The 121,896-nt window shown below is 40.7% G+C and overlaps 2 protein-coding genes across 2 annotated transcripts; both read left to right on the top strand.

The window, feature by feature from the left end:
* Positions 1-2,317: 2,317 nt before the first annotated feature.
* On the top strand, positions 2,318-40,655 carry selp (selectin P). Its single transcript, XM_008108922.3, has 19 exons — positions 2,318-2,617; positions 5,392-5,470; positions 8,248-8,637; positions 11,730-11,837; positions 12,739-12,927; positions 15,491-15,676; positions 16,816-17,001; positions 19,948-20,133; positions 22,802-22,987; positions 25,261-25,446; positions 26,563-26,748; positions 26,980-27,165; positions 29,553-29,738; positions 31,692-31,877; positions 32,349-32,534; positions 35,009-35,131; positions 36,372-36,402; positions 38,970-39,025; positions 40,418-40,655. The coding sequence occupies exons 1-18, from the start codon at positions 2,480-2,482 to the stop codon at positions 39,022-39,024; spliced, it is 2,973 nt and encodes a 990-aa protein (XP_008107129.2). The 5' UTR covers positions 2,318-2,479; the 3' UTR covers position 39,025; positions 40,418-40,655.
* Positions 40,656-44,757: 4,102 nt separating this feature from the next.
* On the top strand, positions 44,758-113,231 carry atf6 (activating transcription factor 6). The gene is made up of 16 exons (XM_003219841.4): positions 44,758-44,907; positions 49,166-49,242; positions 49,815-49,902; positions 50,429-50,517; positions 51,492-51,621; positions 52,409-52,615; positions 53,417-53,637; positions 55,531-55,716; positions 57,136-57,227; positions 58,797-58,916; positions 71,886-71,999; positions 79,624-79,726; positions 82,532-82,596; positions 84,835-84,946; positions 103,058-103,142; positions 110,903-113,231. The coding sequence occupies exons 1-16, from the start codon at positions 44,841-44,843 to the stop codon at positions 111,088-111,090; spliced, it is 1,944 nt and encodes a 647-aa protein (XP_003219889.2). The 5' UTR covers positions 44,758-44,840; the 3' UTR covers positions 111,091-113,231.
* The last annotated feature ends 8,665 nt before the right edge of the window (positions 113,232-121,896 follow it).

Genomic DNA, 121,896 nt, shown 5'->3' with positions numbered 1-121,896 from the left:
CCAATATACGCTGGAATCCTTTCAGTCTCTGCAAATGTCCTTCTTCTGCGGTGTCCCATTGGGGATCTATTTCCACAGGAAACCTCTGTGCTCCCCACTCGGCTGCATCACCATCTTGTGGGGCACCAACCTGGGCTATGGCTACCCCATTATTCAACACTGCTCTTCTCTCCTCTGATGTGAACAACATATTCAACAATTGTCTGCAATCTTGCCAGGTGGGATTATGGGTTGCCATAATCCCTTCCAATAGCCTAGCCATAGCTTGGGGTTCTTCACTATAAGGTGGAGTATTATTTTTCCAATTCAAAATGTCACTACTACTAAAAGGCACTACCTGGTATGCTTGAACTATCTCATTCCTGTTGTTTATCACAGGCACCGTTCTCAAGGGCATCTGGAGGGCCGGTCCGGTCGGTGAATCACCAGACCACACCGGAGCTCCATGTCTCCGAGTTTGTGCCGGAGAAGCATCACTGGGCATCCGTTGTGACTTCTTCTTTTCCTTTGTTTCCTCCTGATATTTTTCTAGGCTAGGATAGTGTTTCTTGGCCGCTTCGGTTGACTCCGAAGAGTAGGGTGGGGGTCTCGTTCCTAGTGTAGGTGCACCGGGGGCTGTTCCCTGGGGTGGGGGGGGCGGTGGCAAGGGTGGCGGCAATAATTCCTGTTGTCTAGCCTGTACACTCAACTGTAAATCTGGGTAGTCCTCCTCATTGGATTGGAAAACTTCCTTCTTTTTCCCCTCCTTCTTCACCACCATACATTTGCCATTCCTGCACTGTCGAACCCAACCTGGATCTTCTCTAACTACCCGTTCCCACGTAGCAATATAGACCCACTGGTTCGGATGATTCACAGCACAATATTCTTCCACTGTTCGGATCAGTTTCAGATCCCACGTTCCTTCTACTTGCCAACCTAAACCAAAATCTGGCCATTCTCCCTGACACAAATTTCTCAGCCTATAATCTCTTAGGTCCCTTGGATTCCCTGCTACGGCTCTGCTAGCAAAAGAGCCAAAATTATCTAAGATGCATTGTAAGGGAGTGGAGCTCTTTGAATTTTTCCCTCCCATCCTGCCTAATAGAGGGGACTGTCCTGGCCTGGGCACCCGGCCACTCACGGCATGCGTCAGGAAACACAAGACAGAACCCCTTTCTACCTCCCTGGGAACTTTTTTTTGTCCCTCCCAGCGCTGGCGTTCCCTTAATATCTCATGCAAACCCCTATACTTGCCAGATTTCTGTAGACGTCGGACCAACCTTCGCCCCTGGGCTTTTTCCCCTGGATCCTTTTCCTCCTAGCCGGTTTCTGTGGAACCTCGCTGATGTTGCAGCTCTCACCGTCAGTCGGCGTTGGCATTCAGAGGCAAGCACCGCAGCCGGTCGTGTAGTATTCAGGGGCCCCTTCTCGTCTCACGGTAGTTGCCTCAGGCCCCCACCGCTGAGTTGAGGCCGTCCCGCCAACGGGATCCGTCTCCAAATCTCCTGGCCCGTCTTATAGGAAAAAATCACGTCGGGGTCACCAGAAAATGTAGCGGAACCTTCGTGCTACGGTTCGTGTTGGCGCAGTGGAGGAATTTGAAGACGGACAACTGAAGGAATTTCCCAGAAAGCAGTTTTATTTCGCTAATGGCCACTAGGGGTCCCCCTAGCACAAAGTAAGTGCTTCTCCAGGGGAACCGCCCAGTGGCATGCTGAGTGAACATTTATACACACTACAGGGTTCGGGTTATGCCCGCCCACAAGCAAATTCATTGGCTTAGAGTTGTGACGCTGCCCAATCGGTGCTGACTAGCAGGCCGGCTGCACCCTTTTTGTGCCGTGCTCACAAATCTTTCAGAGCGCCTGCGTACGCATGCTCTGTTTGTTTTTCTTTAGCTTTCATTTCTTCAGAAACACATGATTTCCCAGAAGTCACATGTTTCTGTGAGTTTATGCACCCGGGTCGCTAGCTGTCGCCATCTCTGCCCATATATGGTATTTCCTGGGGTTCCTTAACCCCCCCCCGCCTCAGCAGGAAAGGAAAATACCTAAAGAAGTACAGGTATACTCACGCTATTTGAACACATAGATTTCACCCAAACCTTGGCTTTGAGGGAATTTGGCTACAACTTACTGGCAAGTACATATTGCTTATCAAGGGCATTTTAGGGCCCTTCCAGCCAGGCCCGATATCCCAGGATCTGATCCCAGATTATCTGGCAGTGGGGACTCGTATAATCTAGTTTAAAGCAGAAAACCTGGGATTAGATCCTGGGATGTAGGGCCTGTCTGAAAGGGCTCCTAATTGACAACATGCCACATGACATGGATGTTCCCTTACTATTCCTGCTGCATGAGCATATGAGGGTTGGGCTGAGTTTATTCCAGAATTTAAAAGAAGACACTGTTGTATGCACAAACTGTACCAATTGCCAAGGAGTTAATGGCATGAAATTTTGAGAGGGCGGTACGATGAGGAAGGCAATAGGAAAAGGATGCAATCAGCTTTTCTACACTCCAGAGGAAGTGTTGGTACCACAAGCTTACACAGAGGAAGGAGGTGTAGTGTTTATGCCAACCCGCACAGGGAGAAGCGTGCAAAAGAGAAATCAGAGGGATTTGCAATAAAAATGGTAAGTACAGTTTTATTTTTCTATATACAGAATTCCAAAGGATACAAATTTAGGAATGAAATACCACTGGATTTGCTATTTGCTGTAGCTTGGAACAGGTATAGCAATGAAGCACAATAACACTTGAGAGATAAGTTTCTCTTAAGGTATCCAAATGGTCTCAATTGGAGTAAAAAGGACCACCATTGTAGCATTGCTTGGGCTTGGCAGCCTGATACCCTCCAAATGTTTTGGACATAAACAGCACTGCTTTGGGACTATAGCAGTTGTGCTCTGAAACTTCTGGCACAGGTTCCCTGCCCCTATCTTAGACATAATCTTCTTAGAAAATGGCTAGATGAGCATCTGCAGCAATGAAGATAAACATGTGAAAGTTAGAGGCGCAGGACCATAGCCAGAAAAAAAAAATTGGGGGAGGGGGTTGAAACTTTTTTAGCGAATCATGAAGAGTAGTTTCATAATGCAAAATAATTTAGAAATCAGTCTCCATTGATAAATTTCAGTGGACACTCAAGACAGATAAACTTCAGTGGACACTCGTGGGGATTTGGTTAATCAGTTAAAATTCATGAGTAAACCAGGTTTTTAAAAAATTGAAAATTTCAGGGGGGGGGGGTTAAAACCCCTACCCCCTCCCCCCCCGGCTATAGCTGTAAAGAGGCAGACGCAAAATATGATCTAGTTATGATTAAAATGAGTGCCATGGATTTTAACACCTTCATTTTTATTAGATTGTGCCCTGGAGTATTAGATTGGTGAGAACAAATACAAAAATGTATGACATCTATAGTTACATATATAAAAGGATGGGAATAATCCAACCAAACTGGGAAGTATAATGTCAAAATCAACCATGATTTAAGCTGAACATTATGCCATGCCTGCTTTTAAAAATACATGCTGATGTTATCCAAAATTCATGGGAGCAGAAATGTTTTTATTTCAGATTCCCCCCCCCCCCCCCCCCTAGATTTTGGACTACATTAGAGTCTCACTTATCCAAGCTAAATGGGCCAGCAGAAGCTTGGATAAGCGAATATCTTGGATAATAAAGAGGGATTAAGGAATAACCTATTAAACATCAAATTAGGTTATGATTTTACAAATTAAGCACCAAAACATCATGCTATACAACAAATCTGACAGAAAAAGTAGTTCAATATGCAGTAATGTTATATTGTAATTACTGTATTTACGAATTTAGCACCAAAATTTCGCGTTATATTGAAAACATTGACTACAAAAATGGCTTGGATAATCCAGAGGCTTGGATAAGTGAGACTCTACTGTATCTATGATTGCATATATGTCCATAATGAGAGATAGGATTAAAATCAAACATGAAATTGCTTATGTTTCATTTAGACTTTATACACATATCTTGAAGGTAATTCTATTCCCAATATTTTAAATATTTTTGGGTATGAGACACCAAACTATCAGAAACTAAAAGTGTCAATATCTCAGCACTCATGTGGACAATTTTGGAGGGTTTAGGATTTCAGAATTCTGGATTAAAAAGATGCTCAACTTGTATGTTGTTGCAGCTCTAGACAGTATTAAAAAATAGTAACAACGCCAATTTGGAGAGATACACAAATGGGATGAGCTACTGTTAGTGAATGTCTTCAGATTATGGCCTTTGTGTGCCCATGCACATGTGCATATTACACTGATATTAAAGCAAAAAAAAAAAATGCCTGGTAACGGAAATAAATGCTGTAAATGATCTGGGCATTTAAGGGTTTGGGTTGTAAGGAAATTTTACTGTACTAGAATGAAAGATATGTTTTCGCATTGCTTGAAAAATGGGTTGTTGTAACTTTCGGGCTGTGTGACCATGTTCCAGAAGTACATAGATGTGGGTGAAACGTCAGGAGAGAATACTTCTGGAACATGGCCACACAGCCCGAAAGACATACAACAACCCTGTGATCCCGGCCATGAAAGCCTTCGAGAACTGCTTGAAAACTGTTTGAGACAAAATGAGTTGTGGCACTGATTCAACACAACCCCTTTCTTTAATTTGCCTTATTTAATTCTTGTCCCCCTTCTTGTTTCCTTTTGCATCTGGAGAAAAGAAGGGAGGCAATCAACTTCTGTCATCAGTCCATTCTTGACTTCTGGGAGGCAAGGCCACACAATGGTCACTAGTAAAAACTGTCTTTGACATCACAACCCTCTTTATATGCCTCTAACTGAGCATAAGTGCTAGCGCAGATGTTTGCATTACAAACACGTAACTGTAATCATTTCCCACATAATTCTGGGAACGGTAGTTTTTGACTCTGTGAATTCTCTTTGAAATCCATCTCACAGAACTATAATTCTTAGCAATGAGAAAAGAGATGCCACTCAAACTGCTTTAAATCTCTGGGGCATCTTTTCCAAGAGATTATTGGAGACTTGCCAAGGAAAACACTCTGGGGGATCTGGTACATTCAGATTGACCCCTTTGTCAGCATACCTCTTGACCTACACATCTCCTTCAACCTTATCAGATGGGGCGGCATGTGCTGGTTTGTCTATATTTTTGCGACGGAGCCTGCCAGTTCCCATACCATGATGTAGAGCTACTGGCGTCCAATGTTGTATTGGATCAACAGGGAGGGGGGTGGGAAGCCAGACAGCAGATGCTTTCCCCTATGGGATGGGGCCATGAGTAAGTCGGGCAATATGGGGCATGGGCTGACAGGTTCCCCATGCCTCTCCCCCAATGGGCATCGCAAACTGTCCTGGGACATCATTCTTGAATTGCACTCTTTATTTTTCAGCCAACAGGTGAAGCCAGTGGAAGATTCCAGAATAGACAGACGGATGAACACATATTGCTGTTAGCTGTCATTGCGTGGGGTAAGCATTTGCTACATTTAACCAGAACAACTGTCATATTGATTTCATATTCATCTTGGCAATTGAATGAAATGAAGCAACACTGGAAAGGTAAAAGATAAATGTATAGCCAGAAACATCTTTTGGACTCTTTTGATTCTGCTACTGATATCAAATGAAGAGTAAAATGTTTTATTGGTGATTGTATTAAAATCACATATTTCAAAATTTGGCAGCATTAATACTTTGCTTAACAACAATCATATTGTTCTGATAGAAAATATTTTTTGTCTATAATCTTTAAAAAGGTTGTCAAAACTGTTTTATCCCCTCTAAATTAAAAAAATCATTTGTCATGAATTTTTGGTTTGTCTGGTTACAAAATAGGTGATTTTAAAAATATGTAAGAAGGAATCATTATTTAAGGCAATACGATAGTTGGACATCAACTACAATCCAGAAGAAATGAGTAGAGCAATCTCCTTTTGCACTGCAACACCTCATCTTCCTCCAAAACCAGTTTTAGAGATCTGAATTTTCAGAAAGTGTAAGGTGATTTCTGTAAGGAGGAAAGGGTTCGGCAAGACTGATCTTATATATGAGGGTTGATTAATTCAGGATGATCGTCATATCACTCAGAAATTTGAAGCATAATCGGCATTTCACAAGAACGTGTGGTTCACATTGCTTTACTTTATTATTGCTTTACTTAACTATTGGAAGATCTGGGCGCAATGGGTACTGTGAGACGCTGGTTGTGGAAACAGAGTGTCGACTACTTCCGTGACGGCTTCAGAAAACTTGTTCATCGTTGGCAGAAATGCATCCAATTGTCTGGTGATGATGTGGAAAAGCGAATAGTGGTAGTTAAAGAGCACATTCTAAGGATTATTTCTGCATTGATTTATTAAAATCTTCCTATCCAAACCCAAGTAACGAAGGTGGACGCATTACTTTTCATTCAACCCTTGTACTCGCCAACTGTTTTGATTTGTCAGGAACGATCTTAATTAATGCTCTGTCATCCACTTTTTCAGGTCCTTTAAAAATGTTCCAGTTTTCATCTGTGACATGGTGGCATAAGCTTACAGTTAAAAGGAATGAATTGAAAGCGTTCATGTGTAAGGATAGCTAGGCATTTTCATCAGACTTGAAATGTAATTTGTCTCAGGTTTTGGGAAGAAGATACCCATCACCCTTTGGAAGAGAAGACAGCAGATTTGGCAGTTTGATATTAGGAATATGCAGATAAAAAGGGTGAAGAGAACTGTGAATTCAACATGAATTCAAGTGTAATGGATAGATGGGTTTCCTTTGGAAGCTGCAGAGCATGGAAAAGTTAGCTTTAAGAAGCACAACTCCCAGAGCCTCCCAGCCTGCAGAGCTCCTATAACACTATGTAACACGATTTTTATTCCTGGGTTATAAATGTTATTTCCTAATTGGCTCTATCATAAAAAAACATGAGGAAAGTTTATTAAACTGCAAAAGCTTTGTTTTGGTGGGACATCCTGCAGCATATTTTGCTATAGTTTTTCAAGGAATGTCTTGCAGAGTCTCAAGCAATTCAACATAGTTTGTTGTAGCCACGAAGTTTCTGGAGTGTAACAACTATTTTCAAAGTAAGTACCAGACAATTAAACAGGAAATAACACTTTCAAACCAGGAGTATTTTTTTTTCTAATTTTGTTATCTAGTGTAATTTCTTGCCACTCAGGGAAGCACAGAGCACAAAATAAGCCTTCTGTAAGTCAAATTTCAATGCAGTAGTATGGAAGGCACAGCAAGGCATAGTTGGCAATTGCTGTAAAATAAAATGACTCAATGAGAAGATGTGACAGCAAGCTTAATAAGCAATGTGAGCTGACATTACCTGCTTGCCTTTTGCTGTCCTGCAGAAGGTCTGGGGAATGCAGGCAAGACAAAACAAAGATACACACTGAGCATCCCTTCTCTGGAATTCCCAAAATCCAAAATACTCCCAAATCCAAAACTGCCCACACAGGTGGCAGGAAAGTAACACCTTTGCTCTCTGATGGTTCAATGTACACAAACTTTATTTCATGCTGAAAATTATCAAAAATATTGTATTGCATGAAACAGCCTTCAGGCTATGTGTATAAGGTATATATGAGACATAAATGAATTTCATGTTTAGACTTTGGTCCTATTTCCAAGATTTCTTATTATGTACATATATGCCAATACAGGCATTCTAAAGTATGGAAGAAAACACCAAAATCAAAAACATGTCTGGTTCTAAAGCATTTTGAAAATGCATATTTAACCTGCATTAGGTAATCTCTGAGATTGTGATATTGTATTAAAGGAATCTGTTATTTAAAGATGTAAAAATGGATAGCAGCTCCTGTCCCTTTGGTGGAAGCACCTTCTTTGGAGGCTTTTAAACAGAGGATGGATGGTCATCTGTTGGAGGTGTTTTGATTGTGCTTTTCCTGCATAGCAGGGGGTTGGACTAGATGGCCCATGTGGTCTCTTCCAACATTATTATTCTATGATTCTATGATAATATGACTGTCTTAATGGAGAAGAAGGAAATCTGTGCTTTTCACAGCTGCAATGGAAACACTGGTGGAAAAACTGCCCCAATGAATTCCTATTATGAATCTTTTAGAATCAGAAAGCCCCAACTGTTTACGAAAGTGGAAATGCTTCCTTTTCTGTGTGAGGTCACAATATTATGTTGCATAAATGGTGGTTGAAATAACAGTTATATCATTGTATTAATAGCTGTTGGTGAGATGATATTGGTCTAATTCTGCTTGTTGTTCTGGCAGGGCTCTTGTTTCCTGTTGGTGTGGATGCCTGGACTTACCATTACGGTGATAAATCAGATCTGACTTGGAAAGAGGCAAGGGTTTTTTGCCAGACCTGGTATACTGACTTGGTAGCAATCCAAAACCAAGAAGAAATTGCCTATCTAAATGCTGTCGTCCCTTTCTATAAAAAATACTACTGGATCGGGATCCGGAAGATTAACAACACTTGGACCTGGGTGGGAACCAACAAGAAGCTGACAAAAGAGGCAGAAAACTGGGCTTATCGAGAGCCGAACAACAGAAGAGACAACCAGGATTGTGTTGAGATTTACATTAAGAGAGACCGCGAGGCTGGAAAGTGGAATGATGAACCTTGTACTAGGAAAAAGCGAGCATTATGCTACCAAGGTAATGAAATATTCCACATTGCTGGTCTTTTTTGTCTTGAAGAAGAAAATCTAGGTGAATTTAATTGACTTAACTCCTTTGAAAATGTGTATAAGTCTTCGACGTATATTCTACTTATCCTGAAATGGAGATAAATTCTGCTATTCACGATATGGAAATAAATAACAAAAAAATGAAGGCAGATATGTTTGAAACCACTGAAAAGGTGTAGACAGAGGAATCGCTTGAAATATGCTTTACAGGGTACTGGTCTTTCATTATTACCAAGCTAACATCTTATTACAAAACAGATAGCGGGTGCTGGGCAGTAAGAAGGCATTGCCACAACGGTATGGTCATGTACAGCATGGGATCTCCAAATAGATTAATTCTCATATAAAATGTCTAGCAAAAATGTGGTTGTCTAAGAAATATTCTAAGCAATGTGTTCTACTAATGCAATAGAATTATATAGTTGGCAGTTCCATAGTCAACTGAATCCAACCCACCTGCGTACTGCAGGACATCACTAGCCGGCAGCTATATAATAAATAATAATAAAAAAAACTTTATTTATATACCGCCCTATCTCCCGGATGGGACTCAGGGCGGTTTCCAATCATAAAAACAACACAACATTACATAACAACATAATAACACATTATTAAGCAAAGTAAAATAATACAATTATAGCAATAAATAACACTTATATGACTTAATCAAGGGGAACCATAAACCCAATATATTAAAATGTATCATTTTAGGCTAGAGAAATCTTGTGCAATATATTCAGGCCCAGAAATCGGCAGTATTCTAATGTAATTACTCAAAAACCTGCCGACACCACCAGGTCTGCTTTTTGAAGAGACTTTATCACTTAGGCAATTTGTTCCATTGCTAAAAATGCTCTAAGGTCAAAAAGTTTATTCTAATGTTCAACTTAAATTTACTTTCCCGTAGTGTATAACTGTTAATCCTGATCCTACTATCTTTGACTGCCCTCTATTTATTTCATTGTATTTTATTTATATGCCTCTTTTCTCCTGAAGTGGGACCCAAGGCGGGTCACAAATAAAATTGGTTAAAACAATACGTGTACAGTAGAGTCTCACTTATCCAAGCTAAATGGGCCGGCAGAAGCTTGGATAAGTGAATATCTTGGATAATAAGGAGGGATTAAGGAAAAGCCTATTAAACATCAAATTAGGTTATGATTTTACAAATTAAGCACCAAACATCATGTTATACAACAAATTTGACAGAAAACGTAGTTCAATAGACAGTAATGTTATGTTGTAATTACTGTATTTACGAATTTAGCACCAAAATATCACGATATATTTAAAACATTGACTACAAAAATGGCTTGGATTATCCAGAAGCTTGGATAAGCGAGGCTTGGATAAGTGAGACTCTACTGTAATTTGTTTTTTTCAAAAAATACAATAATAAAATTATTAGAAAAAAAAGATATAGATGTTAAAATAATGAAAAATACAGATTATACTCTTCTACCATAGTCATGATTTCTAGTTTTATAGAGTCATCCCACTCAATCATTGACACATAACTATTCACTGCTTTACCGGGTGTCTGAATGGATCCACACAGGATAGTGTATACTAACTCTAGGGGCTGCTTTGATTGGTTTTCACTCTTCTTGGGAATGGATCGCCTTGTTCCTTTCCCTTTTATGCAGTTTACACATTTGGTGTTGTCATTGTTGCATGTTTTTATCAAGAGACTCTGTATTTGTACAGCATTTTACCACCTGTGATACAGTTCAGTTCAACGACTCCTTCTTATTTAAATGCTCTGACATATCATTATCCACCTTGGGGTACTATACACAAACTTAACATGAGTCAATAGTGTGATACAGCAGCTAAAAAAGCCAATGCGATCCTTGGCTGCATGAAAAGAAATATAGTGTCTAGATTGAGAAGTCATAGTCTCACTCTATGCTGCTTTGGCCAGATCTCACCTGGAGTACTGTGCCCATTTCTGGGTACCACAAGAAGGATATTGATAATCAGGAATTTGTAGAGAAGAGTGACCAAAATGATCTGGAAACCATGCCCTATGAGGAGCGGCTTATGTTTAGCCTACAAAAGAGAAGGTTGAGAGGAGACATGATTGTTATGTTTAAATATTTGAAAGGATGTTATATTGAGAAGGGTGCAAGTTCTATGGTAGAGACTAGAACATGGAGCAATGGATTGAAACATTAGGAAGAACCTGTTGGCAGTAAGAGGTGTTCAACAGTTGAATATGCTGCCTTGCAGTGTTGTAGAGGGCACTTCCACACAGGACTTAAACACACACTGAAGCGGGTTCAAGTCCACACAATCCACACAAAACCAGGGCTTTTCTGAGAAGGCTGGCTACATGCTATCCTGATAACAATTGGGATGACATGTAGCCACCCCGAAGCCCTCAAAACAACCAACCCCTTAAAAGTTTTTAAAAACTTACCCGACTGCCGTTATCTTCCACCTGCCCCCCCCCCCCCCCCCCGCGTCTCCTGACACATCATTTCCTTGCGCCAGGAGGGTGCGAGGAGGAAGATCATTGGTGGCCAGGTACATTTTTTTAACTTTTAAGGTGTTGTTTTGGGGCTTGGGGGGAGGAGGTGGGTATTTTCTCCGTGTTTCTGGCTCCAAGATAACTATGTGGATTGGGCCCAGGAATCATGTGATGCGGTCCCTGGGCCCAATCCACACAGGGCCCACACTTGCATTTAATTAATTAAGAACAAAACAGGGAAACCCTGCTTTGTTCTGAAATAATTCAGTTTTACCACAGGTGTAATCTGGACTCTGCCGGTAAAACCGTGACAGATCTTGCTTTTAAGGCCTGTCTGGATGGGTCCAGACAGTCTCCTTCTCTAGAAGTTTTTAAGCAAAAGCTAGATGTCCATCTGTCAGGAGTGCTTTGATTGTGTGTCACTACATGGCAGGAGGTTGGACTGAATGGTGTCTTTCAACTCTATGATTCTGTGAAAAACTCACTAATGTGGCTTTCCAGGGTTCAAAAATAATTTTAAGCAGATTCAGGAGAGGCTCTGAAAATGCTGTGACAGTTTTTGTAATGGACTGTCTTTTTCCCTGTAGCTTCTTGTCACCCTTCTTCCTGTAATGAATGGAGTGAGTGTGTGGAGACCATTGGAAACCACACCTGTCAATGTTATCCTGGCTACTTTGGCCCTGAGTGTGAATATGGTGAGTTTGGAACACATCAGAATTTTCTTCTCATTGTGACTTACAGGAATGCTGTAAAGGGCAATGCTGATTTTGAGCCCAGTGTAGGAAAGGAATGTTTGGTGCACAGCTTGCCCTTGCATACCATGTTGCTTTTTAAAGGAAAGAAGCAACCCAAATGAGGGGCCCTAAGTCAGACTAATGACGTTGCATGGAGGGAAAGAGAACTTTATTTATATCTCACTTTCTCAAATAGCACATAGACAACCTGTGCATCTAACACAGTCATCTTGTTATGAAATCCAACTGAATTTAATGAGATTTATTTATTCAGATGTTTATTAAATTTAATAGCCTGCTTTTCTTCCAAAATGGGTGCTAAAGCAGTTTACACCATAGATTAGAATGCAACAGCTAAAACTTTCTGCTGCACATATGAAAAAAAATAAACAGTTAAAACGTTATTTTAAAACAGTTTCAGACACATGTTATGGGATTATATTTTAAGTGGGTCTTCCAAGTAAACACACACACGTTTAGAATGTGACCATGCCTTGGATAGAAGTCATTTTTTGCAGCTTTTTGCAGTGTAAACTATAGCACGGACAATTCTAAATGGTACATTTACTAAAGTAGTCTTTTTTGCTGTCATTTTAACTTGGCTGTTGTTGTTTTGAGTGGATTGGGCCACAATTTGGAAAACATGAAATATAAAGTGGTTATCATGATGCTTCCAAAAAATGCTGGATCAGAAATGGTTGAAATTTTAAGTCCACAAGAATTTGGATCACAAGCATTTGAATTCCACCAAAATCCTTCTAAGAAAAGAACTTGAGCACCTTTTTGCTGTGGGGTAGGGAGTGTGAGACTTGAAATATGTTTATTAGCAAAATGATGGCATAACCTTTATATCTCCATTTAGTTGTTCAATGCAGGGACCTTAGTGCTATTCACAAGCCATTGCACATGAACTGCAACCATCCTCTGGGCGATTTCAGTTATAGATCCAGTTGTGCTTTCAGTTGTGAAGAAGGACTTGAACTGAGTGGCCCGGCCACCTTGCAGTGCTTGCGCTCTGGCAACTGGACTGCCGAGATACCACAATGCAAAGGTATGTGCTCTCATGGCTTATGGCAGGTGTTGGCAGAGCAGGACATTTACCAATGCCCAGGAACTAGGAAAAGTCCCTTTGAGCCAAGGTCTGTCATTTTCCTCTGGAATCTGGGCTCTGTTTTGAATTGAGGAATGCCTCCATTCCACGAAAACGGGATTTAGCATTTGTTGCAGGAGCCATGATGTCAGTAGATATCGAACAAGAAAGTGTGAAATTTGTTCCATTTTCACACCAATGTGTAAACAGTTCTCCAATCTGAAAATGTGTATAAAAACGCATGTAGTAGTAGAAAATGGGGATAAAATGCACAATTAGTGAAAATTGTACACATGTTAGAAAAAGTGTGCACAACAATGCATACAATTTTTCTATGGACCTTACAATAGAATTTGCCAAACACAGCAAAAAAGGGACAAAACTTACAATCGAAAAAAAGAAAAAAAGAAATCCACATTGAAACTACATTTTAACGGAAAATGTGTGTTTCCCATTTATCAATAGTACTATGCAACAAAATTTGGAAAAATATGTTCCTGGTTTGATAGTATTATTTCCTGTTTAATTATGTGGTACTTACTTTGTTGTACTCCAGAAACTTCAGTTTTGTGGCCGCCGCAGACTAAGCAAATTGGTTGATACTCTGTGAGATAGTTATTGAAAAACTATAGCAAAATATGCTGCAGAATGCCCCATCTGCAGAAACAAAGTTTTTTGCAGTTCAATACACTTTTCCCATGTTTTTAAAGATAGAATCAATTAGGAAATGACATTTATAACCCAGGAACAAAAACCATGTTACATGGTGTATTGTGAACCTGATTTGGTGTCCTGGACACCAGATCAGACCTGCATGGCAGCCAGATAGGGACTTCTCAACTACTTCGGAGATGGGAGAGTCTCACCGGCCCAACCCTGCTGAACACATTGCAGTACCATTGGGTAGCTAGCTACTCTATGATAATACGAGTGTCATGCCTCTGCAAGATTTCTCACTGTTTATTCCTGTTAAGCCCTCATTTCGTTAGAGAAGATCAGTATTTTATGTATAGTTAGTCTAGATAGCCTCTTCCTCCTTGTATTTAAAACTTCCTTCACCCTGTCCCTTTAAGACTCTCAGGGGGCAGATCTTCAGCTAAGGTCCTTCTAGTTCCTTGAGGAGTCAGGCAGTGTGGTATTGGAAGGTGATGAGTAAGGAAGGTGGAAGAACCATAAAATAGAACTGTTCTGCCCCTGTACTAGCTATTTATTTGGAAGGTTTCTGTGGTGCAGCGAACAGATTGAATGCTACATATTTGAAGTCAAAACAACAATTTATTGAATAACAGATTTCAAACATTCTCTCCTTAGTAATACTAATAAATACTTTATTTATAGGCCACCCTCTCTCCCCAAGAGGACTCAAAGTGGTTTAATGGATCCGTCCTCCCATGTTGCAGCTATCCATAGCCATGACTCTCCACCTACCTTGGTCTTCAGCATTCTCACTCCAGAAGCAACTCCGGTTGCTCCTGACACGAAAAAAACAAACAAACTGGCTGACATCCACCAGATTTCCGCCCTACGAAAGAGAGCTGAGAGAGGGGAGGGGGTGAGGTTTTTGAGGGGTGACAAGGGGACTGCTATCCCATGTCTCTAGGCTGCCTAAACTTGGGAGATGCAGGATTGAAGTCATGACAGCTGCAACCAGCTCTGGCTAGGAATAGGCCCAGCTGTCTTGACAGCCCTGAAATTGGAGAAAAGCCTGGATCTGAGTTAACATTTAGGCTTTCTCCTGAGTTAACTTAACCCAGGAAAAAGCCTTGCTCCAGGTTAAGATGGATCATTCTTGTGATGCATTTAACTGCTGTGGGGCTGATCCAAATACACACTGACGCAGTGTAGCTGAGTCCACCAAGAGATTTCCACTTAGGATGGATTTAGATTGCCATATATTCTGGTTCAGAGGAGCCCCGGTGGCGAAGTGCGTTAAAGCACTGAGCTGGAGACCGAAAAGTCCCAGGTTCAAACCCCGGGAGTGGCGTGAGCGGCCGCTGTTAGCACCAGCTCCTGCCAACCTAGCAGTTCGAAAACATGCCAGTGTGAGTAGATCAATAGGTACTGCTCCGGCAGGAAGGTAACGGTGCTCCATGCAGTCATGCCGGTCAAATGACCTTGGAGGTGTCTACGGACAACGCCGGCTCTTCGGCTTAGAAATGGAGATGAGCACCAACCCCCAGAGTCAGACATGACTGGACTTAACGTCAGGGGAAACCTTTACCTTTACCTATATTCTGGTTCAAAATTAATAATCTGGATTATATAGCAGCTAAATTTAATTAATGCAGTTCAAAGGTAGCTTCAAATTACGGCGGCCAGAAAAGAAACACTCCCAGAAAGACCTTAATATGCATCAGCACTCTGTGGTTTGTGTCATCACCATCCGGGCCTCACACTGGGACTAGGATTTCCTGTGTAATCAGCTGTGCAGCATAACCACTTTCTTCAGTACCGATTTTAAAGTGCATTGAGTGGTCATTATAGGTAGCCTGTGAAATCTACAACTTCTTTTTCTGTTTCTCAGCTGTTCAGTGCAAATCATTAAATATTCCTGCTCATGGAGACTTCAACTGCTCTCACGTGTATGGGGACTTTCAGTATCAGTCTATCTGCGACTTTAAATGTACTGAGGGATTTGCGATCAGCGGAACAGAGAGCATTATGTGTGAAAAATCTGGAGAATGGAGTTCCCCCGTGCCAACATGCAAAGGTTCAACTTTTCCTTCTTCCTAAATTCCATTTCAATACCCACCTCTTAGACGTCAGTAGCATTTAGATCTAATAAGGCAGAGGTTTCCGCCCATTGTTTACTGGCAGAGATTAATAACATAAATAATAATAACAATAAATTGCTGTTAACCTATGCATTTAAATGCATGTGATTGAGGTTAACATTATTTCTTGTATGTAATTCTTGTTTTGTAAAGTTTCAATGGACTCTTTTTAAGCATATTGAATCTGTTGTTTTGATTATATAAGCCTTGTTCCATCACCTTCACTAGAAATGAAGATGGTTATGTTTTTTTTAGTGATAAAGTGAGGCAGAAACTTTTAGGCCTCATCTAAAATCCATAAAACACCATATAAAATCCAGATGATCTGTTTTGGACGAGATTATATGGCAGCGTAGACTAATATAATCCGGTTCAAAGCATATAATCTGGATTTTATATAGCAGTGTAGATGGGGCCTTAGCTGTTTAATTGCTGTGTATTAGGAACTGAGGAGTGAAAGGATATCAAAAATTAGAAGTTAAGATGTTACAATATATGTTTGTCCATTTAATTGTGCAATTCTATTTGTGCAGTCAGAAGGAAGACCTCATGAGTTCAGCGAGCAATATTCCCATTTAAGTTTGCATTGAATTCCAGCATAAATATAATAATTTAATCTGAAAGATATCCCTTTGTATCTACTAAAACAATTCCCCAAATTTGCTAAGTAGGTGTTGGGAAGTGACTGGCGTTGACTAGTGGGGAGAATCATGGAATCATAAAGTTGGAAGAGTCCACAAGAGACATCTAGCCGAACCCTCTGCTATACAGGAAAAACACTCTTGACAGATGGCCATCCAGCCTTTGTACAAAAACCTTAAAAGAAGGAGACTTCACCATACATTTAGGCAGTATATTCCGCCATCAAATAACTCTTACTGTCCTGATGTTTTTCCTAATTGGAAGGGGAAAATAGCAATTGTGGGAAAATAACCCTTGAAGTTCAGTTTACAATGCACAATTTATTATAAAATATCCAACTGCTGCTCTGTGGAAATTTGGGGTGGGGGGGGGGGGTGGGGGTTGCTCAAATCATTTCTAGTTTTTGCACTGCTCTTTCTTATTATATTTTCAGTTAAGCAATGTCAGGAAATTGAGTCACCCAGAAGAGGAACCATGGATTGTGTAAACCCAATTGGTGACTTTGCTTACAACTCCACGTGTGATTTTTCTTGTGAAGCTGGCTTTCAGCTCAATGGCTCCAAGACTTTGTATTGCAATGCAGCTGGCCAGTGGAGCTCCCATGTACCCCTCTGTCAAGGTAGAGTATCAATATGGAACTGTGTGTGCCTTACAGAAAATCGGACACTTGAATTTGCTGTTTGATCCATTCATTTATATTAGTGGTTCCCAACCTCTTTTTGACCAGGGACCACTTTGACCAGGGACATTAATACCAAACATTAGTACCAAAAGGGTTACAAATAAGTTTTTGGTCAACTTTAGATTCTGTTTGGTTATTTGGAGTGCTGATTAAGAAAATTGCATTGGATAGACTATATCAGCTCTTGTTTCTGATATCATATTTAATAATCTAGAGCTGATGTGGTCTATCCAGTGCAATTCTCTGAATCGGTACCCCAGATAATCCCAAGAAGAGGCCTAAAAACGAAGACACCAAGGCGCCCGCACTTCTAGGTGCCACATTCTCAGGGGGAAGGAGGAGGAGGAGGAGAAGCAACAGTCAGGAGGCTTGTTGTCATGACTTTCGTAGGTAGTCAGCCTCTCCCTTCCCTACCATCCCCATTGCCTCAGCACTATAAGAGGGGTTCTCTAGTCAGTCTAGTTGCAGCGGTGTAGTAAATATGGCCATGGATCATATTTTAGTTCTTGAGGACCATTGGTGGTCCATGGACCACAGGCTGGAAACCACTGATTTATATACTACTCTTTTCACAAATACTTTGGGTTAGCACTAGACTTATGCCAGGTTAGAGATTTAAGTGAATATAATTCATTTTTTCTTTAAAACATTTAGAGTGCACCCTATAATGGAAAAATGTAATAAAAATAAACAATGTAAAACAACTTGAATGGAGCCCCCGGTGGTGTAGTGGTTTAAAGCTTTGTAACTTGAAGGCTGCCAGGTTCGAATCCAACCCGGGGAGAGCGTGGATGAGCTCCCTCTATCAGCTCCAGCTCCATGCGGGGACATGAGAGAAGCCTTCCACAAGGATGGTAAAAACATCAAAACATCCGGACGTCCCTGGGCAACGTCCTTGCAGATGGCCAGTTCTCTCACACCAGAAGCGACTTGCAGTTTTCTCAAGTCGCTTCTGACACGAAAAAAAACTTGAATATCATATTAAATATAAACAACAAGCATTATATTGTATATGATAAATAAAATGTTATAGTATAGCAAGTTATTATAGCTTTGTTAACCACTGAGTTAGTACAAGAGGAATAAAACCATTAGACTGCAAAAGCTTTAACAAAAAGCCATGTTTTATTATGAGGCCAGAATGAAGGAAACATTAGCAGATCTTTGTGGAGCAGCCATTCTATACACACTAGAAGTCTTACTCCGTCCTTATACTCATTTGTGGGAGTCAAAGAAGAATATCTCAAGCATCTTTCAGTCTCATAGCTAGTAAAAAAAAACTCCAGGAGAACATGTTCTCTTGTTCACCGATCTCCAGGGAATGGGTCTGCAGCTATATAGAGAGCTACTGGCTGCTGATTTAGTTGCTCCAATTTGTACTACCGTGTTTCCCCGAAAATAAGACAGTGTCTTATATTAATTTTTGCTCCCAAAGATGCGCTAGGTCTTATTTCAGATGATGTCTTATTTTTCCATGAAGAAAAATTCACATTTATTGTTGAACAAAAAAATGAACATTTATCATATACTGTACAGTAGTTGTCATCACAAACCAGCATAACCAAACAAAATGTGAATCTTATCAAATATTTCTTGTTACTACCATTATTTCCATGTACAACAATCTATGGTATGTACATTTACCGATCCTGCAAGCTCTGGTGTTCTGTTTGGCGGGCATGCTTCCAAACAAAAACTTTGCTAGGTCTTACTTTTGGGGAAGGCCTTATATTTAGCAATTCAGCAAAACCTCTACTAGGTCTTATTTTCTGGGGCTGTCTTATTTTCGGGGAAACAGGGTAGGTACAATTTTGGACTCATTTTCGAATATCTTGGGAGAATGGCAGGATAGAAATCAATCAGTTCAAACAATAAATCAATGTCTAACCAGGAAGTTCCAAATGCATGAACTAATGGGGTAAATTATCTCTGTCCACAAAAAAGCCATAGCTGAAACTGATCTCTGGTAACACTATGTAATACAATTTGAAAAATGTTCTGTTCCTGGTTTGAAAGTGTTATTTCCTGTTTAATTGTGCAGGACTTCCTTTGAAACTAGTTGTTCTACTCCATAAACTTCGTTTTTGTGGCTGCTGCAAACTGTGTTGGGACTCTACAAGATAAACCATAGCAAAATGTGCTGCAGGATGTCCTGCAAAAATAACAGTTTTGCAGTTTAATAAACTTTTTCCATGTTTTTGTGATAGAACTAATTAGGAAATGACATTTATAACTCAGGAACAAGAATTATATTACACTAGCTGTGCCCGGCCACGCGTTGCTGTGGCAAAGTGGTGGTGGTATTGGTTAAAAATTGTTGTGTAATTTTTATTTGACGTTATTTGCATTTTTTATTAATTTTATTGTAAGTTATATTTTATTTATTATATTTTATTATTTTCTTGTATTATTTTTAGTTATTTTCTGTGATTATAGTATTTTATTGTATCAATTTTTTAGTGTTTTTATTATTTTTTATTGGGTTGCTAGGAGACCAAGTTGGAGGAGCTTAGCCTTCTAACTGGCAGTAATTGGATAAAAGCAATTATTCCTCTCTCTCTAATTAGGACTTTATTTTTCTTTTCTTTTTGTTGTATCAACCTAGAGGCGTGGATGATGGGTTGTGTTGTCAAATTTCGAGGTTGGGGGGGCCTGTAGTTTTGTTGTTTTGTGGGTCGCCATGATGCCATCACTCTTTTATATATATAGATGGTGTAATCCAAGTCACAAGAGTCCACATGGGCCTCCAATGGTTGAGATGGATCTATTGCACATAGGTAATCAGTACATACAACAGGAAGTTAAACATCTCTCTCAAAACATTTCCCCTGTATTAACTGTTGTCTTCACTATGATTAATTCATCCATCTGCTTTCTTTCTAGGTGTTCAATGCCAGCCCCTGCAGGCTCTTGCTCACGGAAATAGCAGCTGCTTCCATATTAATGGGGAATTTCAGTATCAGTCCAACTGCACTTTCAGTTGTGATGAGGGATTTTCTTTACTTGGAGAAGGGATGATTTGGTGTACAGCACATGGAGAATGGACAAGTGCAACCCCAGTTTGCCAAGGTTTTGCCCTTTTCTTACTCCACCCTCTTGCTCACCTATGTGTTGTTTGTCAGAGGCATAAATTCAAAAGAATTGGTGTTGTAAGACACTGAGGATGGATGTCTTTACTGGTTTAGGTTTGCACTGAGTTTTTGGGGTAGACCAAAAGAGAAAAAAAGGAACCTCTATGTGTGCTGCTTACATATACATGCTATACCCTGTTTCCCTGAAAATAAGACTTAACTGGAAATTAAGCCCTAGCATGATTTTTCAGGATGCTCGTATTATAAACCCTACCAAAAAAAAAAAAGCCACAGTTAAGATTGCCATCCAGTCACACATATTTATGGGTAATAATAATAATAATGATAAAGGAGCCCCGGTGGCGAAGTGCGTTAAAGCGCTGAGCTGCTGAACTTGCAGACCGAAAGGTCCCAGGTTCAAATCCCGGGAGCGGCTTGAGCGCCTGCTGTTAGCTCCAGCTCATGCCAACCTAGCAGTTCGAAAACATGCAAATGTGAGTAGATCAATAGGTACCGCTCCAGTGGGAAGGTAACGGCGCTCCATGCAGTCATGCTGGCCACATGACCTTGGAGGTGTCTAGGGACAATGCCGGCTCTTCGGTTTAGAAATGGAGATGAGCACCAACCCCCAGAGTCAGACATGACTGGACTTAACGTCAAGGGAAACCTTTACCTTTACCTTAATAATAATGATAAAAAATCTTTATTTGTATGCCACTTTTATCCCTAAAACGGGACCCAAAGCAGCTCACAACATTGTGTAAAAGACAATATAAAACAAAGATAAGAATTAGTCATCTTTTCTGACTTTGTATTGTCGGCTTTCATTGCCAAAATCACTGGGTTGTTGAGAGTTTTCTGGGCTGTATGGCCATGTTCTAGCAGTATTCTCTCCTAACGTTTTGCCTGCATCTGTGCCTGGCATCTTCAGAGGTCCTGTTGGCAGTGAAGCAAGTGGAGTGTATATATATCTGTAGCATGCCCAGGATGGGACAAAGAACCATTGCCTATTAAAAGCAAGTGTAAACATTGCAATTAGCAAGCTTGAATAGCATTGAGTAGCCATGAAGTTTGCAATGTGAATCAGTGAGGGTATCTGCGTTGAGGTAGCCTAGGCTTTGTTGCCTGGAAGCACCCTCAGTTTGGGAGGTGTTAACTGGCCCTTGATTGTTTGATGTCTGGAATTCCCCTATTTTCTGAATGTTGTTCTTTATTTACTGTCTTGGTTCTAGAGGGTTTTTTTTAAATACTGGTGGCTAGATTTTGTTCATTTTCATGGTTTCCTCCTTTCTGTTGAAATTGTCCTCATGCTTGTGGATTTCAGTGGCTTCTCTGTGTAGTCTGACATGGTGGTTGTTGGAGTGGTCCAGCATTTCTGTGTTCTCCAATAATATTTTGTGTTCATCAAGTTGATCTGCCATAGATAGCGTCTCTGGTTGTATTAGTCTGCAGAGTCTTTCATGTTCTTTAAATCGTGTCTTATTTCCTTCACTCGGGCATGTGATTATTGTACAACATTTGTATAAAATAGCAAAGACAAGTAAACCAAAAATAATTAACAAGGAATACCTTAATTTCCAAATATTTATTCAGCCTGGTCGAGAAATTATTGTACTTTGCGTTAATTATCCACTGATTGTCACCTCTCCATAAAACTACCATGCTGTGGGGGGGGTGGGGGGGTAGATTAGTAGATTATTGTTGTCATTGTGGTTTTATGTGCTTGTGCAATTCTTCAACCAGCTAGTTATTTATCCAGGAATTACACCACTTTTCAACTGTCAAGTCTGAGTTTGATTTCTCTCGCTCTCCCTCTCTTATGATTTGAATTTTTGCCCAACAATGGCAGTGTGCTAAATCATTTGAATCATTTAAAGCTGAATTCAGTATTATGTTTGTATAATTTTGAGTAGAGTTCAGGTATCTTGCTTTATTCAACATACTTGTGGACTGAAATTCCATTTTTGCTCTTCGGGTTTTGTGACGTCTATCTCCAATATTTTCTTTTTACTGGGTTGATGTGAGTTTTCTGGCCTGTATCCTCAGAGGTTGCCTGCCATAGATATGAGCAAAAAGTCAGGAGAAAATGCTTCTGGAACATAGCCACATATCCCGGAAAACTCACAGCAACCCAGTCTGGCTGTGAAAGCCTTCGCCAACACATTTTCTTTTCAATTTTTCTCTTAAGTCGAACTCATAATATTTGTGTGTGTGATATAAAGACAGCGTCGTTTTGTCCAATTTTCCTTCATTCATTACATAGTTTGCTCCTGTTTGTTTACAGTTTTAATCCAAGATTGTGCATTCTGAATAAAGAATAGGGTACAATTTCTATGGGCCCCTCCGTATCCCATGTGGTGTTATCATAAGAGCGATACCGGAAGGAGCTTTAAAATATATGTCTGAAGCCCCCTCTACCCAGACATATAATCCAGATTATCAAAGCAGACAATCCACATTATCTGCTTTGAACTGTATTATATGAGTCTACACTTCCAGTTTAAAACAGATAATCTGAATTTTATATGGCAGTGTAGAAAGGGCCTGAGATCTCTTAAAAACTCACACATAGAGTTCATATAATGAATAGATATAACCGAGGAGGTGGAAAAATCTGAGTTGACTAGTGCTTTCTTTCATCAGTCTTTTTGTCTTTCTCATTCTAGCTGTTGAATGTCCCAAACTAGAGGCTCCCAAGAATGGGCAGTTAAACTGCTCTCATCCTCATGGATACTTTGCATACAATTCCAGCTGTGCCTTTTCCTGTGATACGGGATTTGTTCGTGTTGGATCGGAGAATCTTAATTGTATGGCTCTGGGAGAATGGACAGGATCAGAACCAGTCTGTGAAGGTCAGAACAATAATGACTTTGACGGGCAGTATTGGTGGATACATTTGGCTTGATTGCATTATTTTATATTTACCAATAAATCTAAGTGGAATGTGTGAGAGCATTTTTCCCACTCATTCAATCCTTAAATGCCCATCTCACCCTCGTTTAGCTGCCAAGTTTAATTTCCCTCTGCTAACAGATATGATGAGTGATGATTTATATATATACTAGCTGTGCCCGGCCACGCGTTGCTGTGGCTTTTTGGATTTGTTTGTTGGCCAGGTGGATTAGCAGTGAATAGCCTTGCAGCCACAAAGTGTGGCCGTTTTCTTCCTATTGTAATCCTAGTTTGGTGAGCTGAAATACACTGAATAGTCTCGGTGTGGCAGGTATGCATGCTGTTATTAGTGACCTTGATTAGCATGTAATGGCCTTGCAACTTCAAAGCCTGGCTGCCTCCTCCCTGGGGGATTCCTTTGTTTGGAGGTGCTAGCTGGCCCTGATTGAACCCCCTCCCTTCCTGTCCAGGGAGTTGAAGAAGGACCAGCAGAAGACAGGGCTCAGTGGAAGGCGCCTTCCCCAGGCTGCTGTAATCAATAGGAATGATATTTAGTAATAATATGAAGGATGTGGGTGGACTACAATTTCCAAAAAACAGCGAAACTGAGGCCCTGGGGTGAGTGGGTTGTTGGAGACCAAGTGGACGGGGCTTAGCTCTCTAACTGGCAGCAATTGGATAAAAACAATTATTCCTTTCCCTCAAATTAGGACTTTATTTTTCTCTTCTATTTGTTGTATTAACCTAGAGCCGTGGATAATGGGTTGTGCTGTCAAATTTTGAGGTTGGGGGGCCTGTAGTTTTGCTGTTTTGTCCGGTGCCCTGATTCCATCACTCTTTTATATATATAGATTAAAATGCATTTCTAAATACACTTTTCCAAGCCCTACTGGATTAAAGGATGTTTACTTTTGAGTAGAAAAAGACGACAAAACAAACATTTCTTAATGGAATATTGAACTCCAATGACATCTGTACAAAGGTGACATACCACTTTATCACTCCTTTCCACCTGCTACTAAGGAAGCTGTTCAGGTCCTTGGCAGTTTTGACAGTCTGGATGAGGGTGAACAAATTGAAACTGAATCCCAACAAGACAGAGGTCCTCGTGGTTAGTCACAATGCCGAACAGGGGATAGGGTTTCAGCCAGTGTTGAATGGGGTTACACTCCCCCTGAAGACGCAGGTTTGCAGCTTGGAAGTGATCCTGGACTCATCGCTGAGCCTAGAACCCCAGGTTTCGGCAGTGGTCAGGGGAGCATTCACACAATTAAAACTTATGTACCAGTTATGTCCTTAACTTGGGAAATCTGACTTGGCCACGTTAGTCCACGCTCTGGTTACATCCCTAATAGACTACTGCAACATGCTCTATGTGGGGTTGCCTTTGAAGACTGCTTGGAAGCTTCAAATGGTCCAATGGGCAGCAGCCAGATTACTCACCATAGTGGGATACATGGAGCATACAACTCACCTGTTTACGCCATCTCCACTGGCTGCCATTCTGCTACCGAGCACAATTTAAAGTGCTGGCTTTAGCCTATAAAACCCTAAATGGTTCTGACCCAGCTTACCTGTACGAACGTATCTTCCTCTATGAACAGAGTTTGAGATCGTTTGCTCTCAGTCCTGCCTTCCTCACAGGTGAGATTGCTGGGGACGAGAGACAGGGCCTTCTCGGTGGTGGCCCCTCGGCTACAGAATTCCCTCCCGAGGGATATTAGATCAGCCCCCTCCCTTTTGATCTTCTATAAGAGATTGAAAAAGTGGCCTTTGGAGAATTGGTGCAACAGACATACATGGAATGATGTTCAATGACTTTTGGAACGGCCTGGATTACGCTTATGGATTACGTGTTTAATTGTGAATGTACTGTTTTTAAATGTTTTAATTGTTTTAATGTACTTTATAATTATCTTTTAATTTCTATTTGAATTGTACACTGTTTTAAAGGCATCAAATAGTTGCCTATGTGTAAAGCCACCTTGAATCTCCTCCGGGATTGAGAAAGGCGGGGTAGAAAGGACGTAAATAAATAAACTCTGGACATTAGACATAATTGTCTTGTTTATACAATGTGATAATACATTTGTCTGTCATTCAAGTTTTAATACACCATGTATTTAATACACCAGAGTGCTGTGTTTAGAATCTTCAGAATTTATTTTTTAATCCAATGGGTAAAACCAGTTTGATGCTTACTCGTTTTTGTTCCCCTGCCTCTTCCCCATAGTCCAAAGGTGTCCCAAGCTGAGGGATCTAGAGAATATGAGGATGAATTGCTCCCACCCCTTGGGCTCTTTCAGCTATAGATCAGCATGTCACTTCCGCTGTGATGAGGGCTACGTTCTCAATGGAACAAGTACAATGAAGTGCCAACCTGATGCCCAGTGGTCTGATGAGATGCCTTTTTGTCAAGGTACTGTAAATATAATTCCTATTTTGGCAGTAAATTTGAAAAAGAAGAATCACATGGGTTCTTGACCCACTAGATTGACATCCTCTGAGCTTTGCAAAAACGTGGACAGCATCTACTAACAAACTAGGTAAAGGTAAAGGTTTCCCCCTAACGTTAAGTCCAGTCATGTCTGACTCTGGGGGTTGGTGCTCATCTCTATTTCTAAGCCGAAGAGCCAGCGTTGTCCGTAGACACCTCCAAGGTCATGTGGCCGGCATGACTACATGGAGCGCCGTTACCTTCCCGCCGGAGCAGTACCTATTGATCTACTCACATTGGCATGTTTTCGAACTGCTAGGTTGGCAGAAGCTGGAGCTAACAGCAGGCACTCACTCCGCTCCTGGGATTTGAACCTGGGACCTTTCGGTCTGCAAGTTCAGCAGCTCAGTGCTTTAATACACTTCGCCACAGGGGTTCCAACAAACTAGAGGCTCCTAAGAATGGAGAATTGGCGTGTTCTCACCCGTATGGAGATTTCATATATAGACGAATGTGTGCCTTCTCCTGCAATACAGGGTTTATACAAATTGGAACAAAGAATGCACAGTCCTGGGAACGTGGATGAAGAAACCACCCTTGTATGAAAGTCAAAGCTGACGATGGGGATAGTGCCAGGACAGTCATCAGTAAATGAAGACCATTTTTAGCTCATATGCAGAAATGATACGGTAGAGTCTCACTTATCCAACACTCGCTTATCCAACGTTCTGGATTATCCAACGCATTTTTGTAGTTAATGTTTTCAATATATCGTGATATTTTGGTGCTAAATTCATAAATACAGTAATTACTACATAGCATTACTGCGTATTGAACTACTTTTTCTGCCAAATTTGTTGCCTAACATGATGTTTTGGTGCTTCATTTGTAAAATCATAACCTAATTTGATGTTTAATAGGCTTTTCCTTAATGCCTCCTTATTATGCAACATATTCGCTTATCCAACATTCTGCCGGCCCGTTTATGTTGGATAAGTGAGACTCTACTGTAATTATAACAATTTGTTTTAAAAGTATGATGAAGTGTCAACAAATCTGGGAATTCTTTGTGCATAAAATATAACTTTTCACCTTCAGCCATAGAGTGCCACAGTCTGCAGAGGCCCGAGAAAGGAAGCATGGCTTGCTCTCATCCAGTTGGCATGTTTGCTTTCCAGTCTTCTTGTGAGTTTGCCTGTGAGCCTGGTTTTAACTTGACTGGAATAAAGGCAAGTCATTGCCTAGCAACTGGGAACTGGAGTGCTCCAGTACCTACATGTGAAGGTATGGTAAATTCCTTCCTGTATCTATTTTTGCAATTAATGTAAGCTGAGTCAGGGTCTTAGAAATGATATTTTCAGCAGGGCTGCCATATAATAACAATAGCCGGCTCCATTTCTCCCCTGCAATGCAGAAAATATTATGTCATGCCTAAACTCACCCTTTCCGATAGATGGGAGAACTCAAGTTACTGCAAATAGTTCCTTTTCCCAACCGTATTCTCTCTTGTTCTAGCTATTGAATGTGAAAAAATGGATGCCCCTGCAAATGGAGAACTGAACTGCTCTCATCCATATGGAGACTTTATGTATAGATCCAGCTGCGTCTTCTATTGCAATAGCGGGTTTACGCGAATCGGAGCAGAGCAGCTTCAGTGTACAGCTGCAGGAACATGGACTGAGGAGCCGCCTTTTTGTGAAGGTCAGTGCTGGGTGCTCTCTTTTGAATCAACTGAGAAAGTAATGCTTTGTGGTTGGAAAAGTTAACACCCAAGTATCTTTACTCAAGCTCTCTGACATAATATTTGTTGATATCAGCGCCTACAATACTAATATAAAAACAAATACAAATTAAAATTGACTTCTCATCTCCGACAACAGTAACACACTTTGTAAAAACTCAATGTACTGTTAATGTAGCTCTCTTCATCCAGAGTTCATCATTTAACTTTGCACAAGATCTCTCTAGAAACCTGGGAACCTACAGAAGACATCATTCACCACTTGCTAAACAGTTGGTACTGGTTGGATATACCAAGAAATTGATAGTTATTCCACAGCGGGGAGAAGCGGCAGGAAAGCAGTAGAAGCTTTGGATATATTTGATTAACCAGATCCTAACTGTATGTGTCCTCCTTTTACAGAATGTTTGACACATGGATGTCAGGTGTATTTGTGTGTATTTATTATTACGGTTAATAACCAGCATCAGTCAGGTGTGTCTTAGCACAAAATCCCCTTCCTTTGTACTTAGCTTTATCACAAGTCTACCACATATGGTAAAAGGTTCCATGTTGTATCTCACATTTCACAGCATGTATTTTGACCCTTAGCTAATCTTGTTGGAGTTCAGTACAGCTTTACATCGATTTGTAACTTTTTATTTTAATGTTTAACAATATATTGTTAAATCCATTACTTCACATTGTTTTCAATGACTCCAACTCAATATTATATTTTGGGCCCAGTTGATCATACATGTTTAGCTTGTTCACCATCTAACTCTTATCTTCAACAACATTTTATATATTTTCCTATCAAGTATTCCTCATCTGTGCATAAATTGTTTTCCAACCCAACTTTTTTTGTTTTGAAACCACATAATTTTGAATCTAACTTAACTCTTTCCAACAATTGTATATAATGATATGAAATAATAATAATAATAATAATAATACACTTTATTTATATTCCGCCCTTCTCACTGAAAGGACTCAGAGCAGATTACAGTATATAAACTGATACAGGCAAACAATTGTTACAATACAATGAGACACACATATACAAAGGCAAAGGCTTCTCCTTTCATTTCCAACTTCTGGAGGCGGTGCTCATCTCTGGCTCTTGGGGAAGGTGCTCTTCTCCATTTCCAATCTGAGAAGCCTACATTGGCACCTTCTGGTCATGTGGCTGGCATGACTGCTTGCAGCGTCTTTTACTTTTTCCCGCCGAAGCTGTATCTATTTATCTACCGCTAGGATGGCAGGAGCTAGGGCTGACAGCGGGAGATCACCCCATCCCATGGATTTGAACTGCCACCCTTCAGGTCAGCAGTTCGATAGCATAAGAGTTTAACGCATTGTACCACCACGGCCCCTAAAGAGACCATGTCCACCTCTTGTTCATTCATCTTGTGTTTTATACCAATATTGGTCATTTTTCAACATTGACCAATCTTGTTAGGATAGCTATTTCTTATTTATCTTTTTGTCAAGCCTACGAAAAACTTCTTGAGATCTTCAATGGTGTCTTGGGACGCAACCTGGGTTTTATCCCTGTTCCAGATTCTTCAAATGGCACATCTACAGTGAAAACACATATCTGTCTTAATCAGCATATTTATTTTCCAAAGCATATGTATATATTTAAGTCGGGAGATGGTTTTTTGCTGAGTAATGGAACAAGAGTTTAGTGACAGTGTCTTAGAAGTCCTGTTTGCAACTAAACAGATTTCAAGCATCAAGTGCTAAAATATAATCTCTGCCTGAAACGCTGGAGAGCTTCCAGCTACAGATGTATTAGATGACAGTTCTGCACCATAAATGTCTTCCTGTCAGTTTCTCTTGCTTTTTTGGTTACATAATTTTGTTATTTGAATAAATATTAAAACAAGACATGTCCAGAAACAATTTCTAGATGTGGGCTCACTTTGACTGGCCAACAATGACGGGGCATGGCAATTTTCAAAATTCAAACATTTCTCTTATCCCAGTATGTTTCCTGTTAATTCTGGTCAATAGTTTTAGAAAAATGTGATTTGGGATTTTGCTTTTGAGCATTGCTTTAGGAGTGCAGTGATGTGGACCATGGATGTAAACAAGAGAGAGCAATAAATATAAGGAATACCTATGGGAGAAACAGAAGACAACCACCTGACAATTGCTATGCATTTGGAAATACATTGGAGAGTATGCAAGATGTTAGGCGCACTCACATCTAATGTCACAACCACATCATAAGCAGGACACCCACAAACAAACAGAAATGTGCTGTCTTTCTATTGAAGATCTTTTTAAGGTAGTAGAGCATTTGGACATTGAAGTGTTGTGAAGTGAAATGAAATTGGATACTTCATTTTTTGTATTGCAGCTGACAAATGCCCAGCTCTACAAAAGCCAGACCATGGTCATTTCAACTGTCTTCACCCTCATTCAAATTTTGCATATGGCTCTAGCTGCAACTTTTCATGCAGTGTGGGTTTTCAGCTTGTTGGATCAGGAGTGCTTGACTGCTTGGCTAGAGGAAACTGGAGTGAACAAGTGCCACACTGTAAAGGTCAGTGCATCCCAGAAGTGGTTAAAGTACTATATATGCTCATGTATAAATCGACCTCATAAATAATTTGGGGACATTTTTGTGGAGCCAAAATTATGGATTTTGATATGACCTGTGAATAAACTGAGGGTCATTCTGTAGAGAAAGACCTTATAAAATTGCAACTCTCATGACTGGCAGCAAAGGAACCTGTGGGAGTGACAACCCACAATATTTTGAGCCACCGACAATATTTTGGGGGGCCATATATTGTGTAGGTCTTTTTTGGGCTGAACTTTTGCCTTTAACCACTCTACATAAATAAGGGGATGATTGCCTTTTTTGATAAAAGTCAAAGTGGATAAGTCGGCCCTGGGTTTATTTTTTTACTAAAATTTCTAGACATATTTACAAGTGTATAGGGTACATCTGAAGTCACTGCCTGAATGGGGCCGGGCTGTGGCGCAGCTGTTGAGCAGCTGCCTTAAATCACTCTGACCATGAGGTCATGAGTTCGAGGCCAGCCCGTGGCGAGGTGAGCACCCGTCAATTAAAAATAAAAAATAGCCCCTGCTCGTTGCTGACCTAGCAACCCGAAAGATAGTTGCATCTATCAAGTAGGAGATAAGGTACCACTTATAAAGTGGGGAGGCAAGATTAACTAATTTACGACCTGGAATGAGGAAGTGCCGTCAGTGTGGATGATGAAGCAGCTGCTCCCCCCTGTGGCCAGAATCGAACATCCCCTCAGAAGAAGGTTAACTTGCCTCTGCGTGTGTCTCTCAGTCTCTGTTTGATGTGTTTATGGGCATTGAATGTTTGCCCTATGTGTGTTATAATGTGATCCGCCCTGAGTCCCCTTCGGGGTGAGAAGGGCGGAATATAAATACTGTAAATAAATAAATAAATAAATTGTGCTGAATGAAAGTAAGAAGATGAACTAAGAGCGTAAAGGCAAAGCATGGTGGGGACACTAGTGCCCCTTCTACAAGTTTTAATACACCATGTATCCAAGTACTAGAGTGCTGTGTTTAGAATCTTCAGAATATATTTTTAATCCAATGTTATAAAAGCATATAATCCAGGTTATCAAAGCATATAATCCACATTTAATACAGTTCAAAGCAGATAATCTGGATTTTATATGGCAGTGTAGAGAATCCCGGAATTTAAGATGCAGAATATTGCTCATATGGGCATCAGAGAGAGTGGAAGAAGCAATTCCTCAAATTAGTGTCTTTCTCGCACATATCCTCCAGCTGTCCAATTTGGTATAGATAGTCCCAATTAATCAAACTTTTGTTGTCTCACTTTTTTTAGTGCCATTTCCCTCTTTCCCTCTTGGCCCTCAGTTTCCATTAGTTGCTACAAACTGAGTTAAAACTAGAAAAGGAAGAAAGACCAGGAGGGATTTTGCCCTTTTCAGTAGGCTCAGGCAAAGGCGAACCATTGAAGTTTCTCCTGGGGCCCTTCCAGATAGGCTCTATATCCCAGGATATGATATCAGGTTTTCTGCTTTAAACTGGATTATATGAGTCCATGCTGCCAGATAATTTGGGATAAACAAAAAACCTGGGATCAGATCCTGGGATATAGGGCCTGTCTGGAAGGGCCCCTAGTTTGCATGACCTACCTCATTTATGTTTTTTCGTTGTCTTGACCACACTCTGATGTTTTTGGCCATCCATGGTGTATAAACTCTAGAATGAATGCAAATTGACAGTATTTTAACTACCATGGCTCAGTGCTATGGAATCATGGAAATTGTCATTTTTCCAATGGCCTTCTCTGCCAAAAAGTGCAAGTACCTCATCAAACTACAAACTCCAGGATGCCATAGCACTGAGACATGGCAATTAAAGTGGTTTCATCACATGGTCCCTTAGTATTCATGAATATATTTTCCTTCACTTATTCATCTTTGTCTTTAGAGAAAATCGGGACCTTTCTTCTAAAGTTTATCTTCTCCTCCAGCCTCCATATGCCCAGTGCTGCATGCTCCAGTGAATGGGAAGTTAAACTGCTCTCATCCTCATGGATACTTTGCATACAATTCCAGCTGTGCCTTTTCCTGTGATACGGGATTTGTTCGTGTTGGATCGGAGATGCTTAATTGTATGGCTCTGGGAGAATGGACAGGATCAGATCCAGTCTGTGAAGGTCAGAACAATAATGACTTTGATGGCCAATATTGGTGGATACATTTGGCTTGATTGCATTATTTTATATTTATTCTTAGTGGACTGTGTGAGAGCTTTTTCCACTCATTCCATCCTTAAATGCCCATCTCACTCAGCTGCCAAGTTTAATTTCCCTCTGCTAATAGATGAGTGATGATTTATATGCATTCCTAAATACATATTCCAAGTCCTATTGGATTAAAAGGTGTTTACTTTTGAGTAGAAACAAAGGACAAAAAATGCAATGGAATATTGAATTCCACATATTAGACATTGTATTGTATTGCTTATACAATGTGATGGTACACATTGTCTGTCATTCAAGTTTTAATGCACCATGTATACAATTACTAGAGTGCTGTGTTTATAATCTTCAGAATATATTTTTTTAATCCAATGGGTAAAACCAGTTTGATGCTTCCTCATTTTCCGCCCACCTCTTTCCCCATAGTCCAAAGATGTCCCAAACCAAGGGATATAAAGAATATGAGGATGAATTGCTCCCACCCCTTGGGCTCTTTCAGCTATAGATCAGCATGTCACTTCCGCTGTGATGAAGGCTACATTCTCAATGGAACAAGTACAATGAAGTGCCAACCTGATGCCCAGTGGTCTGCTGAGATGCCTTTTTGTCAAGGTAAACATAATTGTTATTTTGGCAGTAAATTTAAAAAAGAAGAATCACTTGGATTCTTGACCCACCAGATGTGATTGGCGTCCTCTGAGCTTTGCAATTTACGTGAGATGTAAAAAAAAAATGTGGAGAGCATCTACTACCAAACAATGTACAATGAAGCAAGCATATTTCAACATGCTGAAATGGGATATTGGTTTTATATGATTTTATATGATGTTATATATGTGGATTGAAACTAGCACCATGAGATGTACTATCGCTCTACTGTCAATTTGCCTGAGAAACCTGTGCTCTTTTAAAATCAGGTACTGTGTCAGATATCATTGTTTGTGACATTTAATATTTTTAAAGTTCCACATATATCTTGTGTGTTTGTAGATTCCTCCATTGTCCTATTTTAAAAAGTTGAAGGACTCTTCTTGTGCTTGGGAACACGGAGAAGTAGATTATCATAGATGTTTACCAGTTGATTCTGCCTCTAATCAAGTTTGCTGTTATCCAAAAACAAAGGAATTAATTGCCATTTCTCACTATTTAAAGAATGACCAATTAGTAACACTTCTACTAATGTTACATCTTAAGTCTTTTAAGACAAAATAGAAAATATCATCCTGCCATCTTCATTGTTATAAACTTAACTTTTGACTGTTATCACTTTTAATCACCCAGTAATCTGCCTGCTTAGTTGAGCAAGTAGATCTCTATTGCATTGGATTGCCATGAACCCCTCCAGCAACACTTTGATCTGCAATCCAAAGCAGATGGGCAATTGAAAATAGAAACTGAAGCTCATAGATGGAATGGCCAGGACCTTGGACAGATTGATAGAATAAGCACTTGGATAGACAAGTTTCCTATTCCATGCAAAAACTGGAGATCAGTCACACATGAAAACCACCATCTCTGAAAAGGGAGACAAAGACTGTCATGTTTATCCTTGTCCCAAGATGATCTATTGCAGGGGCCCTCAAACATTTTAAGTCACGGGCCAGTTCACTATAGGAGGGCCAGACTACACTTTGAAAAAAAAAATGAACAAATTCCTATGCACACTGCACATATCTTATTTGTAGTGCAAACATGAAAGAACAATACAATATTTAAAATGAAGAACTATTTTAACCAGCATAAACTTACCAGTATTTCAATGGGAAGTGTGGGCCTGCTTTTGGCTGATGAGATAGTCAAGTTAAGTGGGATTGTTGTTGTGTGCCTTCAAGTCGTTTCAGTCTTAGGGCAATCCTAAGTCTGAGGTTTAGGGTGAGTGACGGGTCAGTGACCTTGGAGGGCTGCATCCAACCCATGAACCTTAGTTTGGGGCCGTGATAGCTCAGCGAGTTAAACTGCTAGCTGCAGCAAATTTGTTGACCACAGGGTTGGCAGTTCAAAGCTGCAAGCTGGGGTGAGATCCTGACCATCAGCCCTAGCTTCTGCCAACCTAGCGGTTCGAAAGCATGCAATGCGAGTAGATCAACAGGTACCACCTCTGTGGGAAAGTAAAAGGGTGCCCCATGCAGATATGCAAAAAAAATGCCTGTAATACAATCAGAGATGTCTACGATAACAGGCTCCTCGGCATAGAAAAATGGAACAAAAGCATCTAACCATGGTTGGAGTTTAGCATCATCACCAAATGCCGGAGATGAAAAAAGGAGGAAGACCTTTACCTTGTCTGTGTATTGTATGTCATTGTATAAAAGGCATTAAATGTTTGTCTTATATGTGTTTCTGTAATCCACTCTGAGTCCCTCCTGGGAAATAAAGTGGAATATAAATAAAGTGTATTGTTATTATTAGGGGACCCCTGGTCTATTGCATAACCAAGCCTAGATGATAGAGCTGAAAAAAAGGGTTAGATCAGAATTTCTCAAACTGTAGTCCAGATGTTTTTGACTTCAGCTCCCACAATTCCTAACAGCTGGTAAACTGGCAGGGATTTCTGGGAGATGAAGTCCAAAACATCTGGAGGAGCACAGTTTGAGAAACACTTGGTTAGATAATTTAGAAGTACAATGTATTAAAGTGGTCTTTATGTTTGTTTAAAACATTGTCACAGGATGCAAGGTTCGGTAGTTAACCATGTAAAAAGAAAAAAAAAACTGTAATGAGAATTCCAGCTGATGTAAGCCTTAAAATCGCATTAAAAGTTATTTTGATAGTGATGTTTTAACTAGGATGTGTAAAGTTGTCAAATGAGCCAAAATGCCGAGGGTGTGTTTACACTGTAGAATTAATGTAGTGTAATCCTGGGAGTTTGTTGCAGCACCAGCACTCTTTGACAGAGAAGGCTAAAGACCTTGTAAAACAACAACTCCCATAAATCCATACCATTGAGAGTTAAAGTGGTGTCAAACTGCATTGATTCTATAGTGTAGATGCACCCTAAGACTGGAGAAGCAGAGCACTGAAACAAAAGAGCTGGCCATTACTTGATTTGCTTTGCCTCTAATGTATGGTTTTACTATTAATTTCAGAAACAAAGGCCCCATTTCTCAAGCAAGTTCTGCTTTATACTGGTAGTGTTGCAGCATCACTTGTTGCCCTCACACTGTCTGGGGGTCTGATAGGTTTGGTGATCAAGCGTCTCAACAGAAGAGGTAAAGAAACCTACCCTTTTTCACACACACTTTATCTCTCCTCTATTTTAGAAATCTTGTCTATTTGCAACTTAGGCTACATGGCCTCCTTTATATATTAAGCAGAAGAAGGTGGTAAAATCCTGACCATCACCACTTCAGAATCTGAGTGATCATTTTGAAAGTTTAGCATTTAAATTAAAAAAAACCAATCCTCTCTAAATCTTTATGTTGAAGAGAAAGGTTTAGTGTAGACCACATCTGATGTGTTTATTAAATGCAGTAGGTCTTAAGGGTGTTGCTGGGGAGATCCTAAAATACAACGTTCCTCTTCATTTGCAATTTGGAGTAGTACAGTTAAGCTTTCTACTGCCACTTCATTTTATGTGATGTGCACATTGACTTTAGCAAGTCCCTACAAAACACACTTCACTGTTGATAGCTATCTCATGAGTTAGATTGTCTTCAAAATGGTTGGGTAGACTATTATGGCCTCTAAGATATTGTGACCAACATGGTAAGAGGTTTGAAAAACAAGCCCTATAAAGGATTCAATGAAAGATTTGAATCATATATGAGAATTTTTGGAGAACAGCCATTCTCTGGGCATGGTCCAGCTTCTCCATATCCTTCTTGAATTGTGATGCCCAGAACTGGACACAATATTCCAGATAAGGTTGTGTCTATGCTGGCCGAGGCTGGTAGGAATTGTACATCAGAAAAGTTTTGAGAGCTATGGCTGCCCACTTTTGCAGCAAGTTATCTTGTAGGATTTTTGTGAGAGGAAAGGCCTGCATTTAATTCTTTCAGAATGTGATGGAAGGATGGAATAGAAACATAACCTAGCATTCTATCATAGCAGTGGAGCCCCCAGATGGCGTAGTGGACTAAGTGACTTGAAGGTTGGGTTGCTGACCTGAAAGCTGCCAGGTTCGAATCTCACCTGGGGAGAGTGTGGATGAGCTCCCTCTATCAGCTCCAGCTCCATGCGGGGACATGAGAGAAGCCTCCCACAAGGATGGTAAAAACATCAAAACATCCGGGCGTCCCCTGGGCAACGTCCTTGCAGACGGCCAATTCTCTCACTCCAGAAGCAACTCAGGTTGCTCCTGACACGAAAAAAAAAATCATAGCAGTGTCCTTTTTGTCAAAATTCTCAGCAATATTTTTATCTGTTCTAACCATTCAAAACCGATAATCTCAATCTCTCTCTCTCTCTCTCTTTTATTCTCCATCCAATGGAAAATCTGATTCTAATCAGGTGAAAGAAAAATGCTCCTGAGCCATACCAGGTATTTAACCCTTATATGTCCTTGTATGGGAAGTCAAAGGCTGGATCTACACTGCCCTATATCCCAGGATCTGATCCCAGATTATCTGCTTTGAACTGGACTATATGAGTCTACACCGCCAGATAATCTGGGATAAAAAGATAATCTGGGATCATATTCTGGGATATAGGGCAATGTAGATCCAACCAGAGATGCTATCCACGAGTCAAACTCATCTTAACTAGATGGGCACTATTTTCCTAAGGATCTTCACTTAGAAGTTTGTCCTCCATATTTGTGGATTTAACTCTTGGAGATTTGATTAATATATTCTCTCTAGGAATCTCCAGGTCCCAGAGCCTGACTCTATAGTCAACATCTCTTTGAATCACAGATTTTTAGAAAGGTGTTCTCTCTCAGTGATAACCAAACTTATTTGGCCCTTTCCAGAAAAAATATTACTCAGCGCCCTGGGAATTAATTTTTAAACTTTTTAAATAGCAATTAAACAGAAAGATATTATTAGTATTAACTTCATTTCTGTCCCGCTCTTACCCCGCAGAGGACTCAGAGCGGCTTACAACATACATTTAGGCAAAAATTCAATGCCTCATTATACAAAGCAAATAAAACATAACATAAAGTCAATAGAAATTACCAACATATAAATACAATTAAAACCCATTAACATTAAGATATTAAAACATAAAACAGCATCTAGATACACCCTACTAGCCCCCGCCCTCACCCCCGCCCCCCTTCCCGTCATGATCTTAAGGTCTTCTTTGGCTCCATTGGATGGTGCTGGGATGGTGTTCATTCATAACATTTTTATGACACAGGAGGGAAAACTTTTTGACCCACCCTCATAATAATACAATAATAATAATACAATCATAGAATCAGTCACTCCAAACACATTCTGCCTTCATGCAGGAAAAGTACAATCCAAGCACCCCAGCCCCTGCTTAATCATTATCTTCATTATCATAATAATATTAGTAGTAACAACAACAATAATACTACTACATACTATACCTTTTTATCCTGAAAGCTATCAAGAAAAGAGCACATTTCCTGAAAGAAGAATCAGGAAAATAAGATTTTGACGGCAAACAGAAGGTCAGCTGCTGTCCTCCCATCCTTTTTGCCATGTTTTTATTTATGTTGCACTTTGAAATGGTCATATGACTAATCAAATAAATAAATATTATTATTATTACATATTGTATAATAATAATAATAATAATAATAATAATAATAATAATAATAATAATACAACCATAGAATCATCCAGTCCAACCCCCCTTCTGCTAGGTAGGAAAAGCCCCATCAAAGCACCTCTGACAGATGGCTCTCCAGCCCATGCTTAATCATCATCATGATGATGATCATCATCATAGTAACAACATCACAACAACACAACACAATAATAATAATAATAATAATAACAATAATAGTAAAATCATCCAGTCCAGCCCCGTTCTGCTAGGCAGGAAAAGCACCATGAAAGCACCCCAACAGATGGCCATCCAGCCTCTGGTTAATCATCATAATAATACCATAGTAATAGTAATAATAATAATACAATCATCCATTCCAAACCCTTCTGCCTTCACGCAGGAAAAGCACAATCCAAGCACCCCCGACAAATGGCTCTCCAGCCCGTTTAACAACAACAACAATAATAAAGCTCTGTTTTAATACTTTAGGAGTGGATGCAGCCGCAAAAGCCTCCCATTATTGCTAAAGGCCACAGGCAGCCACAAAACACGAAACACTGCAGCGCCCACCAGGGGGCGGTAGCGCCCACTTTGGGAATCACTGCTCTAGTTTTTTTTAAAAAAAAAAAACAGTCCTATGATGCTTCTGTATCCCTGGCATCAGCAAATGTGGAGGACTGGTGGTAGGCATGCTTAGAATGGTTGACTTCTACGCGGATATATAAAATCCAGATGATCTGCTTTGAACTGGATTATATGGCAGTGTAGACTCATAAAATCCAGTTCAAAGCAGAGGATGTGGATTATCCACTTTGATAATCTAGATTATATGGCAGTATAGTCACTTAATAGCTGCCCCCTCCCCTGCACCTCAGCTGAAGGCTGGTGTACAGTTTGCATGGTAATAGATAACCACCTTCCTTATTGAAACCAAAACAAATGCCACATCTTGCAAAAGAAATCTACAAAGATCTGTACCCTGTGTTCTCTCCCATACCTCCTGCATCTTTTGCTAGAATGCAGTGACTTGTTCCTCATAGCTGAAATGGCTGTTTTTACCAACTGTAGCCTCAGAAATGTTTGCCTTTTTAAAGGCTTCTGCTCGATCCTATGTCAGTTTCCAAAATAAGGATTCCACTATTGCGGAAACAGACAAATTACAAATGGACCCCGTTTCCCCACATTTTCAAATGCCTCTCAGCAGTCAACCCGGTGTGTGTGTTAGAATTGTATTTTGTATATTAAGCCGCATTTGAGACCATCAAGATGCTGACAGAAGGAAAATGCCTTGCAGGAGCTGGGCCTTATGACTTTGTTGTTATATCATCTTTAGAATAACCACTATATGTATTTGCTGTCTTTCAGTGATTTGGGGGTACCTGGTGTGTTTTCTAATGCAGCATTTGATTCTGGTTCCTAAGGTAAGCTGGTTGTGTTTCTTTCATGTTCATTTCTGAGGGCTTTTCTTGTAGTTCTCGCATTGGGTAGAATTCTTTTTCTTATTGGACTGTATAATTTAACTTATGTAATACTTAGGACGGGGGCCCTGGTGGCACAGTACGTTAAAGCACTGAGCTGCTGAACTTCCAGACCAAAAGGTGCCAGGTTCAAATGCCGGGAGCGGAATGAGTGCCCGCTGTTAGGTCCAGCTCCTGCCAACCTAGCAGTTCGAAAACATGCCAATGTGAGTAGATCAATAGGTACTGCTCTGGCAGGAAGGTAACGGCGCTCCATGCAGTCATGCCAGCCACATGACCTTGGAGGTGTCTACGGACAACGCCAGCTCTTCGGCTTAGAAATGGAGATGAGCACCTACCTCCAGAGTCGGTCACAACTGGATTTAACATCAGGGGAAAACCTTTACCTTTACCTAATACTTAGGACACCCAGTAGCTTTGTAGCCTCTTCAAAAAGGACAGGAGGGGGAGTAAAAAAAGGAATGCACCTTTACAACTAACTAGTTTTTCTATTAGCATGAGCTTTCATGGATATCAACCAACTATTAAAGATGCAATACAAAGGTTCATCCTAAAATATTCAACCCTTAGTCTTGAAGTTGCTCCTGCATTCCTTTCTCTCTTTCCATCTCTTTTCCTACTTTTTATGCTACAATAGACTAACAGGGCTACTTTTTTTAAAGGTAACGGTAAAGGTTTTCCCTTGACATTAACTCTAGTTGAGTCCTACTCTGGGGGTTGACACTCATCTCTATTTCTAAGCCAAAGAGCTGGTGTTGTCCATGTGACTGGCATGACTACATGGAGCGCCATTACTTTCCTTCTGAAGCTGTACCTATTGATCTACTCACATTTGCATGTTTTCAAACTGCTAGGTTGGCAGAAGCTAGGGCTAACAACGGGAGCTCACCCCATCCCATAGATTCAAACCACTGACCTTCCGGTCAGCAAGTTCTGCAGCTTAGCCATTTAACCCGCTGTGCCATCACAGCCCCCTTTTTTGAAAGCTACTTTCTGCCTTTTTTTGATTAGTTTATGAGTAGCAACTCAAACTGAAAATTAAGGCTTGTTTATTTTTAAAAATCGTAGAGAACAATAGGAAATGTATCAAAAGGGATATAAGTGAGATGAGATTAAAAAAGATTTGGGTCTTTTACGAGAGAAAAAGCAGGGGTTATATACACTTTCTCTTCCTCCTTAAACCTGCTCCGTTGGATTTGTACTCTATAACAAACACTTTCACAATGTTTTCTGACTACAATAGCAAAGGTTACACCAATAGTAAAATAAGGTCGAAATATAACAGTCTCTAACCTATTGCTCATAAACTCTTTTCATGTTTCTTTCCCATTCTAGGAGAATATTCCTGTCCAAAAGGCTTTTATATACTAGGTACATGAAGATCTGATATCACACTGTTTACATGTTGGATACATTGAAACCATGTCTCTAAAAACTTTTCTTGGTTATATCCTTGATTGCCTGACTGTTAATATTTCTGCCAACAGAATTTGTCCCCCCAAAAACCATTCTCTAATATTGCTGCAACGAATATTGAAATGATGTCATTTGTAAATAAAAATATTAAAACCCATTAGAGATCTGAAGATTTTTTGTTAAAATGGAGGTTGTTCTGAATGGCTGGGGTCCAAATCCTACAATTAACACACATTTTACCACATATGGAATGAAAAAAAATGCCATACATTTCTGTCCCATCCAGCTTAATGGTGTGAGGCTGTTACTGATTTAGGAAAGGGGGTGTCATTGTCGACTAATATTTTTGATGTGGTTTTCTCAAGTTGTTTGGATCAAAGCTTCTTAAAGTAAGGGTTGGGGCCCCGAATGGGGTTACATAAGTGAATGGTGGGGTCACAAAAGGCTTCTCCCTTCTCCCACCCGCATACATGGTAAAAGGGGCTGCTGCTCAAAGGAGAAGAAACAGCTCAGCCCAAGCTGAAGGGAAAGGAGCCAACCAAGGCACCAGCCATATGGATGGATGAGGGAGAAAGAAATAGGCCTAGAAACAGAGGAGGTGATGGGTATGGGTTGAGGAAAGGCACGACAGGTATGTAAGGGCAAAGAACGAGGACAAAACCTCTGCCAGACCCTCCAGACATTTCCTCCTCCTCAACTGCACCCTCTTGCTTGGAGAAAATATGATTTTTTTAAATTGTTGCTATTTTAAGGATTGCACCATTATCTTCCCGCAGAGTTGGGCTTCGAATAGGATGGGCTCCTCATGGTTTGCCATTCAATTTTCTTCTTATTGACTCAGGTGCTAGGTCTTCAATAATAATAATAATAATAATAATAATAATAATAATAATAATAATAATATGACGAAAATACATCACACAGTCCTAAACACTTGGGAAGTGTTTGACTTGTGATTTTGTGATATGAAATCCAGCATATCTATCTTGTTTGCTGTGTAATATTATGTTGTTGTGTCAATAATAATAATAATAATAATAACAACAACTTTATTCTTATACCCTGCCACTATCTCCCAAGCAGGACTTGGGGCAGCTTACATATAGGACAATGCCCATAGATACAAATACAAATGATCCAGCAAAGTAAAAATATAGGTAAAATAAAAACAATAATAATAAAACAGTTAAACACAATTTCAATAAAACATAAGAATGTCAAACAGCTGCGTAAACAATACTCTGCAAAACCAATTGCCGTTGTATAATGGGTGTGATCAGGATATATAAGGGCCGAGTAAGGCATGGGGTAGTGCAAGCAGCATAGATAGGGCCAGATATTGGATAAAGTGAAAATAGCAGCATAATCTTGTTGAGCCTAGGGACTGGGCATTTGTGACTAGGAGTTGTCAAAAGCAAGCTGAAACAACCAGGTTTTCAGGTCCTTACGAAAGATGGCCAATGTTGGGGCTTGTCTAATTTCTAATTGTCTAATATTTTGGGTTGTATATTCCTATTGCTTCATTCATATTGCTCAGGTTAGCATTTCACCACCTTCTCCACATAGGCCATACCATTTCCCTTTTCTTCCTTTTTTTACTGACATAACCAAATAACACCTTTCCACTTCTATTATTTTTTCTTATCAGCATTGTTTGCATTTGAGCCTTCAGTATCTCGCTTTTAAGAAACTCCCATCCATCATTAACTCCCTTCTCTTTAAGAATTCCTATCTATGGGATCACACTCAGTATTTCCTTAAATTTCCTAACATTAGCTCTTCTAAAATCAAGAATAGTTTCCCTTTGTAAGTACATTTTTAATTCTTAGGAAGAACTTAATATTTCCATTTTCTTTGGATAACTTGCAAATCTGATAATAAAAGCAATATGTAGTGGATGAAGTAATCATGGAAGTGTAACCCAAAATAGATTTTAAAAGTAGTCTAGGAATACCTGGCCACTCTAAATGAATTCAAGTCTCCAGGACCAGATGAACTCCATCCAAGAGTATTGAAGGAACTAGCAGAAGTCGCTTCAGAACCACTGGCAATAATCTTCAAGAATTAGAGAATGGGAGAAGTCCCAGCAGCCTGGAGCTTAAAGACTCTATCTTTAAGAAGGAGAAAAAGAGGACCCAAACAATTACCATCCAGTCAGCCTGACATCAATACCATGAAAGATTCTGGAAAAGATAATTAAGGAAGCAGTCTGCAATCACTTTGAAAGGAATGCTGTGATCACTAAAAGTCAACATGGCTTTTTCAAAAACAAGTCATTCCAGACTAATCTTTTCTTTTTATAGAGTTACAAGCTTAGTAGACACAGGGAATGCAGTTCAAAGCAGATCATCTGGATTTTATATGGTAGTGTGGATGTATTTATTTCATATCAAAAGCACTGTATAAATTAGTACAAAACTGATAAAAAAATAGGAGCACAAGTAGCTAAATATCTTTTGACCAAAAATGGGCAATAGTGATTGCATTGTCTGTAGCCTCAAACAATTCTTCCTCTGTACACGAGGCAGGACACTGCGGACAAGTGTACAGATGTGGAGTTGTCTGCTCGGATTCTTCTAGATAGTGTCATTTTGCCAGGTTGTCTTTTGATCTGCCCGCTCTACTTCTGAGTCTCTTCAGGGACTTCCAGGTTGCCCATTCTTGGTTTGCCCCTGCAGGCAGACCTTTGTGGGAGGCCATCCAACTGGGATTTCCTGGCTTAGCTGCCCAGAGGGACAGCCTCGCTGTTGCTGGGGGAACGTAAAGAGGAGTGGTAGTCCTCATGAAACCTTTGCTTGATTTGAGTCTGCTGGGAGGAGGCTGACAGTCATGCAGTGGATGGCTTTCAGTGTTCAACCTTATTTCTCTCAGCCGCAACCTTCTGTCGCACATCGGGGGGGCAATGCCAGCTAGCTTGTAGTTTATCAACAGGTGTAGATTTGAGACATCCTGTGATTACAGTAGAGTCTCGCTTATCCAACCTCTGCTTATCCAACATTCTGTATTATCCAACGCAGTCTGCCTTTTAGTAGTCAGTATTTCTGTAGTCAATGTTTTCAATACATTGTGATATTTCGGTGCTAAGTTCGTAAATATAGTAATTACTACATAACGTTGCTGTGTATTGATCTGCTTTTTCTGTCATTTTCTTGTAAAACATGATGTTTTGGTGCTTAATTTGTAAAATCATAACGTAACTTGATGTTTAATAGGCTTTTCCTTAATCCCTCCTTGTTATCCAATATTTTTGCTTATCCAACATTCTGCTGGCCCATTTATGTTGGATAAGCGAGACTTTACTGTATTCTGCATGTTTTGTTCAGTGCTATGTTCACCTGCTTCACATGGGCAGATTTGTGCCAAACAGGGCAGGCATACTCAGCAGTTGAGTAAGACAAGGGCTGATGTTCTTATTAATTTCGGGTCTGCCAGTTAATCCGCAGGATGTTATTGCATGCAACTACAGTATAGTCTCACTAATCCAAGCCTCGCTTATCCAAGTTTCTGGATTATCCAAGCTATTTTTGTAGTCAATGTTTGTAGTCAATATATCGTGATATTTTGCTGCTAAATTCGTAAATACAGTAATTGCAACTTAACATTACTGCGTATTGAACTTTTTCTGACAAATTTGTTGTAAAACATGTTTTGGTGCTTAATTTGTAAAATCATAACCTAATTTGATGTTTAATAGGCTTTTCCTTAATCTCTCCTTATTATCCAAGATATTCACTTATCCAAGCTTCTGCCAGCCCATTTAGCTTGGATAAGTGAGACCCTACTGCACTTTGTGCTTGGTGTTCATGCAGTGTTTCTTATGTTAGTGTTCGATCTAAGGTGACATCGAGATATTTAGGATGGGAACAATGTTCAAGCTCTTGGCCTCAGATGTGAAACACTCAACTAGACTCTCCTATCAGCCTCTGAAGGCCCTCAAAGACAGCCAATGGGACTCCCAATACAATTCCCTGTATCTCTGGAAAGAAAAGAAAGAGGAAAGAAAAAAGAAACAGGCAAGGAAAGGGGAAAGAGGAAGGGTTTCTATACTTTAAAACTTGCCTCCTTGCTGGAGCTTTATCACCAGCACTGACCTCAACAAACTGTGGCAGCCCTTCTGCAATGAACTGAAAGTCCACTAAGACTCTTTTATCTCGTTGACCAATCCCCGGGCACAGAGTACACAAGCCCCGCCCACAGGGAGCGGGTCCAGCTGCATCTCACGCGCCGAGCAGGCTCTAGCTCTTTTGACCTTTCCCAGACTCCGTAGTCGGGGGGTGGAGCTCGACTAGGAAGTACACGTGTGTTTAGACAGCCGGCAATCCCGGAAGCAAGCAGAAGCGCTATGGCCGCGGCGGAGATGACAGCCCCAGTGGCCGACTGGGCTCCGGGGGAACCTGTTCCTGAGTGGGGTAAGGAGGCGTTTGTGAGAGGAGAGCGTCCTATAGATCAGTGGTTCTCAACCTGTGGGTCCCCATTTGTTTTGGCTTTCAACTCCCAGAAATCCTAACAGCTAGTAAACTGGCTGGGATTTCTGGGAGTTGTAGGCCAAAACAAATGGGAACCCACAGATTGAGAACCATTGCTATAGATGGAGAAGGAAAGCTGAAGCTCTGCACAACAGACCCTTTGCTCTCAAGAGCTTTCGTTGGCTCTTGAGAACAAATCAGCAAGCACCACGAGCCTGCTTGATAGGCCACAACTGGCTCATTGAGTCGTGCCAAAGATTGAATGGAAGAAACGCGATTTATCTCCCATGGGGGCAGTTTCACTTCGTTATGGCGATGTGTCTCTTCGCCAGCCCCGCCCACCGGAAGTAGCAGGGAGGAAATCCCTCCTCCCAAAATCAACCCTCGTGCCCCATCAGGTCTCTTCCTGGAAAGCACCTGGCCCTGGAACCAAATAGTATCACTGGGTTGCTGTGAGTTGTTCTGACTGTATGGCCATGCCAAGTTAAATTTTATTCGATGTTTAGACCATAGGTCTTTCACATACAGTAGAGCAGGGGTCCTCAAACTTTTAAAGCAGAGGGCCGGTCCACAATCCTTCAGACTGTTGAGGGGCCGAATTATCATTTGAAAAAAATACAAACAAATTCCTATGCACACTGCATATTTGTCTTATTTGTAGTGCAAAACAACAACAACTACAATGAAGGAACAATACAATATTTAAAAATGAAAACAATCTTAACCAACATAAACCTATCAGGATTTCAATGGAAAGTGTGGGTCTGCTTCTGGCCAATGAGATAGTCAAGGTAATTGGGATTGTTGCTGTTGTGTGCCTTCAATCATTTCAGAGTTTGGCCGAGCCTGAGTCTAAAATTAATTATTTATTTATTTACTACATTTATATCCCACCCTTCTCACCCCAAAGGGGACTCAGAGCAGCTGTATGTACATACAATGTACATTAGCATAGCACAATATTAGCATTATATATTACTATAGTGAACTAAACCACTATACTGTAATAGTATGTGTATTATATAACATATAATTAATATTATTATATTGTATTATTAGTAGTATTCTATTGTATAACATTATAATATTTTTATCAATATTATATGTATATACAATATAGTAGAGTCTCACTTATCCAAGCTTCACTTATCCAAGGTTCTGTATTATCCAAGGCTGTCTGCCTTTTAGTAGTCATTGTTATTGTAGTAAATGTTGCAATGTTTTGGTGCTAAATTCATAAATACAGTAATTACTACATAATATTACTGTGTATTGAACTGCTATTTCTGTCAGTTTGTTGTAAAACATGATGTTTTGGTGCTCAGTTTGTAAAATCATAATGTAATTTTCTGTTTAATAGGCTTTTTTCTTAATCCCTCCTTATTATCCAAGATTTTTGCTTATTTAAAGTTCTGCCAGCCCATTTATCTTGGATAAGTGAGACTCTACTGTATATTATATTATTAAAACTGATATAAAATATTATATTACAAAACTGAGGGCGGGGGCCAAGTAAATGACCTTGGAGGGCCGCATCCGGCCCCCGGGCCTTAGTTTGGGGACCCCTGCAGTAGAGTCTCGCTTATCCAACGTAAACGGGCCGGCAGACTGTTGGATAAGCGAATATGTTGGATAATAAGGAGATATTAAGTAAAAGCCTATTAAACATCAAATTAGGTCATGATTTTACAAATTATGCTCCAAAACATCATTTTATACAACAAATTTGACAGAAAAAGTAGTTCAATATGCAGTAATGCTATGTAGTAATTACTGTATTTATGAATTTAGCACCAAAATATCATGATGTTTTGAAATCATTGACTACAAAAATGCGTTGGATAATCCAGAACGTTGGATAAGTGAGACTCTACTGTACATGGAAACCAGATTATTAAATGCCATTAAAATTCTATATAAATCTTTGAAATGCTACATATATCAATGGCGAGATACGCCCTTAAAATGCTACATAAGATACTGCCTTGACTGGCACCTGCATAGTTCAAAGCCATGTAAAACCAAGTGAAATCAGCATTATTAAAACTTATTAAAACTTAAGCAAATAACACCTTGCATATAAACAGCATCCACACAGTCAACTGCAATATTGGAAATTAATCTTGCCTGGATTTTCTGTGCTGCCAGCACAAAAAGAGACATCTTGTAAGTAACCACAGGGTTAGTAGAAACTGTCAATCTCTCAGGGCAGAGGCATTGGTTGAATTAGTCTGTAGTGCCTTTCATGCTCTTTGATTTGTGTTTGAGTCTAACACAGTGGTTCTCAGCCTGGGGTCCCCAGATGTTTTTGCCTTCAACTCCCAGAAATCCTAACAGTTGGTAAACTGGTTGGGATATCTGGGAGTTGTAGGCCAAAAAAATCTGGGAAATCCCAGGTTGAGAACCACTGGTCTAACATATACCATGCAGCTGTCGACAAGTCTACACAGGAACCACCAAACACAGTGCCCAGAAACGAATCAAAGAACACGAAAGGCACTGCAGATTAATTCAACCAGAGAAGTCAGCTATAGCAGAGCACTTGATGAACCAACCTGGACATAGAATATTGAGAATACAGAAATGTTGGACCACTCTGACAACCATCATGTCATACTACACAGAGAAGCTGTTGAAATCCACAAGCATGTGGACAATTTCAACAGAAAGTAGGAAACCATGAAAATGAAAAAAATCTGGTTACCAGTATTAAAAAATACCAGAATCCAGTAAATAATGAACGCCCCTCAGCAACAGGGAATTCCAGATAACCAACAATCAAGTCCCAGGCAACACCTCTCAAACAAAGGATGCTTTCAGGCAACAACGCTGATTGATTTTGCAGCTGCAAGGCTACTCGGTGCTAATCAAGCTTGCCAGTTGCAACATTTACACTTCAAACAGCCAAGGGTTCTTTCCCCCATCCTAGATAGTCCACAGGTATATACACTCCACTTGCCTCGTTTCAAGCAGACCTCTGAACAAACCTCAGGATGTTTGACACAGATGCAGGTGAAATGTCAGGAAAGAATGCTACTGAAACTTAGTCATACAGGCCGAAAAACTCACAGTAACCCAGTGATTCCAGCCATGAAAGCCTTCAACAACAAATAGTAATGTGCGATGCTTTATGTTATGTGTTGCATCTTTATCACGCACCCTCTTATTTTTTCTTAAAAAACCAAACAAACCTATATGTTTAAAACAGGATACATTGGACCATCCAATGCAAGTATTTTTTTCTAGTTCTATCGTCCAAGAATTTAGAGTCTGGAGAGTTTATGAGCTTTCCTTAGAAATGTTCTACAAGATCAGACAAAAGGACAAGATTCTCCCCACAGGAGGACATGAATTCAGATTACTCTATTTACTTGCATCAAATGCTCACTTTTTTTTTGCTAAATGAACTTGCCAAAATTAAGGTATGCATTAGACTTTTAAAGGCCATTTTAAGTGTATTTATTTTACTTTAATCTGTTTTTACCACACTGTTACTATGTAATTGTTATTTAACTTTTGTATTGCACTTTTTAAACTTGACTAAGTGTGGAATTTTTAGCTACTTTGGGTCCCCACTGGGATAAAGACAGGGTATAAATAAAGTTAATAAATTATTATTATTATTATTATTATTATTAATAATAATAATAATAATAATAATAATAATAATAATAATAATAGGTTCGCATAACACAGTAATCTTAGTGCTGAGCCAAAGCAAAAGGGGAAGCAGCTTATAGCAAAATGTGCTGATAAGGGATGTCATCTCTCCTCTAATTGCCATAACTCAATTCTATGCAATCCTGGGATTTTTAGTTTAGTGAGTCATCTACACTCTTTGTCAGAGAAGGCTCAAGGCCTTGTAAAACTACAGCCCCCATGATTCCATAGCATCGAACCAAGGCAATTAAAATTGATTCACTCTACAGCATAGATACGTAGATACATCCCAATGTTTTCTTTTCCCTTGCTGGAAGCTTTGGTGTTATAAGTTACAAAGATTGCACTTTTTGCCACTGCGCATTACATTCACCAGCAAATACTTTTTTTTTGGTTTCAGAGTTTTGAAAATTGAATTGTGATTTGATTTCATTGCATATTAGACTCAAATAAGTAAGGTAATTGAGAGGTTTTGAATATTGCTCCCCATGAAGATTTGGAGTTTATGATTTATGCCCTTTTTATATTGTTTACATTCTAGATTCTCTTATCTTTGATGAAATTGGTGATCTGATAGGGGATCACGAACTTCAGCTCGATTTAGAAAATGAAACTTTCGTGAGTAGCACATGTTGTATGACATGTTACATCGATAAGCAAAAGCCTCTTAATTTTTGTTGTTGTATGCTGCTGCTGCTTCTTCTAATGCAAAATGAATGTCACTTGTATACATGCGGAAACAGATTGCATTTCTTCATACTTAGCATAGCTTGAGGCTGAATTTCTTAATGAAGAATACAATTGAGTTGTACCTTTCATTTTCACCAGAGCCATCATTTGCTCATAAACCTGAGCTAGATTCTGTTTAGCTTAATCATGCTATAATTTATTCTCTGATTAATCTTCTCCAGGAAATATATTATAGTTATTATAGGAGCAAACCATGAGAAGTGTGATGTATATTGCATTTTGACTAATGGGAGAATTGCATGTAAAAGTGGGGGCATGTGAAAGGAGTCTTAGAACTGAGAACCCTCATTGTTGCTTGAGTCTTTTCAAAGAACGGATTTCTTTGAACCTCAACCTGCAAGATGGGTGATAGGTAAAGCAAATAAATTAATTTTTCCGCTCAGGGCTCGTCAGCGCTTTAAATGCTTTTCTCTCTGTAACGTTGCTTTTGTGATTTGTAGGAAAACAGCTTTTGTGAACTTGACTTCGATTTAGATCTGATGTCTTGGGACTCAGATCCAAGAGATATTTCAAAGCAGACTTCAACAGGTAATTTCAAATCAATTTGCTTATCATGATAACAATTGTAAGACTACATTCTTCACAGAAAAATATTATTTTCGGGCAACAGCTGAAAATAGGGGTACTGTAATTTTTTATCAGAAGATTGTTCACACACAGGAAAATTTAAGCAAGACATTTGACTGTCAGCAGCTAGAGCCAGCACCAGAACTGATTAGAGTTGTTTTTTTTCAATTCGAATAAAATGTCAAGAAAATCCTGTAGCTATAAACATAACAATGTCTGGAAAAAGAAATTTAGAATAAATGTCACAAAAAGAAATTCCATGTGTGAAAGAATATTTGGTACACCCAATAAAAGCGTTTTTATTATCAGAAACAAATAAATGCTACATCCACAATACCTTGGGGCAAGGAAAGAGGGGTCATCATCTGTTAATTTATTCAGAATACATATTTCTGTGTCCAGTATATAGCAAAGCTGTTTTACTTGAAAGCAAGCTTGAACAAAGTGTTTCGTTAATATGCATCCTGTTTTTCTTTTGCATTTACAGACTATAAGGTGGAGCCTCTCTCACCAGCCACTTCAGCAGATTCAGTTCCATCTCCTTTGTCTGTGGATTCTCCAGTTCAGCATGTCCCTGTGAGCAGGTTAACACTTTGAGCTAGTCAGATGTGGTCCACCAAATCTGGGTTCTAAGTAACCTTTCATTCATAGCCAATCTTTTAAGATAATAATAATAATAATAATAATAATAATAATAATAATAATAATACTTTATTTATATACCGCCCTATCTCCCGGATGGGACTCAGGGCGGTTTACAATCATAAAAGCAACACAACATTACATAACGACATAACACACATTATTAAACAAGGTAAAATAGTACAATTATAACGATAAATCACACTTACATGACCAGGTCAAGGGGACGGGAACCATTAACCCAGTATATTAAAATGTATCATTTTAGAATAGGGAAATCTTGTGCAATGTATTCAGGCTCCGAAATCGGCGGTAGTCCAATATAATTACTCAAAAACCTGCCGACACCACCAGGTCTTCAGTTCCTTACGGAAATTGGATAATGTAGGGGATTGCCTGATCTCTTTTGGCAGTGCATTCCAGAGCCGGGGGGCCACTGCCGAGAAGGCTCGTTCCCTCGTCCCCACCAGCCGCACTTGAGACGGTGGTGGGAGCGCGAGAAGAGCCTCCCCGGAAGATCTCAAGGTCCGCACTGGCTCATAGGAGGAGATGCGATCACGGAGATAGGTAGGGCCCGAGCCGTGTAGGGCTTTATAGGTCAAGACCTGCACCTTGAATTGGGCCCGGCAGTTTATTGGCAGCCAGTGGAGCTGCTTTAATAGGGGCATTGTGTGCTCCCTATTAAAGATCCAAAGACATGATTGAGATAGATCATACAAATTTAGATTTACCTGCAGGAGCTTTCTTTTTCAGAAAAAAAATTGGGATGCAACCAGAATCACACATCAGAAGCAATAAAAGTAGATAAAACTTTAGGTTTTGAAAGGCTTTTGGCTAGTATGTGATTATCTTTTACTCACTTTTTGCAACAGGATCTAATTTTGTGGAATTTGTTCTAATTTTCCCAGGAAGATATAGACTTGGGTTCAAGTTCCCAATCATCTCCTGTATCGTTGTATGGAAAGGACTTCCCAAGTCTCTCTTTGTACACAGAACAGAAGGAGAAAAAACCCCTGCCTAAAAGCAAGCAGTGTTCAGGTATGAAGGATACTCTGGTTCTGTAAGAAAAAAAAATAATATAGTAGAATAAAACCTGAATGCAGAGTATCATTGATTTGAAACAGAACGCTTTGTTCCATGATATTTATGAAAGTCTTTACGGTTCATTGAGTACATTCTTGAATTGTTTTGAACTAAATAACAAAAATCCTACTACCAGACGAAGACTATAGGTAGTTGAAACCAGTTGTGGATCAGGGGTCTACTCATCTTTTATGAAGAAACAAGAAAATAAACAAGAAAGTTTACTCCATTGTGAATGTAACTAGTACCATTCATCATACTGTGAATGCAATCGTTTGTCATTTGTTGCCATTTATCTGAAATTTATATTCATTTATTGTACATAATACAATGTTTAATGATAATTAATACATTGTTATTATTCCATTAGTGGACACTTGTTAATTCATACTCTGGTTCTGGCCATCTTCTGTCTGTGGGGTCATAATCTTGGCACAAATTTCTTTTATAAGCACAATAGGGGGAAAATGCAGCCCCTTGATTTAGAGCAGTGTATTGAAAACAGTACATTTTATGCGTCTTAAAGCACATCTACACTGACCACACAGGTTGGTGTGACCTCAGATCAGCCACACTGTGACTAAAAGCTATGATCCGGCTTTCTCCTGGGTTAAGCTAATTTGGGAGAGGATAAATCCTTATCTTTCTGCTGTTGAATCACTATGATTACTTTAGTTGAGACTGGCAATTGGATTTGAGCTTAATTTTTCCTGTTTTAATTCATTTCTATTCTGCTCTCCAGCAAATCGATCATCAGCGACTCCAAGTCGAGGTCACTCACGAGTTTTCAAACCCTTGATTCAGCCCAAGCCTCTTTTGCCTGCCTTTCGGAAGTCTCAAGGTCCCCTCAGCGTCCAGACTAAAGCTATTGTCATTCCAGCTTTTCCAACACTTGTGACACTGCCAAAGCAGCAACCAGCTGTTGCTATCCAGCCAGCACTTCCTAAAGGTATGTGGAGGTATGGCAGGGTGAATGAGGAAAAAATGAGCTGCAAAGTTCTAGGAGCAACTGAGATTTTTCTTCAGCTATAATACTGTTCACCCTTTTTCCCTCAGTGATTCAGGATTTTAAAATCACTTTTAACTGTGGTCAGTGGAGATTCATATAATGCAGTTCAGTGCAGTCTATGAGTCTACAGTGATAATATAATGCAGTTTCAAACTGGATTATATGGCAGTGTAGATGAGACCGTAGTATATATTTTATATCTATCCAACTGAAGTGGCTTCATTAACCAAGATCATCAGACATATTTACTTTATCATCAGAGGCATGTTTTGTAAATGCTTTCTAGGCTTGTGCATTTCGGCTTAATCTTGATTTGTCTTCTGTTGTTTTCTGAGAATGAGGGTTTTCTTTTGGTTTTAATAATAATTGTTATTATTTTTAGAAGTATTTTTTGAAGAGAGTGTTGTGCTCAAGATAATACACTTGTTTGGATCTGACAGGAATATTTTCTTTTCTTTAATGGCATGTCCTGTACCAAATGCAAAGCATGTTTGAAACGGAAGTTTCAAATGTAGTGTGAAGTGTGGCATAGGATGTTCTATTTAAATAAGAGGCAGAGTCTGACTGAACTGAGGTCTTCTCTTGTGTACCTGGTTTCCAAGTTTTGAAAAGTTGTGAAACATTCTTCTCAGATCAATAAAGTTAGGAGAAGGTAACTGTTTCTTTTGCACCTTTCTGTAGAAATCAACCCATCACATAAGCCCTAAATTGAAATTACAATGCTCTTTGTTTCTGTCTTAGGCCAACCAGTGGTGCTTTCTCATTCTGTCGCGGCACATCTTCAGACTCCTGGAATCCTTTCTCCCACCAACCCAACCATTTCCATCACTGGTGAACTTGCATCACTACCAGGCCATACTGTCAACATATTGCCACAAATTACTGGGAAAAGTCTTAGCAATTCAAACACAGCAGAGGCTAAGACTACTCTTCATGCTACTTCTGAAAATATTGGCATGAATGTAAGTTCCTTCTAACATCTGTTTTGAATTGACTTTTCTATTTTGTCCCAGTTAATTTTCATGGTTTCAAGGAAACTGTAAGCAACCATCAGTTATGATGTTATTATTGAAGCTTCACAGTCTGTTATTGAAGATGGCATGACTCCTGTTTCCATTTCGAATCGCCCCACAACCCTGTAATAACCCTTAAACAGGAGGAGAAGAACAGTGGAAGACGGGCAGGTAGTATCTACAGAATGTTTGGAAATTAGGTTTTGTTTCACTTAATCTACAGGTAGCCATTCCCATACTTGAATGTTCCTCTTCTATCAAAAGAAATTGCTACTTTGTACAGGGAGAAAATGAAGCCAGGCTAAATCTCTTTTCCTTGGAATCATAGAATCCTAGAGTTGTAAGAGACCAGCCAGCCCAACCCCATTTGGCCATGCAGGAACACATAATCAAAGCACTCATGACAGATGGCCATCCAGCATCTGCTTAAACATCCTCCAGGTTATTCTGGTTTTCTGTGAGATGAGATTTTTATTCTTCTTTCACTGTGAAGCTTTTGGTCATTGTACAGTTCAGATGCCAAATCAGCCCTAAAAGCCATTCTTAAGTGTAAGTTTATTAATTCAGCAAGAATTGAGGCACTGGCTCTCTGATTAGGTGATCACCAGCCATGTTTGGCCTTGACTGCCACTCAGTATCATTTATCCAAAATGATTGGGACTGGAAGTGTTTTGAAGTTTTGATCCCCTCTCCCGATTTTGAAATGCTAATATTTGTATATAAGTACATAATGAGGTATCTTTGAGATGGGGCCCAAGTCTAGACACAAAATATATTTGTTTCATATACACCTTTATACACATATCCTCTAACTATAAATTTGTACACAATACTGTATTTTGATAATTTTGTGTGTGAAGCAAACTTTTTGTACACTAAAGCACCAGAAAGCAAAGATGTCACTATCTCAACCAACAATGTAGGATTTTGGAGCATTTCAGACTTTGGATTTCCAGATTAGGGATGCTCAGCCTGTAACCAGTGGACCAAGGAGTGCTTTATTCATGTCTTCACCAGTGCTGAGTGCTTTATTCATGTCTTCACCAGTGCCTCATGAATCAGTGAGACTGAGAAGAACCAATGAGGCTTGCAGTCATGAATCAAGTTAATAAGCTTTGAGAGTTTGATTTGAGCAAGTGTTCTTATCTGCTTATGCTGCAGAGTGCTTTGTAAGACATCCTCTCTGATCCAAAATCCACACTATAGCTGTCATTTGTCACCAGATAATAAGCATAACCATGCGGAATGCCATTGATTGAATGACATATGAAATGATCCACACATTCTAGCAGCAAACTGGCTGGGATTTCTGGGAGTTGTAGGCCAAAACACCTGAGGACCCATAGGTTGAGAACCACTGCACTAGAGTGAGTGCGTGATGGCTTCTTCAAAACATATTATATAACTTTAACATTTCTAGTAAGTAAGATAATCTTATTTCTATGGGGTGCTATGCTACAGTAAGAAATAGAAATAGGAAATGGCCACTTTTAAGGGAATGTATAGGTGATCTAAATTCTACTTTATCCCTGGAAGCCAAGCCTTAAAAGCACTGTTAATGGTTGCAGCATTCCAGAAGTACATGGGTAGTGAATTACAAATTAATAGCAGTGTTACATAAAACTCTGCATTGTCTACAAAGATTACTCTGCTTTTAAATTGGGAGTTCCTCCTGTGGTGAATTTTTTATGCAAAAATATATATATCAAAAGATGTTAAAATAGTGACCACTGATTAAAACAACATGAAAAATTGTGGAAGCCTTTGCATTCTTAAACATTTGCTTTTTGCAATACAGTTCTCTTTTCTTTTTTTAAAAAAAATTGCTGACTTTATCTATAGATAAATGTTCTGAAAAAACAGCAACGGATGATTAAAAATCGAGAATCAGCATGTCAGTCACGCAGGAAAAAAAAGGAATACCTGTTGAGCTTGGAGGCTAGGCTAAATGCAGCCTTGTTGGAGAACAACCACCTGAAGCGAGAGAATGGCTCCCTGAAGAGGCAGCTGGAGGAATTGGCAGAGGAGGTAGGTGTGTTTGTAGTGAAAAATGCATATTGAAGTACGTAGTTTGCTTCCCATAGTATAAAGACATGGTGAAAAATCCCTGGATTAAGGAAATGTCTGCCAACTGTTAAAACCTCTGCTTTGTATAGACTTGGATCTAGTTCGCTGCCTTTTGCTTACTCCTGCCAGAACCAAAGCTGTAGAGCAGGGTTGGCATTTATGGCCTTTCAATGCTGCTAGAGTCCCGCTCTCATCAGCTCTATAAAGCCTAGCCCATGGGGAGGGATGAAGAGAGCTGTAGTCCAACAAAAGCTTGGAGACCCACAAGCAGACCACCTCGGGGCCTGGATCTTTATCACATGAAGTTGAAAAAAGCTGGATATGAGGGACATCTTCCTTTGTAACTTGGCCACATTTTGGCTACTGCTTGCGTTAAGCAAATGGCCTTAGAGATTCAGAATGTTTGGTGCTCATTTCGGCCGCTCTGAGCCTCCCCAGCCAAGACGTTTGAGTCGTTTGGACATTTAGGAAGATATTTCTCAGGAGATGTCCTCAGATTGCCAGTGATCCTTCCTTTAAAATGAACCCTGTGGCACCCCACTGGTCTCTTCTCTCCAGGATGAAGGGGGCCCATTGGAGAACATCCTTAGAATTTAGTCAATCAACCAGCTCCCAATCCGCCCAACAATAGCATGGTAATTGTACTAGTTCTTTTGTGGGAATGTCATGGGGACCTTGTCAAAGGTCTTATTGAAATCAAGATATGCCACATCCACAGCATTCCCTGCATCTACCAAGCTTGTAACTCTGTCAAAAAAAAGAGATAAAGGTAATCTGACATGACTTGTTTTTAGAAACCCATGTTGACTTTTTGTGAGTGTGGCATTTGTTTCTAAGTGATTACAGATTGGGTTGCTGTGAGTTTTCCAGGCTGTATGGCCATGTTCCAGAAGCATTCTCTCCTGATGTTTTGCTGACATCTCATGTTTCGCTGGACCTCACAACCTCTGAAGATGCCTGCCATAGATGTGGGCAAAATGTCAGGAGAGACTGCTTCTGGAACATGGCCATACAGCCTGGAAGACTCATAGAAACCCAGATATTCCGGCCATGAAAGCCTTCAACAACACATTGATTACAGATTGTTTACTTAATGATCTATTCTAGAACCTTTCTTGGTATTGATGACAGATTTTCTCAGCAGTAATTGTTTGAATCTTTCAAATCAGGGCTTAGTAAATGTTTTCTACTCACAACACCTTTCCACCTCTATTTGAGGTCAGGACTTAACAGTTTACAAAGCAGTGCTTTAAGTGGCTTTAAATGGCCATGGTAGCTAGCAACTTATGCAAATAGTAACATATCATAATAGAATCTGGACTGTTGAAAACAATGTTAGAAAAACATTACCTTCTTTGAATGTGCTTTTTTCCTGTTCAGAACCAGAATCTCAAGAGCCCCTCTCCAAAGAGAAGAGCACTCTGCGTGCTGATGCTGCTGGTGTTTGTAGTGTGGAATCATGATAAACTAAGGTGAGGGTTCATTTCAGTTCCTCTGGGTCTCTTAGCATGTTGCACACCTGTGTGAGATTTTATTAGGCCATCAGACGTGTCTTATGGAAGTCACGAAAAGTCACCATACAGAATACAAAACAAGTAAAAGAACACAGTTGCCTAAACAAAGCACTGTAATCTTTGTTTCATCATTTAGAAGTTACAAGTTCAGGATTCTCAAAAACATGCATTACATTTCAAAAATTTTGTGTGATCCTTAATGCCCCTCCCACAGAAAGTGCTGCTGACATCCAGTGTCAAAATACAAAAACAAACTGTTTGCTGCAAAATACATTATGATTTTGTACTGAGTTTTGGTGGTGCGGCTTACAGCATATTCCAGTAGTGGAAATTTCCCTCATACTCTCCAGATTTAACTATTATCTTCTCTGGTACGGAGAAAGGATGACTGAACTTCCTCTCAAAGTAGGATTGATTTATCTCTGACTTGCTAACAGGTAACGCATGAGGAAAAGATAATTCTCAGAATGTGTACTTTTCATGCAAAATACTCCAAGCAGTAATGAATTTAAATGCTGATTTTGTAGGATGTTGCCCTGGCAGTTAAAATGGAACAATACACTATAACACCAATAGTATAATAAGGACCTTACTCAGGAATATGTCACCTTGAGTGTAGCAAGGATTTACTTCTGGGTAAACATATGTAGGATTGTGCTGTATATTGTTTTGCACAAAAGATACTGAGTAGCATTAAATCATGCCAGCATAAAGAAACAAATAACACATTGTCTCTGAAAATGCAGCCGGCTGCAATGCTACCTGCTTACAGCACTAATTGGATTTTTGGATCACTTCTTATACTGAGAAGAATGAGTATATTAGCAAAACCGCAGGTTGGTATTGGATCACATGCTAGGTTCACAAATTAATTTGCTTCTGGCTGTCAAATGTGGATTCTGCATATTTGACCAGAAAACGCTGACAGGAGCGAATGTTGCAGAAGATCTATCTGGAAGGAGAAGGAGGACATCTTTGTTACTGGCATTTACCAACTTTGTCTGTTTTCATTTATGTTGTCTAATTGAAGGATTGTTCTGTCCTCAGAAAAAATATTATAACCAAACATATGTTTCAGATTATATCGTTGTTAGCAGAAGCCCAGCAGTTACTGTAAACTGTGACCAATCAGAATGGGATGCTAAACCATTATTTTTCTACCCTGTATTAACTCCTGAGGTGGCTCACTGAAGGAGGAATCTAATTTATTATTGGCCCTTGCATTTTTGTCCACCAGTCCTGTTATAAAATTCTATTGCACAATGTCCTTCCCCCTGAATTTCAGTACCAATTACCGCTCAGACTATTGTCTGTTGATGATGCTGTTTTTATGTTATTGTCTTCTTGCAATGTTGTTGATTTTATTGAGATATATTTTAATCTGTGTTTGGTTTTAATCTTTGTTGGATTGGGCTTATCCCTATGTAAACCACTCCTGAGTCCCTTCGGGGAGATAAAGGCAGGATATAAAAATAAAGTTGTTGTTGTTGTTGTTGTTATTATTAATTTTTTTTCTTTTGTTTCTAGGGTGCTTGAATGGGCCCCTGCTTCTGATGAACTTCATACCAATTCTGCTCACCAGAGCAGACATCTTCTAGAATTCTCTGGAGGTGCACCTCAGCAAAAAGATGCCAGGGGCATTGATCGGTAAGCATAAAAGCATACATTCTGCTTGCTTCTTGTCTACACCTCATATGCATATATAGTCTGTAAATGCTTGTAGTAGGGATGTTTTGTAAATTTCATCCAGCAGAGAAGGTGTTATCCATTAATGGGTTAATTTCCTGTTACTTTCTAAGCTCTGCAAGATATTACCTTACTTAAAACGAACCCCTATCAGTCCTCATCTCTTCCTGCTTTAGGTTTTCTTATTCCATCGCCGAGGAAAGGTCATATGTTTGTCTGCTCCACTTCCTTGGCCTTTTTTAAAAAAATTCTTTCCCCTTCTTTATATATCCTAAACTTTAAGACTAGTCTTACACATTTGTATAAAATCGCTACCCATTTCTGTTTGTTCCATTCGTATGGTCACATTTCTGTGTCCGTCCGCTGCTTCTGAAACTGCCCATCCGAATGAGCTTTCGTTTCACCATCCAAATATACAGATGCATTTGTACCATTGGCGGCAACGGGCGGGCTGCCCACGTTCCCCTTCCACTCAGTTTTATGGTTAGAAGCGTGAAAATCACCACACATGGAGGGCATATCTACCACTTTTAGCCCTCCAACTGTCAAGGACAGAACGCCACAAGATTCAAAGTAACAGAGTTTATTAGATTACAGAACTCAAAAATGCCCGTAAAACACAAGGGCCAGGCAGTTTTTGCCTTTAGGAGCAAAAAGGGGCAAAAGTAAATGTTCAAAAGATAAACCGGATTAAACCGGAGTTTAATCCGGGTAAAAACAAACTGCTTGCGTCAGCCTGGGTATAAACGAAACGAAAGCCAAGGAACAAAAGATACAAAGAATGCAACTAATTGGCAGCAGATTCCTCTCTGCTGCCAACACTGTGCTTAGAGTAACTTGCGTCGCTCCCCCACACACACAGCAGACAGGAACTCCAACACGAGTAAAACAGCCAAGGATTGTAGCAGTTGAGTAGACCAGTTCCGTTCCGTAGATCAAAGCCAGAAGCAGACGTTTGTAGTTTTTCCAAGTCCAAGAAGGGGGGAATACAAGCCGTGGTCAGTTCAGTCCGAGTTCTCAAAGCAGGAGATGGCGTCCGTCAAGAAGACGACGGAAGGTCAAGGTCACAGCACAGGAAAGCACACAAGTCTTCAGGGAAGCGTCCCACACACACACGGATCCCAAGCGTTTGCCCAGATTACCTTGCCCAACGCAATTTGCAATTGCTCTCAAGCCCCATTTTATGCCAGTTACAAATCTTCATCACTGTCAGCTGTCCTCCTTAACCCGGGCGTTTCCTCATCACTTTCCTCGTCAGAGCTGGAACACCTCTGACTACGCCCAACAGCATCTCCAGCTGTGGATCCCGTCCCATCCCTCCAGCTAAACCATGGGTCTAATCCTGAAGGTCCCCATTCATCTTCTGTCCCATCATGGCCAGTGGCACCCACTTCCTCCCTTACCCGAGTCCAATCCATCTCATCCTCCTCTGAGCTAACCAGCCCCTCCTCCATTCTCTCCGTAAACCCTTCGAAAGACTCCTCGTCAGATGGTGCTGCAAATATGTCTCGCAGTCTTTTTCTCTCTCGCTCCTCGAGAGTATCTGACTCTCGAGGAGTCTTACGCCCACGTCTGTCAGTAACAGAGCCATGAGGCTCAATCATAACACTATCCCCTCTCACAAAGGCCTCCTCCCCCGATGGCGGAGAAGTGGCAGTGATACCCTCCGCTATAGCACCACGACGACTAGAGGTATCAAGTTTCAACAGTGAACGATGAAAGACTGGATGGACCTTTAAACTAGACGGTAAACGCAAACGAAACGCAACAGAAGAAATCTTTTTAACGATAGGAAAGGGACCCAAATACCGAGGCGCAAACTTTCCCCCAGCCTGTTTAATATGTTTGGAAGATAACCACACCAAATCCCCTTCTTCCAACTCCTCCCCTGCCTGCCTGTGGCGGTCAGCCTGAGTCTTCTGCGTTGCCTTAGCTTCCAACAGTAAGCGACGGGCAACATCATGCAATGCAGCCATTTCCGAAGAGCGGTACACAGGGTCCGAAGAGACCACATTGGTCGACGGCGCCACACCTCCCCGTGGGTGAAAACCATAAGTTAGCTCAAATGGCGTATGCTGACTAGACGTGTGCACCGCATTGTTGTAAGCAAATTCCGCCACCGGTAACCACTTTACCCAAGCCGTGGGTTGATCTAAACAAAAACAACGCAGATACTGCTCTAAGAGCCCATTAACCCGTTCCGACTGTCCATCCGTTTGCGGATGGAAAGCTGAAGACACGTTTAACTTAGTCCCCAAACACTCATGGAAGTGTTTCCAAAAGCGTGACACAAATTGCGGAGCCCTATCTGAAATAATCACCTCGGGTGCTCCGTGCAAACGATAGATGTGCTTTGTAAATAGTAAGGCCAACGTAGGGGCCGCCGGAATGGTTGAACAAGGAATAAAATGAGCCAGTTTACTAAATAAATCCACCACCACCCAAATACAAGTATAACCCCCAGACTTAGGCAAATCTGAAATAAAATCCATGGAAATGATTTGCCATGGCCTCTCCGGAACAGGTAAAGACGATAACAACCCTCTAGGGCGCCCAACAGGCGTCTTACTCTGCTGACAAACGGCGCAGCTGTCACAAAAGCGCAGAATGTCTTGCCGCATCTTTGGCCACCAGTAGCTCCTGGTGATAAGCTGTACGGTCTTGAACCTGCCAAAGTGCCCAGCCATGGGTTCGTCATGGTGGGCTCTAATCACCTCCAACCTGAGGGTCCCTACTGGTACGTAAACCTGCCCCCTACGCACCAATACCCCGTCTTGATCCTGGAGATGCGGCAGTATGGTACGGTTACCTGCAGAGAGCAGCATCAGTTGCTCCTGAGTCCACACATCATCCTTCTGAGCCTCAAGGATCTGGTCATGTAACCCAAGCTCATTATCTACAACACACAGAGAGGCAGTAGGCAAGATGGTCTGACATACTACCTGCTCATTGGTCTTAAATTCCGGCTTGCGGGATAAAGCATCGGCCCGCAAGTTTGCCTTCCCCTCCACGAACTGCACCTTGAAGTTAAACCTGGAGAAAAACAAAGCCCAGCGGATTTGACGCTGGTTTAACTTCTTTGCTGTTTGCAAGTGCTCTAAGTTCTTGTGATCAGATCTGACCACGATCTGGTGCCGTGCCCCTTCAAGCCAGTGCCGCCACACCTCAAACGCCACCTTAATCGCCAACAACTCCTTCTCCCATATGGTATAGTTCTGCTCGAAGGGTGTTAGTTGCCGCGAGTAAAATCCACAGGGACGCAAGGTCCCTGAGGAATCCTTCTGAGACAATACAGCCCCCAACGCGTAGCTAGAAGCGTCCGCTTCTACCACGAACGGTCTGTCAACATCAGGATGGGTTAGTATGTTGTCCGATTGAAAACTAGACTTTAGTTGTAGAAACGCCTCGTGAGCTTCCCGCCCCCACACAAATGGCTGTTTCTTGCGCAGAAGCTGCGTCAAAGGTACCGTGAGCTTTGCAAAATTCGGAATAAACTCCCGGTAGTAATTAGCGAAACCCAAGAACCTTTGTACATCCTTCTTAGTCTTCAGCTCCTGCCATGAGTTGACGGCGTCAACCTTATGTGGGTCCATTTTAAGTTCCCTACCTGACACTACATGACCTAGGAACTCCACTTCAGGCACATGAAAGACGCACTTGGAAGCCTTGGCGAAAAGCCCATTAGCCCGCAGTCGGTGCAGAACCTGCTTGACATGTTGACGATGTTCTTTCTCGTCCTTAGAAAAAATCAAGATATCATCCAAATAAATCACTAAAAATTGGTCAATTAGGTCCCTGAACACATCGTTCATGAACCTCTGGAATACCGCAGGAGCATTACAAAGCCCAAAAGGCATGACTCGGAACTCGTGGCATCCGAAACACGTGTTAAATGCCGTCTTCCATTCATCCCCTTCCCGTATACGGATTAAGTTATAGGCCCCCCGCAGGTCAAGCTTGGTAAAGACCTTAGCCCCTTGCACCCTTGATAACAGTTCCGAGATTAAAGGGAGCGGGTACCTATCCCGAATGGTGTATTTGTTTAGGATCCGATAGTCACAGACCAGCCTAAGTTCCCCAGTCTTTTTGGCTACAAAGAATACTGGTGCCGCAGTTGGAGAACTAGATGGGCGAATAAACCCCTTGGCTAAATTTTCATCTAGAAACTCCCGCAAAGCTTGCCTTTCCGGTACAGTCAAGGCATACAGCCTCCCTGCTGGCAGTTTCGCACCTTCTGCCAACTTGATGGCGCAATCATATGGCCTGTGCGGTGGTAATTTGTCCGCTTCTCTTTTACAAAATACATCAGAGAACTCCCCATACTCAGCAGGCACTCCCTCCATATCAGAATGAGTAACATTTAGAGTGCAACAATCCTGCCTCTTTAAGATCACTTTACGTGTTGCCCAATCTACTTGTGGGTTTACTACAGCTAGCCAATCCATCCCCAAGATCACATCATATCTAGGCAAGCTCGTAATATCCCACACAAACGTTCCCGTTACTCCCTGCACCTCCCACGTTACTGCTGAGGTTTCATGGTTAACCACCCCAGTCTCCAGCAGTCTCCCATCTGCTCCTTCCACCCACACGTCGCATGCCTTGCGCACTCTAGGAATGCCATGCTTCTTAGCAAACTCAATATCTACATAGGAGACCGTAGCCCCTGAGTCCAGCAGTGCCAAAGTAGAAACAAGTTCCCTTCCCCCAACAGATAATGTAATGGGTACGAAAACATGCTTCCTCCCCTCAGTTGACTGCTTGAGGAGCCCTAGTGCGTTGGACTCACGTCGCACTAGGGCTGGCCTTTTCCCGAAAGCTGGGAAGGTTTCACATTACAATTTTTGGCAAAATGCCCAGCATTCCCACAGTACAAACACAAGCCCAGCTGCCTCCTACGGCTCTTTTCCTCTGTAGACAGCTTTTTAAAGACCCCAAGCTCCATGGGCTCTTCCCCCATCACCACAGGTGCCCTGGTTACATGCATGGGTGGCGCACACATTGCTTTTGAGTGTTTACGAGCCTCGAACCTTGCGTCTAAACGCAGCACCTTAGCTACTAAGGCGTCCCAGCTTTCAGCCGGCTCCAAGCGTGCTAATTCATCCTGGAGCATATCACTTAACCCGGCAGTAAATAAAAGCATGAATGCATTTTCCCCCCAATCCAGCTGGTGGCGATACAGGTTAAACTTATTTAAGTAATCCAAAACAGTCCCCTTTCCCTGTTTCAACCGATACAGAGCCCACCCAGCGTTCTCCGTGCGGAGAGGATCCCCAAAAGTATCAGTTAACAACTTTTTGAAATTATTCAAATTGTCCTTGACTGGGTCATTTCCCAAAATTAAATTAGTGGCCCATTGTCCTGCGGGACCGGTCAACAAACTCAAAATAAAGGCCACCTTGCTAGTGTCTGTAGGAAAAGCATGAGCACTGAGCTGAGAAAAATAAAGCTCCACTTGTGCCAAAAAGGTTGGCAACTTGCACCTGGTTCCGTCAAAGCGTTCAGGAGTCAAAACATGTCCTTTCACAGCCTGAGCTGTTTGGCTAACGGTAAAAGCCGTTTGCAATTGGTCTACTTTGGCCCTTAACTCATCCATCGTCTTCCTGACGGGTTTATTGCTGCAATAAACTTTTTATGGGCGTTGGGCAATCTGTCAAGGACAGAACGCCACAAGATTCAAAGTAACAGAGTTTATTAGATTACAGAACTCAAAAATGCCCGTAAAACACAAGGGCCAGGCAGTTTTTGCCTTTAGGAGCAAAAAGGGGCAAAAGTAAATGTTCAAAAGATAAACCGGATTAAACCGGAGTTTAATCCGGGTAAAAACAAACTGCTTGCGTCAGCCTGGGTATAAACGAAACGAAAGCCAAGGAACAAAAGATACAAAGAATGCAACTAATTGGCAGCAGATTCCTCTCTGCTGCCAACACTGTGCTTAGAGTAACTTGCGTCGCTCCCCCACACACACAGCAGACAGGAACTCCAACACGAGTAAAACAGCCAAGGATTGTAGCAGTTGAGTAGACCAGTTCCGTTCCGTAGATCAAAGCCAGAAGCAGACGTTTGTAGTTTTTCCAAGTCCAAGAAGGGGGGAATACAAGCCGTGGTCAGTTCAGTCCGAGTTCTCAAAGCAGGAGATGGCGTCCGTCAAGAAGACGACGGAAGGTCAAGGTCACAGCACAGGAAAGCACACAAGTCTTCAGGGAAGCGTCCCACACACACACGGATCCCAAGCGTTTGCCCAGATTACCTTGCCCAACGCAATTTGCAATTGCTCTCAAGCCCCATTTTATGCCAGTTACAAATCTTCATCACTGTCAGCTGTCCTCCTTAACCCGGGCGTTTCCTCATCACTTTCCTCGTCAGAGCTGGAACACCTCTGACTACGCCCAACAGCATCTCCAGCTGTGGATCCCGTCCCATCCCTCCAGCTAAACCATGGGTCTAATCCTGAAGGTCCCCATTCATCTTCTGTCCCATCATGGCCAGTGGCACCCACTTCCTCCCTTACCCGAGTCCAATCCATCTCATCCTCCTCTGAGCTAACCAGCCCCTCCTCCATTCTCTCCGTAAACCCTTCGAAAGACTCCTCGTCAGATGGTGCTGCAAATATGTCTCGCAGTCTTTTTCTCTCTCGCTCCTCGAGAGTATCTGACTCTCGAGGAGTCTTACGCCCACGTCTGTCAGTAACAGAGCCATGAGGCTCAATCATAACACCAACTTTCACAAGGTTTGGGTCATCCCCCAAATTTTAGGGATTTTTTTTCTTTCTATAAATAAAATCTCCTTAAAAACATTCCCTCTTTCCCTGCTGGTCCCGCTCTCTAACCTAAGGGCTTAAGATACCAATGATTCTGAGACATTTTACTCTCAATCTGTGGAGGAGACCTGAGGTTAAAGGCAGGGCTTAAGGTACCACTAATTCTGAGAGGTCTCCTCTCGATATGCAGAGGAGAACTGAGATTATAGGCAGGCCTTAGAGTACCACTGATTCTGAGAGGTTTTCCTCTTGATATGCAAAGGAGACCTGAGGTTAAAGAATAAGCAGGCTGCAAGGCAGGCACTGAGGTAGGCAAGAGGCAACAAGCGCAGCAGGCAGAGCACCACCACCACCACCCAACAGCTATGAAGGACGCACCCACAATGAGCTCTTTGGGGGTGTTCACCCCATTAAATAGCCAGAGCCTTTGTCAGAACGTTTAGTTTCTCTGATTGTCCAAAAGTGGCTCAGAAAACCAGGAAATGTTCCCAGGGCTGCTCAGGGAGCGCCATGTGGAACAAACAGCAGCAAAGCAAACAGTTTTGTGCTGCTTTCACTTTAGTTTCACTGCTTCATCCATGTGGAGAAGGGTCTGCCGTACCATGCCATATGAATAAACAACAGGGTACAAAAGCACAGATGAAACAAATACTGGGCCCTACTTTAAGACCCCAGTCTTTAGTTGCCCATATTAGTTGTTCTCCCATATTAATCCCCTCCTACCTTTCTGTTGTTTTACTCCCCTCATCTTGTCTCTCAAATGCACTTTTATGATAGGGACAGTTTAAAGCCCAGTCCACTAAAACTATCTTTCCTTCTTGAAGCTCTCCTGCTCCAAGTTTAAGATGTACATATGTTTTTAGCTGTACACAACAGCATCCCTCAGTGGCTGCTATCTCCAGAGCTGACTATGCTAACAAAGCTGGTTAATCTGTTTGTACTGAAATGAATCCTCTTTGTGCCTCTGATCATACAGTGACTGAGACTCTGGAACCAGTTTCCGTTCAATAACCAGTAGAAGTAGAGGGTTTATCTGGGTGACAGTTGCCAGTAGAGTTCTGGCTGACTGGAGTAGCTATTCCCCAGAGGACTTCAGTGTCCTAAGGAGCAGATTATATGTGAGAAAGCGATCCTGTAGGTAACCTGGACCCAAACCATATAGGGCTTTTGAGGTCAAAACCAACACTTAGTACTTTGCCCAGAAACTAATTGGCAGCCAGTGGAGTGATTTTAGTATAGGTGTAATATGCACACTCCTGAATGTTCCTGTGACTAGTCTGGCTGCTTGTCTTTCAGAGATCCAAAAAGAAAACCTATGTGGTTTCAGATTCAATTATTTGAATAACGATAAAACAGCTTTAAAATCATGGGTCATGAAGCAAAACCCTGATTTTTTCCCAAAATGGTTTTGATGCCTGGGTTAGATGTGTATAAATGTTTACAAATTGATGGTGACTATGTTGAACAGTAGTATGATCTGTAGCAACTTTTGCTGTTTATAGGTTTATTCATAACATTTTTTTTGACACGGGGCAAAACCTTTTGACCCACCTTCGTAATTCTCACTCCATCCACACAAAAAAATCAATCAACAAGAAATAAAAAACATTTTGTGACTACCTGGATCCCTTTAGTCTAGCATCAGCATTAAGGGTATTTACAAAACCTATAGCTCTTGTAACAGTGTTGAGATTACAGGCAGTACATATTGTCCGACACCTTGATGATCTCCTTTTAAAATCAACCTCCCTTCAATAAGCCAAGTAAGCATTGTCCATCACCTTGTCCATGCTAAAACACTGCTTTGTAATCATTGAGAAGAAAGTTCCCCTCTGAGTGACTCAAATCTTGCAGACATCAGAAAGGAAGGGATGGGATGCATCTCTCCCTTTTCCAGACAGAACCCAAAAAAGGTCAAAATGGGAAGTTTTTGTTTTTGCCTGATCAAAATACACAGCTCTCATAGCCCTGACATACTTATTGCAGCTCACGATTTCTTACATTTTCTTAGCAATGTAGGCAAGGTTCCAGCCCTGACTCCTACAGTGGCTTCTCAGACCATTCAAAACATTCACTGCCATATGCAGATGTGCACAGACATACATCTTCCCCGTGTGTGTGTGTGTGTGTGTGTGTGTGTGTGTGTGTGTGTGGCATTCTCTTCTATGGTGGATGAAAACAAGCAACCTTTCGCAGTGCAGTTCCCTACAGGACCTTCCCAGAGTAGTTCTCACAACAAAAATAGCTTGTAGATGGGAAACTCCCATCTATACATGAATCCTACACCTGTAAGTACTCATGCCATAGGTCTCCATTCAATTTATTTTTTGTACTGTCTCAGATACCAGGTCCTGGTAGATTTCAATTGCCTTCCCTTTGTAAGTCAGATTTTGATTCTTGCTCAGAGCACTTTCTTTGAATGTCTTGCAAATCTGATGATAATGTCTCGAGTAAAATGGAGTAGATGCTGATCTGTGTATTCTCCCAGTCCTGTGAACCCTCTTGATATCCTCCTCTGATATCAAGACTTATTTCCTTGCACAATGCCAAAAATATTTGTAGGATATTGTTCTACATTTCTCCGCAAAATTGCAACTGCAAATATTTAGATGCCTTTTTATATTTTATTTTTCTGATATTCCAACTTGTATTCATAAGATCATAGAATTATAGTGTTGGAAGAGACCACACAGACCATCCAGTCCAACCCCCTGACATGCAGGAAAAGCACAATCAAAGCAACCCTGATAGATAGCCATCCAATCTCTGTTTATTAAGCCTCCAAGGAAGGAGCTTCCACCACACTCTGAGCCAGAGAGTTCCACTGTTGAACAGCTCTCATAGTCAGGAAGTTCTTCCTAATGTTCAAGTGGAATCTCCTTTCTTGCAATTTGAACCCATTGCTCCATGTCCTAGTCTCCAAGGCAGCAGAAAACAAGCCTGCTCCCTCTTCCTTATGACATCCTTTCAGATATTTAAACATGGCTATGTCTCACCTCAACCTTCTCTTCTACAGGCTGAACAGACCCTGTTCTTTAAGCTGCTCCTCATAGGGCATGCTTTCCAGGCCTTTGATCATTTCCGTCACCCTCTGAACAATTATTTCTTATAATTATTTGATTTCTTTTTGCATAAAGTTTAGTTTTAGTTCCAATGCATAAAGTTTAGTTTTTCTTCCAATGCTTCTCCTGCTGTTTTCCTTATGTCTACCATCTGTGCAGTGACTTTCTCAATCTTTTTTTTTATTGGCTGATTGTGTGAATTTTTTTTCTTCCTAAGCCTGAGATTGCTGTCTGGTTCTTAGGCTGTCTGGAGATGATTATTTCCCCGTTTTTCTCCTAATGTTCTTCTTGGGCCTGTTGCAGAAGCTGATTCTCAGACACTATGCAAATGGTTTCTTAATCATCTCCAGATTGCAGCTTTGATTTTCTCAAATAATGGTTGTTCCCTCCTATCAGAGTCTTTCCTTTCTAATAGTCTTTTTTTTAAAAAAAATAATAATCATGAGCCACAGATGTGCTGGAACCATGAACAGTTGAAAATCAGGCAGCAAGACAAAGTGCCGGTATTGTCTTTACAAGCAAAATTCTGTATTGTAGCCTGTCTACCTGAGATCTATGGAACAGATGTTTAGAAATATGGGTTTAGAGAAGTGAGGCTGGAGCACTGCAGAATTTTCCATCCTAGTCTTTTTTCCTATGTGTTACTGCCATATCTTATAGCTGGATCTGATTTATCTTAATTGATCCGATCGGGTCATTTTTCTGCTGACTTACTCTGCCATAGATTCCTTATACAAAGGGAACATGATAGTGAAGAAGATGTTGGTGTCTGTTTTCTGTCTCCCTCAGGCTTTGTACTTTTATGTAGCCCTGACTTCCCAATTACTACTCCCTCATTTTTCTTTACTCCTTTTTCTGACATACGATTCCTTGGATGTGGCTTGTTTCAGTTAAATCTGCTGCCTACCATTGTCTTTTGAGACCCTCTCCCTCCAGTTCTTCATTTCACATTTCATTTCACTGAATATGCTCTTCATGGGGGGATGGGGTAGGTCGCAGTGGGAGAAGAGCAAGCAAAGCGACTTGCCTCTATTAGGGACTCGGTGCAAAGGCAGTGAAAAAAGGAAGAGTTGAGAAACTCCCACCATATTAACTCTTATCTTGCCCAAACCAGAGAAAAGATGACCCTCCCTCCTTCCTCACTTGCTAAACTAGGAGTGTCAAACCCATTTTCAAGGACACATCAGCCTTATGGTTGCCTTCAAGGGGCCATCAAATCTATGAATGGAGAATCCATGGATACAGAGGGCCAAAGACAATTTTTTTACATAGTGGTCGGTGCTCTTTAGTTTTTTTCACTTTGGGTCTCCAGATATTATTGAACGATAGCTCCCATCATTTTTGATTATATGCCATGTGGACTGGAGATAATGGGAACTGCAACCCAACAGCACTTTTGGCTCTCAGGTTGGGGAAAAGTTAAAAGGTTTTTGAACAATATCCACAAGCCTTGTCTATAAATTCAAACCCCACTTTCCTGACTAAACAGAAGAAACTGCAGTCTCCCAGATGTTCCTGCCTACTGACAACTCCCATCAGCTCTAGTTATGAGGTCTAATGATGAGGAATACAGGTGTTATCGTCCAGCTTCTGGAGTGCCACATAAAATGACATGGAGGGCTGGATTTGGCCTGGGGACCTTATATTTGACACACATGTGCTAAACACTCCTTGAGCAGTATTTAGTAGCAACGTGAGGGCTGGTGAAGAAGGCGGTGCACTTACCATTTTGGACATTTGAGGAGGCATGGATTGGTGGCAGCCATATTTAATAGGGGCTTGCTACATGAACCTCTCTGCAGAAAGTCTGCAGCAGTCATATATACTCGAAGACAGGCGTTTATGGACTTCCCTATTAAAATTGCATCCACAGTCTATGGAGAGAGACATGAAAACCAATCCAGTAAATGTATTAACTGCCTCTCTTTGTTGCACAATGTGGGGTACAAATAGCATAGTAAAATAGTATCTCTTACATAAAATGGCAAAATACAGATTTGCTTTTTGAAAAAATTTCCAAGTCATAGATGGTTGAATCTATGGGTATAGAATCTGGAAATATGGAAAGCTGACTGTACCACTTTCAAGGACATAAAGTATTTCTAAAGGCATATATGCCAACCACACACACAGGTGGTGAGCTATTACTGTGCTCTGAAAGACATTTTTCATAGATGGTATGAGCATTCCTTGGAGAGAGAAAATATCTAACTGCTTTTTTTGACATGCATAATGTTCTACCCCCATGTCCCACATGGCTCTCAAATATTCCTATAACATGACCTGTGACATGGTCATTAATCTGTAATGTGTGCTTAGATATATATTTTTAAAGAAAACATGAACTTTGATTCATTTGATGATTTTTTGTTACTTGCTCCTCATTATAGTAAATACAGTAGAGTCTCATTTATCCGACACTCGCTTATCCAACATTCTGGATTATCCAACGCATTTTTGTAGTCAATGTTTTCAATATATTGTGATATTTTGGTGCTAAATTCGTAAATACAGTAATTACTGCATAGCATTACTGCGTATTGAACTACCTTTTCTGTCAAATTTGTTGTCTAACATGATGTTTTGGTGCATAATTTGTAAAATCATAACCTAATTTGATGTTTAATAGGCTTTTCCTTAATGCCTCCTTATTATCCAACATATTCGCTTATCCAACATTCTGCCGGCCCGTTTATGTTGGATAAGTGAGACTCTACTGTAGATAAAACCTAAAGCAACCCCATCTGAAAGAGATAAATACATACGGTTCACTTCTGAAAGATATAAAGTTACAGTTTTATTAGCACACAGTAGAACGGTGAGCTAATATGACCTCTCATCATAAAATGTTGTTCTTCCATGATAGAATCATAGAATCATAGAGTTGGAAGAGACCTTGTGGGCCATCCAGTCCAACCCCCTACCAAGAAGCAGGAAAACTGCATTCAGAGCACCCCTATGATTCTGTCTATCTACACACACAAACATACATACACATAAATACACACACACACATACAAATATGTAATCTGAAGCTAGGGTAACATTTCAATATTTGTAGCAACAGACATATATTGCTAATAGCCATGTTTTCTATTTGTTTTCAAGGTTAAAGCATTCTGTTTCAGATAATAAGGCACTCATGGTACTTACTGAGGAGCCAATACTGTACATCTCTCCAAAACCTTGCAAGCCATGGATCAACCGCACTGAGTCACTCAGGTGAGCAATCTTTTCATTGTTGCTGAAGGTGTTTAGTGCCTGAAAAGTCAATAACTTGATGACTAATAGCTGTGCCACATTTTCCCAGAGTTCACTTGGATTATGTATCTAGGATTTCTGTGAAACAATATAAATTGGGTACTATCTTAACATACTAACCTGTTTTGGACCATGTTGCTCCCTTCCAGGTCCTATGTGATTGACGGCTTGTTCCCTTGGAATGCTGGTCCAAATAAAGCTGATCATCTAGTTATTTAAATCTGAAATTCCACCTAAATTATTCTATACTTTATCTTCAATTAATGCTATTCAGTTACAGTATCTGTTAAAATTAAATGTGTTATGATTGAGCCTCATGGCTCTGTTACTGACAGACGTGGGCGTAAGACTCCTCGAGAGTCAGATACTCTCGAGGAGCGAGAGAGAAAAAGACTGCGAGACATATTTGCAGCACCATCTGACGAGGAGTCTTTCGAAGGGTTTACGGAGAGAATGGAGGAGGGGCTGGTTAGCTCAGAGGAGGATGAGATGGATTGGACTCGGGTAAGGGAGGAAGTGGGTGCCACTGGCCATGATGGGACAGAAGATGAATGGGGACCTTCAGGATTAGACCCATGGTTTAGCTGGAGGGATGGGACGGGATCCACAGCTGGAGATGCTGTTGGGCGTAGTCAGAGGTGTTCCAGCTCTGACGAGGAAAGTGATGAGGAAACGCCCGGGTTAAGGAGGACAGCTGACAGTGATGAAGATTTGTAACTGGCATAAAATGGGGCTTGAGAGCAATTGCAAATTGCGTTGGGCAAGGTAATCTGGGCAAACGCTTGGGATCCGTGTGTGTGTGGGACGCTTCCCTGAAGACTTGTGTGCTTTCCTGTGCTGTGACGTAAGTTGATTGGAATCCAGGGTCAGACGGCGGGAGGGATTGTGTGGGCATTTGTTTGTGCAAACCTGTGCTTACTCTTATTAGCTTGACCTTCCGTCGTCTTCTTGACGGACGCCATCTCCTGCTTTGAGAACTCGGACTGAACTGACCACGGCTTGTCTTCCCCCCTTCTTGGACTTGGAAAAACTACAAACGTCTGCTTCTGGCTTTGATCTACGGAACGGAACTGGTCTACTCAACTGCTACAATCCTTGGCTGATTTACTCGTGTTGGAGATCCTGTCTGCTGTGTGTGTGGGGGAGCGACGCAAGTTACTCTAAGCACAGTGTTGGCAGCAGAGAGGAATCTGCTGCCAATTAGTTGCATTCTTTGTATCTTTTGTTCCTTGGCTTTCGTTTCGTTTATACCCAGGCTGAAGTAAGCAGTTTGTTTTTACCCGGATTAAACTCCGGTTTAATCCGGTTTATCTTTTGAACATTTACTTTTGCCCCTTTTTGCTCCTAAAGGCAAAAACTGCCTGGCCCTTGTGTTTTACGGGCATTTTTGAGTTCTGTAATCTAATAAACTCTGTTACTTTGAATCTTGTGGCGTTCTGTCCTTGACAGATTGCCCAACGCCCATAAAAAGTTTATTGCAGCAATAAACCCGTCAGGAAGACGATGGATGAGTTACGGGCCAAAGTAGACCAATTGCAAACGGCTTTTACCGTTAGCCAAACAGCTCAGGCTGTGAAAGGACATGTTTTGACTCCTGAACGCTTTGACGGAACCAGGTGCAAGTTGCCAACCTTTTTGGCACAAGTGGAGCTTTATTTTTCTCAGCTCAGTGCTCATGCTTTTCCTACAGACACTAGCAAGGTGGCCTTTATTTTGAGTTTGTTGACCGGTCCCGCAGGACAGTGGGCCACTAATTTAATTTTGGGAAATGACCCAGTCAAGGACAATTTGAATAATTTCAAAAAGTTGTTAACTGATACTTTTGGGGATCCTCTCCGCACGGAGAACGCTGGGTGGGCTCTGTATCGGTTGAAACAGGGAAAGGGGACTGTTTTGGATTACTTAAATAAGTTTAACCTGTATCGCCACCAGCTGGATTGGGGGGAAAATGCATTCATGCTTTTATTTACTGCCGGGTTAAGTGATATGCTCCAGGATGAATTAGCACGCTTGGAGCCGGCTGAAAGCTGGGACGCCTTAGTAGCTAAGGTGCTGCGTTTAGACGCAAGGTTCGAGGCTCGTAAACACTCAAAAGCAATGTGTGCGCCACCCATGCATGTAACCAGGGCACCTGTGGTGATGGGGGAAGAGCCCATGGAGCTTGGGGTCTTTAAAAAGCTGTCTACAGAGGAAAAGAGCCGTAGGAGGCAGCTGGGCTTGTGTTTGTACTGTGGGAATGCTGGGCATTTTGCCAAAAATTGTAATGTGAAACCTTCCCAGCTTTCGGGAAAAGGCCAGCCCTAGTGCGACGTGAGTCCAACGCACTAGGGCTCCTCAAGCAGTCAACTGAGGGGAGGAAGCATGTTTTCGTACCCATTACATTATCTGTTGGGGGAAGGGAACTTGTTTCTACTTTGGCACTGCTGGACTCAGGGGCTACGGTCTCCTATGTAGATATTGAGTTTGCTAAGAAGCATGGCATTCCTAGAGTGCGCAAGGCATGCGACGTGTGGGTGGAAGGAGCAGATGGGAGACTGCTGGAGACTGGGGTGGTTAACCATGAAACCTCAGCAGTAACGTGGGAGGTGCAGGGAGTAACGGGAACTTTTGTGTGGGATATTACGAGCTTGCCTAGATATGATGTGATCCTGGGGATGGATTGGCTAGCTGTAGTAAACCCACAAGTAGATTGGGCAACACGTAAAGTGATCTTAAAGAGGCAGGATTGTTGCACTCTAAATGTTACTCATTCTGATATGGAGGGAGTGCCTGCTGAGTATGGGGAGTTCTCGGATGTATTTTGTAAAAGAGAAGCGGACAAATTACCACCGCACAGGCCATATGATTGCGCCATCAAGTTGGCAGAAGGTGCGAAACTGCCAGCAGGGAGGCTGTATGCCTTGACTGTACCGGAAAGGCAAGCTTTGCGGGAGTTTCTAGATGAAAATTTAGCCAAGGGGTTTATTCGCCCATCTAGTTCTCCAACTGCGGCACCAGTATTCTTTGTAGCCAAAAAGACTGGGGAACTTAGGCTGGTCTGTGACTATCGGATCCTAAACAAATACACCATTCGGGATAGGTACCCGCTCCCTTTAATCTCGGAACTGTTATCAAGGGTGCAAGGGGCTAAGGTCTTTACCAAGCTTGACCTGCGGGGGGCCTATAACTTAATCCGTATACGGGAAGGGGATGAATGGAAGACGGCATTTAACACGTGTTTCGGATGCCACGAGTTCCGAGTCATGCCTTTTGGGCTTTGTAATGCTCCTGCGGTATTCCAGAGGTTCATGAACGATGTGTTCAGGGACCTAATTGATCAATTTTTAGTGATTTATTTGGATGATATCTTGATTTTTTCTAAGGACGAGAAAGAACATCGTCAACATGTCAAGCAGGTTCTGCACCGACTGCGGGCTAATGGGCTTTTCGCCAAGGCTTCCAAGTGCGTCTTTCATGTGCCTGAAGTGGAGTTCCTAGGTCATGTAGTGTCAGGTAGGGAACTTAAAATGGACCCACATAAGGTTGACGCCGTCAACTCATGGCAGGAGCTGAAGACTAAGAAGGATGTACAAAGGTTCTTGGGTTTCGCTAATTACTACCGGGAGTTTATTCCGAATTTTGCAAAGCTCACGGTACCTTTGACGCAGCTTCTGCGCAAGAAACAGCCATTTGTGTGGGGGCGGGAAGCTCACGAGGCGTTTCTACAACTAAAGTCTAGTTTTCAATCGGACAACGTACTAACCCATCCTGATGTTGACAGACCGTTCGTGGTAGAAGCGGACGCTTCTAGCTACGCGTTGGGGGCTGTATTGTCTCAGAAGGATTCCTCAGGGACCTTGCGTCCCTGTGGATTTTACTCGCGGCAACTAACACCCTTCGAGCAGAACTATACCATATGGGAGAAGGAGTTGTTGGCGATTAAGGTGGCGTTTGAGGTGTGGCGGCACTGGCTTGAAGGGGCACGGCACCAGATCGTGGTCAGATCTGATCACAAGAACTTAGAGCACTTGCAAACAGCAAAGAAGTTAAACCAGCGTCAAATCCGCTGGGCTTTGTTTTTCTCCAGGTTTAACTTCAAGGTGCAGTTCGTGGAGGGGAAGGCAAACTTGCGGGCCGATGCTTTATCCCGCAAGCCGGAATTTAAGACCAATGAGCAGGTAGTATGTCAGACCATCTTGCCTACTGCCTCTCTGTGTGTTGTAGATAATGAGCTTGGGTTACATGACCAGATCCTTGAGGCTCAGAAGGATGATGTGTGGACTCAGGAGCAACTGATGCTGCTCTCTGCAGGTAACCGTACCATACTGCCGCATCTCCAGGATCAAGACGGGGTATTGGTGCGTAGGGGGCAGGTTTACGTACCAGTAGGGACCCTCAGGTTGGAGGTGATTAGAGCCCACCATGACGAACCCATGGCTGGGCACTTTGGCAGGTTCAAGACCGTACAGCTTATCACCAGGAGCTACTGGTGGCCAAAGATGCGGCAAGACATTCTGCGCTTTTGTGACAGCTGCGCCGTTTGTCAGCAGAGTAAGACGCCTGTTGGGCGCCCTAGAGGGTTGTTATCGTCTTTACCTGTTCCGGAGAGGCCATGGCAAATCATTTCCATGGATTTTATTTCAGATTTGCCTAAGTCTGGGGGTTATACTTGTATTTGGGTGGTGGTGGATTTATTTAGTAAACTGGCTCATTTTATTCCTTGTTCAACCATTCCGGCGGCCCCTACGTTGGCCTTACTATTTACAAAGCACATCTATCGTTTGCACGGAGCACCCGAGGTGATTATTTCAGATAGGGCTCCGCAATTTGTGTCACGCTTTTGGAAACATTTCCATGAGTGTTTGGGGACTAAGTTAAACGTGTCTTCAGCTTTCCATCCGCAAACGGATGGACAGTCGGAACGGGTTAATGGGCTCTTAGAGCAGTATCTGCGTTGTTTTTGTTTAGATCAACCCACGGCTTGGGTAAAGTGGTTACCGGTGGCGGAATTTGCTTACAACAATGCGGTGCACACGTCTAGTCAGCATACGCCATTTGAGCTAACTTATGGTTTTCACCCACGGGGAGGTGTGGCGCCGTCGACCAATGTGGTCTCTTCGGACCCTGTATACCGCTCTTCGGAAATGGCTGCATTGCATGATGTTGCCCGTCGCTTACTGTTGGAAGCTAAGGCAACGCAGAAGACTCAGGCTGACCGCCACAGGCAGGCAGGGGAGGAGTTGGAAGAAGGGGATTTGGTGTGGTTATCTTCCAAACATATTAAACAGGCTGGGGGAAAGTTTGCGCCTCGGTATTTGGGTCCCTTTCCTATCGTTAAAAAGATTTCTTCTGTTGCGTTTCGTTTGCGTTTACCGTCTAGTTTAAAGGTCCATCCAGTCTTTCATCGTTCGCTGTTGAAACTTGATACCTCTAGTCGTCGTGGTGCTATAGCGGAGGGTATCACTGCCACTTCTCCGCCATCGGGGGAGGAGGCCTTTGTGAGAGGGGATAGTGTTATGATTGAGCCTCATGGCTCTGTTACTGACAGACGTGGGCGTAAGACTCCTCGAGAGTCAGATACTCTCGAGGAGCGAGAGAGAAAAAGACTGCGAGACATATTTGCAGCACCATCTGACGAGGAGTCTTTCGAAGGGTTTACGGAGAGAATGGAGGAGGGGCTGGTTAGCTCAGAGGAGGATGAGATGGATTGGACTCGGGTAAGGGAGGAAGTGGGTGCCACTGGCCATGATGGGACAGAAGATGAATGGGGACCTTCAGGATTAGACCCATGGTTTAGCTGGAGGGATGGGACGGGATCCACAGCTGGAGATGCTGTTGGGCGTAGTCAGAGGTGTTCCAGCTCTGACGAGGAAAGTGATGAGGAAACGCCCGGGTTAAGGAGGACAGCTGACAGTGATGAAGATTTGTAACTGGCATAAAATGGGGCTTGAGAGCAATTGCAAATTGCGTTGGGCAAGGTAATCTGGGCAAACGCTTGGGATCCGTGTGTGTGTGGGACGCTTCCCTGAAGACTTGTGTGCTTTCCTGTGCTGTGACGTAAGTTGATTGGAATCCAGGGTCAGACGGCGGGAGGGATTGTGTGGGCATTTGTTTGTGCAAACCTGTGCTTACTCTTATTAGCTTGACCTTCCGTCGTCTTCTTGACGGACGCCATCTCCTGCTTTGAGAACTCGGACTGAACTGACCACGGCTTGTCTTCCCCCCTTCTTGGACTTGGAAAAACTACAAACGTCTGCTTCTGGCTTTGATCTACGGAACGGAACTGGTCTACTCAACTGCTACAATCCTTGGCTGATTTACTCGTGTTGGAGATCCTGTCTGCTGTGTGTGTGGGGGAGCGACGCAAGTTACTCTAAGCACAGTGTTGGCAGCAGAGAGGAATCTGCTGCCAATTAGTTGCATTCTTTGTATCTTTTGTTCCTTGGCTTTCGTTTCGTTTATACCCAGGCTGAAGTAAGCAGTTTGTTTTTACCCGGATTAAACTCCGGTTTAATCCGGTTTATCTTTTGAACATTTACTTTTGCCCCTTTTTGCTCCTAAAGGCAAAAACTGCCTGGCCCTTGTGTTTTACGGGCATTTTTGAGTTCTGTAATCTAATAAACTCTGTTACTTTGAATCTTGTGGCGTTCTGTCCTTGACAAAATGCCAGAATTTGCTGAGAGCACAACCTTTGCAAGGCCTTTTTAAATGCTGGTCCAGTCCCCATTCCAGAAAATACTCTAGATATCAATATAAGTTTCTGATAAAACAGAGACTTCCTGTTATCTCATGCAGAACCTGGCCAAAGGGCTCTTTAAATCTCCCCTTCTCCAGCCTTTCAAGAGAGGAGCTTCACATGAAAATCTTTTGATTTTAAAATGTATTGAAATGCTTTTAATGTAAGCTGCTTTGAGTCTACTTGTGGAGAGAAAAAACGGGGTATAAACATAATAATAATAATAATAATAATAATAATAATAATAATAATAATAATAATAATAATATGCATTTTTCATATAAAAGGGTGATTACTTTTTGGCAATATTTCAGCTGTTACTAGTTTTGTTACCAGGGATGAACAAATTTTATGCTGGCATTTGGGGAGGATCTTCAGAATATTTATGGTAATTTCTGTGAGCCTCCCAATTTTGGCCTTTAGTTATGCATTCTTTGAAATATTATGAAATATTATGATTTGGCACATCCTCACCTCTTTGGAAAGAGCAAAGTTTTACTCTTGACTTATCCATGGATCTATCAAGACCCATAATTCTGGTCCCCAAACCTGCCCTCAACTTATACATAAAGTCAACTTACACGTGCATAAAAATGATATATTTGTTGCTGAAACCATTTATCAAAATACTTAGAAAATAATAACTAATTGCTATGCAATTAATTAATAAGAGTTGGAATATAGTACTATCAGGTATTATTTCTTGTGATGTATTTAGTCATATTTTGATAGAGACCTTCAGAGGTTCCAGTATTTTAGTTTCAAGTAGATATACAGCACTTTATCAAGATCTTGTTGTCTTTTTTATTTTTTTTTCTCTCTTGCTTTTGACTTCCCAACACAGAGATAATTCTAGTATTGCAATTCTAGGTTGAGTCATGAGCTGCGAGGCTGGGTCCATAGACATGAAGCAGAAAGGTCAAGATCAAGGAAAATGTCAAAAGATCTTGAGCAAAAAGCTCAAACTGTCCAGGTAAATGTATGTTACTAGCTTTCACTTTGTGCAAGGTACAGGCTGAGGTAGCGAATAGGTTGTAAACAGGGGTGGAGTAAGGGTCAAGGGGAGGCAGAGATATGTAGATGTTCACAAGCCACCAGCATTTTAGAACCAAAAGATAGTTTGGGGAACAGAACTCTCATGTGTTGTGCTTTTGGAGAGTAACTGTCATATACTTCTTTTTTGTTGCTCCCCTCCAATATCTATCCTCTAGACTGTATCGCTATCTTATGACCCTGTTCCCTGTGGTTTTTATTCTTACTTCTTTCTCACCCCGAATTTTAACTTAGTGTTCATGTGGCCTGCCCTTGTTTTTATTTTTTGTTTTTATTGCTTTTCTGATTTTGTGCTGTAATGTATATTATTATCTATTGTATTGTTTAATTGTGTTATGATGTGTTGTTTTTATATTTTGTTATATTGTATTATTCTGGGCATGGCCCCATGTAAGCCGCCCCGAGTCCCCGTTGGGGAGATGGTGGCGGGGTATAAATAAAGTTTTTTATTATTATTATTATTATTATTATTATTATTATTATTATTATTATTATTCTGTTTAAGATAGTATTGGGATAGAAAAATATTCCTCCCTTCTCCAGGCTAACGTGAACTCAAAAGACCTCATGTTAATGCATGCTTTATTTATCTAGTGCAATGCCCACCCTTCTGTGATTGAAATCTGACACAATGATAGTGTCTCTGAATTTGGTCGTCATGTAGATTGCTTTAAATCGATGGTTCTCAACCTGTTGGTCCCCAGATACTTTGGCCTTCAACTCCCAGAAATTCTAACAGCTAGTAAACTGGTTGGAAACCACTGGCTTAAATAATATGGTTCTTTCACCAAGGAGGCACTGAAACCCAAATAATCTGATAAGGGAGATTAAAAATCTACTAATTAATATAGTAATGTAGTAATATAGTAATGTAGTAATATAGTAATGTAGTAATATAGCCTAGTAATGCTCGTGGGGTGCTTCCCAAGAGACAAGGGCTCGCCGAGGGGCGCTTTCATAAACCGGATTGCCGGGAGGGAGAATAGGGCCTCCCTATTACCCAAGCATTTCCAGTTATCCGAGATTGGGCCTGCCCCTTTATCTTGGATAACCGGAACTCTACTGTATTTGTGGAAAGTCAATTGGTTTTTCTGGAATAGCCTTAGAAATATCCCAGTAGAATATGAATATACAGTGATACCTTAACTTATGAGTTTTATTCGTTCTGTGACCAAACTCTAATTGCTTCTATGTCAAATCAAATTTGACTGGAATGAATTGAAATGCTATTAATCCATTCCAGTCCCCCCCAAAACCACACCAATTTATTGACCCCATTTGCTTCAGAATCGTACATATCATAGAAGTACTACAATCGTACTATCTTACCAAGTCGACAACACACACACACAGCTCATGTTTTTCTATGATTTTGTGGTTGATATCCAATTACATCATCCTTTTCTACTTGGCACTCACTTTCTTAGGACCCATGGTTAGCCAGGCCTTTAATTAAGAGATTCAGAAGATAGATTAGTATCTATCAGTTGATTTAGTGCCACCTGTGTGCCACTTTAATAAGCTTCAAGGGATGTGCTTGAATCCTAACAGGCATTTGATTCAATGCCTTGACTTCAGGATTTATTCTCAGGGAAGGGACACTCTCTCAGGATTGAAGGAGGGAGCAGGATTGGAAAGTTATAAGCCAGTGACATAAGTTTTCTTTTCGTGCTGAGTGAGAAACTTCAGTAAAATTATTTTGCAGTGATAGATTAAAATGACAGGTATCTGTGTAGCTTGCCTATTTTAATCAGGAGAGAAGTTTACTGATGATAGACTCCTGGTAGCTTTCCTACCATCTCCCAGAGCCCTAGGATTGCAGAAGTAACAGCAAGGACAAGAACAAGGAGCTTTCCTGGCTGCTCCCTTAAAGCCCTGCTTAAGACCCATTTCTTTCTCAAGGGAAGCAGAGCCTACTTAAAAAACTACCTAATTATGGGCTTGGGGGGGGGGGCTATCTCACCTTTGCCCTTAACCCCACCCCTAAACAGTTTTCTTTCAATTTAAATATATAATCATCTAGCACACTTGGCGTACTCTCGCACTAGTTCGTAACTCAAATCTTGGCTAGCATGTCAAAGCAAAAAATTGACCGAGTGATGGCTCATATCTCAACAAACTCGTAAGTTGATTCACTTGTAAGTCAAGGTTTCACTGTATTTATTTATTTATTTATTTATTTATTTATTTATTATTACAATATTTATATCCCGCCCTTCTCACCCAACAGGGGACTCCGGGCGGCTTACAAAAAACACATATATAAAAATTATACAGTGCAATATAAATCAGTTAAAAACATTATTATTAACTTACATCAGTATTCTTAAAACACATTATAAAATACAGATAGGCGTGTTCAGTTCAGAAGACTGGGTCTGTCGATTGAGTTCCAAGGTACATAATAATAATTAACGCTGCCAATTGTTATTCGAAAGCCTGGCCCCACAACCAAGTTTTATGCATAAATTCCTATGTAAAGTTAGTGTTCTGAGAATATCATGAAGCAGCTCTGGCGTCTTATAAAAACATAACTCTTGAAGATAATTGTATATTATTTCCCATCTGTAAGGAACCAGAAAACATATTTGGATTCCCTGCCAATCTTTATGACTACCACTGAGGTTAACAGCACAGGTCCATTCAGTATGTGCATGCATATAAGCATATATCTCAGTAAGATGTAGTTGATTTTTCTTTGTATGTTTACATTTCTTTACTCTAGAATCCTTCAGGAAAAATTGCAAACTCTGAGCTGATGGCCCTTCCCTACACAGGCGGCAGTGTTGGGTAAGTTAAAGTAGTATCTTCCATCAATTCAGTATCCACATAGTCTGGTATTGGATATTGTTCTAGCAGTTTCTCTAGGATTTTGATTTTTCTTGCTTTGGTAAAATCACTGTTCTGGCTTTTTGAACTGAAATCTGCCCTGTCAACAACCTGGACACCTGAAATAGTATCTGTTTCAGTTGTCTTACTGAAAGAGACTACATTTTACTCATTGCTCTCCAAGAATCAGTGACGAAATTGTGAAGGCTCAATGCTATGGGATTCTGGGTGTTATAGTTTTACAAGGACGTTAGCTTCCTCTGCCAAAGAGTGCTGCTGCTTCACCAAGCTACAACTTCCAGGATTCAGTGCAGTACACTATGCCTTGATTACAGTCCACAAAACATAAGGTAATGTAGTGGTTATATACATTTTAAACACATGTGAAACAGGTGTGTGCACACTATATTGGAAAACAAACAAGCCATGATGGGATGGAACAAAGGCTATAATTAAAAACATGGAGAGACATTGTAATAACAGCTCAATAAATATGTTTAAAACTGAGTATAAAGCGGATACAATTAAAACCATCATTCTATGGATTAAGTATAAATTAAAACCACACAGCCATATTACCAGTAAACAGGATTTTGTAATCCCTCCTGCTCCTAACTCCCAGGATTCCATAACATTGAGCCATGGGAGCTAAAGTGATGTCAAACTGCCTTGAATTATTAACACTTTAGCTTTTCCATAAGTCTCTGGCTGGTTGTCTTTTTCCGACCATTTAAATGTGTGCTTAAGAATTTACCTTTTTCTTATGTATTTGTTTTCCCAGTTTGATTTCATGCCCCCTCATTTGCAATGAGGACACTTTAATGTTATCCTTGATGCTATTTAAACCAGGGTTAGGACAGGGAACAGGGACTAGTTTTAACCTCTGCGGTTTTCACTACCATGTTTACTGTATATATTCACATGTAAAGATCTAAAAATGTTAGTTTTTATTTTTTCCTATTTAATTTATGTGATTTTTCTCCCAGAGAAAGATGACTTACTAAACACCATGTTAAAAAAACAAAAAATAATGAAAATAATATTTTACATTTTAAAATCAATTAAAAACATACAAAACTTAAAAGATATATGAAGTGTGTCCAATAAAAAGGCATCCCTGTTTATACCTAAAACAGCTCCTTAAATAAAAATTGATTTAAAAAATCCATTTATCCATGGGTCAGTGTAAATACTGTACATTAACTCTTATAAAAAAGTGAACCATGCCCTTTTCTGGGTAGAAGGACAGGAGATGAAAGCTTCATCCACATGTGTCAAAACCAAGACCCATGAGCCAAATCCAACCTGCCATGCCATTTTATGTAGCCCTCCAGATACTGTAAGACAACTCCTGTATTCCTCGTCATATTTATTCATCATGTCAGAAGTAAATTGAGAATACCGTTATAATGTAGAGAAAAACCGTAAACAAAGTTAAAAACTTTGACCAGAGTGCCTCTGGTGTCACTATAGGGAGGTCCTCCATTGTACTTGTGGCAGGGCTCAGACTGCATTGTAGTAAGTAGTATGTGGTTTGCTCTTCTCCACACTCGCATGCCATGGACTCCACTTTGTAGCCCTATTTCTGAAAGTTAGCTCTGCATCTCGTGGTGCCAGGGAGCAGTCTGTTCAGCACCTTCCAATTCACCCAGTCTTCTGTGTGTCCAGGGAGGATTTTCTCAGCCAGCATCAGCCACTGATTGACGTTCCAGATTTTAGGCCGCCACTTTTGAGCTCTCGCTTGCTGAGGTGTTCCTATGAGTATCTCTGTAGATCTTGGAAAACTATATCTTGATTTAAGGCGTTGGCTTGCTAGCTGATATCCGAACACAGGATGGGCCGGAGATATTATTGCTATCAGAAAACGGATCCCTCCATATCTCCCTCTTTCAAATCTGCTTTTCAATAATACACCAAACATATTTCTAAGTTGCTTATTACAGTTGTAAGGGCTCACAGTCCCTCTGTCCACTCCCTCCCCTTTCAATTTTAGAGAAACAGAAGTAGAAATCTTGTGTTAGTAGAATCTGGCCTTGCACAGTGAAATCAGAGCTACAGTAAAGTACACTATCCAGATAGTAAAATTTGAGGGGTGTGTGTAATGAGCTGGCAAATAACATGTACAGTTCATTTAATCTGGTGTTTTCTGAATGCTAGTGGTTCTTATTTCCAACAATGCTGTCTCATGTTTTTCAACAGAAACTCTGGGAATGAATTACAGGTTTATTACACTCCACTACGAAATTCCCAGGATTTCTTTGATGCAATTCACAGAAGAGGAGATACTTTCTATGTGGTATCATTTCGCAGGGTAAGTACATTCTGTTTAGTCCATTTCATTTTGTAATGCAGGTGTAATCATTTAGTCTATTCCACAAAAGGAGAATACATTCATTCTTACAATTTTTGTAACCAGTTGAATTTTTTTGAGAGTGCTAAAGCCCTTCTACAAAGCCTTTTCATAAGCTTACATTTGTTTACGTTCCTTGGGAAGAGTCTTAATAGTTATATTCAAGCATTATTAGATACTGAGTTTAGAAAGAAGCCATATTCCCCAATTCCCCATAGTGAATTGCTGATAATTTAGCAAATTATTGTGTTTGTTGGTGTTACTACTTTTTCCTATTGGAGTCTTCAGGAGGATTGTATATATATATATATATTTAAAAAGATAAGATTTGTGTCCCTAAAGATGACCTAGAAATCTTTTACAGAAAGGCAAATCTAGTGCAGTAATCAGAAGACAAGGGAGCATTGATCACCATAGCAAATGTTGTATCTATACTAGCAGCCTTTAAGAAAGACCTGAAAACATGGCTCTTCCGTTGCACCTTTGGAGAGTAATCACTACATACATCCCTTTTGCTGCTCTCCTTCAATATTTGTTCTCCAGATCGCACCGCCACTTTATGATCCTGTCCTCTGTGGTTTTTACTCCTACTTCCTTTCTCACCTCGAGTTTTAATCTAGTGTTCATGTGGCCCGCCCTTGGTTTTATTGTTCTTTGATCTTGTTTAATGTAGTGTATATTTTCTTTTATTGTGTTGTTTAATGTGTTATGATTTGTTGTTCTATTATATTTTGTTATATTGTATTGTTCTGGGCATGGCCCCATGTAAGCCGCCCCGAGTCCCCATTGGGGAGATGGTGGCGGGGTATAAATAAAGATGATGATGATGATGATGATGATGATTATTATTATTATTATTATTATTATTATTATAAGTGTAGTATCATTGAAAATTGATTTCAGTCCTTTGTGTCACCAAACTATTATTGCTCACCTGTTGTTATGGTCTCTGACACCTGTCTACCAGCAAATCTCTAAAACCTTTCTTTGGAATATTTTTCTTCGCTGATTATTACAAATAACTTGGAGTTTGAATCTTAAGTTGTTGAACACAGTATTAAACTTTGTTTCGTGCTAATTCCACTGTTCCTGAAAATGTATTTCAGTAATGTGCTGTTGTCATTACATTTATTTATATCTTGCCTTTTCCCCAGCCTGACATTCAAAGTGGCTTATGACAGTTTTTTAAAAAAAACTACAATATGCCAAATATAAACATTAAAATATTATTAAACTGCATAAAATCAAATTCAATTAAAAATAGCGATTAAAAATAAGCAAAGCACAAACAGTGCAACATAGTTCTGCAAGGACCAATGCTCTCTAGCAATCGATATCTTTGAAGGTCTGCTGAAATTAAAAGGAAGTCTCAATCTGTATGCAGATAAATCGCAAGTATAACTTCTCTGGGAAGGGAATTTGAGATCCCAAAAACAACTAGTGAGAAGATCCTCTCTCGTGTTTCTACTAGATGTACCTATGAGGGTGGTGGGACAGAGAAAGGTCTGCAGAGAATCTCAAAGCTAGAGTAAGCTGATATAGGAGAATACAGACCTTCAGGTAACCTGGATTTGAACTGTATAGGACTTTAAATATCATCACTTTGAATTGAGCCAAGGAACACACCAACAACCAGTGGAGCTGTTACAGTGAGGGAGCTTTGGGCCAGTGGAAGATTCTGAATGCTTGTCAAAAGATGGCTCCATAGAGACTGCATTACAATAACCCAAACATGATATAACTAACCCATGTGTCACCGTGGCCAGGTCTGGCATATCGAGGAATTAAGGCTGGTGTACATGCCCAAATTGTGCAAAGGCATTCTTGTAAATTCTCTTAACAGCAAAAGCAATTTTCAGGATTGAGATTCTGGAGGGTTAGAGACAGGCAGGAATTAATGAATCAAGCCAGAATCAATACTAAAACAGGATCTTCTTTGAGTGAAATGGCACATTGGGGTCAAGAGCTTTATAGACTGAATTGGAACCTGTTTTGCTGACTTGTAAAGCTGCAGTAGCATCTGCTGTGGGTTTTTTTTTTCATGTCAGGAGCAACTTGAGTCGCTTCTGGAGTGAGAGAATTGGCCGTCTGCAAGGATCTTGCCCAGGGGACGCCCAGATGTTTTTGATATTTTTACCATCCTTGTGGGAAGCTTCTCTCACGAATCCCACCCATGGAGCTGGAGCTGACAGAGGGAGCTCATCCGCACTCTCCCCGGGTGGGATTCGAACTTGGCAGCTTTCAGGTCAGCAACCCAACCTTCAAGTCACTTAGTCCACTACACCATCTGGAGGCTGCTGTGGTGTTGGTACAGCATATCAGAAATCCGGTCAGCAGACAGACAGAGGTTCTGATGCCTTAATTTGGGAGGGTGGGAGGGGTAAAGCTAATAGCAAGAATATCTTTAACAGCATTGTGTAAGTGTGGGCATGAATATGAATATGAAGCTGATTCACTGCCTTTATTACAGTGCAGGCATGGGCAAACTTTTTTGCCTTTGGGCTGCATTGTGGGCCTGACTGAATCATAGAAACATAGAATAATAGAGTTAGAAGTGACCTCATGGGCTATCCAGTCCAATCCCCTGCCAAGAAGCAGGAAATCGCACTCAAAGCACCCCCGACAGATGGCCATCCAGCCCCTGCTTAAAAGCCTACAAACAAGGAGCCTTCACCACAGTCCAGGGAAGAGAGTTCCACTGCAGAACAGCCCTCACAGTGAGGAATTTCTTCCTGAGACGGCCGGCCGGGAGGGAGAGGGCCTGTGAGAGGGTGAGGCGGTGGGGGGGGGGGGGCAGGGCCTGGGTCATCTTCAGGTTGTCCTCCTGGCATAAGGATGGGCTGCTTGCCCATTCCTTATGCTGGGAGGAAAATGAGATGCGGTGACTACCCCAATCCTCCTCCCACGATCCTCGGGCTGTCCACTCGGCATTATGCCGGAAGAAGGGCGAGACATGCTGTGGCTAAGAGCATTCCAGAGGGCTCTCAGCTGTTGCTTGTCTTCCTCCCCCGTCCTTTCTGCATAAGGATGCAGCAGGCCAACATGTCATTATGCGAATAGGATAGGGAAAATGAGGAAAACCCGAGGTAAGCGCCCAGGGGGCTGCATCTGGTCCCCGGGCCTTAATTTGCCCATGCCTGCTGTAGTGGATCTTCCTTCCTTTGTAATGTTCCACAAGAAACCTCTACTGTTACTTGAATAAATATAATATTATAGATAGATTTACTTTTGTAGGAATCTAAATATTATTCACTTCAGATACCAAACTGCATAAGAATAAAATTATATTCAAATTATACTTTGTTTTGTTGCTTGTCAGCAGATGGAGCACTTGTTTAACTTTATTTGAAAACCATGACTTTCAAATTCTCTATTGTGAGGAAATCAGCTAATTCTAATTCTAATATACTTACCATTGCTTCACACAAATAAATAAGTAAGCACTAAGATTACCACATTAAACGAATCTAATGTGCCCCCAAATTTTGGGAAGGTAATTTAGCCAAAAAAAATTTGAGTATTAGATTTGAGTAAATACGGTATTTTAATAGATCGCTTCTGATATACTCCTAATCTAAAAATCTGCCTAGTCTACCCTGCCTTTCTACCAAGAGCCAGTTTCTAATTGTAATCCTCAGTCTTGCCATCTTATATTCTTCTTTTTCAGCCATCGCATTCACACTCTCCAACCTATTCCAATATTCTGCCTCACATTCATTCCTGATTCTTCCCTGTTATTATATTACTTATTCTACACGTATAACAAACCAGTCCTTAGTTATTCTAAAATGAAACTTGTAAACTAATAAGGCACCGTACATGCTCCTTCCAAAAGTAGCACATTGTGGAGAAAGTTCTAGAGAAGCTTCTTCTGTATTACTAATCTTAACATTGAGCAATCTTGTGATAATTTGTAGTAAATTAGTAAACTAGTAAATATTTATGGTTTTAGTAAAAAGGTAAAGGTTTCCCCTGACGTTAAGTCCAGTCATGTCTGACTCTGGGGGTTGGTGCTCATCTCCATTCTAAGCCGAAGAGCTGGCGTTGTCTGTAGACACCTCCAAGGTCATGTGGCCAGCATGACTGCATGGAGCGCTGTTACCTTCCCGCCGGAGCAGTACCTATTGATCTACTCACATTGGCATGTTTTCGAACTGCTAGGTTGGCAGGAGCTGGAGCTAACAGCGGCTGCTCACGCCGCTCCCAGGGTTTGAACCTGGGACCTTTTGGTCTCCAGCTCAGTGCTTTAACGCACCTCATCACCAGGGTAGTCGTTAACGTATTTTTAGCAGTTGCTGTGGCATTTCACCCACCACATCTGCACATTTAGCCTAATTCAGGATTTTGGGAATGGGGTAGGAAATGCTAATGTACACATTGTCCTTATATATAGGACAATTGCCTGTCTTTAAACCTTGGGCAGTTAACTGACCTTGTTGCTAAAATGCAAAAAAAGTGTGCCTAAACTAAAGATGACTTAGTTGACTTCTTGAAATGCAATCTCCTGTTTGAAATTGCTGTAGAAAACCCACATGTTTCTATCTACCCAGATAACCTCATGAGAATGCTACGTTTCTCAAAAAAACAGGATGATGTATTCAAAGTAATATCAATTTTGCTTATAGAGTACATTGCGGAAGTTTTTGTTCAACAGGATATATGTGGATTCATTTTCTTGTGACAGGGACCTTAATCTAGTCAAATTATAACTGTATCTGCGAACCCTATTAGATCAACATAGTGATACATGGATAGAACAAGAACATACAGTTTTATCAAGGTATGTAGTGGGCAGAGAATGGAATAGAGCAGGCCTGCACAACCTCTGGCCTGTGGGTCAGATGCTACCTACCACAGGCTTCCTTGCGGTCTACAGAAGGCAGACAGGGGAAGAGAAGAGTATTCCCCTTCTTCCTTGGTGTTGAGAACTGCATAACACTGACGAAGGGAATGGATTTCCTCTTGCTGGTCAGCCCTTTCTCTGAAATGTACATAAAAGACAATTACATTGAAATTGATTCGTTGCTCGGTGTCAGCTAATATGCTAACAGAAGATCAGTTTGTCTGCATCTTTCTCTGAGGCAGAAAGTGTGACTCACTTAAGACAATCATTTATTATTATTATTATTATTATTATTATTATTATTAAGATTTTATTTGTATTCCACCCTATCTCCCCAGGTATATATATCCAGTGTTATCTGGGTATGCATTTTCTAATGTTAATTATTACAAATTCTCATTGTTAGCATTATAGTTTTATGATTGCTAAGTGGTACAAGCTAGAATGCATTTTCAGGTTTTCTTACTGTTTATATTAATTAGCCAAGTTATTTTTTCACATTAATGTGACTTCATCTATACACATAATAACAGTGAAAATATGTATATGTGTTTGTAGCTCCCACTTCCACAAATAGCTATAGCTCACACTATGCAGGAGACACCAATGGCCCTCCCTCCAATGACATTGCAGGACCCCTGCCAGTTTCCTCCATAAACACAAGACTTCCCACTACCCAAGTGAAGGCTTTCATACGGGGATAATTCCATCCTAGATTGTATGTGTTTCCTCCACCACGGACATCCCAGTATTTCATACTCTCACCATTGGTGTGGAATTTGCATGACCCCTTCCTATTCTTTTCTGTGGTGCACAACAAACAGAGCCGAATTGATCAGTAACTGAACATACTGGAAGGATTTGGGGGACTGACTCGACATGATGGAAGTTGTAGTTCGCCCTGCATCAAGACAGAGCACTGTGACTTCGACCAGCATTGGACTTGGACCACATTAGGCACACAGAATTCCCATAACCAATAAAAAATACTTGAGAGATTTGGGGGTAATTGACCTTGATTTATAGGAGATGTAGCTCACATCTAGAGAGTATTGTGAACCCAAAGAACAATGGATCTGCACCAAACTTGGCACATGTACCCGATATGCCCAAATTTGAATACTGGTGGGTTTGGGGAGAAATTGCCCACTAAAGATGGACCTGGACTTAACTTGCCACACAGAACCTCCATGATGAACCGAACCTATTGGAGGGAAGTGAGGGGGACTGATACACGATGGTGGGAGCTGTAGTTCATCCTGCAGTCAGAGAGCACATTGAACCCCACCGATGATACACCTAGAGCAAACTTGCCGAACCTGACAAACTTTAATTACTGATGGAGTTTCAGGGGCTTAACCTGGCAAGCTGTGAGTTGTAGTTCACCCACAACCTTATGCATTTTGTAAAATAAAAAATGACTTTTTCAAATAGCCTGTACCCAAGTTAGTAATAAATAAAAATACATAATAAGTGTAATTAATTTATATTAATTGAAGCTTCCCTTTTTATAATATGTTTCTTGCAGAGTAGTTAATTTATTAATTATACCTTTACTTGGAAAGTGCCCTAAAACTCTATCTGTGGCCTGAAAACTTTCACCTATTTTAATTTCACCCTTATTATTGCCAAGTTGTGCAAGCCTGGAATACAGGACCAAGGTACCGTAGCAGTGGAATTGTGTTTTTCCTCTTCCGTTAAGATTTTAGTTCAGTGAAATTTGTATTCCTTTGTTTAGACAGACTTATGTTCCAAAGAAAATAGTGCTGTGTCCTTCAATGCTACAATTTGGTGATGCTTCATAACTTAAAATGCATACTTTGTTTTAGCAAGGATGGTGTATGACATATTCTTCCTGGCAGATAGTGTTGGTGATGTGCATTTGATGTTCTGTTTTATATTCTAGTTATCATTACAAAAAGGAGTTGCCACTTAAAGCCAAACTGTCCTGGTCATAGTTTATCTCACAAAAAACTTACAGATGAAAAGTAGGCAGCTCCCAAACTAGAAGATGTGTATTGTGCATCTGTTGCTGTGCTAAGCAAGTGTGAGCTCGTAAAATAATTTGTTTACTCAGGCTGTGTTATCATGTACTGTAGTCGACATTATTCCAGAAGTGGCAGAGGCAGTCTCTAGAGCAATGATGGGCAACTTTTTGCGCTTGGTGTGTCAAAATTCACCAAAAAACCTAGCATGACTGGGGTGGTGTGTCACTTCAAGAAAAAACCCCATAATTTCGCAATATGTATAGTTTAAATAACAAAAATATATAATTGTAATATATAACTGTATTTAATAAATCAAAAACTATTTACTACCATTATTTCCATGTGCAACAATCTGTGGTGCCTCTTGCCGTTTCCATGCTGATTTCTCTCTATTCTAGTTTCAATGTAGTCATGAATAATGAATAATATAATAACATAATAGTAATAATATAATAAACTACAATAATAATAGAATAATAATAGAATGTAATGTGCATAATTCCCATGGAGTAAACAACAAAAGCACTGGACCAAATCACACCAAATTTGGCCACAAAAGACATAGTAATCCAATCAATCTGCATGCGGCAGCGTGTCAGCAAAAATGGCTAGGCGTGTCAGTGCTGACACGCGTGTCATAGGTTGGCCATCACTGCTCTAGAGAATGCATTTGCAAAGTTTGGTTACATTAGAAACACAGTTGGCAGCTTTCATTTGAAAACCAAAAGAGAAATTTTTTCTTTCATATAACTATATACCTAATTCACCAAGAAGTAAACCTTCTTCTTTTGCACTCTGATTGATATGTGCCAAAACAAAGAGAAGTTTACTATATGTTATAAATGGATCAAATAGGATGACTTCTTACATTTTAAACTGTGTAATTTTTTTAGATTTCAAGCTTGCCTAGAGCTCTGCTTTTAGACAATGTTTTTAAGTTACAGATAGTTCTTGGCATAGCTTTTCTGAAGGCGTAATAGTGTGTGTGGAATTCTTGGTAGAGTGGGTTATGCAAGCGACGTGAGCTCCTCAGTACTGGCAGCTTCTAAGTTAAACATCAATTTCCTCCCACCAAAACCTGAGGCTTGGTACACCATTCAGATAACTTTTCTTGACAATCCAATCATGAGACTCATCCCACCAGGTTTCAGGCATGCTTGTTGCATTCTATTTGCTTTACTGTATGTAGAGTTCAGGTCCATCTTGTTTATTTCCCATGTTTTGTGCATTAATGCATAAACATCTAAGGCCATGAATCATTTCCCCTTAGCTGCTTATTTAATTTTTTCCCTTCACACAACTGCGTTCTTATACTTTTTGTCTAGTTTGCTCCTTAACAGTTGAGTTATTATCTTGAGAACCTGATGAACTCCTGCCTTCAATAATTTCTCTCTCTCGCTCATATTCATTTTAAAATGCTCCTGATCAGTTTTCGGAGTGTCTTAACAAAGATGTTTCTATCAACTTCCAAGAACTGCAAACCATCACTCACCAAAAGTCCATCTTTGTGGAACCACAGATCATGGACCAAGAAGCCAAATTGCTCATGGTACCATCATCTTTGGAGCCAGGTATTCATATCTATTCCTGGGCCATATTCTTCAACTGGGAGGAGACACAATCCATGCATCAAGGCCCTTCAGCTTCCTGTCCGGAGCCTTGTAATCCCTTGCTTTACAATATCATTAATTCTCATGTGGGCCAAAAGGAAGGTGTATGGCACTGGGCTTGACATGTCTTGCTGGCCTCTCTCTTATGTCATGATTTTTACCCCATGGAAACAGCCCGTCTCTGGAGTCATTATGTCATAGTGCAAGTCACTGCTTCCTACCACCACCACACGTCTTCTTGGAGGATTGGCAGGGCCTATTCTATATGCTGGCTCTTCCAGGGGTACTAGCACATTTCCTGAAAAGTGACACTGTTACGCTTATTCTTGTTCCTCATCATCAATGATGGTGAAGAAAGCTTCAAATTGATTGTGTCATTCCAAATTTGCAGAATGATTTCTGGTCTTTATATTCCTACTTGTCACTTTCCTCCAAATGTCTACTTTCTGTGTTTGGGAACTGACCATCTCCTCAGGGCCTGTACCAATTTCTTGACTGTTTTTTTTTCTTTTTTGGTGTTGGAGATAAAGATGATGGTGTTGATAATAATATTTATTTCTTGCTCTGTATCATAAGATCTCAGCACTGTGTGCAAGTCAATGAGACAGGCTGGCATACTCTCCAACTACAAGGAGTATTTGTATCTAACTGGAACAATTATTCATGTAGTCATTTCATTATTGTAAAGTGTTTTTTTATCTAGGGAAGGCAGTAGATTGTTTAGAATAAGCAAATATACCTGGGAAAGCTGTCAACCAGGAGTGCTTTTTTAAAAATTGTGTAAGAAGCGACTTGAGCGACTTGCAAGTTGCTTCTAGTATGAGAGCATTGGCCGTCCACAAAGACATTGCCCAGGGGACGCCTGGGGGGCTTCTCTCATGTCCCCGCAAACTAGAGCTGCCAGATGGGATCTCATCCCTTCTCACAGATTCAAACTACCAACCTTCAGATCAACAACCCAACCTTTAGGTCAGCAGTTCAGCCAGCACAAGGGTTTAACCCATTGCACCAGTGCTGTGTACCAGTTAGAATTTGTGTCAAATAAACATGTTCTAGTTAGAGCATGAGACCCCACTGGCACATTCGGGGCAACTTTAGTACATTACACTTGCTTGCGGTATCCAACCTGAAATGTTTTAGTTTATAAGAATTAGTGTAATCTTTGTGGAATAGAAAGAAGACTCATAACGCTGGAGTTCAGCAACTTATATTCTGAACCATTATAACTCTGAAATGATACTCTTGTGCAGTCATTAATATCATCAACCATGCTAAGCTCTGGCAACCCGTGTGACTCACTCTTCCAAAATTACTTTTGCAGCTCTGACTTATGTCCCAGAATCCATCAGCATTTGGAACTCTACTTCTGCAAAACAAATGGAAGAGAGTCTTGTATCCAATTTACTAGCCTCACCCCCCCCCCCCAAATATTGCAAGGTGTCTTTCAATCAGCCTTATTCTTGCTCTAAATAGGGCTGACAGAACTGAAGTGGAAATGGGTCAGAATAGATTGAAAGAAATGTCTTTCACTTCTTTTCTCCAAGTTCTTTGCAGCTTTCTAATAATACCAATTTGCAACAAAATTAAATTCTTACAATATGTGCACAATTGTGTTGCTTCTCCGACAATGTAAGATTTTCCTTCTTTTCTCCCCACCCAATACATTTGGCAGAAACATATAAGTATCCTTAAATGACTTTTACTTTGAATATGTAAACCCACAGTTCCATGTTTTGATGATTTCCAGCTGCATTTTTTCTGGCTCCCTTGGGCACTATTTCAGTTATTGATTCAACTAAGGGGAACACTGTTCAGGGTATTAGACACCCTCTACACCAGGCAGGCTGTATTGAAGAAGTACTAAACTTCTCTCTTGCATGCAGTTATGTTTTCCAGAATTAAGTTCTTACAGATGAAGCTCTCTTTTCCCGCTTTAAGATTTATATATTTTGCCAAGTGTGCAGTTATACAACAGTGTTATAAAAGTCCAGGTGCAGCAGTTGTGAGCATACCAATGCCAGCAAATCATAGCGTTTCCTGCTGACCAAGATATAATAGCTGTGCTAATTATTGTTAGCTTTTTAGATGCTTGTAATCCTTTGCGGAAAAAATGTTATACAGTAGAGTCTCTCTTATCCAATATCTGCTTATCCAATGTTCTGTATTATCCAACACAGTTTGCCTTTTAGTAGTCAATGTTTTTGTAGTCAATGTTTTCAATACATTGCAATGTTTTGGTGCTAAATTCATAAATACAGTAATTACTGCATAACATTACTGTGTATTGAACTGCTTTTTTCTGTCAATTTGATGTAAAACATGATGTTTTGGTGTTTAATTTGTAAAATCATAATGTCATTTGATGTTTAATAGGCTTTTCCTTAATCCCTCCTTATTATCCAACATTTTAACTTATTATTTAACTTATCCAACGTTCTGCCGGCCGGTTTATGTTGGATAAGTGAGACTCTACTGTACTTAAATATAGAGGTGTGTAACTAACCCAGCTTTTCTTTCCCTTTATTAAAAATGTTTCTGAACAAAAGAACATACCTAGATTTACACATTCCTGATACAGAAGTATCAATGACTACACATCCCAGGGTCTCAGATAGGAATGGAGGGCATATAATCACACACACACACCCGGCTTTGATTATTCAGTCTGAATTTCTCTCTGGAATTTTTCAATTGGACTGACTGGACAGTAATTGTTTAGGGTCCTCTTTTTCCCATTTTTTTGAAGATCGGGACAACATTTGTCTTCCTCCTCCTTTGCTGGAACTTCTCCTGTTCTCGAGGAATTCTCAAATATGATTGCCATTGGTTTTGAAATTACTCCTGCCAGTTCTTATATGCCCTTGGATGTTGTTCATCTAATCCAGGGCACTTGAATTCATTTTGATTAGCCAGATATTCCTGTACTGCCTCTTTATCTATTCTGTGCTGCATTTCCCCATTCTCTGCAAGTTGAGCACTTTTAACCTTTCTGGGGAAAGATTGAGGTAAAGAAGATGTTGAACAGTTCTGCCTTTTCTTTGTCCTCCATATAAAGTTGAATATTATAAATAAATAAATAAATCTTTATTTCTAGAACCCACCCCCCCCCCCTCGCAGAAGGGACTCAGGGCAATTTACACGCAGAAAAAAGGCAAACATGCAATGCCCAAAATCATATAAACACATCAAAAATCAAAGTAATATCCAATAATCAGTAAATTTAGCAAAGTATAGCAAACTATAGCAAAAGTATAAAATAATCCAATAGACGTGATAATACTAATAACATGAATTAACATTAAAACATATACCCAGTAAGACAATTAAAATACATTAGAAATGGCTATCGTAAGTGTTCACTTAAAATATGTCATAACTGCCATGAGGTGAAAATACATTAGCCACCAATCTGATGGAATTAATTTAAAGTGTCTTAGTCCTCCTCCTCTCCATATGCTAAAATATATCAGTGCGTTTTCAAGGGTTTTTTAAAGGAAGGTGGGGGCTGTTTTTATTTCTCTAGGGAGGGAGCTCCAGAGATGGGGAGCAATCACGGACAAGGCTCCTTCTCTCGTTCCCACCAGCCACACTTGAGATAAGGGTGGGACCAAGAGCGGGGCCTCCTCCAATGACCACAGTGCTCTCAATGGCCTAAATGGGGAAATGCAATCAGACAAATAGCCTGGACCCGAACCTCCTTCATTAAACAAAAGTTCCTTTCCTGTAGTAAACAGCATGCATATAAAGGAAGAGGACTAAGCTCTTTATGAGCTCTATGAAACTTGTGGTTTTGGATGTAGCTGAATATCCTAGATAACTTTTGACCAAGCTGACAAGGACAGATAGGAACTGGAGTTCAACAATACTTGAAGGGTCACAAATTCCCTTAGCCTACTATTGCTCTTGGGGAGTTGACTACAACATATCTCCTATGGTTAGTGTGAGCAAAGGGATGGACAACTGTGTTGTGCTCAGGCCACCTTCTTCTGCCCCTGGACCCTCCATACAGACAGCCAAAAAAAGAAATCTGTATCAAATAAGAAAGTGGCACTTTGCTCACTGCAATTTTAGAAGAACACTCCAAAGTCTTTACAGTCCTTTCAGGCTCTCCTTGTTTCTGTACTTGGGACCACATTGGGGAGAGTGTCTTTTTCCCATTGAAGCAAAGTTGATTCCAAACTATTGATGCTGTTAATAGTCTATGACCATCCATTAAGATTTCTTTGCACATTGTGTTCCTTAGGGATCAGCTATCTGGATTCATATATATCTTTCCTGAACATTTTGACTAATGTGAAGTGTCTCCAAGGTAAATCTCAATGTTAGTTGCCAGAACTAAAACTGAGATGAAGATTATTTGCTCCTGGTCAGTCGAGTGCTGAAATGTGCTGCTTCTTCACTGTCCCATCATGTTTCATCTTGAGTCATCTATCACTAGGCAGGTTTTGTTTCTGGTCACTTGTTACCCACTGTCAACCATTAAGCTTTGCATCTGCTGGACTCTATACGCTTCAGCTCCCAGTCTCATTTCCTTGGTCTTTTATTCAAATCTCAGGAAATCTGAAAAACTTGTCCAGAATGGTCACTGTGAAACAATGCAAACTATTTGTTGACTGCTCTTAAACTGTGGTGATTAACTAATTCTTATAAAATCCTGTCTGGAACTGTCAGAACAAAGCAGTCTGAAATATTACACCTTTCAATTAGCTCAGGGATTGGACAGTTTCTGGTAGAATGCTTAAATAAAACCATATTGTTGTCTCTTAAAATATAAAAACAGATTTGGTAGACTAGCCATTGGAATTGGAATCTCATCAACACTAAGGAAAGTACTAGTCTGAAAAATATATTAAGAATATTGGGTACTGTTTTGTTTTGTTTTGGAGAAATGTGAAACTTTTTATAAAAATACTATTATTCTAAATTAAGTTTTTAAAAGCTCTGTTAATTATAACATTTAAAAACCTTTTTGCAAAAGTTTTAAGATTCTGGACTTGTTTAATATTTTGAATTGTGCTATTTCAAAGACATAGATTACAAATCAAAGCAAGCTGAAGGACACTTCTGGGCTTATTAAGCAACTGTTTTACTTTCTAACTGGATCTTCTCTCTCTCTTTCTATCTCTTTTTTTTAAAGTAATTTTCCTCTTGATTAAATTCAGATACCTAAATAGTCTTCCTATTGTAAAATTATTTCAATAGTCTGTAGTCTGTTAAGGTCATTTGAAATGCTGATGCTCTTATCTGAAGTATTAGATGCCTCTCTTAATTTGATATCATCTGCAATTCATTTATGAAGGTCTCAAATAGCACTAGGCCCAGGACAGAACTGTGTGGTACCACACTAGTTGTTTTTCTCCGGGATAGAGACATTCACAAGCACCCTTTGGGTTTGGTTAGTTAACCAGTTCCCAATTCACCTAACAGAAGCATTGGTGTGTATTCTTTGGTTTTGGCTAGCAACCCATTACAAATTAATCTAACTTACATTGTTTTGCCCAAAATTACTAACTTGTTTACAGAAATATCATGGGAAAATTTGTTGAAGGCCTTACTGAAATGCTACATCTTTTTCGTGGTCTTAATGAAACACACAACTGGGTTTCAACTCCACATACTCAGTTACATCACCAGAACCATCTGAAAGTACTAAGCAGAAAATGTTTTGATGGTAACCCCGCCCACCTTCCATTGGGTATAAATACTGTGGTTGCTGCCAAAACCCTCATTTACTTTTCATCTGTAGCTGCAGCAGCCTGCTAGAGAAGCCTCAAGTCTACAGACTATTTCTTCGTCTTTGATTAGTTTTTTCTTTGGACTTCTTCCCATGTGGCCCCATCTTCAATCAGAGAGCCAACCCTCCGACCTTGGAATGGACAGTGGACTGTCTGTTCCCCAAAAGCTATGTCACCATCAACTCATTTCAAGTGGTGTGTAGATTGCAGTGGCAAGCACAGCAAGTGATTCCTTATCTTCTTTGAGATCTGGAGCTCATCGTCAACACCTGCAAGTTAGTTCTTCAACCAGCTTGCTTATTAAGCTTTTTTGGTGTGATCATTGTCTTTGAAGAAAAAGAAGCCTTCACATCCTTCAGTTTCAGAGATGGCACAGAATGTCCTGCAAGGGACATTCAAGTTGTTTTGGACCTCACGATTTTTTGCTGATATCTTTCACAGACCTTCATTTTCTGGTAGAATCTAAGGAATCATATATGCACTGGAATGCCTTTCCACCTTCTTCAACCATCAGATTCATCTTTGATCTATTTGCGGGACCTGCTGCACAGGTTTGACCATCCATGGACTCAGAACACTGATACCACATACATTTTCTCAAGCTTCTCATTGTTTTCAAAGCACTCAGGGCATATGAACTTGATCTTACAGACCATGTAGTGATGTGATATATGAACAAACAAGGAAGGGCAAGATCTTCTGCTCTTTTGTATTCCACAATCAGGATTTGTAATTGGTGAATTCCTCAAGGAATCTATCTGACTGCACTACACTTACCTGGAGAACAAAAATAGATGGCAGACACTCTGAGCCAATCATCAAAACCTGCCATGAGTGGCATTTGCATGTGGAAGCCCTGTTGCTATTATTCCTGGAATGGGGAACTCCAGAAATGGACTTGTTTGCCATCAAGTCCACGTTTTTGTGCTTGAATCTGTGCTCAGTCGTCAGGTCCATGTCTGTTGACATGTTTACTATTTCTCTACAGTGGTAGGTCAGGCTGATAAACGTCTTTCAACTTTTCCCAGTCATTACCAGAGTTCTAGAGAAAACCATCATGGATACCACAAGCTGCGTACTGATCATGCTGTGGTGGCCAAGATAGCACTGGTTCTCAACTCTGCTGTCTCTGTCACAACCAAGTTTCACCACTTCAATATAGTATTTATATACTATGGAAGATGGGCAGGGTTACCAGCAAACCTTTTTCTGCCTAGTGATTCCAAAGGGTTCAAACATGGTGCATGCATAGTTGTGTGAATTCAAAGAAGACTAATCAAAGAAATATAGTTACAGATAAGCAACCTGTCCTTCTTTGGTCTGTTGAACAAACATGAATTGTGGCTTTGAACGGCTGAATGGTGTTTTTCTTCCTGTTGTCATGTTTCTGACACATGCAGAGTTCATATAGAATTTATGCTAAGTCCTCCCTGATACAGTTGAAGATTGTACTGCCTCAGACTTGGTGTACATGTATGTTTGAATGGTTTCTATATCTCTACACTCATACCCGCTGCGTAGTCCTAAAGTGTAACTTGTGTTTGTGTAACTTGTGTTTGAAGCAGTGGATGAAAGTATTTTATTAGATTGATATGTTTAATGGCATTCATCAAATTATGCTCCAGCTTCAGTAGTGAGACACTGAGTTTTGAAATATGAAACAAATTACTTGGTCTTCCTGCAAGCTTAGGCAGCTTGGTTTTACAATGCATATTCAAATAATTTACATTTGTAATAAATTACTCTAGATGTATATCTGCCGCATACATCATCTTGGATTACTGTGAAAAAGTTTTTGTTAAACCTTAGAATATGTATTTAGTTACGGCCAAAAGAGGGAATAGAAATCAAGATACCCTTCATTAACAGTTTTAACACTTGAGATATAAATATCTGAAATGTATTGTTGGTAATATTAGTACAGCTAATAAACATAGAAAATTGAAACTCAAAGACTCATCACCCACTGCTTTCATGTGACATGTAAAAACAAAAGTCAAAGCACTTCACTATCCCAAAGATTTCTTTTGGGCCAACGTTTACACATCAATAAAATAACAATCTAAGGATTGTTAGACCTACATGTCTGGCAGGAGGACTGGAAAACTATCCATTTGGAAAAATGAGATGGGCAGTGTAACAGAGTACAGCAGATTAATTTTTTATGGCTGTAGCCTCCTAAACCAGATGTTCTATACATTCCAACATGCAGTCCAAGGTGATATGCTTCTTTAATCAAGCTGAAATACAGAGAAACGTTCTTGGCTATGCGGCGCCTCCTCCAGAATCTGAACACTATTAATTCTACAGTACGACACCATTGTCTGTGAGGGATACGATCCTGACCTTACTGTAAAAACAGGAAGTCATAGTAAAGGTAAAGGTTTTAAATGCTATGGAATCTTGGGAAGTTGTAGTTTTACAAATTACAACTTCCCAAGATTCCATAGCATTGAGTCATATCAGTTAAAGTAGATACACCCTTAGATTATAAACTCTTTGCAACAGGACCTGTGTACTTGTAACACTCAGGGAGCAACTTGACGTTGTGAGATCAGGCTTATTTTTTTTAAAGCACAAATTTCCTGGCCAGTAGTAATCAAAAGGATATCTTTGAACAAGTTCACACAAGTCAACCAGATTCACCCTCTCCTAATAGCTACATTAGGCTACAATAGTAGTATGGAAACCATTAACAGCTCCATTGGCAGCCAGCTTGTTTCTGAGCACAATTGATAGTTCTGGTTATAGGGTTGTTGTATGTCTTTCAGGCTGTGTGGCCATGTTCCAGAAGTATTCTCTCCTGACGTTTCGCCCACATCTATGGCAGGCATCCTCAGAGGTTGTGAGGTATGGAGAAACTAAGTAAGGAAAGGAAAGAATATATATCAGTGTAGAGTCCAGGGTGTGGCAAGAGTCCTTTGTCACTGGGAAGCCAGCATTAATGTTTCAGTTAATCACCCTAATTAGCATTGGAAAGATTTTGTCTCTTCAAAACAATAGATGGGAACCAACACTCTGAGGGCAGAAGACAGCTAATGACTGAACAAAGGATGCCCCCAGGCAAGAGACAAAATCTTTCCAATGCTAATTAGGGTGATTAACTGAAACATTAATGCTGGCTTCCCAGTGACAAAGGACTCTTGCCACACCCTGGACTCTACACAGATATATATTCTTTCCTTTCCTTACTTAGTTTCTCCATACCTCACAACCTCTGAGGATGCCTGCCGTAGATGTAGGCAAAACTTCAGGAGAGAATACTTCTGGAACATGGCCACACAGCCCAAAAGACATACAACAACCCTGTGATCCTGGCCATGAAAGCCTTCGACAACACAATTCTGGTTATGACTATAAAGCTCTATATGGTTCACGTTCAGGCGGTTTGGCAGACCAAATTTATCTGTTTGAGAAAGAGGATGCTGATTGGTATTTGTATTTTAATGAAGTCTTAATTATTTGAATTGGTGTAACTATTTTTAATACTCCTATGTTTAATTCTGTTTCAATGTTTATATATTTTCATTTTTACAGTGTACATTGGGTTTTTTTTAACATTGTTGGCTGCTTTGAGTCTCATTTAAGAGAAAAAAGTTAGGATATGAATAATAAATAAAAACTCTAGACAACTGATGTTAATTTGCATTCTTTTGAGTAGGCTTCATAGCCATATTGCTCAATGAGTTCTGATTGCCAGTTCTTGAAAATGCATTTTCCATCTGAAGCTGTGTGTGTGCGTGCATGTGGCAGTGTTTCATAAGCTTTTTAGGCAAGCACATATATGTGCTTAACTCTTGATTCCATCTGTTACAAAGCTTTACAACTTGTGAGAACACCTTTCCCTGCATATAGTTTTCCAGCCTAACTTGCAGCATGCTTCAATGTTTTTTCAGGATCACTTGTTGTTGCCTGCTACTACCCATAATAAGACCAGAAGGCCAAAGATGTCAATAGTGTTACCAGCAATAAACATCAGTGGTGAGTATTGTTGGGGAAGAAGCTGATGTTTTCCTTAAATTTTATGAAAAGTCAGGCTGTATCAACAGGCTTTAAAATATAGGCTCTCCCATGACCTAAAGTTGAAGAAGGTATTTGTAATTTTACCATGGTGATACAATTAGCATTTTTAAAAAATATGATACCATATTATACACAATGAAAGTAGTTCATACGCTGTGCTATTTCAGTATGCAGATGAAGGATCACATGTTAGAACGGTAAAGAGAAGAGGAATAGCTAAGTCTATACACACACAAAAATACTCCTCCTAAGTTTGTCCCTGGCATTGGTGTTGCAAGAAGATATGAAGAATGAAGTTTAGAAATACAGAAATATGATGCCCCCTAATCCCAAAGCCTGAAATGACACCAACTAGGAAAGACTTTCTTAACTGATTTTGCTTAATGACCAAACTGTCTTTAATAGTTTTTAAAAAGCATGTGTTTCAACTATTTATTTTATTTTATTTTAATATATATAATTTTATAATGTATTTTTAAAAAGGCAGCATATATATATATACACACACACATGCTAACATACATGTACATTTGCATATATGTAAATGCATACATATCACTTAGACACGTTAGCGGTAATACCCAGCATTTTTGGGGGGATTCATTAACTATTAAACAATTTAAAAGATTGGTTGATTAAGATGCACAACTTCAGTTTGGTTACATTTGTTGTACAGTATTTGCTCCTTAAGTATTCTTGTCTATAAGCTGGCATTTTCCTATTACAAAAGGCAACCTCATACATTTTATCTATCAAGAAGAAAGTTGGCCAAACCTTTATTCCAGCAATCCTCTGATACTTGAGACCCATACACTTTCTGGACATTTTCTCTCTCGTGAGAGAGTAAAACTGGATATTCTTTCAATGATAGCTGGGATTCTCAGGAGGCCGTATTTCATGGCCAATTCCACTGTGTTCCCATGGAGTGCTGTAATACACAAACCCTGCTTTTATTGCCTAAGACAAAAACAGAATGCCAGCCATGAATTATGACCTGCCAGGTGCTTAGCCCACACCATTTGTAATCCCAGTCAGACAGCCAAAAAGGGGGTAGTTGGTGGACTGAATTTGGTTTGGTACAGGCATTTCTTAGAAGTACCTTGGCAGCTGTTTCCCACATCACTTAAAGTAACTGACAATGCTGAGAAACAATTGCAGAGAAATGCTTGTGTTTCATTGTTTGTGGCACTTTGTGCATGCTCTATCTGCCCCTCACCAACCCCTCTGGTATTTTAACTTGGATCATGACAGATATGCGTACAAGGTTGGTTGAGATTTATAATAGGTGAAAATAAAACTCTCCGGATGCAGGTTAGCTCCAAATCCTATCATCCTTTATTGAAACCCCCTATTCCAACCTGTATGGTAAGTTGGATCATCAATGGTATGTGTACTAAGTTTGGTCCAGCTCCATTGTAGGTGGGATTCACACAGTTCTCCAAATGTGTCTGGACTCCAGTTCTCATTATCCTCATCATAAAACCTGGTTGGACTGCAACTCCCATTAACCCAAGACCTGCTTGGGTGCAACATCCATCAGGTCCAGATCTGGCCAGCTGCAAGTCCCATCAGCTGCAGTTCTGACTGGGCTGCAACTTGCAGCTCTCCTCTTAACACTTCTTAACTGGTCAGATGGCTCAGCCTTGGTGTTGGATTGTAACTCCCATCGTCCCCAGACTTCCTAGGAAGGAGTAAGGATGTTGGAAGATGTAGTCTGGAAAGTAGGCTGAGCTTTTTTGATTGCTTAGGAAGAGATTCAAGACTTCAGTCATAGATGGTAATCATGCAGCTCTTTGGATGTGACTGGCCTTCAGCTTCCATCATCATCTTATCTTATCTCACTCCCTCCTGCAACCCCACTAGTAATTTAATATGGACCATGAAGGGTATATGTACCATACTTGTTCCATATCTATTGCAAGTGGGATTCATACAGCTCTCTGGGTGTGGCTGGGCTGCAATCTCCATCATCCTCTATCAGCCTCCCTTCCCCCAAATCCCACCAGTATTTTAAGTTGGATTATGATGAGTATGTGTATTTAGATTTGATCCTGATACATCAAGCTATGTACCCTGTTTTCCCGAAAATAAGACATCCCCGAAAAATAAGACCTAGTAGAAATTTTGCTGAATTGCTAAATATAAGGCCTCCCCTGAAAGTAAGGCCTAGCAAAGTTTTTGTTTGGAAGCATGCCCAGCCCCTGCCAAACAGAACACCAGAGCATGCAGGACTGGAAATGTACATACCAGTTGTACATGGAAATAATGGTAGTAACAAGAAATTCTTGATAGGATTCAGTTTGTCTGGTTATGCTGGTTTGTGATGACAACTACTGTACAGTACATAATAAATGTTCATTTTTTGTTCAACTATAAATGTGAATTCTTCTTCATGGAAAAATAAGACATCCCCTGAAAATAAGACCTAGCACATCTTTGGGAGCAAAAATTAATATTAGACACTGTCTTATTTTCGGGGAAACACGGTAGGAGTCTTTGTGGATCAAACAAACCAACAAATGTACATACTTTGACTTTCATATACTGTATGTGCATTTACTCAAATCCAATGTGCCATCAATTGTAATGCGCACCTCAATTTTCAAAACCTTGAAACCAAAAAAATAAATCTTTGCTGCTGAATCTAATGTGCAGTGGCGAATTTGGCCAAAAAAAGGTGTGCATGGCAGTTGCTGCCTGCTTATAATTCCTTTCAAAACAAAAGTTTTGGACCACCAAACTTCAGCAATGAAGAAGAAAGCCCTTGGGATTCATCTATGCTGTAGAATGAATCCACTTTGGTTGCCTTGGTCCAGTGTTATGGAGTCATAGGAGCTGCAGTTTTACAAGGTCTTGAGCTTTCTCTGCCAAAGAATGCTGATGCTTCACCAAACTACAAATCCTAGGATCGCATAGCATTGAGCCATGGCTATTAAAGTAGAAATGATGTGCCTCAAATCGGAGCTCCTGAAGCAGCTTTCCTTTTTGCTTTGCTCAGTACTAAGATTACCATTTTTTTTTCCGTGTCAGGAGCAACTTGAGTCGCTTCTGGAGTGAGAGAATTGGCCGTCTGCAAGGATGTTGCCCAGGGGATACCCGGATGATTTGATATTTTTACCATCCTTGTCGGAGGCTTCTCTCATGTTCCCGCATGGAGCTGGAGCTGATAAAGGGAGCTCATCCGCACTCTCCCCGGGTGGGATTCGAACCTGGGGAGAGTGCGGATGAGCTCCCTCTATCAGATTACCATATGACGCAAATCTAATGCGCACACTAAATTTTGGTGAGTTAATTTAGCCAAAAAAAGGTGAGCATTAGAGCAAATAGGGAACGAGGATTTGGTAACATGTAGCAACTTTTCTGATAGAAACATTTCACAAATAGACTGGATGGTAGACACAAAGCAGCTCAGTTCAATGAGTCGTAGCATTTGCAAGACTTGAGCCGAGGGATGAGTTACAGCTGCACTACTTATGTACAAACAGTTCAACCCTCATTCTCTCTTAGCTTGCTTGAAACTTTTTTCCACTCCCATCTGATAGTTAAACTCAAGGTTTTATCTACTTTGCTATATTTTCCAACTCTACTTTCATGGTGGCCAGCTGGATAAGAGTTTGGTTGTCTGGGTTCAGTTTCTGTCAAACATATCCCAGCTCGTTTATTCAGAGGTTCTGCTTTTTCCATAGCTTATAGGACTTTCCTTTTCATTTAATGTATAATTCAACAGTACATCATAACAAACGGTGTGTCATGACACATTTGTGTGTTGGCTGCAGTGTGTGGCACGAACGTAACAAGAAACGTGTTGTCGAAGGCTTTCATGGCCGGGATCACAGGGTTGTTGTATGTCTTTCGGGCTGTGTGGCCATGTTCCAGAAGCATTCTCTCCTGACGTTTCGCCCACATCTATGGCAGGCATCCTCACAGGTTGTGAGGTATGGAGAAAACCATACCTCACAACCTCTGAGGATGCCTGCCATAGATGTGGGCGAAACGTCAGGAGAGAATGCTTCTGGAACATGGCCACACAGCCCGAAAGACATACAACAACCCTGTAACAAGAAACCTCTGCATCTATGTGAAATAAGTGCCAATTTATATTAGCAACGTTATTAAGATTGGTACAGTAGAGTCTCACTTATCCAACATTCGCTTATCCAACATTCTGGATTATCCAACACATTTTTGTAGTCAATGTTTTCAATACATCGTGATATTTTGGTGCTAAATTCATAAATACAGTAATTACTACATAGCATTACTGTGTATTGAACTACTTTTTCTGTCAAATTTGTTGTATAACATGATGTTTTGGTGCTTAATTTGTAAAATCATAACCTAATTTGATGTTTAATAGGCTTCTCCTTAATCTCTCGTTATTATCCAACATATTCGCTTATCCAACGTTCTGCCGGCCCATTTATGTTGGATAAGTGAGACTCTACTGTATTGGTAACATACAGCTTGTACAAATGGGAAACAACTTGATACTATTATGGAGCAACAACTGCTTGCCTTGTTTGGTTGCATGTTGCGATTCGCTTCTGGTTGTGAGAGAGTCAGCCGTCTACAAAGATGTTGCACAGGGAATGCCCGGATGTGTCACGATCCTGCGGGGAAGCTTCTCTCATGTCCCCCTTGTGCTTTGCTACTCTGCTGCTGAATATGCATGCCCAGTGTGGAATACGGATGTTAAAACAGTGGATGTGGCTCTTAATGAGACATGCCACATCATCACAGGATGTCTACGCCCCACACCACTGGAGAGATTATAATGTTTAACCGGCATTGCACCACCTGACATCCGCCGGGAATCTTGTGGCATCTGAGGCTGTTGCTTACTGTTTTTCATATTTTTTGTTGTCTCAAGTCTTTCCAAAGTCTCTGGTGTTTTATGCTATGGGATATTGCTGTCCTTAATTGAGGACTGTCAGCTGGAGTCCACATTTACCCAGGACAGCAGTAAACAGAAAATAATGTATATCCCATATCGTGAGAGTCTGTTCCATTTGTGTCATTATACGTAAAAAACATATTGTACAGACGTTGGCTGCTAGTTTTTCTGGATGAAAGGAGATCATTGGCTGGCTGCCACTCAGACTCCAAGTCTTTTTTTTCCTTAGGTAAAATGTTCCTAAGGACAATGACAGGCATCTTGGATATAACTTACTGTCACTTCCAGCGCCTTGCTGCTTTATAGTAGATATCAGGCATTGAGCTCAGGCGTATTTGCCTGCCAGGTTCAGTAGCCATAGAATTGGACAAGACCTGGGCACGAGGCCTAGAGGATTCACTTTTGCAAGCATTGGCAGGACTTTACCCAGCTGCAAGGGAGAACAGAGAGTAGCACTAGAAGGCCCTTCTCTACAAAATGATTATCACTGCCCTGGAGCTCTCAAAGCCTGAGAAACCACTGGCTGCTTCTTCCTCCTCTGTTTGAAAGCCCTTGGCGTCATCCAGGACCTCTTAGGCGCTAACCACAATGTCTATGCAAACTTCGATCTCAAAGTCAGCATCAGCTTTGGCGGGTTCTCCATTGTCGCCCTCAACATTGGAGCACCCCAACACGAGCCTTCCGCCCTAGCTGCTCAAAAGACTTCTGAACCCAAGGTCTCTTCAATAAGATCCCCTATGCAAGTCCCCTCTATTTCTCTGGAACTGCTTGAGTAGAAGATGAAAAGGAAGGACAGATGGTTCTTCCAGCTCTATTACACCCTGTCATTACCGTGTGTTTGGATTCCCCACATCCTTCCATGGCATTACAGTAGAGTCTCACTTATCCAACACTCATTTATCCAATGTTCTGGATTATCCAACGCATTTTTGTAGTCAATGTTTTCAATACATCGTGATATTTTGGTGCTAAATTCGTAAATACAGTAATTACTACATAGCATTACTGCGTATTGAACTACTTTTTCTGTCAAATTTGTTGTTAAACATGATGTTTTGGTTCTTAATTTGTAAAATCATAACCTAATTCAATGTTTAATAGGCTTTTCCTTAATCTCTCCTTATTATCCAGCATATTCACTTATCCAATGTTCTGTCGGCCCGTTTACGTTGGATAAGCGAGACTCTATTGTACTTCCTTCAGCAACAGGATGAATCCCGTTCATCTTTGGTTGATGTCCAATGGAGGCCTATAAAACACGGCTCTGAATCAGATGGGGAGGTCCATGATACTCCCCCTTCTCTGAACCAGAGTTTCTTAAACTATGGGTCAAGACCTCAAATATGTTAAATGTTATATGTTAAAGATTATGTACAGCTATTCCCCCCTCTTCACACCCCTCTTCACACTGGTGATACAACAGACTCATGTATAGAATTAATTTACTAACAAAACTCTGTGACCAACATATATTTTGTACTAGCTCCCATCTTTTCCCCCCTTTGTTCCCTTTTCCTTTATGTCATAAAACTGTGAAAATGAAATACAATATCATTAAAAAAGAAATGGGGAAGGGTAGGTTCAGGAAATTACAAGTACCAAGCAAAATACTGAAACATTGTAAATTAGCTGGTATGTGATTATCTAAAAAATATTGCATTAATTGGGTTGCTGTGAGTTTTCCAGGCTGTATGGCCATGCTCCAGAAGCATTCTCTCCTGACATTTTGCCCACATCTATTGTAGGCATCCTCAGAGGCTATGAGGTCTGTTGGAAACTAGGCAAGTGAGGTTTATATATCTGTGGAATGTCCAGAGTGGGAAAAAGATCTCTGTCTGTTTGAGGCAAGTGTGAATGTTGCAATTGGCCACCTTGATTTGCATTTAATGGCTTTGCATATTCAAAGCCTGGCTGATTCCTGCCTGTGGGGGATCCTTCGTTGGGAGGTGTTAGCTGGCCCTGATCATTTCTTGTCTGGAATTCCCCTGTTACTGAGTGTTGTTTATTTACAGTCCTGATTTTAGATTTTTTAAATACTGGTAGCCAGATTTTGTTCATTTTCATGGTTTCCTCCTTTCTGTGGAAATTGTCCACATGCTTGTGGATTTCAATGGCTTCTCTGTATAGTCTGATATGATAGTTGTTAGAGTGGTCCAGCATTTCGATGTTCTCAAATAATATAAAGCAGCCAGATTTTGAAGCTGTAAGGCTATTCAGTGCTAATCAAGGTGGTCAGTTGCAATATTCACACTTGCCTCAAACAGACAAGAATTCTTTCTCCCACCCTGGACTTTGTATAGATATATAAACCCCATTTGCCTACTTTCCAACAGACCTCACAACCTCTGAGGATGCCTGCCATAGATGTGGGTGAAATGTCAAGGAAATGCCGAAGGCTTTCATAGCCGGAATCACAGGGTTGTTGTGTGTTTTCCGGGCTGTATGGCCATGTTCCAGAAGTATTCTCTTCTGACGTTTTGCCCACATCTATGACAGGCATCCTCACAACCTATGAGGATGCCTGCCATAAATGTGGGTGAAACGGCATGAAACAATACTTCTGGAACATGGCCATACAGCCTGGAAAACACACAACAACCCTGTCAGAGAGAATGCTTCTGGAGCATGGCCATACAGCCCGGAAAGCTCACAGCAACCCAGTGATTCCAGCCATAAAAGCCTTTGACAACACGATGGATTAATTACTAGGAGGCTATGTTGGTTTACAAGAATAAGACATGCTAAACTTACTTTTGTTTTTTTCCTAAGACCCAGGAAGATTTTTTCTATATAGTAACATGTGTCTCTTTTCTCTCTTTTGCAGAAAAAATAATTAACGACCAAGGCTATGAAGTCATGATGCAGATAGATTGTGAAGTGATGGACACCAGGATTTTGCACATCAAAAACTCTTCCATACCTCCCTACCTTCGAGAACAGCAAAGGAATCACACTTCCTTGTACAGTTCTCCCGCAACCGTCCCAAAGGCAGCCCCTGTTATGAGAGTTTGATTCCTTTCTTGGACATGGGGACTCTTTTCCGTTCTTTCCTGTGTCTTGCTTGTAAAGGAACCGAAGCAGGAGGAGTGTGGCTGCGTGGCTCCTTCTCCTTGGCAGGAATGGTCCTTTGCACTTAATCCTCCAATTTGCCATTCTCAGCCAATGGAGAAGAAGCCATCCACTACTGGGCAACTTTGGTTAACCTATTTATAAATTATCTGGAATATGTCTTAATGGACCCCAATGTTCATTTGCCCAAACTTAGACATAGGAACATTTCCACACTTCTCTTTGCTAATGGTGCAGTTCTTGTTCTAGATCTGAGCTGAACTATTGAGGAAGTTTTTGAATTATTTTTCTACTGAATGATGTAAAAATTAATTTTGAGAGGTGTAAACTTATGGTTTGGGAAAAGAAATATTCCCAGTGCAGATGGTCATGGGACAGGTTAAAAGTGTTCAGTTTCTAAGGCTGATTTTCCGTTCCATGATGTCATGGATTCCTCACCGATCAAAAAGCACCAACTAGCCAGTTTGCAATCTAGTGCTATTTTCATATCACGGGAATTTCCTTTCATGCTAAGACAATTCCACAATTACTGTTCTCTTCTGCTGTTTGGAAGCGGTAACAACAGAGTTATAATCTTAACATTATAGAGTCGTAGATTTGGAAGAGACTATAATGGCCATCCACTCCAACCTCACGACAACAAAGAAAATGTGTTTGTCTAAGATCTTCAGAGTAGGCTCAGCTTCATCTCCAAGTTACCAGAATATGTTTTCATATAGTTCTAGTATTAGAAAACAGAAGGCTCCCTGTTAGCAGGGGCCTGTTTGGCAGCTTTAACATTCTGGTGTAAGGGTTAATATTTTTAAACGGGGCATGAGTTTTCTTCTTCATCTTTCTCAGGATGGTTATATACGCCACTGACTGGTTCAGTGCCTATAAAGCTGCTTCAGTTAGTCTGTTGTCATCCTTCCTTTTCCATCTGGGCTACGACACTGCACTGAAATTGATAAAACAAAGACTGTGGGATGTTGCTTTCTATGACATTCCTGCTCATCCTTCTCATTGAATATAGAATATGTTGGGCCTTTTTACCTGTGTATTCAATTCTTTTGACTGTCATCAATTATTACAGACTTTTCACATATGTGTTGTCAAAGCCTTTCATGGCCGGAGTCACTGGGTTGCTGTAATTTTTCCGTGCTGTATGCCCATGTTCCAGAAGCATTCTCGCCTGACATTTCGCCCACATCTATGGCAGGCATCCTCAGAGGTTGTGAGGTCTGTTTGGAAACTAGGCAAGTGGGTTTTATATATTTGTCCAGGATGGGGAAAAAAAACTCTTGTCTGTTTGAGGGAAGTGTGAATGTTGCAATTGGCCACCTTGATTAGTGTTAGTATTGAATGGCCTTGCAGCTTCAAAGGGGGGGGGGGGATTCCAGACAGGAGACAATCAGGGCCAGCTAACATCCCAATAAAGGATTCCCTCAGGCAGGAAACAACCAGACTTTGAAGCTGCAAGGCCGTTCAATTATAATCAAGGTCACCAATTGCAACATGCACACTTGCCTCAAACAGACAAGAGTTCTTTCTCCCACCCTGGACTTTCCACAGATATATAAACCCCGCTTGCCTTGTTTCCAACGGACTTCACAACCTCTGAGGATGCTTGCCATAGATGTGAGCGAAACATCAGGGGAGAATGCTTCTGAAACGTGGCCATACAGCCCAGAAAACTCACGGCAACCCATTTTCACGTATGTTTTTCTCTCTGAAATGCTCTGAAGTAGATTTTCGGATGACCCTTATACCTCAAGGCTATGTCCCTGTAGTGACCAGGAGGATTCCTTCCCTGAAAATCCCTGTGGATTCTCCAAGCAGGCACAACAGCATATGGTCACTACCAGGACATTTGGCCCAATTTTATGTCACATTCTTATTAGACGTGTCACTTTGGTCATTGCCACATTTTTGTCTGAGGCAGACAGGATTACAGAACAGTTAATTCCTGTATTATGAGAAAACATCTGACATAAGCTCTGCCTGAATGATTTGACCCAATTGCTCCAAGTGCTTTTCACTCAAATCACATGTTCTGAATTTGAACTTGTTGGGTCTAGAAATAGTAATAAAGAAATGGTGTTGTAGCTGCTGTGCAATCTAGCTTGTTTTTCTAAGGAGCGCGTCGGGTAAGGACTGAATGAGGTAAATACTGTGGGCTGGAAAAGTTGGGTTTCCTACCCAAGATAAATATAGTTTATCTTGGATAGGAAACCAAGGTCCAGCCAAAGAAAAATGCATCTCAAGATGGAGTAATGGACAGGCAGCAAGCTCTGAAATTCTTGTGGCTGAAGGGATGAACCAAAGTCTTCATACAATAAAAAATCTAAGCTAAACAGTCATATAAAATCCAGAGTATCTGCTTTGAACTAGATTATATGGCAGTGTAGATTCATAATCCCGTGCAAATCAGATAATTTGGATTATCTAATTTGATAATCTGGATTTAAACTCTTTTTTTAAAAAAAATAAAAGAAGCCTCCCAGGTTGTATTATGGATTCAAACAATGAACATTGCCTAGATGAAAGTGTTTACCATCCTGTGGAGGTAGTGCTGTACAGGAGAGGGATGAACAGGCAAGACAAAAAGGGATATTTGCATTGGTGTCTGGAGGGAGAGCTTGCAAGTGAGACCCAGATTTCTGTTCCATTACTTCATTTTCTATTTAAAACTGCTGAAAATGGATAGCGGGGAAGTTCATGCAGTTCCCTGCAACAGCTGTGCCATGTTTGTGTTCTTGCCCAAGGATGTGGATAGCTATACTTGCAGCAAGTGCAAACTACTAGTGGCCTTCTTGGAAGAGAAGGGCCAATGCCTTGAGGCTCCAGTATAATGATGATGATGATGATGATGATGATGATGATGATGATGATAAACAACAGGAAAAACTCAGCCGTTATCAGGACTTCAAGATCGAACTGCAAAGGCTCTGACATAAACCAGTACAGGTGGTCCCGGTGGTAATTGGTGCACTGGGTGCTGTGCCAAAAACATCTCAGCCAGCATTTGGAAACATTGACAAAATTACGATCTGTCAACTTCAAAAGGCCACCTTACTGGGATATGCACACATCATCCGAAAATACATCACACAGTCCTAAACACTTGGGAATTGTTCGACGTGATTTTGTAATACAAAATCCAGCATATATATTTCATTTGCTGTGTCATACTATTTATTTATTTTTCAAATTTATATGCCGCCACTCCCCTAGGGCTCAGAGCGGCTTACAAGAATCAGCTAAAACCAACAATTTAAAAAACATCTTAAAAACATCTTTAAAAAACATCTTAAAAACATCATACTATGTCTTTATGTCAATAATACTTTATTTATCTTCCACCCTTCTCCCCAAGGGGACTCAGAACGGGTTACAGCATATAAACAGACACGGGCAAACATTCAATGTCTTGTTACAATGAATTACAATGAGACACAAATACACAGAAAAGGCAAAGGCTTCTCCTTCCATTTCCGGCTCTGGAGGAGGTGCTCATCTCTGACTCTGGGCTTCTCAGTTTCCAAGCCGAGGAGCCTGCATTGGCTATAGACACCTGGTTGTGTGGCCGGCATGACTGCTTGAAACGTCTTTTTGCCTTTCCCCACCGAAGCGGTACCTATCTCCTCACATTTGCATGTTTTCGAACTGCTAGGTTGGCAGGAGCTAGGGCTAACAGCGGGGGCTCACCCCGTCCTGTGGATTTGAACTGCCAACCTTCAAGTCAGCAGTTCAGCAGCACAAGGGTTTAACCCGGCCCTTAGATATCCATGCTCCAGCCTATTGGGGAGAAAGAGGTTGCCTTAGACACTGCAGAGCAGGAGAACCATACAGGGGATCTTTCAAAAGGAGGCCACTCCTTTTACTTTGAGAACCAGGAATAATTCTGTCAATTACAAGATTAATTCGAAGTTTTCCTTAGCATCGGTGATGATGCAAAACAGCATGAAGTGCAACAGAACTTGTCTTCAGGGGGTGTGTGGGTGTCCTCGGAAGAGTCAGTATTATTATTATTATTATTATTATTATTATTATTATTATTATTATTATTATTAGCGACATTTATATCCCGCCCTTCTCACCCCGAAGGGGACTCTGGGCAGCCCCTACCAAACCTCCAAGAAGATATGTGGTGGTGATTCCTCCCTGCTGAGAGGAATGGAAGATGTGGTTTGCAGGCCTGATAGGATGGCTCAAGACTATACTATCTCCTTGGAACAAAAGTCTTAGATGTAACAGAGAGGCTGACCAGGCTTGTCAAGTCCATGTCTGTTACCCATTCCTCTTGGTCTATATCAATGGTTCTCAACCTGTGGGTCCCCAGATGTTTTGGCCTTCAACTCCCAGAAATCCTAACAGCTGGTAAACTGGCTGGGATTTCTGGAAGTTGTAGACCAAAACACTGGAGACCCATAGATTGAGAACCATTAGTCTATATGGAAACCAATGACACTACAAGGTGTAGCCTTTGGGAGATCACAGAGGATGGGGAGGCTATGGGCAGGAAGCTGAAGGGCCTTGGTGCCCAGGTTGCCATATCATCTCTCCTCCCAGATAAGGGGTACAGTCCAGGAAGGGAGGGAAGGATAATAGAATTACTGGCTTCGCAGATGGTGCCGCCAGGAAAGATTTGGATTGCCGGATCATAGTCTGAGGTTTAATGAAGTTGGGCTTCTGGCAAGGGATGGCTTGCACTTCACAGGTTGTCAAGAACATTTTTGCTAAGAACCTTGCAGACCTGATCAGGAGGGCTTCAAACTGAGTTATCTGCAGGAGGTAGTCGGATGTTTACTAGGAAAGAATTAATGAGCGCCCGCTGTTAGCCCCAGCTCCTGCCAACCTAGCAGTTCGAAAACATGCAAATGAGAGTAGATGAATAGGTACTGCTCCGGCGGGAAAGTAATGGCGCTCCATGCAGTCATGCCGGCCACATGACCTTGGAGGTGTCTACGGACAATGCCGGCTCTTCAGCTTAGAAATGGAGATGAGCACCAACCCCCAGAGTCGGTCACGACTGGACTTAACATCAGGGGAAAACCTTTACCTTTACCTTTTGAAAGAGTTGAGAAAAAAGTACAAGATTTCAACAAAGAAAAGGAAAACAAAAATCTTAAAGAGTTTGTGGGGAGATGGCCTGTGGTCTTTGGTATCTCTACACTAATACACAAAAAATGAGAAATAAGCAAGACTGAAAATTGCTCATTTCATTTCTCTTTACAGGCTGGTACTCCACTCACATCATCGATCCTTTTATAATGACGGAGGAGAAGAGCAGTTCCTTCCATTCTCCCAAATTCATTACCTGTGAACTGAGTATTGTTGGTGTCATTTGGGAAAATAGATGCAAGATTATCTTGCCAATCATAAAATGTAAGAGGAACATTATGCCAACTGATGTGTGTTTGCTCTAGATTTCCAAGAGTCTAAAAATATGTATTGGGGCCCCTGGTGGCACAGTGTGTTAAAGTGCTGAGCTGCTGAACTTGCAGACCGAAAGGTGCCAGGTTCAAATCCCGGGAGCGGAATGAGCACCCGCTGTTAGCCCCAGCTCCTGCCAACCTAGCAGTTTGAACAAATGCAGACTCCGAGCTGGTCTCGAACTCATGACCTCTTGGTCAGAGTGATTTGTTGCAGCTGACTGCAGCTGGCTGCTCACCAGCCTGCGCCACAGCCCAGGCCTAAGTGTTCATAAAATGGCATTGTATTGCCCCGTATAGTTAAATATAGTCAACAACAACTTCTGTTGTGGTTTATAGCTATATTTGTTATAGAAATTAAAGCAGCAAACCATGGATTACTCAAAACCTGACATTAGAATTCCATATTTCATTCTTGCCGCAAAGTTTTCATATCACTTTGTGTATGTAATATGGATAGATAGATAGATAGATAGATAGATAGATAGATAGATAGATAGATAGATAGATAATCAAGCCCAATTTGCTTTTCTAATATTAAAGGAGCCTGAGAAGCACCAGGAGCTGAAGGACAAAATCTAGATTGTAGCACATGTTGGAATTATATTGAAAAGGACAGAAATTGATCAGCAGTAAGTACAGTAGAGTCTCACTTATCCAACACTTGCTTATCCAGCATTCTGGATTATCCAACACATTTTTGTAGTCAATGTTTTCAATACATCGTGATATTTTGGTGATAAATTCATAAATACAGTAATTACTACTTAGCATTACTGCATACTGAACTAATTTTTCTGTCAAATTTGTTGTATAACATCATGTTTTGGTGCTTAATTTGTACAATCATAACCTAATTTGATGTTTAATCCCTCCGTATTGTCCAACATATTGGCTTATCCAACGTTCTGCTGGCCCATTTATGTTGGATAAGTGAGACTATACTGTAATTAGTTTAAAGTAAAAAACCTCATTTGTTCAAAGTAAAAACCTTCCATAAGATTACCAAATTTTACCAATCTTAAAATCAAGATTTCCCCATAGAGTCAATTTAGTGTGGTTGTACAGGCCAAATTGCAATTGGTATGACAATGTTTGGCATGCAGTTCTAACCACAGAAATTGTAGGCACTACTCTGTTTTAACAAACTGAGAACCTAATGCTGCCCATTCAATAAAGATGCCAAAAAGATTCCAACCCTGACCATGGTGGATCACCTGATTTGAGAGAAGAAATAAGACCTATTAATGCAAGATAACAAATATTCCAATGATATATGTATGGCAAGATCTGGTAAATCAAACCCACCTTCTTTAATTGAACATTGCATCCTTTTAATTGATGTTCTAGGACAGAGGTCCGCAAACTAAGGCCTGTGGGCCGGATGTGGCTCTCCATGGTCATTTACCTGACGCCTGCCCTAAACTTTAGACTTAGGGCCGCTCTAAGTCTGAAATGACTTGGAAGGCACACAAGTATCTTAATTAAATTAATTATTTCATCAGCCAAAAGCTGGCCCACACTTCCCATTGAAGTACTGATAAGTTAATGTTGGTTACAATTATTCTCCATTTTAAATATTGTATTATTCTTTCGTGTTTGTTTGGCACTACAAACAAGATATCTACAATGTGCATAGGAATTCGCTCTCAAGAACCATGAACAGGCCTCTGCTTAAAAAGTTTGAGGATCCCTATTCCTGAATCCCTCTCTTTCCTAAACAAAACATTATTTTTTAAAAATACTTGTGTAAGATACAAGTAGAGGGATTCCACAAATAAAATGTTTTCCTGCTTCTCTGCACTAACTGGATCCTCACCATTTTAACTTTGTGACTCCCATTAGCTTCAATGTAGCCTGGAATTCCTAAAGCATGTTAAAATGATCTTGGTGCTCTATGATTTTTGAAAGAAGAAATAAACATAATTCAAGGCAACCTGAATTACTTCACAGATTCAAAGGAAGGTGCATGTGAAAGAGAAAATGTGTGAAGAAATTGATCAGAAAATGTGGTCTACCTGTGTGCTCTTGGGAAATGTGGTCTACTTGTGGCCTTTGGGGAAAAAACTGGGGAAGGCAAAAAAGGGAGTGGTGGTGTTGGCAATAATAAAATGGCAAATAGGGACACTTTGGAAAAGAGATCTGGGGAAATATCTGGGTTGAGGTAGGCAGATCCACTTGATTATAGCTGAACAATATGGGAAAATAGCAAGGCATCCAGACTGGAAAAAAACACAAAGGAACAAATTTTGGCAACATAGCCTGCCATCCTGTTGCCAAATCCCAACTACACTGGACCCATTCAATCAATTGTTGACAAGTGAGTCAACACAAAGATGCATCCAATAATAATGAGGAAAACACAATTTAGGCCATATTTATTTACACATGTATACCACATGCGAAGCAGTGGCGAAGTGCGTTAAAGCACTGAGCTGGAGACCGAAAGGTCCCAGGTTCAAACCCGGGAAGCTGCATGAGCGCCCGCTGTTAGCTCCAGCGCCTGCCAACCTAGCAGTTCGAAAACATGCCAATGTGAGTAGATCAATAGGTACCGCTCCAGTCGGAAGGTAACAGCGCTTCATGCAGTCATGCCGGCCACATGACCTTGGAGGTGTCTACAGACAACGGCGGCTCTTTGGCTTAGAAATGGAGATGAGCACCAACCCCAGAGTCAGTCACGACTGGACTTAATGTCAGGGGAAAACCTTTACCTTTTACTAAAAATATGTATGTAGGCCAGGTGTACTAAATTGTTTCTTTCCCATACATAGTTAATTATGACACAGCTCTTACCATTATATTTCTGCAAAGAATGTTTACGTGAGTGGTATGTGGGCAGTGCCGTATATAAGCAGTTGTGAGATAAGTCAATGGAGTTTCCCAATAAAGAGTGTATTGATTACTTATCAAAGCTGTTACCAGCATTTCTATGTCACTTAGGAGATTATAAAAATTCTAGTTGTAATAATGAATCTGTTGAGGGTTGTGTGAGTATCTATCAATGATAGAATCATTAAATCCAGGAATCACAGGGTTGGAGGAGACCACATGGGCCATCCAGTTGAACATCCTACCAAGTAGGAATATACAATCAAAGCACTCCTGATAGTTGGTCTATGCCTTCAAAAACAGCCTCAGCTAAGGCTAGTGTGTCTCCTCTGAATTAATACATCCAAGCTAAACATAGCTAGGGCTCCTCATAGGATTGGGCTTTCAGATCTTTGAACATTTTGGCCGTCCTTCTCTGGGCATGTTCTAGCTTGTCAATATCATTTTTGTTATCATGTCAGAAGCAACTTGAGAGCATACTGCAAGTCGCTTCTGGTGTGAGAGAGTTTGACATCTACAGTGACGTTGCCCAGAGGACGCCTGGATGTGTTACCATCCTGCTGGGAAGATTCTCTCATGTCCCTGCAAGCTAGACCTGACAGATGGGAGCTTATCCCGTCTCACTGATTCAAACAGGCAATCTTCAGGTCAGCAACCCAACCTTCAGGTCAGCAGTCCAGCCAACACAAGGGTTTAACCCATTGCGCCAACATCCTTCTAATGTAGGCAATATATATAGCCTTTTTCTAGATTTTACATTGATTATGCAGAGAAAAACATACCTGATATTAAACTACTCATGGAAGTATACTCCGCTTATAATTCACACAGATGAACCATTGGATACAACTAAGGCACTGTAAATGTAACAACTTAATTTTTCAATGTCACTTTTAGACTAAAGTATTAAAGGTGGCAATAACGAAACACAGTAATATTAAATCAACGATAAACCACAAAAATTGAATAATATAAAGCTGAAAAATTTTACATTAATGAAACAGAAAATACCATTCACTAAAATGTTATTAAGTGTTTTTAAAGAGCGCCTGAAAATTTATTTATTTATTTACAGTATTTATATTCCACCCTTCTCACCCCGAAGGGGACTCAGAGCGGATTACAATGAACACATATATGGCAAACATTCAATGCCAACAGACAAACAACATATATTTTTTTCCAGCTTCACGATTCCGGCCACAGGGGGAGCTGTTGCTTCACTGTCCACTAGTGGCTGTACTTCCTCATTCCATTCCTCGTGTTTTGCTGGCAGTTTTATGATGTTGTAAATTAGTTAAATTAGCCTCTCCGCATAAAGCGTACCTAAATTTCCCTAATTGACAGATGCAACTGTCTTTCGGGGCTGCATAGGTCAACAGCAAGCCGGGCTATTTAATGGTCGGGGGCTTAACCCGACCCGGGCTTCGAACTCATGACCTCTCGGTCAGTAGTGATTTATTGCAGCTGGTTACTAGCCAGCTGCGCCACAGCCCGGCTCTGACAGTATAGGTGCCTCATAGGAATACTTGGGTCTATTCCTGATAAGGACAATGCATCTCCAGAAAGACTTTTGTTGGAGGAATTTACAATATATGTGTGTGTGTGTGTGTGTGTGTGTGTGTATGTGTGTGTGTGTGTGTGTGTGTGTGTGTGTGTGTGTGTGTGTGTGTGTGTATATATATATATATATATATATATATATATATATATATATATGCAATCTGTTAACTTACATAATATATATGCAATCTGTTGGTTGATATGTGTTTTAATTGCTTATATGTTTAGATTGTTTACATTTTGATGAGATGTGTTCTATTGTTTATCTGTGCAGCATTGAATTTTTGCCAAATCTATAAGCCACATTGAGTCTGCTCCAGGGTCGAGAAAGGCGGGGTAAAAAATGAAGTAAATAAATAAAAATTATTCCCATTGTTAACTTTATTCCTTTCTTCCTCATGTTCCTCAGTTGCCTCCTGTGTCAGGTTCATAATGTAGGAGCTCTATCTATTTCACAACACAGCAGGCTGAAATAGCCTAGTACAGAATCAACATGTGTTGTAACTCCAACATTGTGCTGCTAGATTTTTTTTTCAGAGCATCTCAAGAGTTCCTCTGATAGATAATATTCTGTCTTCAAAGATGATGGGGTTCTACTGGTTTGTTTGTTTTTTGAAGAGGAAATTTTCTATGGTTCTTCGTGGTGGGGGATGAGTAATGTTTCCTAAGCACTCTTCTTTTAAGGAAGGCGTTGTTCACTCGGATGCCAAAGTCTTTTGTAACACAATGGAAGATGGTTGTCTGCTTGTCATTGGCTGTTCTTTCAGTTGTGTTATATGCGATCTAGTATACTGTTGGAAATAAACGCAGAAACTGTTTTGGAAGGAAATCTTTGGAGAAGTCGTAAGCTGCGCTTTAGAAGTCTGCCACACTGAGTATTCAATACAGTGGGAATTTGACTGCACTGGGTCTCCTGTATGGCTTGAAAATGGATCTCACC

Source organism: Anolis carolinensis, chromosome 4 (assembly GCF_035594765.1).
Source record: "Anolis carolinensis isolate JA03-04 chromosome 4, rAnoCar3.1.pri, whole genome shotgun sequence".
Lineage (NCBI taxonomy): Eukaryota > Metazoa > Chordata > Lepidosauria > Squamata > Dactyloidae > Anolis > Anolis carolinensis.
Note: the sequence above shows the minus strand (reverse complement) of the source record. Positions and strands in the feature narration are given on the sequence as shown.

Coding starts and splice junctions, on each gene's coding strand:
- atf6 (XM_003219841.4), top strand. CDS start 44,841: ATGGCCGCGGCGGAGATGACAGCCCCAGTGGCCGACTGGGCTCCGGGG. Junction 51,622..52,408: donor TAAAAGCAAGCAGTGTTCAG/GTATGAAGGATA, acceptor TCTGCTCTCCAG/CAAATCGATCATCAGCGACT. Junction 57,228..58,796: donor TGGAATCATGATAAACTAAG/GTGAGGGTTCAT, acceptor TTTTGTTTCTAG/GGTGCTTGAATGGGCCCCTG.
- selp (XM_008108922.3), top strand. CDS start 2,480: ATGCAATCAGCTTTTCTACACTCCAGAGGAAGTGTTGGTACCACAAGC. Junction 2,618..5,391: donor AGGGATTTGCAATAAAAATG/GTAAGTACAGTT, acceptor TTTATTTTTCAG/CCAACAGGTGAAGCCAGTGG. Junction 12,928..15,490: donor CGAGATACCACAATGCAAAG/GTATGTGCTCTC, acceptor TCTGTTTCTCAG/CTGTTCAGTGCAAATCATTA.